Below are 144,179 nucleotides of genomic sequence, written 5' to 3' on the forward strand. Positions count from 1 at the left end.
ACAAACTTCAAGAGAAACTTCTGTACAGTACTGCCTGAGCAGTTACAGCCTGCAGGATGCATAAGTTTCACTTATGGTTTATAGTGAAACGAAAGCAAGCTGCTAGCTGCAGCAGGACGTTTATCTACTCCAACCCTAGCTGAGAATATTTATCCATTTCTCTGACCTCATGTGCTACTTTCTTTAAATCAGTCACCTTACTTTCTAACCCTTCTTACTCTCTTACCTATCTATTTGTTACATCTTTGCTTTACTCTTCACTATCAATTAAAATGTTCTATTACATATTATGTTGACATTGTAAGTAGTATACCATGCCATACTTTGTATTGCTTGAATATTTTTACTACTGTAATTGCCTATTGCTCATGTTTGATCTATTCATACTGTAGTGAATTCCTTCAAAAAGGAGGTAAATAAATCTTAATAATAAATAAACTATGTTCATTTCGTGAGAACGAACCTCAGTGATTCCACTGCCAAGAAGCAGCCGTTTCCAGGGCTATGGGGCAGTTATACCCTCTGCGTGAGGGACATATGGCTCGTTTTCAAATGCCTACAGTGGATGCCCTAGTCACTGCGGTGACAAGTGCCAATACCAAAGTCCCGTGCTTCTTCAGCAGACAGAGAGATCCTCGCTCGGCGGGGTTGGATGCCTTGGCTCAACCCTGGCCTCCGGGTCTACTTTATGTGTTTCCCCCATGGCCCTTGATAGGGCGCCTGCTCTTGCAGATTCGGCTGCACCCAGAAGTGGTCCTCATCGCCCCGGATTGGCCAAGGAATGTAAAGCGCTGTTCCACTTGTGGCAAGCGCAAATCAGCAGCAGGGCTCTGTAAATCGTGCTGTATTGGCGTAGGAGCCGGCCCGAGCATGGCGAGCGATGTTTCTTCCCGCTCTGAGCTGGCGCCATTTTGCTTACACCGCATGGCGCGGCCTCTGTGGACTGTGAAAGTTTGAGTGCTCTCTATCTCCCCTGCTGGTTGATGGACATAACCCTGCTCACATGTGGAAGGAGCCTGTGTATATCATGGTAGGCTCCAGGTAATAGCAGGTCAGGTTTTCCACGCAGGTGCTGGCACAGCTTGGATTTCTCTGCTGCTGCAGCCCCAGCTCCCTGCCACTGGGCTGAAGAGCACTGTAAGGAGGATCAACAGCACCTGCTCAGGCTCCTCAGTGCAGATCTGTGCCATGAAAAGTGCTTGTGCCGCTGTTTTAATTTTAAAAAACCCGCTACACATAGCTTTCATACATGCAGTTTGTATATGCATGTATGAAAGCAGTGGCACAAGTGCTGCTCTGTGCATGAGCAGAGCAGTCATGCTTAGCGAATGGCTGTTCTATGCATGCTCAGCTGACCTACTGGCTTCATTCCTATCAAGCAGCTCACTGTTTTTTTGCACGCAGCTCATTTGCATGCAATTTGCTTTGTGAATCACTCAGTATTTCCAACTCAGTAATTTTTACAGAGGTGGAAGGATCAAGCAGTTCTTCCCGGGGACATTTTGCATCTCCCTCTAATTGAGTTTTTGCTGCAATAATGATTAAGTTTCTTTCTACTGGAGAAAAATAATCATTCCTGTCCCCAGGTAGCAAACGTACATGCCCAGTGTCGACACATCAGATTTGAATGCAGTTGTAATGCACATCCTGAGGAGGAAAACAGCAGATGGTATCTATTCTTATCTGAAGGCCAGAAGATGCAGGAGGGTATGGAACCCAGGATAGCTTCTAGTTGACACACACATGGTGCAGAAGTAAGGGGTGGGGCATGGGAGAGGAGGGGAAGAGAAGGGAGGATAATCATTTCCACTGCAGTGCAGCAGGCCTAACATTAGTCTTCTTTAAAAAAAATGCAGAAATTTATGCTTTAACAGTTGAAGTCTTGATCTAGAAAATACAAATTGTGATTCTTGAATGAGGAAAGTAAGACACGCAGACCATAATAAAAACAAGGACAGGATTCAAAAACATAAAATGTATCCACTTAAGTCTTCTGATTTATTGATGACAAAGATGCTTAAGTACAACAGTGGAAAAGAAAACATACAATGTGCATGAGATCTAATCTGCAAAAATACCACAAAATGAGACTTTTTGTGGGTAGTAAGTATACTTAAGAAAAGAGGTATACAACTTTTGCTGTCAAATTGACCTTTTTCCCCCCCCTTAAAGTCACTGTGTGATGATTGCTTTGCCCGTCCAGAGGTATCAGTGGTACACATCTCTGCTGCTAATAGAACAGGCAGACCACCCGTGTGGTTTAGTACTTTCCCCATCTCCTACTCCTACTTAGCCGGCATTCAATTAAAATACCATGCAAAACAAAATGCAATGGACATGCAATATATAAAGTTTGAGACTGACCCTGAATTGCTGAGTAAATGGATCAGTAGCAGGCACTTTTTAACACTCAGGATTTTATTTAATGGAAGGATGCTAGCGTCTTACATACTCTCTCTTATGCCTCTACCAGTACTTAAACACATCAGCGATATTTGTGAGAGTAGAAAAACATTTCCAAACAGCAAGTCAGAAAATTGAACAGCAAAGCTTCTTGAGAACAAATATGCAATCAAACCATACAAATTTCGTTACTGCACCCTTCTCATGCTAAGTCAAAAGTGAGACATGAAGCTTATTTAACAACAAAAACAGAATAACTAATTTCACAGAGACACACAAAGATATGGCACAGAAAACATTGCTTTCATAGTAGCGATTTACTGGGTAAGAGGCAAAATTTTGCAATCTTTTCTCCTCCACCACTTCCTGCCTGACATCCATCCATTATTTGGAACAGTTTACATCCTAAGCATTATAGGATCTGATGAGTTGTATACATACTTGCACACTCTAGTAGATATCAAAGTTCCCTTACAAATGTCCATATATTTTGCATTATCCATTAAATTAATGTAACTTGCAAAAGTCTCAAACTCTGGCCCTGAGTGCCACTGACAGGTCTGATTTTCAGAGCAAATAAAACAAGCAAACTTATTATGGTTCACAGACCAAAGATATGCAAAAATCTCTCAATGATCATGATGAAACTTCAGAAAACCAAGATCTCTTTGCAGCACTCTAGAACCAGAGCTTAATGACCTCTGCAAGAAAAGATGTTTTCGGGAGCCCCATAAACAAAGCAATAGAATCTTTGCTACCTTCTCTAATTTGAGTTTCAAATGTAAGAAGGCTGAAAGCCTTAAAACATCTACATACATGTTCATTTATTTGATCCTTTGGGTAATGTAAGTTTGGGTTTTGTTTTTATTTTATTTACTTATTTAATTTTGTAATGTAACAAACAGAACTATAGCACTGCAGAGACAGCCCCAGGAAGATCTCAGACTCCAGTTATAATGGAACATGGCTGAAAAGGTATGACACAGACTCGCCATTGTGTGTTCTCCGGATTGCTTCAGCCAGTATCATTGAGATGTCAATAACCTGAAATTAAAAGAAAAATTAAGCACAAAATATTGATAGTGAAAACAATGACAGAACAGCCTGTATTCCTTAACACTGTTATTAAACTTAGGTGCAAGGCAGAGGGGGGAAAAAATTGCGAAAGTGTATTTTTTAAAATTCATAATTATAAACAAAAGCAAGCAAAGCTAAAGAAAGCCAAATACTTTTTTTAAACCACCCTAACTAAACTACTTCCCTAAAGGACAATGGACAGAGCTGTTGCTCATAAGGAGAGTATATGATACACGGGCCGGTGAGCCCAACCCTGACCCCAGTCCCAATTGGATGGAATAGAATGAATCATCCTCATTCCCAAAAACACTTACCTGAATTTTTGAGCAGTGTTTCATTTTGTCCTCCTGTGGGATTGTGTTAGTTACTACCACAGCCTCAAAGGCAGCATTATTAATGCGGGAAATAGCAGGACCAGAGAAGATTCCATGTGTGAGAATGGCATAAACTTTGGTTGCTCCAGCAGACAGTAATCTTAAAAAAAAAAAAAAAAAACCCACCACAGAAAACCTGTATTTATATGCATATATATTCTTCCTAAAGCTAAGTGGATTAGAACTCAACATTAGCACTAAATAACATAAAACAAAATACCCATAACCAAGTAACATACAACTAGGGTTGCCAACTCCACCCCCCCCCCCCCCAAAAAAAAAAACAAAACAAAAAAAAACAACCCAAAACAAACAACTGATACCTGCCCTGCTCCATACTCCACCCATGCCATGTCCCAACTCCCTTACCACATGCCTGTGCCATGTCCCAATCCCTTGCCAAGCCTATTGTTGTACTCTTCTCCCGCCTCTCTATAACCAACTGTGCACACTAGGGTTGGCATCTCAAAAGAAAAACTGCCACATATACATGCATTCTATGATTATTTCACAAACTTTACACAACAGAAACAGAGTTCTGCAAAAAAACACACACATTATGGACTTATATCAGACGCCCAAGTTCATAATCCCACCAGAGCCCCTTCTGGCCTTAGGCAAACCACTTAACCTTCCACTGCCTTGGAACGGCCAGGTTTGGCATTAGCAACCTCACCCTATTCAGGGTCTACCATCAACTATCAAAGCTGCAGTGGCCCCATAAACATTTCACAGCTTCCTCCTTATGGGCAGCAAGGACTTCAGAGAATGTCCAGGACTCAACAACCCTATCTATAAAGAGGCAGCACCCTAAATACTAATATATTTCCAAATGAAAATACAGAACCAGCACTAGCAGAATACCACATGCTGGTCACATGCACAAAAGACAGACCATCAGTAAATGTGATATGAAGACAAAGACTGAACTGGAAACCTCAAAAAGATCAGGTGATACATGTACAGTGATGCTAGATAAATAGAAACTGAAATGTAAGATATCAGAGAAGCACATTTGCCAAAACTGGCAGATTCTAGTTAATAAATTTAAAATAGTGTTTTTTTTAACCTCTGTTGTCCGAAGGTTTTCCCATTTGCTTTGGTCCCAGTGTCTTTTCTGCTTCTCTCTTGTCAGGGTCTCCTGTCCATTTCATCTCTCCCTGTGATCATCTTCCATCTTCCCTCTATTTCCCTAATGCATCCTGTCCAGCATCTCCCCTCTGTGTCTGTGCGTCTATCCTCCCCCATTGTTCACCATCTATCCTGTCAGTGTTGAACATTTTTCTCTATGATCCTGTCCCATCCCTTGTCCAGTTTATTCCTTCTTTCACTTCTCACCACACCCCCAACATGGGGCTAGCATCTCTCCTTCCTTCTCCTCTGCCTCCCTTCCCAAGTTTGGCATCTGTCCCTCTCTCTTCTGTGGTTTTCTGGTCTCTTCTCTTTCTACTCCCCCTCCTGGAGTCCAGCACCTCTCCCCCCTTCCCATCCTGGTCTAGTATCTCCACCCCTTACTTCCCCCAAAGTCTGGCATTTCTTCTTCCCTGCCCCCCCCCCCCCCCCACGGGTCTGGGTTCTTCCCCTCTCTCCTGTTTCACACATCTGGTTTCTTCCCCCCCCCCCATCTCTCTCTCCCCTTATGTCTGGCACCCCTGCTCACAGTACTCAAAAAGCAGCTGGTCTTCAGCATCCAGAAGACATACTACTTCCTGCTGCTCCACCCACAGAAATTGCATCACAGAGGCAAGACAGCAGCAGAGAGAAGCCCCAGTAAGCTGGAAGTAGTGTGTCTTTCTGGATGTTGCTTTTGGAGGACCATGGAGTAGAAGAGGAGGGAGACATGCTTCTGAACTCGCAGGAGCCTGGGGATGAAGAGAGCAGTACACTGAGCTACCAGATTCAAGGAAGGGAAGAGAGGAGAGGAGAGGGGAGGGAAGGGAAGAAAGGAGAGGAGAGGGAAGAGAGGGAGAGTTGCTGGACCGTGGGAGCAGGGAGACTGAAGGCAGGAAAAAATGACTTTCCTGAAGCCGGTTTTAACACTCTACCAGCAGCCGGGCCTGGCCATTTAAAAACCTGCCAGGACAGATGAAAACTAGCTAGTTGGCAACCCTACATACAACACATGTAAAACATCAATTAGAATATAAAGGAAACTTCCATCGAGATGAGCAAAATAAGAACAGGAAACACATTTCATCTTACTCCCATTTTCTGCAACTCCTGTCTCGGAATATATATCTATATCTTAATTCCAAGGCAGCTCTACCAATGCACACAGCTATCATTTTCCTTTATTGTCTGTCCAGTACACTTACACAAATCCTTCAACCTATTTATCCTTTTTGCCAAGTTAGAGGTAGCTCTAATTCTGAGCTACAAAGCGAGGGACCTAAGGTTAAGGGCTCTCTATTTCACAGACATTCACTGTGACTCTAGCCAAGTCTTTACTTCTCATTCTCATAGGCAACCACTCAGTTTCCAATTGCCTCCAGATTTTCCTATCAGGCTGATCCAGTCCTGAATTTAACCTACTGTATAGAGGGGCTTGTAGTCTTGCTTTTTCTAGGGAACACAACTGGGAAGCAAAAACCACATTTCTGTATTCAATAGGGTAAAGCAAGGACTGGTTGAAACCTACTGGGTGATCCTGGAGCCAACTGGCAACCCTAAACCACTCATATGTGAACTACTCAGGGCAGGGATACACTGCAAAACTTGTAGGGTTAAAGTAGTTACAGCAGAGCATAGAACCTAGAAAAATCATGTTGATGCCTTCTCCATAATTTACTGTATTCTTCAGAAAATCATATATGTTCCCTGTCCTTCAATTTACATTTATAAGCTTTCAGGGGTAGGTACACTAGAATAGTCTAGTTATCTTCTTTAATGCTGATGTGGTGTCGAAATACGAAAAACAAAAAACAAAAATCAAGCTATTACAAAGTGTCAAAAAATGTATAGTTTTGTTTTTATCTCGACTCTGCTGCCCATGAAAGGGCAGATGTGCCTATAATTTCTGTAATAAATTAGGAACAATGCAGGTCCCTCTGTAAATTATCTAATGGAATTCTGTAAAACGTTTAACCAATATGAAAGAGAAAGGCATGATATGTGGTAAATATGCACTGACAAAATTACAAGTGTCATAAACAGCCAACGTGCCAATTTTGTAAGCTGCAATTTTCTATAACACTACTTTCGCTCATGTATTTACATAAAGTTCAAATGCAGTAGCCTAGTGGTTAGTGCAGTGGACTTTGATCCTGGGGAATTGAGTTCGATTCCCACTGCAGCTCCTTGTGACTCTGGGCAAGTCACTTAACCCTCCATTGCCCCTGGTACAAAATAAGTACCTGAATATATGTAAACCGCTTTGAATGTAGTTGCAAAAACCTCAGAAATGCGGTATATCAAGTCCAATTTCTCTTTCACTACCTCATGGAAAGTAAAGGAATACTTACTTATCTGCAGCATGACATATCGTTCCACATGTGTCGGCCATGTCATCCACAAGAATGGCTATGCGGTCTTTCACATCTCCAACTAAGACCATCCTGTCCACTTCATTGGCTTTCTTTCTCTCCTTGTGAATGAGAGCAAACTCAACGTTCAGCCTATCGGCAATTGATGTAACTCTGAATTTAAGAGACAGACAATATATATTTCTGTATTTATACTACATAAACAAAACTGAAGTCTTAACCGTTTATAAAAAAAATATGCCAAGAAATCTATCTTGAAGATTGGTTACTCTAGCCTGGGAGAGATGGGAAGGAGGGAAGAGACTAAAGATCAGAAAAACATCATGAATACGAACATACATACAATATATAGCTTTGTAACACAGTGAGGAAAAGAATTTGGAATCATTTGAGACCATAATTTAGGATTATTGAAGTGGATGTGGGGAAGTTTTGCTTGCAGTAAGACAGTATCAGAAGTGTGACTTGAGTTAAGCTGTATATCTAAGTGCTTTTAACTTCATTTATAAAAAAGAGACAACAAAACTAACAGTACAAATACACATCTTTCATAAATACATTTCCAGGTCAAACAAGCTGTAATCTTTGCTGTATAAGCAAACCCAAAAAAGTTAAAGTTTAAGTAATGTCAGTACTATCTGAACTATTATTAGTGCTGCACACCTTTCTCCCAGCTCACCAACAGAGCAGATACATAACAAAGATTCACACAAGGCTTGTTTGAGTTTGAGGATGCTAACTACTTTGCAAACCTACAACAGTCTGAATCAGCACTGACCTCTTATGGCCAAATATAATATTCACTTACTTGAATCAGAGAACATACTTGGCATAAAACATTACACATTCTGGCTGACAAAACTGCATTTCACTACAGATGTAACCCTTTAATTGAATACTACATAATAGAACTATAATTAGGACGTTACTTTACAACTATAATTAGGACGTTACTTTACTAGTTTTCAAACATAAAACAGAAAAAAATAAGACCATATGGCCTACCCAGTCTGCCTATACATGCTATTTACTATCCCTTCCTTTCCCTTAGAGATCTTACGTACTTGTTCCAAACTTCCTTGAATTGAGATAGTTTTCATCTCCACCACTTCCACCAGGAGGCCATTTCATGAATTCACCACCCATTCCATGAAGTAGTATTTCCTCAGGTTACTTCCGAGTCTAATCCCTTTCACCTTCATCTTATGCCTCCTCATTCCAGAGCTTCCTTTCAAGACTTGCCTCTTGTTTATTTATGCCATGTAGATACAACTCTATCATATCTCCCCTCTCCCACCTTTCTTCCAAAGTATTCATATTGAGATAAAGATCTCAATAAGTCTGCACTCAAACTTTATGACAAAGATCACTGACCATTTCAGTAGCCATCCTCTGGAACTACTCCATCCTGTTTATATATTTTGAAGGTGCAGTCTCTAGAATTGTACACAATATTCTAAATAAGGTCTCACCAGTCTTACACCGTGTAGTAAATTTAAAACAAATCGGAGAAAATATTTCTTCACCCAACGCATAATTAAACTCTGGAATTTGTTGCCAGAGAACGTGGTGAAGGTGGTTAGCTTAGCAGAATTTAAAAAGGGGTTAGATGGTTTCCTAAAGGACAAGTCCATAAACCACTACTAAATGGACTTGGGAAAAATCCACAATTCCAGGAATAACATGTATAGAATGTTTGTACGTTTGGGAAGCTTGCCAGGTGCCCTTGGCCTGGATTGGCCGCTGTCGTGGACAGGATGCTGGGCTCGATGGACCCTTGGTCTTTCCCAGTGTGGCATTACTTATGTACTTATGAGGCATTATCACCTTTTTCTTACTGGCCATTCCTCTTTCTATGCACCCAACCATCCTTCTAGCTTTTGCCTTTTCATTTCAATCTGACTGGTTACCCTAAGATCATGCCATGTGATCACACCCAAGTCCTGCTCCTCTTTCATGAACAAAGTTCTTCACTCCCTAAACTGTACTGTTCGCTCAGGTTTTTGCAGCCCAAATGCATGACCCTGCATTCAAGCTTCGCTAGTCCCTTCCTCATGTCTACATTCTACAGATATTGGTATCATCTGCAAAGATACCTGCAAAGAGGCAAACATTACCAGATAACCCTTCAGCAATATCACTCACAAAATGAGTTAAAAAAAAAATCCCAAGATGGTAACATCCCTTTCTTCACAGCAAGCTCCATTTACCACCACCTCCGTCTTCTTCCACTCAGTCAGTTCTTAACCCAGTCAATTTAGGGCCCATACCTAGGGGCACTCAGTTTATTTGTCATTTATACAGAACCATGTCAAAGGCTTTGCTAAAATCTAAATACACCACCTGTAGCACTCTCCCTCGATCCAACTTTCTGGTCACTCAGTTGAAGAAATCAATCAGATCTGTGACAAGACCTGCCTCTAGTGAAAATATACTGCCTTGGGCCCTGCACTCCGTTGGTTTCCAGAGATGTCACTATTGTCTGTTTAAATGACTTTCCAGACATTTACTTACCACAGACGTCATTTGTTTCCAGCCTGTACTTTGTTGTCCAGTTATATTGTTATGGAGAATCAATGTTTTTTTCTATACTGAAACTCTTGAAAGCCCTTATGTTTATCTCTCCAGTAATGGAACTGTACTTCAAAAATATTTCAAACTGATTCCACTGAATGGTATATCTCCACCAACGTACAATCTGAATGTTTCCGCTAAATAAATATTTATTATTGGAGAAATCACCAACCTCTGCATCAGGTAGCTTCAAGGATAACCATGTAAAATAAGTTTACCTTACCATGTAAAATGAGTTTATCTTGTTGGGCAGACTGGATGGACCATTCAGGTTTTTATCTGCTGTCATTTACTATGTTGCTATATTTGTTTTTATTTGATTGTAATCTAGCTACTACTACTATTACTATTAAACATTTCTATAGCGCTACTAGACTTACGCAGCGCTGTACAAATTAAAATATTACAGTATTTGTTGCTCATAACTCATGAAAAACAGCTTCTCTGAGTTAACTGTTTATAAATAAAATGCACCCCCACAAATACTCCCATATTCAGATAAGTAAATGGGAGAGAAAGAACTTGTGTGGATGGATAAAGGACTTTTGCTCATAAGGCCTGAAGAGCCTGCTGCCCAGGATGTCACTGTACACCTCACAGAATAAGCTCATAAGGCCTGAGGAGCCTGCTTCCCTACAAGCAAATAAGCTGACGCAATATTCTCCTTCAGTCATCTAGCAACTGTGGGCTTGGAAGCTATGAGGTCAAGCCTCTGTTTACCAAAAAGCACAGTCTGTCCAATCTGCGAAACTCATTTGTGTCTTCCTTCCAGAGTAACTCAAAAGGAGACTTCTGCAGAGTCCGAAGGACTAAATTAAGGTTCCACTCTGGCCATGGTGTACAAAAGGGATGCCGCAAGCGGCCCACTCCCCACAACAATCAGATATCCAGGTGAGACACAAGAGATGCCTTCTGTAGTCGGCCCTTGAAACAGGCCAAAACTGCAACCGGAACATGTGCTATCTGAGCAGAGCTAAAAACACCAGCCCTCGAACATCCTCCATGGATATAGAATGTTTCAGAGCCTGAAGCAAGGTAGCAATGATAGAATCAGAATAATCTTTTCGTTTTAACCAAGCCCTTTCAATGGCCAAACCATAACAAAGGAGAATGGATCCTCCATGAGCAATGGACCTTGCTTCAGTAGGCCATGTGCCTGCAGAAGACGGAGAGGACCCCCATCCAGCAGCTGAATTATTACACTCCGGTGTAATGTAGTCCCTACCATGGGCCAAGGAAGGAAGACATATAGATGTGTCTCTGGCCAGGGCTGCAGTTGGGCATCTATTCCCATCAACCCTGATCCTTTCCAATGGCTGAAGAACATGGGCATTTTGACATTCATTTTGGGTTCAATGTGTGCCTGTTGATAAAGTCTCCTTCCACATTCAAGGACCCAGCAATGTGAGCTGCCGACAAGCAGAAAAGATTTTTCTCCACCTATTTATGAGAGAGGCCGCCTCCACCACCATCAGATGGCTACAGGCCCTGCCTTGCTTGCTGATATAAGCCACTGTTGTCACATTGTCAGAGAACACACACAACGGGGGGGCCCAGCCAGAAAAGGAGCAAAGTCATACAAGGCATTCCAAACTAAACTGAGCTCCAAGCGATTTATCGACCACTGAGACTCTTGTTCCATCCAGGTGTCCTGTGCCAGATGGAACTTGTAATGAGTTCCCCAACCCAACTTGCTGGAATCTGTTGTCACCACCTCCCAAAGTGTTATCGGAAAGGGAGCTCTGATGGTCAACAAATATGAACTCCTATACATATATCCAGAATTGCCTTACAGTATTTAATCGCCAAACTTCTATCACGTTTTATCGTTATCATGTTACTCAAGATCCTTCTGTTATATTAAATGTATATTTTCTTATATATTTCCACTTTTCATGATGTATTGTAAGCCACATTGAGCTTGCAAAGAGGTGGGAAAATGTGGGATACAAATGCAATTAAAAAAAAAAAACTCCTGGGTGACAACCACCACTGCATACTGTAACCCTATGGGTTAAATGTTAAAAGATTACCTGGCTCATTCTGGATCTGGTGTGGAGACAGTGAGTAGTGCAGTGAAACTGAGTGGTCTGTGTGCATGCGCTGAGTGTTCCACATGCTGATGGAACTCTCAGGAGAGTGACAAACAGCTCAGGCTGGCAGTTGGGAGAGAGCTCTATTGGTGAGAACATGTTACTAGGGAAAGACTGGAAGAAAGTTGATGCTGGAGATCATCACCTGAAAGAAAAGGCACCCACCGTTCAAGAGAGCCAGAGAGAGAAAACAAAGAGAGAAGCTAAGTGATTGAAACTATTTTAAAAAGTGCACATAAGAGAAAATAGTAAACGAAACCTGAACAATAAGTGAGAGATAACTAAAAGAAGAAAAAAAGAGTAGAGGAAAACTTACATGCTGGGATCCTTGGGGGTCTCCAGGGGTCTGAGGGACAGGAGAGGGGAGACTTTGAAGAGTCTGGTGTTTTGTGGAATTGAATGTGCTTAAATGATTTATGTAACTAATAATTTATACTTATCTGAGGATGCTCTCAATTTTTCTAGAGACTAAACTGATTTGTGTTGCTAACCTGTAATTGGAATACATATGTTAAATTTGCAAGTTGATAAAAATTTCATTAGCATTTAAATATAATTCAAATAAATAAAAAATATTTTCTTTCTATTGTTAAACTCCCTGGTTGGTGTTGAGTCATTTTGGGGAAACACTGTGACATATTTGGTACCATCATTGTAATACCTTGCTCTGCCACCAGGGGGTTTACAATACACCGTCTGGCAACCAGCATCCAAGGAAGATGAAGGTCAGTACTTGTTAACACCAGAGACCTGCGGCCAAGAAGAGACTCATGTAAAGGCCACATATGAGCCCTTGCCCATGGCAGCACTTCCATCGCCAACATCACTGACCCCAGAACCTGGACACAAACCTAGACCTTTGGCCGTGATTGAGATCTGTTGAACCAGCTTCGACTTCCTGTGTTCAGAGAGGAAGATCCTCTCCTTTGCTTTGTCAAACAGAACACCCAGATACTCCAGCCACTGCAATGGAGATAGTCTGCTCTTCTTGAAATTGATCACCCAACCCAATGACTGCAGAAGACTGATAACTATCTATTGCCAACACAATGTCTAAATAGGTCGATGCATGAAAGAGTCAGTCATCGAAATACAGATGAAAAATCTTTTCTGCATGTTGGCGGCTCACATTGCTGGGTCCCTGGTGTCAAAGGCCACCACCGCCACGGTAAACATGCTTGGCGCTGTGGCGAGACCAAAGGGCAAAGCCCTGAACTGGAAGTGACGGCCCAGCACCGCAAAATGTAGAAACCTCTGATGCGCCATCCATATGGGTATATGCAAGTGAGATCAAGGGTGGTGAGATTTTCCCACTTGAACCAAGGCTATAACTGCTCTTAGTGCTTCCATGTAAAAGCAGGGCACTCTGAGACAGCAGTTTAGATGCCCGTTTTGTGTTAAAGACTGCGGATGCTACTTCAGGCATGCTCTTGCCATGACCAAGCTGCACATTGTTTCTTGAAAACCCAAAGAAGCCACTTCAAAAGGCTTGTTTCAGAAAGCCTTCTAGCTTTCTATCCTGTAGTCTTTTACGGCAATACCCCCTTCCACCGACAAGGTGGTCTTAGTTATCACTGTAACAAGGGAGTCCACCCTGGGAAGCAGCAACTTCTCTTTCTCCTCCAGAAACAACGAGCCACTATCAGCCCCACGTCAGGTGAGACCCATTTTGCTATAATCAGGTCCTGAATGTCAGAATGCAACAGGAAGGCACTACCAATGCCTCACAAATAATAAGTAAGTCCTCTTTATGAAACAAGCTCAGTACTTTAGGGTCATCCCCCTCCTCAGGAGGGAGCCTTCCATCCTCTAATGGCTCCTTCAACGATGGCTCCTCTGAATAGACCCAGGCCACATCAGATAAGGAGTGAGAAGCAGATACAGCTTCATCTGCCCATTCTTGGAGATCTAAATGAGATCTCTTAGAGTGAGAAACTGAAGTAGCTTGCAGTAACTCTGATTGTCCCTGCTTCAGTAAATAAGTCTGGTTTAAGAGCAATATAAACTCCAAAGAAAACAAGATTCCGATGCATCTGAATGCTCTCTTGGGCCCTGAGGTTGCTAAATGGTGGCCAGATAACAGTGGAGAATGTAGACAACTGGAACTGAACAATAGCTGTGATGCTAAACTTACTTCAGTTCCACCTGGGGATTAGAACAGGGAGAAAATAATGCACCTCTTTGTTGAAGACATTAATCCCCTGATTTTATATATGGAGCTAAAAATTGCAGATGCAAATTTGGGTGTGTGCAGTTTAATTGCATAAAGACAATCAGCACCTATAACTGGGCACTAAGGCGCTAATTGATAATAGTTTGAATTTATATGAGTATCTTAGTTGCTATTCTATAAAGCTGCACATGTACGTTTTTACGCACAGATCCAAAAGGGAGTGTGGCCACAGGAAAGGAATGGATGGGTTAGGGTGTTCCTGGAATTTGCACGCAGTGTTACAGAACTAGGTAGATCTCCAAGTTTCAGCTGGTGTAAATCCTCACGCCTAAAACTGGGAGCAGATCCTAGTACCGAATGCTATTCTATGAACGGTGCCCAACTCAGTGCAGTGTTTATAGAATAGTGCACATTTTTTTCAGCACCATATACAAAATTTAGTCACATGCCCATTTATCAGATGATTTGTCCCAGATACCATATCTCAAAAGATAGATGTACTATTTCCATCCAAGTCTTTATTAGAAACCAAATGGCAGCAGACATTACAATACAACTGACATATAGCAGCAAAACAGTTACAACACTTCAACAAGATAAACAGGTACAAGCAGGAGCAAGGAGCTAGGCAGCCATACAGAGTCACAACATCACTTCCTCCTTTCCATCCATATTTTTCTATGATGAGGAAATCTATATAAATATCAGTAGGAAAGTAGCCTGATTTACTCTTGTCCAACATATATCAAAATGCATGTATACCACTAACAAAGTGTTAGAACTAAGTATGAAAGACCAGAAGAAAGAAAGTATACCAACAGCCTACACTTTTTTTCTGAGACAAGTGTAGTGGGTTCAAAAATCAAAGCACGGTTAAAATCACTGTCAGTTTATTGGATATTCAAACACACAGCCTGTGCATGTGCTTAGTCTTCAGTAGACTTGGGAGCTGATGCAAAAAAATAAAAAATAAAAATAAGAATAAAACAGGCTGATGGCTGAGCAAGGGTATGATACATACCTGTAGCAGTTGTTCTCCGAGGACAGCAGGCTGATTGTTCTCACGACTGGGTTGACGTCCGCGGCAGCCCCCACCAACCGGAAAAAGCTTCGCGGGACGGTCGGCACGCAGGGCACGCCCACCGCGCATGCGCGGCCGTCTTCCCGCCCGTGCGCGACCGCTCCCGCCAGTTGAATGACAAGCAATAAAGTATGAAACACAACTCCAAAGGGGAGGAGGGAGGGAAGGTGAGAACAATCAGCCTGCTGTCCTCGGAGAACAACTGCTACAGGTATGTATCATACCCTTTCTCCGAGGACAAGCAGGCTGCTTGTTCTCACGACTGGGGTATCCCTAGCTCTCAGGCTCACTCAAAACAATAACCCAGGTCAATTGAACCTCGCAACGGCGAGGGTACAACAGAAATTGACCTACGAAGAACAACTAACTGAGAGTGCAGCCTGACCAGAATAAATTCGGGTCCTGGAGGGTGGAGTTGGATTTACACCCCAAACAGATTCTGCAGCACCGACTGCCCGAACCGACTGTCGCGTCGGGTATCCTGCTGGAGGCAGTAATGAGATGTGAATGTGTGGACAGATGACCACGTCGCAGCCTTGCAGATCTCTTCAATAGTGGCTGACTTCAAGTGGGCCACCGACGCTGCCATGGCTCTGACACTATGAGCCGTGACATGACCCTCAAGAGTCAGCCCAGCCTGGGCGTAAGTGAAGGAAATGCAATCTGCTAGCCAATTAGAGATGGTGCGTTTCCCGACAGCGACCCCTAGCCTGTTAGGGTCGAAAGAAATAAACAATTGGGCGGACTGTCTGTGGGGCTGTGTCCGCTCCAAGTAGAAGGCCAATGCTCTCTTGCAGTCCAATGTGTGCAACTGACGTTCAGCAGGGCGGGTATGCGGCCTGGGGAAGAATGTTGGCAAGACAATTGACTGGTTAAGATGGAACTCCGACACCACCTTCGGCAGGAACTTTGGGTGAGTGCGGAGCACTACTCTGTTGTGATGAAATTTGGTATATGGAGCATGAGCTACTAGGGCTTGAAGCTCACTGACCCTACGAGCTGAAGTAACTGCCACCAGGAAAATGACCTTCCAGGTCAAGTACTTCAGATGGCAGGTATTCAGTGGCTCAAAAGGAGGTTTCATCAGCTGGGTGAGGACGACGTTGAGATCCCATGACACAGTAGGAGGCTTGATAGGGGGCTTTGACAAAAGCAAGCCTCTCATGAATCGAACGACTAAAGGCTCTCCAGAGATGGCTTTACCTTCCACACGATAATGGTAAGCACTAATCGCACTAAGGTGATTCCTTACTGAGTTGGTCTTGAGGCCAGACTCTGATAAGTGCAGAAGGTATTCAAGCAGGTTCTGTGCAGGGCAAGAACGAGGTTCTAGGGCCATGCTCTCACACCACACGACAAACCTCCTCCACTTGAAAAAGTAACTCTTTTTAGTGGAATCCTTCCTAGAGGCAAGCAAGACCCGGGAGACACCCTCAGACAGACCCAACGCAGTGAAGTCTACGCCCTCAACATCCAGGCCGTGAGAGCCAGAGACTGAAGGTTGGGGTGCAGCAACGCTCCGTCGTTCTGCGAAATGAGAGTCGGAAAACACTCCAATCTCCACGGTTCTTCGGAGGACAACTCCAGAAGAAGAGGGAACCAGATCTGACGGGGCCAAAAGGGCGCTATCAGAATCATGGTGCCGCGGTCTTGCTTGAGCTTCAGTAAGGTCTTCCCCACCAAAGGTATGGGAGGATAAGCATACAGGAGGCCGGTCCCCCAATGGAGGAGAAAGGCATCCGACGCTAGCCTGCCGTGTGCCTGAAGTCTGGAACAGAACAGAGGCAGCTTGTGGTTGGTCTGAGAGGCGAAAAGGTCCACCGAGGGGGTGCCCCACGCTCGGAAGATCTTGCGTACCACTCTGGCATGGAGCGACCACTCGTGCGGTTGCATGACTCTGCTCAGTCTGTCGGCCAGACTGTTGTTTACGCCTGCCAGGTATGTGGCTTGGAGGAGCATGCCGAACCGACACGCCCAACGCCACATCCCGACGGCCTCCTGGCACAGGGGGCGAGATCCGGTGCCCCCCTGCTTGTTGACGTAATACATTGCAACCTGATTGTCTGTCCGAATTTGGATAATTTGACAGGACAGCCGATCTCTGAAAGCCTTCAGTGCGTTCCAGATCGCTCGGAGCTCCAGGAGGTTGATCTGCAGATCCTTTTCCTGGAGGGACCACAGACCCTGAGTGTGGAGCCCATCGACATGGGCTCCCCACCCCAGGCGAGATGCATCCGTCGTCAGCACTTTCGTGGGCTGCGGAACTTGGAATGGACGTCCCAGGGTCAAATTGGTCCGGATGGTCCACCAGAGCAGTGAAGTGCGACAACTGGTGGAGAGGCGGATGACATCTTCTAGATTCCCGGTGGCTTGGAACCACTGGGAAGCTAGGGTCCATTGAGCAGATCTCATGTGAAGACGAGCCATGGGAGTCACATGAACTGTGGAGGCCATATGACCCAGAAGTCTCAACATCTGCCGAGCTGTGATCTGCTGAGACGCTCTGGTCTGCGAAGCCAGGGCCAAGAGATTGGTGGCCCTCGCTTCGGGAAGGTAGGCCTGAGCCGTCTGGGAATTCAGCAGCGCTCCTATGAATTCCAGAGACTGAGTTGGCTGGAGATGGGACTTTGGGTAATTTATCACAAACCCCAGCAGCTCCAGAAGTTGAATAGTGCACTGCATGGACCGGAGGGCTCCTGCCTCCGAGGTGTTCTTGACCAGCCAATCGTCGAGATATGGGAACACGTGCACTCCCAGCTTGCGTAGGTAGGCCGCTACCACCACGAGGCACTTTGTAAACACTCGTGGGGCAGAGGCGAGCCCAAAGGGCAGCACACAATACTGAAAGTGCCGTGCGCCCAGGCGGAATCTGAGATACTGTCTGTGAGCTGGCAGTATCGGGATGTGAGTGTATGCGTCCTTTAAATCCAGGGAACATAGCCAATCGTTTTTCTGAATCATTGGCAGAAGGGTGCCCAAGGAAAGCATCCTGAACTTTTCTTTGACCAGGAATTTGTTCAGGCCTCTCAGGTCTAGGATGGGACGCATCCCCCCTGTTTTCTTTTCCACAAGGAAGTACCTGGAATAGAATCCCTGCCCTTCCTGCCCGGGTGGTACGGGCTCGACCGCATTGGCGCTGAGAAGGGCGGAGAGTTCCTCTGCAAGTACCTGCTTGTGATGGGAGCTGAAAGACTGAGCTCCTGGAGGACAATTTGGAGGCAGGGAGGCCAAATTCAGGGCGTATCCGCACCGCACTATTTGGAGAACCCACTGGTCGGAGGTTATGAGAGGCCACCTTTGGTGAAAAAATTTTAACCTCCCTCCGACCGGCAGATCGTCCGGTACGGACACTTGTAGGGCGGCTATGTTCCCGTGGATCCAGTCAAAAGCCCGTCCCCGGCTTTTGCTGTGGAGGCGCAGGGGGCTGCTTAGGCGCACGCTGTTGACGAGAACGAGCGCGCTGGGGCTGTCCCTGTGCCTGACGAGGCCTTCGGGCCGGCTGGTTGTACCTACGCTTTGCAAAAGAATAGGGTGCAGCCTGCCGTGCCCGGGAAAAACGCCCACCCGTGGGGGCGGGTGCTGAAGGCGCCCGGTGGGAGAGCTTGTCGAGAGCGGTTTCCCGCTGATGCAGTTGGTCCACCATCTGCTCGACCTTCTCACCGAAAATGTTATCCCCCCGGCAAGGGACGTCGGCCAGTCTCTGCTGGGTGCGGTTGTCCAGGTCAGAGGCACGCAGCCATGAGAGCCTGCGCATCACTATACCTTGGGCCGCAGCACGAGATGCCACGTCACAGGTGTCAAAAATCCCCCTGGACAGGAACTTTCTGCACGCCTTCAGCTGCCTGACCACCTCCTGATAAGGCCTGGACTGCTCCGGCGGGAGCTTATCGACCAGGTCCGCCAGCTGTTGCACATTGGTCCGCATGTGGATGCTCATATAGAGCAGGTACGATTGGATGCGGGTCACGAGCATGGAGGACTGGTAGGCCTTCCTCCCAAATGAGTCCAGAGTGCGAGACTCCCGCCCCGGGGGCGCCGAGGCGGTATCCCTCGAACTCCGTGCCCTCTTGAGAGCAGAATCCACGACCGCTGAGTCATGGGGCAACTGGGGCCGCATGAGCTCTGGGTCAGAGTGGATCCTGTACTGGGACTCTGCTTTCTTGGGAATGGTGGGATTAGTTAATGGTCGCACCCAGTTCCGGAGCAGCGTCTCCTTCAGGACATTGTGCAGCGGTACCGTGGAGGACTCTCTAGGTGGTGATGGATAGTCGAGGACCTCGAGCATCTCGGCCCTCGGCTCTTCCACAGAGACCACGGGAAAGGGAATGCTTATAGACATATCCCGCACAAAGGAGGCAAAGGAGAGACTCTCAGGAGGTGAGAGCTTCCTCTCCGGTGACGGCGTGGGGTCCGAGGGAAGGCCCGTAGACTCCTCTGAGGAGAAATATCTCGGGTCCTCCTCTTCCCCCCACGAGTCCTCATCCTCGGTATCGGACATTAGCTCATGTAGCTGAGTCCGGTACCGGGCCCGGCTCGACGTCGAGGCACCGAGGCCTCGGTGTCGTCGAGCGGTGGACTCCCGCGCCGGCGGGGACGGAGCTCCCTCCATCGACGTCGACGGGGACTCCACCTGCGTGGCTGTCGAGACCGGCACCGCAAGCGGCGGCGGTGTCGACTGCCCCGGCGCCGGGCTAGAGCTCGCCGGCGCCACAGTCATCGGCGCCGAGGGCGCAAGCACCCCCGGCGCCGGCACAGCCTGGCGCATCAGCCCTTCCAGGAGCCCCGGAAGGATGGCTCTGAGGCACTCGTCCAGGCCCGCTGCCGAGAAAGGCGGTGGGGCCGGCAAGGGTGTCGGTGCCAGAAGCTGCTGGGGGCCAGGAGACGGCACCGAGGTGCCGGAACCCCTACGCGTCGGTACCTCCACCACCGACGGAGATCTCTCCTCTCTGTGATGACGCTTCGGCGTCGACACCTCCTCAGGCACCGAGGGCTCCCGGTGACGGCGCTTCTTGTCCTTCTTCCGGTGCACGTCACCGGTGCCGGAGGGCATGGAGGAGGAGGAGGTCGATCCCCCTCGGTCTCGAGGTACCGGGTCCGACAGGGTTCGGTCCCGTGGCTCACGAGTTGAGGGAGTGACCGGGGCCGACTGCCCACGCGGTCTCTCTACCCCACTCTCGCCGGCGGACCGGCGGGCCGACGGGACCTGTTCTCCTGGGGTCGCTGCCATCGGTGCCGATGTCTCGGGCATCGATACCGGTACCGAAGAACCGGCCTTCGATACCGATGCCGTCGAGGTCGACGTCGAGGGGCCGGCGCAAGTTCCAAAAAGACGGTCCTGCAGAACTTGCCTCGCAACCTGAGTCCGTTTCCGGAGACCGAGACACAAAGCACACGACTTGAGATTGTGCTCCGGCCCGAGGCACTGGAGGCACCAAGCGTGGGTGTCGGTCTGCGAGATCGGCCGGCCGCAGCGACCACACTTTTTAAATCCACTCGGGACCTTCGAGGACATCGACGGAAAAATCGCGTCGGCGAAGTCAAAGTCGGCAATGGTGGCTAAAATCACACCACGAAAATTGAAACCGACCGAGCGGCCACTAGGCCGCAACGAGGCGTCCCCGCTAGAAAGCGAGGGAAAAAGGAGGAGCGCGTGCTCCACACGCGCAAAATTCTTTTTTTTTTTTTTTTTTTTTTTTTTTTTTTTTTGGATAACAAACGAAACTGAAAGAAGAAGAGGCCAAAAGGGCCAAGCGACGACCCGCGTAAACGCGGTCGAAAATTCCGGCGGCTGAAACGAGAGAGTTGCAAAAACACGACTCTCTCAGTCGCGGGAAAAAAGTAACTGGCGGGAGCGGTCGCGCACGGGCGGGAAGACGGCCGCGCATGCGCGGTGGGCGTGCCCTGCGTGCCGACCGTCCCGCGAAGCTTTTTCCGGTTGGTGGGGGCTGCCGCGGACGTCAACCCAGTCGTGAGAACAAGCAGCCTGCTTGTCCTCGGAGAATAGTTTTTACTGTGAAGTTAACAAAAGAATATTCTGGGCCCATGCAGTAATTAATCAGCATGCAAATTACTGCTGCATTATAAAGTGTGCCCTGTCAGGGGAAAAACAGTGCACACTGTAGCAGTAATCCGCAACTCTCTGCTAAAATATCCCCCCTTCTTGTCGATGCATGAGGAGTGACTGGCTCATGCACCAACAGGAAGGGGGGCATCCCTGCCGATCTAGTGACCCCCTTCCCTCTCTCCCCTCCACCCAACATAAATAAAAATAAATCCCTGGTAATCTGGTGGATTCCACTCCATTCCGGGAAATCCCCCCCCCCCCCCCCCAAGTGGTGTGCTGGAGCCGGCTCGCACCGGCTCGCAAGAGCCGGTTGTTAACTTTGCTCGGCACTTGCAAGACGGTTGTTGAAACAGGCAAGCCGGCTCTTCTCCTCCCTCCCGATCCCTCACGTCACCGACCCGATCTGACTCTTTGAATTCTTCGGGGCAGGCAGTTTTGCCTGCCCGCTGCCAGAACTGACTCTCCCCCGCTGGCGCTGCCAGTTCGCACTGTAAAAATGGCCGCCGAGACTTCCAGAGGCGGCCTCGCGAGACTTCTGCTGAAGTCTTGGTGGCCATTTTGAAGCGGGAACCGGCAGTGCCAGTGGGGGAGAGTCAGTTATAGCAGCGGGCAGGCAAGACTGCCTGCCCCGAAGAATTCGGACAGTCAGGTCGGGTCGGTGACGCGAGGGATCGGGAGGGAGGGACCAAATCGGATCGGGAAGGAGGGAGCGGATCGAGAGGGAGGGAGCAGGGGAGGAGAATTCGCCAACAACTCAGGAGGGGGTGGCAGGGGAGAGAAGGGAGTCGCTGGGCATTTGTGGATGGAGGGGAAAGGAGGGTCACTGAGTATGGCTGGGTGCATGCAGGGCAGGGGAGAGGAGGGTCACTGCTGGACATGGGTGGATGGAGGGCAGGGAAAAGGGGGGTCACTGGGTATGGGTGCATGCAGGGCAGGGGAGAGGAGGGTCACTGCTGGACATGGGTGGATGGAGGGCAGGGGAAAGGGGGGTCACTGGGTATGGGTGCATGCAGGGGAGAGGAGGGTCGCTGGGTGCATGCAGGGCAGGGGGAGAGAAGGGTCACTGGACATGGGTGGATGGAGAGGAGGGGAGAAATGCTGGATATGGATGGAGGGGCGGGAAGAGTGAGGAAGGAGATGAGATGAGGGAAAAGAAAGAGGAGAAAAACTGCACATGGATGAAGAAAATAGGCAGAAGCTAAGGACCAGAAATGAAGAAGAAAGGAGGAAAGGAAAGAAATAAATGGAAAGGAAGCCCTGGAAACGGAGTTAAGAGGACAGATAGCAGCAGAATCGGATACTGGGCCAGCATGATCAGAAAAACAGTCACCAGACAACAAAGGTAGAAAAAAAAAAACCATTTTATTTTCATTATAGTGCTTGGAATATGTTCACTTTGAGAATCAGGTGCTCAACATTAAAAGTTTATATTTATTTACTTATTTATGACATTTTATCGCACATTAAACGAATTAGATTGGAACCTGGGATCATTTAATTTTTTTTTCCTGGAGTAATGCATTGCCTCCCCCCTCCCCCCCCCAGCTAAAGCCAGCTCTGCAATTTGGGGGGGGGGGGGGGGGGGGTGGAGAGGGGGACAGGGGAGAGAGCCTGTTAAACATTTACCAGCACACCACTGCCTCCCCCGACCTTTGCTACCCAATAAAATGAGAAGCAGAAGCAATGCCCAATTGTTCCTGCCTCCAGCGCTGACATCATTCAAAATGACAGCACCCGATTCCTAGTTGTGCATTCCAATGTACTTCTAGGTGTAAGACTCTCAAATAAGGCAATAAGGGATTTTTTTTAATATCATGGGAGGGGGGTTCCACTAGACTACCAGGACTTGTTGGGCAGTTTGCAAACCCTTCTACACCTCCTTAGACCTGGCATTAAAGTTCTGAAGTTCTGGCATTGTGAATGTGTTAAAAGTTTTCTGTTTGCTTCTCTGCACTGGGAACAAACAGCAGCCTCATTACCATTGTGTGCTAGTATCCTACATGTGGAATTACACAATGTTATCTCCCCACAAAAAACTACTTGGCATCATGAGACCATAAAACTACTACTACTCATCATTTCTATAGCGCTACTAGACGTATGCAGCGATGTACACCTGCATGCAGATGCTTCTTGAACCATGTACTTCTGCCCATGGTAACTTTCTACCTGGGCGTTCCATAATTAAGCGCTTCAATGTGCTGGTGACCAGTAATAACTACTAAAGACAGACATTTTAGCTGAAACTACTGCAGAAACTTATGCCTTTAGCTGACATCTACTACAGACTCAACATCCCCCTTCCAAAAACAAAGTCTTATTTCACTGCCACTTTTCCTGTGAAGCTAAAGTGGAAGGGTAGAAAATTCTGTTCTTACCCAGCAACTCTAATTTGAACAAAGCAAATAGGTTGTACCTAAATACATATGTCAGACACAGCTCTCACCTAATCTCCAGCAGGCACAATGAGGAATTAACAGGCAAGGAAATCGCAGGCAGCTCCCAAGAAGGAAAGGATGCAGAAACAAGGCTAAAGCAAGCAAGTAGCAGGAAAAACCCCCTTCCATGCTGCAGAGGTAACTAAGACACAGCCTAGTATTCACAAAGAAAAAGAAAATAAGTCAGAGAACAAGTATAAAACAACAAGAACTATCAGCAACCCAAAAACATAACTAAGACCACCATGGTTGAAAGGTAAAGTTGCTCCCACCCTCTCTTACCAATATTCTCCAAGACTCTCAATCCACTTTTTGCACTATACAGCTAGCAATGATTGTACTTTTTTGAGCAGTAATGACCTTGCCTCTTATCTGTCCACCTATCTACTCCCTCTCCTCAGTACTTATCTTTCACATAGAGAAATGCATTAAATTGAAACGACATAGGAAACATCAATGTATCATATGCTGTTTTATGTCACTGGTAAATGAAAACGAGCAGAAAAATGCCCATGAAATTTCATGTTTTTTTAAAAAAATCCATCAATAGTGCCTGCTCTTCTGAAACAGTGCACACACATGCTTGAACCATCGTATATGAACTTAATATCATTGTTCCCATGACACAAAGGGGGGGGAAAAAAGACAAAATGAACATTCCTGGAAGTGAAATGAAATGAAAATTTTCTGGATATACACTGCTACTTTCACAACAGTGGCAAACCATAGACCTGCAGTGGCCGAGCATCCATTTTATATTTGTGTCCCTTTAACACACATCACCAGCCCCCATATCCCCTGAGGTGGTCCAATCACAGCTGACAGCAGAAGAGTATAGCTGACCGTGTAGAGAACCCAGTACCTCCATATATCTGCTATCCCCGCCCAAATCAGCTGTTTGACATATGCATCATAAAACACACCAGTAACAGGAAGAGCAGGTTACAGAAGCACCTGACCTGAGATGCCAGACTCCATTCTCCTTTCCTGCTTTCAGCTGGGATCAAGGAGGGAACTAGAAAGGCGACAGAGGAAAGAGATGATCAACTGTGCCTATGAGCAGTGGGCAGAGGCATTACTAAGTACTAAAGGAATCTGGGCTCAAGTCCTTAGAGCCTCACTCATGATTTTGACCATCCCATTACACTCTTTGTTCCTCCTTCTCTGTTGATGTAAGACACGGCTGTGACATTGTCCGAGAGCATGTACACCGGCCTCCCACAAAGAAGAGGTGCAAAAGCTAGTAGAACTATCCAGACAGCTCGAAGTTCCAAGCTGTTGATGGATCAGGAAGCCTCCACTCTCAACCAGCAGCCCTGTGCAAAGTGGTGGAGAAAATGGGCTTCCTATCTGAAGAGGCTGGCATCGGACATAAGAACATATCAACTGGGAGTCTGTACGGGCAACCCCATCTGAGTATACGCAGGGAGAAGCCTACAAGTCAGACTCCATCTGGCTTGAGGCGTCCATGGCACAAGCTGGTCACAAGTCCCCAAGACCAGCAGCTCAACAAGGACATTGAGAAAAATATACTCACAGAAAACAGCCAGTCTCATGACCTCCAAGGCACTGAAGCCCCACAGTCTTCCCACAACATAAGCGCTCTCAAAAAGAACCACAGTTCCTGTATTTTTTTTTTTTTAAAAGATAGACGCAGGACAAAAAAAAGAAGGAAAGACTGAGATAACGAGGTAAAAAGTGGAAATGGAGGAGCAGGGAGGGACCTAGACCACTAGGTTCACACCTGAGGCACTGGATATTCTCAACCCCAAACTCAACTGAATCTGGAAGCAGGATAGGAGGCCATATAGAAGTCACCACAGCGCACAGGAGCTGCTATCCAGTCTGCTAGAGATAGACAATACTGGCTTGGTTGCTAAGCGCAGAAGCTTATCAGGCACAACTCATTAGAGTTCTCTATCTTTTTTTTTTTTTTGTTACATTTGTACCCCGCGCTTTCCCACTCATGGCAGGCTCAATGCGGCTTACATGGGGCAATGAAGGGTTAAGTGAGTTGCCCAGGGTCACAAGGAGCTGCCTGTGCTCCACCTGCTGGTGGATGGTCACAACTCACTTGTCTGGACTGATCCTTGGGACATAATCGAAATTACCAATGCTACTTACACAGTGCCCTAAACAGTGTTTCCCACAAGTCCAGTCCTAGAGTACCCCTTTGCCAGTCAGGTTTACAGGACATCCACAATTAATATGCACAAAAGGGAAAGGGAAATGGGACTTAGTATACCGCCTTTCTGAGGTTTTTGCAACTACATTCAAAGCGATTTACATATATTCAGGTACTTATTTTGTACCAGGGGCAATGGAGGGTTAAATGACTTGCCCAGAGTCACAAGGAGCTGCAGTGGGAATCAAACTCAGTTCCCCAGGATCAAAGTCGACTGCACTAACCACTAAGCTACACAAGATTTGCATATAAAGGAAGCAGTGTATGCAAATCAAGTTCATGCATGTTCATTGTGGATATCCTGAAAACTTGACTGGTAAGGGTACTCCAGGACTGGACTTGGGAAACACTGCCCTAAAACGCCAATATACCTATTAATGGGAAAACAGAGATCTCAACACAAACTACATGTTAGAAAAATACTGCAGCTCAGTCATACATGCAAACATATAGTCCTTAACTTAATACAGAACAAAGGATGAACAATTAGAAATAAAAATATGCAGTACATGCAAACATACAGACCTAACTAAATACAGAAGGGAAAATTAGGTTCTTACCTTGGTAATTTTCTTTCCTTTAGTCACAACAGATGAATCCATTAATTGATGGGTTGTATCCGCCTACCAGCAGGTGGAGATAGAGAACACTGAAAAACCACAGTGACCCTTGGATGGCAAGCCCCATCTGCCTTCAGAATTTGAAATTTCCAAAGCAGAGTGAATAAGAAAGGTATCATCACATAAACTTTCCTCACAGCGAACAAATGTCCCAGAACCGGAGCAATAACCACACAAAGGAGGGACAAACTCAACCTCCTGCAATAGAACTGCATGTAGAAACTGTAAGAACTGTTCATCAACTCCTCCTGATGAGATACAATATCTGCATGAAAGAACTGAACAAAAACACAAAGACAGGGAGGGATCATGGATTCATCTGCTGTGACTAAAGGAAAGAAAATTACCAAGGTAAGAACCTAATTTTCCCTTCCTTGTCATCAACAGCAGATGAATCCATTAACTGATGGGATGTACAAAAGCACTCCCTACGTAGGGTGGGAACAGGCAACTCTGCGAGCCAGTACCTGCGCTCCAAAATGCGCGTTCCGCTTCGCTGCCACATCCAGCCTGTAATGCCGTACAAATGAGAGCTGAGAAGCCCAAGTAGCTGCATAACAGATCTCTTGAAGAGAAAGGACACCTGTTTCAGCCCACGAGGAGAAAGTCGCTCTCGTGGAATGTGCTTTAAATGCTGCAGGGGGAGCCTGCCCTGAAAGCAGATACGCAGAAAAGATGACTTCTCTGAGCCAATGGGCTACAGTGGCCTTAGACGCCAGGCACCTGCGTCGAGGACATGTCAACAAGACAAAAAGATGATCAGAAGTCCTGAAGTCATTTGACATCTGTAGATACTGCAACAGAGCCCTGCGGACATCCAAAAAATGTAATTGCCCAAAGAAATCCGGAAAGTCCTCCCTAGAAAAGGAAGGTTGAAAAATGGCCTGGTTTAGGTGAAACGCTGAAACCACCTTAGGCATAAAGGAAGGCACTGTATGTACCGTCACCCCGGACTCTGAGAACTGCAGAAAAGGGTCCCGACAGGAAAGTGCCTGAAGCTCAGATACGCATCTAGCCGATGTAATGGCCACCAAAAAGACTGTCTTGAGAGTCACATCCTTGATGCTCGCTTAAGCGGCTCAAAAGGTGAACGCTGGAGAGCCTTCAACGCCAGCCCCATGTTCCAGGCAGGACAAGGCAACCGCACGGGAGGGCGAAGCCGAAGCGCCCCTCGAGACTGTAGCCCACGCGGGTGTGACCTCTTTCGGAGCACGCCACTCCTCAAACTTACGCCATATCCGAGCATAGGCTGCGGAAGTAGACCGCTTGCGGGCCTGCAAGAGAGTGGATGACCTTGTTAGAGTAGCCCTTCTCTCTCAATTGTACCCTCTCAAGAGCCAGGTCGTAAGACCAAATTGGCAGGGATCCTTCATAGTCACCGGGCCCTGAACCAACAGGTTCGGAACCAGAGGCAAAGGAAGTGGAGCCTCCACCAGCATCCGGCGGAGATCCGCATACCACGGATGCCTTGGCCAATCTGGAGCGATGAGAATCACCAATCCTCAGTGTAATCGAATCCGCAGGACTCGCCCTATCAAGGGCCAAGGAGGGAACACATATAGTGTGTGTGTGTGTGTGTGTGGCTTGGATCTCTTTCAGGGAGAGAAAACTAACAACTTATAGCAGCAGCTTCAGAGAGCATTTTCCATCTCACAGATAGGCTGCAGAGAATACCTTCTCCTGCTTTAGACTTAGCCTGGCCTCAGAATGACAACCTATAGTATATCTCCTATCAAACTGAGCTCTCTTTTTCATCAAGCACTGCCATTTCCTCCCCTCACCCTCCCCACTGACAGTTTGAACTTCGTGGGTGTGGCTTGGATCTCTTTCAGGGAGAGAAAACTAACAACTTATAGCAGCAGCTTCAGAGAGCATTTTCCATCTCACAGATAGGCTGCAGAGAATACCTTCTCCTGCTTTAGACTTAGCCTGGCCTCAGAATGACATCCTATAGTATATCTCCTATCAAACTGAGCTCTCTTTTTCATCAAGCACTGCCATTTCCTCCCCTCACCCTCCCCACTGACAGTTTGAACTTCGTGGGTGTGGCTTGGATCTCTTTCAGGGAGAGAAAACTAACAACTTATAGCAGCAGCTTCAGAGAGCATTTTCCATCTCACAGATAGGCTGCAGAGAATACCTTCTCCTGCTTCCACCCACCCTACCCCTCTACCCACCCACCCCTAGAGTGACATGTCTTATATAACCTCCCTATCAACCCACTCATTACTTTACCTCACCCATTTCTATTCTTCTATCACCTTCTCCCACTACTCCAACCAGAGTTACACCTAATCACACTGACCACCCTTCAACATCTTCTGTCCTTCTGTGACTGTTCTCTTGTGCTTGACTGCTTAAATATTTTAAATTTAAATGCTTTACTTTTTGTCTATTAGATTGTAAGCTCTTTGAGCAGGGACTGTCTTTCTTCTGTGTTTGTACAGCGCTGCGTACACTTTGTAGCGCTCTAGAAATGTTAAATAGTAGTAGTAGTAGGAGGCCCGAGGGCCAGGGTTGAGCCAGTGCATCCAGCCCCGCCGAGCGAGGATCTCTCCATCTGCTGAAAAAGCGAGAGACTTTGGCGTTTGCACTTGACGCCATAAGATCCATTCCGGGAGTCCCCCATTTGGCACAAATCTGAAGAAACACTTCTGCCAGTTCCCATTCCGCCGGGTCAATTTGAAGCCTGCTGAGAAAATTGGCTTGCACGTTGCTCTGACCTGCTATGTGAGCTGCTGACAGAAGCTGCAGGTGGAGCTCGGCCTAGTGGCAAATCTGAGCGGCCTCTGCAGCCAGGGCCCTGCACTGACTGCCGCTGTGACAATTGATGCAGGCCACCGCTGTCGTGTTCTCACAGAACCCGGACAGCAAGCCCCTTCAGAGTCTTGTGGAAGGCCAAAAGAGCCTGGAATATCGCTCTCAGTTCCAAGCGACTGATGGACCACCCCGCTTCCACAGGTGTCCACGGACCCTAAGCATAGCTTCCCTGGCAATGCGCTCCCCAGCCCAAAAGGCTGGCATCACCAGACATCAAGAAGGAAGTGCGAGCGGCATGCCTCGTCGCAGCATCCTGTCGGAGAGCCACCAATCCATACTGTGCCGGGCCGCAGGGAGCCACGTGAGTCTGCGTTGATATTCCTGGGAAATCGGAGACCATTGATGGAGTAGGGCAATCTGTAGTGGCGTCATACTCGCTCTCGCCCAGGGAACCACCTCCAAGGTGGCTATCATCGACCCCAGCAGCTGAACAAAGTACCAAGCTCGAGGGCGAGGCATTCGCAGGAGCAGACGGACCTGATTCTGAAGCTTGCACCTCCTGTGGTCTGGGAGAAAGACAAACCCCGAGGCCGTGTCGAACCAGACCCCCAAATACTCGAGAGAATGAGAGGGGGGTCAGGTGACTTTTGGGTATATTGACCACCCAGCCCAGAGTCTGCAGGACTGTCACCACTCTGGCTGTGGCAAGACGACTTTCGTCTGCCGAATCCGCTCTGATGAGCCAGTCGAGATAAGGGTGAACAAAGATACCCTCTCGCCTGAGAAAGGCAGCTACCACCACCATTACCTTGGAAAAGGTACGGGGAGCTGTGGCTAGACCGAAAGGCAAGGCCCGAAACTGAAAATGCTGGCCCAACACCACAAACCGGAGGAACCAAATAGGAATGTGCAAGTAAGCTTCCTTGAGGTCCAGAGACGTAAGAAACTCTCCTGGCTGAACTGCCGCAATGACGGAGCGCAGGGTTCCCATGCGGAAGTGTCTCACTCTTAAGGCCTCGTTGACTTGTCGTAAGTCGAGGATCGGTCTGAAAGACCCGCCTTTTCGAGGGACCACAAAATAAATGGAGTAGTGACCATAGCTGCGTTTGGCGGGAGGCACCAGGATCACCACTCCGAAGTGCAGCAAGACTTGCAAGGTCTTCTCTACCGCCGCCTGTTTGACGGCAGTGACGCATGGAGACTCCAAAAACACGTCTCTCACCGGGGCACCAAATTCCAATCGGTAACCTTCTCTGATCAGGTCCAGGACCCACTGATCCGAAGTAATCTTGGTCCACTCCTCGAGAAAGAGGGAAAGACATCCTCCTACTGCAGGAATAGAGGAGTGGACCGGCATCCCATCATTGTGGAGCACGCCCCTGAACTCCTGGCTGTGACCCGGCCGCTGCAGAAAGTTTGTCTGAGCGAAAAGAGTTCCTCTGCTGAAAATGGGCACGTTGAGAAAACCCAGCACAGTGCCCCAGGCGATACCTGCGAGCTTCACAGAAGCGAGGTCTGGAAGAGGAGGGAAACACAGGACCCTTGGAAGTAGGCCTCGGCCTATCCTCAGGTAACCGCTGGGGCTTAGACTCCCCTAGGTCTAACAATCTTCTCCAAATCCTCTCCAAATAACAGGAGGTCCCGAAAGGGTAACCTCATCAGCCTTTGCTTAGAGGCCATGTCAGCCGCCCAATGCCGCAGCCAAAGAAGGCGGCGGGCAGAAACCGCCACAGACATCTGCTTAGCCGAAGCTCTGACCAGATCATAAAGGGCGTCAGCCAAAAATGACAGGGCCGACTCCATCCGCGGGGCAACCTCAGAGAGGGACCCCACACCCTCCGCGGGCTGATCCACCGCCTGTTGTAACCAGGAAAGACAAGTGTGGGCTGCATAGGAACTGCAAATAGACGCCCTTAAGGCAAGGCAAAGGATATGCGCCACTTTCAGATGGGGAATTTACCCGTCTACGTTTAGCGTGTTTCCAACGCTCGGGGTAAGAAATAACATCTGAAGCCATCCCCGGGGCATCAACACCCGGAGGGAACCCAGGATGCAACACAGTGTCAGACACCTGTGGCAGAGCTCTTTTCAGCATGAAGGCCTTATGCATCAGTAGCACAAACTCAGGGGAGAAAAACTCACCCTGGCCCTCCATCCCCGAATTAGGTGAAACAGAGGTTGGAGCTCCTCTGGCAGCCTCGAAACGAGGCGTTCCCCTGCACTCAGACTCCTCCGCCACCGCGGGGGTTGAGGCATGCGCCCGCTGCCAGCTCCATCAAGCGGGAAGAATCATCACTCGCCATGCTCGTACTAGCTCGAGCATCTAAGGAGCACGTACTGCAAAGCCCCGCTGCTGACCTGCGCTTACCACAGCGGGAGCAGCGCTTAACTCCTTCAGCAGCCATCACCCGACTGGATGGAAATATAGCAATAAAATGGCGGCTTCGCACCAAAACTTACCCCGTTCGGAACGTTGTCCGCGGGACCTCCCCGGAGGAGCTGGGCACCACTCTCGCCTCAGAAGACTGAGTCAACGAGCTCCAGTCAAGCTGCACTGAACCAGAATCTCTGGAGAAAGCCTCAGAACAGCCACGCAGTAAAAGCGCGCTTTTTTTTTTTTTTTAACACTGTGTGGAAAGTTGGAGGCAGGCAGCAACAGAGGGACTCCAGGAGGAGGGGGGAATGGGTAAGGCAGGGAAAGGGCAAACCTATATGCCTTTAAAGTGGGCACCAACAGCCACAACACCCCTGCTCAACTGGCAAAGCACAGGAGCCACCCCAGGCAGAAATCCAGGAGCTGATCAAGCTACATCCACACCTGCTGGGAGATAGAGAAATACTGAAGGCAGATGGGGCTTGCTGTCCAAGGGTCACTGTGGTTCTTCAGTGTTCTCCATCTCCACCTGCTGGTAGGCGGATACAACCCATCAGTTAATAGATTCATCTGCTGTTGATGACAAGGAACAAAGTATGAACAATTAGAAATAGAAATATGCAGACAAAATTGTATCTGAAAACCCCAAGTCAGACTCTGCACACAATGCAACATTGGAGAAATAGAAACAAACACATTTCCTCTTGTACTAAGCAAAATACAAGAAATCAAGAACATGTAGGTTTTCCAAAGGTGATATACTTCAATTAATTCAAAACAAAAACAAAACACTTTTTTCTACCTTTGTTTGGGCATTTATTTCTCCAATCACATTGGTCCTAGTCTCTCTCCTGCTTTCCTCGTCTGTTTTCTCCTAATTCTTTCCATGGTCAGCTGCCCATTTGCCATTTCTCCTCTCCTCTTATCTTCATCCATTCCTCTGATATTGATCTTTCTCTTTCAGCTCTTTCTTCCATTTCTTTTTTCTGCCTATCCACTCAAAATGTACTCTCTTCCTCACCCTCCAGTCACATATCAACTTTCCATCTCCTTCCCAGTCCATCTTCCCACTCTTTCCATAGACCTCCGCTTTCCCCATCTCACACACTCACTACCTTCCCAGCCTATTATTCCCTTCTGTCTTTCATTTGCTCCCTCTCATCTTCCCACTCCCACCCACTGTGCTCACTCCCTCTCCAATTCTGATCTCTCTCTTTCTTACCCCGTCGCCAGCCACAGCACTTCCCTGTCAGTCACTCTCTCCAGTCCCTTTGTCTCTTATCCTCAGTTGGTCTCTGGCTACTCCCTTTTACCACCTCTCCAACTTTATTTCCTCTCACTCATCTCTTGCTCCTCCACCCCATGACCTATCCACCATGCTCAGATCTCCCCTTTCCTCCTCTCTCCTTTGTGGCAACAGGAAAGACAGCCCAAAACCTAGATTTTTTCCTTCTAGTTTAAGCTGAGCTATTCCACCCCCCCCCTCCCCCCCCCACCTCCATGATTCCAGTAAGTCATGTTTCGTAAATACTTCCATCTCCAGTATATGAGGGAAGTTTCAAAACAAAAGCTGCATACCAGAAACAAAGTATTTACTGAATGCTGCTGGGACCCGAGGACAGAAGATCAAATTAGAGGAATAAAAGAAAGCCAGGGCTTGTGCCACCCTCTTTCCTGCTACCGCCACCCTCCTTTCCCCTCCCTCCCTCCCCAACTGCCAGTTCAGTCTTTTTCCAGGTTCTTGTTGGAAGTACACCTCCCAGTCGATCAACCAGCGTCCCTGTCTCATGCTACTGCTTTACACAGACACAGATTATAGGAGGAGGCTTAGCCTAATGGCTAGTGCTGCAAGCTTTGATTCTGGCAACCTGGGTTCGATTCCCACTGCAGATCCTTGTGACCTTGGGCAACTCACTTAACCCTCCATTGTCCCAGGTACAAAAAAAAACTTTGAATGTGAGCCCCCTAGGGACAGAGAAAGTATCTATATATAATGTGTACAGAGCTGCGTACATCTAGTAGCGCTAGAGAAATTATTAGTAATAGTAATAATGCAGTTTCCCTGCCTACTCTTCATTGTTCAGCCAGCTAATTTTTAAAGATTTTAACAATTTAAATCCTGCCCTGATTATCAGTGCTGGTAACCATGAAATTCTTGCCCCTTTGCCTGTAGGAATGTTTATATGTCCTCATCTTTGTTTCCTCTATTGAAGAAGCTATTTGCCCTAATAAGAAAGGCTATTTCAATCACCACATCTATGAATTGTGTAACAAGAAAGTCTGCTCTCAGAACAGACAAACTTAAGACAGATTAAGTGGTTGCTTAGGGGAGCATTGTTTTTGAGGAGCATAAAGAGCAGCTGTAAAGCAAAGCAATATACCCTAACAGTCCCACTATTTCAAAGGACTATCAGCATGTATTTTTACCACTGGGAAGTTAGGCATTTTTCAAATAGCTCTTTATCTATGTCAGGGATGGGCAACCAGAGTCCTCGAGGGCTGCAAACCAGCCAGATTTTCACAATGAATATGCAAGAGATCTATTAGCATATAATGGAAGCAGTACATGCAAATCAATCTCATGCATGTTCATTGCAGAAATCTCGAAAACCTAAGTTGTGGCCCTCAAGGACTGTGGCTGCCCATCCCTAATCTAGATAAATAGCTTTTTTGAAAATGTATTTACAAAGCTTAAAAGTATGTTGTCTAATCATGCATACAGTGGGGGAAATAAGTATTTGATCCCTTGCTGATTTTGTAAGTTTGCCCACTGACAAAGACATGAGCAGCCCATAATTGAAGGGTAGGTTATTGGTAACAGTGAGAGATAGCACATCACAAATTAAATCCGGAAAATCACATTGTGGAAAGTATATGAATTTATTTGCATTCTGCAGAGGGAAATAAGTATTTAATCCCTCTGGCAAACAAGACCTAATACTTGGTGGCAAAACCCTTGTTGGCAAGCACAGCGGTCAGACGTCTTCTGTAGTTGATGATGAGGTTTGCACACATGTCAGGAGGAATTTTGGTCCACTCCTCTTTGCAGATCATCTCTAAATCATTAAGAGTTCTGGGCTGTCGCTTGGCAACCCGCAGCTTCAGCTCCCTCCATAAGTTTTCAATGGGATTAAGGTCTGGTGACTGGCTAGGCCACTCCATGACCCTAATGTGCTTCTTCCTGAGCCACTCCTTTGTTGCCTTGGCTGTATGTTTTGGGTCATTGTCGTGCTGGAAGACCCAGCCACGACCCATTTTTAAGGCCCTGGCGGAGGGAAGGAGGTTGTCACTCAGAATTGTACGGTACATGGCCCCATCCATTCTCCCATTGATGCGGTGAAGTAGTCCTGTGCCCTTAGCAGAGAAACACCCCCAAAACATAACATTTCCACCTCCATGCTTGACAGTGGGGACGGTGTTGTTTGGGTCATAGGCAGCATTTCTCTTCCTCCAAACACGGCGAGTTGAGTTCATGCCAAAGAGCTCAATTTTTGTCTCATCTGACCACAGCACCTTCTCCCAATCACTCTCGGCATCATCCAGGTGTTCACTGGCAAACTTCAGACGGGCCGTCACATGTGCCTTCCGGAGCAGGGGGACCTTGCGGGCACTGCAGGATTGCAATCCGTTATGTCGTAATGTGTTACCAATGGTTTTCGTGGTGACAGTGGTCCCAGCTGCCTTGAGATCATTGACAAGTTCCCCCCTTGTAGTTGTAGGCTGATTTCTAACCTTCCTCATGATCAAGGATACCCCACGAGGTGAGATTTTGCGTGGAGCCCCAGATCTTTGTCGATTGACAGTCATTTTGTACTTCTTCCATTTTCTTACTATGGCACCAACAGTTGTCTCCTTCTCGCCCAGCGTCTTACTGATGGTTTTGTAGCCCATTCCAGCCTTGTGCAGGTGTATGATCTTGTCCCTGACATCCTTAGACAGCTCCTTGCTCTTGGCCATTTTGTAGAGGTTAGAGTCTGACTGATTCACTGAGTCTGTGGACAGGTGTCTTTCATACAGGTGACCATTGCCGACAGCTGTCTGTCATGCAGGTAACGAGTTGATTTGGAGCATCTACCTGGTCTGTAGGGGCCAGATCTCTTACTGGTTGGTGGGGGATCAAATACTTATTTCCCTCTGCAGAATGCAAATAAATTCATATACTTTCCACAATGTGATTTTCCGGATTTAATTTGTGATGTGCTATCTCTCACTGTTACCAATAACCTACCCTTCAATTATGGGCTGCTCATGTCTTTGTCAGTGGGCAAACTTACAAAATCAGCAAGGGATCAAATACTTATTTCCCCCACTGTATGTTTCTTTTTTTTTTTTAATAAGATTGCTCAGGGCAAGTTGATGTTGGAATGATCATGATCAGTGAGTTTCAATTATCAAAATTTCAAATGTGTGTGTACGGGGGTGGGTGGGGGGGGGGGGGGGGAAGAAGGGAGGTTAAATGTTTATTATGTTTCTTTATGAATACAGTGTACATGACCTAATGCAAAAAAAAGTGAAGATGTGCTATATCAGAGAAACAAGCCAAAAATTAAAGGCACGCGTCACTACATCAGGGGGGAAAAAAAGAGCCAAAATGACAGCTCAGTAGGGAAACATTTGTCAATGGAAGACCTCTCCCATAAAGACCTTATATTAACTGAGGGATTCAAGATGGTGGCAAACAGGAGGACTTTAGCAGTGGTGCTTTCAGTTGGTTTCCATTAATCAGAAATGGAAGGCTTGACTGGGGGAGCATCTACTGTGGCAGTTCCTGCATTGCTTTCTGCTCCTGAGCTGATGTATTGCATCACTGTTCCTTTGTCAGCTATTGGGGATGGCTTGCTGAGTGAAGATGAGGCTGGAGGAATGATCTGAGCAAAATTTGGATCTTGCCCCGGAAATTCAGACTCCTTTGCCCAACCTAGCTATAGCCTGTGAGGCACTGGAGCAGGCAGTTGAAGTACTGGTTGATGCAGCTTGAGATATCCCTGGCTAGGACTATACCACTCCGCATCTCAAAATCTCCCAAGTCTCTTAACAGCAAGGAAGGACTTACAGTATCAATTACTGGAGTCAGATCCAACAGAGCCATAACCATGCCATCTCCATTGTCAATATGGAAAGCACATCAAAAACAGATCTAAATAGCATCTAGACACCATGTAATTTCCAAAAACCTCACTGATAAGCAGCTAGACATCCATTTACTAGTCCAAAAAATCCATGAAATATAACCTTGCCCAGAATTTTACCTAAAGAAGACATATTCATGTAATTGATCCATCAGTACATTGTAAGCCACTTTCAGTCTGCTTTATGTGGAAAAAAAAGTGGGGTATAAATGTTCAAAAATAAGTAAATATTCAAAACTGGCTGAAAATTAGCCAAAACTGTCACTCTCTATAAAGGTTTCACCACTGTGGTTTTCAGGGTGTCTGGAAAAATCCCGTGTTGAAGGCATTTGAAAAATAGAATGATGTATGTGCAAGATCACATTTACGGCCCCCTTTATAACCAATAGGAGCATGGATCCTCCATACAAGTTATTGGTTTCATGGCCTGCAACATTTTACCTAATTGCACATTACCCTAATCTCACTCTTAAAAGATTATTCATCTAGACCTGCACCCACAGAATCATCTCCCAAACTTCCCAACTTATCCACAAAAATCATATACTTTTGCATAAAAAAGCCCACAAGAAACTCATCACTCCTGACCCAACTGTTCTAAAATAGCCTGGTGCTGCCATCCTGTCAACATCTGAACTAATTGAAACATTTAACAGCATTTAAGAAAGTGAAACAGTATCAACAAGTGGAATCTATCATTCTTACACTGTAAATGCTGATAGCACTTGCACTTAAATTGGGTACACTAAATTAGGAGGAAACAGCTGCAATGACTACCAGTAGTTATCTTGATCAAGTGTCACTTAAGTCAAAACACAGGACTTCCACAGACCCTCTTACAGAAACTCAACTAATTCATACATCTCAGCTATAAAGAGCTAATAAAAAATAGAGTAATCTACTATGGCTTTTAATGACTGCAAATCATTTCTGGAATACTTTTGCCTCAATGACACCATTTCTTTTCTTTTTAGTTTACTAGATTTCTATAAACCCTGTCTCACTCAATCTGATCTATGGTTTTCGCCCTAGACTCCTGAGGCAGGCCGGTTGGCCGAAACACGGCTGTGTCGAGTCACCTCGAGCTACCACATTGTTCTGGACTCATCCAATAAAGTGGACTTTTTACACATTGTCTAAGACCTTCATTTTTGTGTCATCTTCACTGTGTTCTCTTTCGCCCTAAACTGCCATGGAGACAAAAACCCAATACAAAACAAAGGGAGCAACTTTAGATTTTTTGTGTGTGTGCGTGGGGGGGGGGGGGGGGGGGGGGAAGAGGTGGGGAGTGGTTAAGAGAATATCATAGATCTGCAGTTCTCAACCTGTGGACTATGAAATTAAATATATATCAATGAACGTATATATATATTTTTTAACATCATGCTTGAAGTTTTACACACAAAAATAATTAATGGGACCAACGTCTTGATACAATTTTGACTGAGAACCACTATAGACTGTAGAGATTAGTGAACATTAGGAAAGACGTGATAATACCTCTTGGCTCCACCTGCATCAGGAGAGACAATAATACAATTCTTCCATTCAGGAATGTTCTCTCTGATCCACTGCAACACTGCAGGCTCTGCATACAGGTTATCCACTGGAATATCAAAGAATCCCTGCACACCAAAAAAATAAAAAGCAAAAAAAAAAATAGTTTAGCATAACACGGTTTTCCCATCACGTTACCTATACTACTATAAATTAGGGCTACTTTGTGATTCAAATTTTCAATCGCAATTAATTGCGAGATTAAAAGTGGGGCATAGCCAGTAATCTATTAGGGGGCCCATGATTTTCCTCTCCCTCCCCCCCCAACCACATTAGGCGTTGTACCTGTGCTAGTGGGGATGCTGAAGTCCCGTCAGTCAAAGAAATCCACTGCCAAAGCTGACCCCTTTCCTCCTTGTACTGCCTCCAGAGTGAGTAAGTCAACGGGGTGCTTCTAGCTGATGATGTTGGCACTCGTGGAGCATGCTTGGGAAGTGCAAGCGCCTCACTGCTGAGGCGATACAAGGACGAAAGGGGTGTATCAGGCAGCAGATTTCTTTGGCTGGCAGGGCTTCAGCTATTCCACCAGCCATTGAAGAGGTTTTGCAGCTCTGGAGAGGGCCTAGGTCTCCAAGGACCACCCCCCCCCCCCCCCCCCCAATGGCTAGGTCACTGATTGAAGGCCCAATATGTTCCTGTCTCCCGTCCCCCATGTCCAACTCTCTCTTCTTCCCCCCAGCTCCATTCTCTCTCTTCCAACCCCCCCCCCCCCACCACGAGTCCAACATCTCTCTTTTTCCATCCTTCCCTCCACCCATCCATCTCCCCTATTTTCCCCTAGCCCATCTTGTGCACAGTCCAGCATTGCTCCCTCCTCTCTTGGCCCTGTGTTTCTCTTAATCCACCCCCCCCTACACAGTCCATCGTCTCTTCCTCCCATCTGACCATGGTTCTCTATCAATTCCTGCCCCTCCCTCGTAAGGTCCAGCATCTCTCCTGGACCTCCCTGCACCCCACAGTACCTTTTCCAAATGAAGTCAAGTCTTCAGCCCTGCAGCAGCCGTACTCAAAGGCTGACTGTGGCCTGTACCCTACACCAGCCCTTTCCCTCTGACCTGGCCCTCCCCTTCTGAAAACAGGAAGTTGCGTATTCAGAACCATAATCTTCTTTCCAAAAGTTGAGACAGTAAAGTGGCAGGTTAAGATAAAAGAGACAAGCTTAGGAAGAAAGGAAGAAACAGTACAAATAAGTAACTCCAGCCTCTGAAAAATGAAAAGGACCTCTACAAGATAAAACTTGAATTTCTGACACTCTCCTGGCTGAAGACATAGCTACTAAGAATTCTGCCTTTAAAGTAAGGTCTTTAAGAACAGTTTTCCCCAAAAGGCTCAAAAGGTGATTTTTAAAGAGCTCATAAAACCAAATTCAGATTCCAATTAGGACAGACATGCCTATGCGGCGGGCACAATTGATTGACACCCTTCAGGAAGTATACCACATCAGGGTGCACTGCCAGGAATATACGCTGAAATTGTCCTCTGTAACGTGCAAGTGCTGCTACTTGAACTTGGAGAGAACTAAGAGCCAATACTTTAAGGCGACCCTAAAGAAATGCTAAAAGATTTGTCGCAAAGAAGCACTGAAAGAAGAAATATTCCTGTCCTTAGACTAGGACTCAAAATAATCTCCAAACCCTTGCATATGAAGTTGTAGATGGAGTATTTGTGTGCTTGAAGCTGAAAACACCATCTGAATAACTTTTCTTCCTTCAATGTAACCCCCTCAAGAGCCAGGCCATAATACCAAAGGGGAATGGATCCTCCATCACACCTGGACCTTGTGGATAGGCATAATGAAGAAGCAATTTGAAGATGAACTACACCCGCATACCACGGGCATCTTGGCCAGTCTGATGCCACTAAAACTACTTATTTATTTAGATTTTGCTCACACCTTTTTCAGTAGTAGCTCAAGGTGAGTTACATTCAAGTACTCTGGATATTTCTCTGTCCCAGGAGGGCTCACAATCTAAGTTTGTACCTGAGGCAATGGAGGGTTAAGTGACTTGCCCAAGATCACAAGGAGCAGCAGTGGGATTTGAACTGGCCACCTCTGGATTGCAAGACCGGTGCTCTAACCACTAGGCCACTCCTCCACTCACAGGTGGTGAGCTATGTGCTGAAGTGTCCTGTCCATCATCAGCCAAGGAGGAAAATCACACAGATCTGTTGTTGGTCATATCTGAAGACATGTATCTGTCTTGAGATGCTGGTTCCTTCCACTAACTGAAGAATTAGCAAATCTGTACATTATTCCTGGATGCTATGAGATCTATTGCTGGGAGACCACACTGAGATGTGATCAAACTGAAAGCTGTCAATGACTGCTGCCATTCTCCTGGCTCCAAAGACACACTGCTGAGAAAATCTGCTTGTGTGTTCAATGTTCCTACAATATGTCTCACTGCAAGTAGTGGGCTGTAAGATACCACCCAATGAAAATGCAAATCATCTCTGGACAGGTAAATACTTCTTGTTCCCCTTTGCCTGTTTACATCAGAAACTGCAGTCATGTTGTCTGAGAATATGTGAACAGGCTCCCCCCAAAGTAGAGGAGCAAATGAAAGCAACATTTTCCTTACTGCATATAGTTCTCGATGGTTGAATGACCAGGAATCTTCAGTCACGGACCAACGATCCTGAACTGTCTGGAGAAGACAATGAGCTCCCCAACCAAATAGACTGGCATCTGTCATGACAAACACTCATTTGGAGAATCTAGAGATATGCCTGCTTGAAGATTTGGGGGATGAACCCACCAGATCAAGCAGATTTATGCTTGAAGTGTCATAGGTAGAATAATTTCATAATTTTACAAAGCGGAAGAGCAATAACTGAGTAACACAAGTGAAATCCTGCCCATGGAAGCATATCCAAAGTGGCTGCCATTGTCCCCAAGACTTTAACATAGTACTAAGCTCTGGACTGCATCAGGGAAAGAAGATTGAGAATCTGACTTTGAATCATGGCTTTGCATGAAGACTCCAAGAAAAAAATAAATCTATGATGGGACAACAAAATTCTAGTTTGTAACCAGCCTTTACTATGTCTAAGAGCAACTGGTCTGACATTATCTTGGTCTACTCCTTGTAAAACCTGGAACGATGCCCTCCAATTACTATGGGCGAGGAGTGGACTTCGACCCCATCACTGTGAAGAATGTGAGGAGGTAGAGGGGTCTTGAATCTGAAGGAGAATTCTTCTCATCTCCTCAACAGGAAGGCCAATGCTGTTGAAAGCGAGATTTCTGGAAATTGGAGAAAACAAATTTACCTGGCCTTTAGCGTCTTGTATCTCTGAAACAAGACTTGGAAGACCTAATGGAATTTTGGGTTTATCCTCTGGTAGATGCCGAGTTTTAGAGTCACCAAGGTCTTTCACTAACTTTTCAAGGTCCTCCCCAAACAATAATTATCCCTAAAGAGTAATTTAGCCAATTGAGACTCAGAGGCAACATCAGCTGCCCAATGACTTAACCAAAGCCACCTCCTGGCAGACGCTGCCAATGTCATATCTTCATTGATGCTTGGAGAAGATCGTGCAGTGCATCAGATAGATAGGATAATCCAGCTTCCAGATAAGTAAGAAATTCTGGTGCAGTGTCTAAGGAAGATAGCTGCTGAACCTATGAAAGGAATGCCCTTGCAGCATAGGAGCCACAAACTGTAGCCTGAAGACTTAATGATGTAACTTCAAAAAAGTGTTTCAACAAAGCCTTTAAACAGAGGTCATGCACATCTTTAAGGCCATACCACCCTCAACTGGAATGGTAGCCTTTGTGACTGCTGTAATCAGAGCATCCACTTTAGGTATGGAAAACCTGTCAACTTCAGAGGAAAGGATAGGGTAAAGATGTACCATAGCCCTTGCAACCTTATGAATAGCACCAGGAACATCCCATTATACTGAAATAAGCTCTTGCATAGCTTCATGAACATGAAATATTCTAGGCGGTTTTAGTACCTGATGTGATAGAAGGGGCCCAAATTGGAAGGCTGAGGAGTGGGAGACGAAATATTATGAACTCAAAAGTCCTGGTAATAAAAACAGGCAACTCTTTCCTTAAGAAAAAGCCTAGCCACTTTGCATTGGTCGATTGTGTTCTTTCCTATAATTAATTTTGTGTTCACCGCTTTGATCTTGGTTTTGTAAAGGCAGTATATATCAAGTCTGGAATAAACAAATATAGTAAGTTCACCTTCTCCCATATTATGTGACAGAAACAACTGAAAGGGCCCCATCAGAGCAATGACCAGAAGCTAGAAAGACTATCAACATCAATAAAGATATCCAATTTATGATTTTTGGAACTATGCTCCCCAACAATAGGGGTAGGAGGGAGAAGTTCTGTCTCGGGCTAGGCATACTTTAAAAGATATGAATAAGAAGCACAAATTCTGGAGAAAAGGACTCCATACTAGAATGCTGAATGGGCTCTATAGTGGCAGGAATGCTTTAGGAAGATGTTGGATTTAAGTAAGAAACCACTGCGCGGGTAGGGAGATTAACAGGCTGCAGTGCTGAAGTTTGTGATGGCTGCTGTAAATGCCAAGTCCACCAAAACTGCAGATGGCTGCTGTAACTGCCAAGTTCACCAAAACCACAGGTGTCTGCCATTCAATTGCATTTGTACTGGGACCTGGTAAAAAGGTCTGAACCCCGCAATTTCTGGCCCTCTGAACACTGTCCCGAGCTCCCACACCGAGAACAGCACTTAACCAAGTCAGCCGCAATAAGAATACAGAATTAGTTAGTAGTGCTGACCACCAAGCTGAAAGACACTTCAATTGAAAGGAAGTCCTGGAATAAGGGGTCATACGATAGTGACAAAAAGGAGCGGATTAAGTTTTTCTTTACAAGAAGGGTGCTGGATGTGTAGCCTCCACTGGAGGTGATAGAGGTGAGGACAGTATCTGAATTCAAGAAAGCACAGCAAACCATGAGAAATCTTATTAATTAAAAAACAAAGATAAAATGTTATATTTTAATATAACAAGTGTAAAATGACTCAAAGATTAAAATTCAATAGAATAAAACCCAATCTACAGAAGAAGAAACAGAATTACTACTACTACTTATTTCTAAAGCGCTAGTAGACATACACAGCGCTGTACACTTGAACATGAAGAGACAGTCCCTGCTCAACAAAGCTTACAATCTAATTAGGACAGACAAACAGGACAAACAAGAGATAAGGGAATATTAAAGTGAGGATGATAAAATAAGGGTTCTGAACAAATGAATAAGGGTTAGGAGTTAAAAGCAGCATCAAAAAGGTGGGCTTTTAGCTTAGATTTGAAGACGGCCAGAGATGGAGCTTGACATACCGGCTCAGGAAGTCTATTCTAGGCATATGGTACAGCAAGATAAAAGGAACAGAGTCTGGAGTTAGCAGTGGAGGAGAAGGGTGCAGGTAAGAGAGATTTACCCAGTGAACGGAGTTCCCGGGGAGGAATGTAGGGAGAGATGAGAGTGGAGAGATACTGTGGAGCTGCAGGGTGAATGAACTTATAGGTCAATAAGAGGCGTTTGAACTGTATGTGGAAACGGATAGGAAGCCAGTGAAGTGACTTGAGGAGAGGGCTAATAACGACACTGGCGGAATATTAGTCGTGCAGCAGAATTTTGAACAGATTGAAGAGGAGAGAGATGGCTAAGTGGAATTAACTTGCAAGTACTGGCAGTTTATATGTAAAATTTTCTTGAAACAAAAAAAGACATTATGTTTTTACATTGGGACTCAACAAACCCCAAGCACTACATTGCTATAGTGCATAAAAAGGACCTGGTGTCTAGGTTTTGCTGGCAGAACACAAAGCAATGCAAGGACCATCAGCTCAGCAACAGGTTCTCTCTTTACTGTGCCTTTCCCCTCCAGGCACCTCCAGCACACACTCACGCACCGCATGCATCACTTCCCCCCTCTGTACAAATTTTTCATTTATAACTAAAGAAGCAGCAGCAAAGGAGGATGAAGCCTCATACACAGCCACTCATTTCCTTCTGCTTGTGATCTTCACTGGGCTGGGGCTGCAGGAGGAAAGGGAGGGAACTAAATGTCTGTGGGCTGCAGGGGGAGTGGCCATCTGTGTGATACAGCAGAAGCAACAGAGCAGGAACTGTGCCTTATCATCCCTCAAGAAAAACCTAGAGGAATCTGTCTCACAAGAAGACTCACAGCTCATCGAGACTGCCAATCTCACCGCTCTGACAGAGGAGAACAGACACATAGATGCCTCCCCTGACAGCGCTGAGTTCCCAAAGAGATGGTGCCACTCAATGTCGCAAGCAAATCACTTTGACCCTGACCCACAACAGTCATCCCAGCCTAGCCAAGGTAAGAGACTGGAGCAGAGAGAAAAATGAGATCCAGAAAATGCCCACTGTCAAGCGAGAAGCTGAGCAGCCAAGATGGGAAGCATAACCAGGTAAGGAAGACTGTGTGAAGGATAGGCGGAACTTCCTCCATCTCGACAACTGCTCGACAACTGTTGGAGGGAAAACAGCTGAGATCTCAGGAGCAAAGCCATCCTCAGACTCCCAACTCCTGGAAAATAACAGATACAGGAAGCCAACTGGCCTCCATAGAAAAGGATTTAAAAAAAGCTGACTACTCTGCAAATACAACAAGAGGAAATCTGCAGAAATGCCTAACATTTTATGTTGGGGAGTTCCCAACTCATTAGGAAGCCACTGGGAAACTTGTAGGAGTCAGAAAAAAAGACAAATGATCAAGAATAGCACCAAAAACGTGTCTGACTGAGGGAATGAGAGAGGAAACAGTTAGTCCCGGTGCACCATTTTCACACTGTAGGATCTCAGCTAGACAGAGTTAAAAAGAGCAGAGTAAGGATGTAAGAGAAATGTTGAAGATAGCAACCCTTGGCGAAGCTAAGTCACGTGGGACACAATAACCACCATAGGAGATAGTTAGGACTGCAGGCAGAATGCTGAGAAAGGCATCGTCAAGCCTTTGAATAATTTAGAATTCGAGGATCTCAGAGAGGAAGAAGAACAAGGCAGCTAGCTGCTTCAAATGGTGAAAGAAATGAGGTCACCCAGGAGAAAAGATAATAAACAAGCAAGAGAAAGTGAATCAAAATCCACTAATGGCAATATAAGCAAAATGTGATAACTTGTTGCCAACACCTGGGAAAAGGATACTGATATACGAAGCATGGAGAGAAACCACGAGCCCACAAAAAATATGCTTTGGCTCAAATGACAGTTGTAAATTCCTTGCAAACAGCTGAGGAAAGACCACTGATACACCAGGTATGTAGAGAAACAAACTAAGCTATGTTCTCAGCAGGATCGTTTGAATAGAAAAAGCTGTCAATGCAAAATACACATAACAACAACAAACATTACAGAAATTCCTCGACGTCTGAAATACTAAAGGAGAAATACTGTATGGTTCTGCCGAGAATAGACCCACAGAAACAGAAAAATATGAGAAACTGACATGCTGTCACAGTCTCTGGTGGACATACATTGTGCCTTTTCTAAAGTGTAAAAGTCATTTTTTTTTTTTTTTTAGAGAACACGACAGAATAGGAGAATCATCCCATAGTGCTTCACTACCTAACTCAGGAATGAGACGAGATGAGCACCTAATGTAGCAGAACAGAGAAAGGAGATCTCCCAACAGTAAGGATCTTCTAAGAGAGCACACCATAATATACAATATTGGGAGATGAACCCACAACAACAGTTGCTCTAACTAAAAGAGAACAACTCACTAGTCATACCAAACCAGACAGACAGCCCTCTGGAAAAAAAACCCTGCATGAGCAAGGTTAGAAGCATGTGCTGAACCGCCAGGCAGTACCAGTGCAGCTACTGGCTGCAAACCTGAAAGGCATGAGCAAATAGCAGAACAGATGGGCGAAAGGTATCACAGTCCCAGAGATTATCAGGGCTAGCACACGTCTAGAACCCTAGAATACCAGAGAGAACATAGCACAGCAGATAAAACAGACTGTAAAAACAGATCCTCAATAAGTAAATAAGGGTGTAAATTCAGGAGAATACAAAAGGGAAAGAAACCTGAACCATGTAGAGAAACAATAGAGCATGTCCTGGCATTAGAGACGAGAGAAATTCAAATTAACTTGTGTCTGCATTAGTCAGCTTTCAGCAGGCAAACGAGACACCATGAACAAGTAAACTGTACTAGTATAAAACCAATAGGTTATGTCCTTGCAGATTTCCAATTCTAGAAAAAAATATTAGATATGATCTGTATACCATACAAACTGTAGAGAAGTACAGTTTCCATGCCCCTTTTAGATGCCAGAAAAAATAGCATATTGTGTCCTTGCAACACACCCAGAATCTAGAGAAATTAATTATTTCATCCTGAATATACAGAATCTGGTAGGCAGAAAAGAATCCTTACCAGAGATAGTTTTATTTACACTGTATCAGATTCTGGCCGCTTCCATGCAAGGAAAGGGAAACCATAGGACAGAGTACTGGAGCCTCCCACTCCAGACAAACACAAAACATCTACACTCTAGCTCACTTCACCATAAAGCAGCCGGGAAAAAAAAAAAAAAAAAAGAGAGATAAGTCTGCCCCCACATACTCAAACCTCTCATTCTGCAGTGATAGCTCGTCCTTCAAATTAACAGCGCGAATGGCGGAGGAAATCTTCCCCCCTCCAGAGACCTCATAGCACTATCAAAGAGGCTGCAGAAATAGCAGAGCGCTATCAGAAAGGTCTGCGCTGCTCCTCCACAGCTACAAACAAAATGGCAGAGTTTCACACCAAAAAAACCCAAGCGGTGTAGAAAGCTGCTAACGCCATACTGAAAACTGGCACAGCTTCGCTAAACCGAGAAGTCCTCATGCCTCCACGCTCTTTGTTTTTGAAATGGAACTCAATGGTTCTTTTTTTTTTTTTTTTTAACTGAACTAACACCTGTCCAGAACAACCACCTGGTGCTTGAACCCAAACAAAAACAGAGGAAGAGGAACTATAACACACTCTCGAGCCCAAGACCCTGCAGGGAGACAGCCATGACAGCAGGCTAAATCCATTGCACCTGCCTGCTTTTAGTTTATTTTTCTTTTTAATATCATAGTAGCTGTTCCCCGCAGCTCTGCAAACTCCCTTCCCTCGAAGGGGTTGAGGCCAGCAACGGAGCACAGTCCACTCTGAGCCCTCAGGCATACAGGGAAAGCTCGGGGATAGGAGGGGGGAGAGACCCGGCCACCTGAGTGTAGCACCCCCGAGGCATTAGAGAACCCCCGCGGGCCTCAACCTCTGCCAGCAGATAACCAAAACAGCGCACAAATATATAAAACAAAGCTTCAAACTTATTAGACTGAGAAAGAAATAAGTACATAAACCTGAGCTAACAGAAATTAGAATACAGAATGACTTTTGAGACCAAGGGGCTCACCACATCTACTGCCTTCCGGAGACTGAGAATACTGAGGTTTCCAAGGGGTTGAGCATGGATCTTATTGGCTACCTCAAAATCAGTCTTCTCAGTCTCCACCTGCTGGTAGGCGTGCACAACCCATCAGTCATTCTGGGCTGGTCCAGAGGGGACGCTAAGGAAATTATCCGTTTCTTCTTACATAGATTGACATCTTGATTTATGTTTTTTCACCCTGATACACGCAGAAGCTGAAACATGGCCACGTGTTTGTTTTTTTGGTTCTAGTGTAGTTGCATAATTTATTTTATACTTTTATTTGTATAGATATATGCAAAAAAACTCACCTTTCTGTCTCATGTAAAATGCATAAAGAAGCACAGAGGATCTCTGATACAAAGGATAAGCCCTTCATGATCTTAAAAGCTCATGTCTACACATTTATTTTTATATTGGTCTAAAAAAGGTAGCAAGAGTAGAAACACTACTATTACTACTAGACATATGCAGTGCTGTTCACAACCATCCAAGAGATGGTCCCTGCTTGACAGAATTTACAACCTATCCAAAAAGACATAACAAATAAGAAATTAGGCAGTTTAATTTGTTATGGGAATGATTAAAAACATTGGTATTAAACAGGCGAATGAGTTAAGACTTAAAAAGCACCTTCAAAAAGGTGGGCTTTTAGCCTGGATTTGAACAGGGCTAGAGATGGCGCATGACGTGCCGACTCAGGAAATTTATTCTAGGAGTTCAGCACAACAGAATGGAAGGAACGGGCAGAGATGTAAGAATGACTTACCTGGAGTTCCCTGGGAGGGATATAGGGAGAGATCACCACTGTTACTATATCTTTGCTGTATCTGAATTTTGAAACTTGGGCTTTGTACTTTCAAAGTTAAGTTTCCAGATTATTTTTGGAAATACAATGCAATAGAAATTATAATAGGAACTGCAGCATCCACTAGAAATACAAATGGTTTGTTAGACATCAGTTTAGAACACACGCTAATTATGCTGAAGTCAAAATTAAAGCACCTTAACTCAAGAAGGTATGAGCACCACACTAAGTACCTGTATTTGGGAAGCATGCAGGTCCATGGTGATAATGTGGTCAGCCCCAGCAACTGATAACATGTTTGCGACCAGTTTTGCAGAAATTGGAGCACGGCTCTAAGAAAAAACAAAGACATGTTATGCAAATATAACCACTGCCTAGTCCTTAATGCAGTGCTTCCCAGTCTTTTTGTGGCTGTGATCCCACGATTATGGTCAAATAAAACTGTGTGACCCCCCCCCCCCCCCCCCAGAGGTACAGAATAATGATGTGCGGGAAGCTCTGCCTTAATGAAAAACAATCAGGCACAAAACAGTAGCTGCAGGAAGGCTTTCTGGTAATAAATATGCCACAAATCTAGTGTATATTCTGTCCTGCGACAATGCCAGGCCCGTTCTGCAATTTGGTTTATATTAACAGTCCATCATACCCCATGTGGAGGGGCATAATCGAACGGGGACGACCATCTCTAAGGGTGTCCATCTCTAAGGACATCCCGGCAAAGGGGCGGGGAAACCGCAATTGTCGAAAAAAGATGGGCGTCCATCTTAGTTCCAAATGTGTTTATAATGATAATTTTTACAACTGGGCTCAAACAATGATTTGATAAGAGGAAAACATTATGTTTATACTTCTATGCCCTGAATCTAAAGAAAACTAAAAAAAGGATGTTATAAATAGGGTGTACAATATTTCATGGATAGAAAGATTTGAACGCCTCAATTACTGTCATTTCCCTTTTGTCTCTTGCTCTCTGACCCTCTTCAGCTTAATATCTGAGGAGTTAAGCAGAACAAATCACGCAGCAATTTAACCTTAACATTGACACTCATTTCTATCCAGTCTCACGTAACCTCTCACTAAGGTATTGACATTATATGCTCACAATTGGAACATCAAGAAAGATTCAAAATGGTTGAGAGAGCAATCAACTGAATATAAGCAATGTCAATCTGCAACGGCAAATGTGTAAGACCAGGGCCTGGGTGGGGGAAGGGGACTGGACATGAGTGTTATAGTTTTCACGCTGTATATTATCTATATATATAAAAGGCACCTCCAACGTTCCAATGAAGCCTAAAGCCGGAAACTTGAGGCGTCAGAGATATCCGGTTTGGCCTGCAGTCAGTGTAGCTCCGCCCTCGCGTCAAAACGCGATGACGTAGAGGGCGGGGTGGGGAAGGTACAACGCACGAATCCCACAGATTCTGTGACAGCAGAGGGGAGAGCGCTGCGAACTTTAATCACAAACTCGCAACCAAGTGACTGAGGAACGGAGGGAGGGAGAGGGGGGTGTGGAAATCGGAAGGGAGGGACGGAGGGGGGTGGGCTAGAACTCGGGAGGGAGGGAGGATGGTGGGGGGGGGGGGGGATTACCTTGCTAGTGCCCGTTTCATTTTTATCCGAAACAGGCATTTCTCACTAGTTTTTAATAAATCACTAGTAAACTTACAAAGTAAGGAACCATGGCAATATAAGGTAAACTAGAGGTTAATTACAAATTATAATGACCAGTATATTTATAACCACACTTCTATCGACACAAAATTCAGTTCTTTGGTCAACTGGCCTCAGTACTGCCACCAAAGGGGAATGTGATTAGATGGGGAAAAAGTAAAATTAACAGTTTTAATAAGACTATGAACACAGCAAGCAGAAACAGCAACATGAGATTATCACAAACCTTAACAGCATTAGGTCCACTCCCCACCTCCCCAACATCCACTTTTTTTTCTCTCAAACCTCACCCACTTAAAAATTACATAGCACTGCTGAAGGGGCTGGAATTGAGTCAAATACTTCTCTTGTCTGATCTTTAAACAAAACATGATATTAGACAAAGGGAACCTGAGTAAACACATAACACAGTATTTAAGTTAGGACTTCATTTATTTAAAAAACAAAAATATACAACCATAAAACTTGCTCCTAAATCATAAGAAAATTAGTAATACATGTAAAATCAATAAGCCATTAAATAGATTAGTCAGAAAGCTAATTAATACCTGTAAAGCCTGTGACTGTGGACATTTCAAACAACGTAAATAGGTTAAATCAAAACTATCAACAGAAATGGCACCTCAGTGAAGAGACTACTTAAGAACACTTTGAATTATTAGTGTTTAGGAAACAATAACTAAAAATAGCAGGACTGTCTGTTGAAGGTTAAACAACGAAGCTGATTTCACCTTGATTAAAGTAGTCGATACGAGACTAAACTATTCACTGACTCATTTAGGGGGGGGGGGGGGGGGGGGGAGAGGAGACAAGGGGAACTTTATGTACTTCTTCACTAGAGGAGGAAATAAAGAGCCAAAAGACTAGTATTATTCAGATTTATACCTTATGTGGAATTTACTTTAGCAATGGTATTGTTGACAGCTTAATTTTGAAAGAAATGCTAACTAAAATTAAGAGATCAGTGAAATGGATACATATGGATATCCCATCTTCCAACAGCCTCCAGCTTCCAAATGTAATACAAGTGATAATTCCACCTTCACACGGTTTGAAGTAAATGGCATTGAAGAAATTTAAATCTTGGAAAGTTCTCACTCACCAAAAACAAGCACCTGCGAATCTGAAATACATACCTTTATGTAAAAAGATTCCCATTCAGGATTATTAACCAGTAACAGGAATCTTGGGCATGGGTCAATTTTATATACCACCTTTCTGTGGTAGAACCCAAGCAGTATGCATATTAAGTACTGGTATTTTCTCTATTCCTATGGGCTCACAATCTGTTTTGTACCTGGGGTGATGGAGGGTTATGTGACTTGTCCAGGGCTACAAAGAGCTGCACAGGGAATCAAACCCAGTTCTTCTGGTTCTTAGCCCACAGCACTAACCATGAAGATGCTTACCTGTAGCAGGTATTCTCCAAGGACAGCAGGCCTTAAATTCTCACAAGTGGATGACGCCAACCCATGAGGTCCGGTCCGGGACTTATGACTATTATAAGTAGAGCTTTGTAGAGGGTTAGACATGCTTGACAGCGAATGTGCGAGTGCCTTCCCTCCATCCACGAGAGCGCGGTCTCAATTATGTACTACAGCAAAAAAAAGGAGTCCGGGAAATCTTCCCTAGAAAAGGAAGGAAGAAAAATGGGTTGGTTCAGGTGAAACGCTGAAACCACTTTAGGCAGGAAGGAAGGCACTGTACGTACTGTTACTCCGGACTCCGAGAATTGTAGAAAAGAGTCCCGACAGGACAGCGCCTAAAGCTCAGACACGCGTCTAGCCGATGTCATGGCCACCAAAAAGACTGTCTTGAGAGTAACATCCTTCTCCAAAGCTCGCTTAAGCGGCTTGAAAGGCGAACACTGGAGAGCCTTCAACAGCAGCCCCAGGTTCCAGGCCGGACAAGGTGACCGCACGGGAGGACGAAGCCTAAGCACCCCTCTGAGGAATCGGGCAATGTCCGGATGAGCAGCAAGGGACAAGCCAGAGACTTTCCCTCAATAGCATGCCAATGCTGCCACCTGAACCCACAGGGAATTGTAAGCCAGGCCTTTTTATAAGCCATCCTGCAAAAAATCTAGCACCAGCGAGACAGAAACCCGCGTGGGAGTGATCGCCTTTGAAACACACCACTCCTCAAGCTTGCGCCAGATCCGAGCATAAGTTGCGGAGGTGGACCGCTTGTGGGCCTGCAAGAGAGTGGAAATGACATTGTCAGAATAGCCCTTGTCTCTCATTTGCGCCCTCTCAAGAGCCAGGCCGTAAGACCAAATCAGCAGGGATCCTCCATAGACACCGGACCCTGAACCAACAGGTTTGGCACCGGGGCAAATGAAATGGAGCCTCCATCATCATCGGACAGAGATCCGCATACCACGGACGCCTTGGCCAATCCAGAGCGATTAGAATCACCAATCACCGGTGTAGTCGAATCCGAAGTAGGACTCGCCCTATCAAGGGCCAAGGAGGGAACACATATAGGAGGCCCGAGGGCCAGGGTTGAGCCAGAGCATCCAACCCTGCCGAGTGAGGATCTCTCCATCTGCTGAAAAAGTGAGGCACTTTGGCGTTTGCACTTGATGCCATTAGATCCATTCCGGGAGTCCCCCATTTGGCACAAATCTGACGAAAAACTTCTTCTGCCAGTTCCCATTCCGCCAGGTCGATTTGATGCCTGCTGAGAAAATCGGCTTGCACGTTGCTTTGACCTGCTATGTAAGCTGCTGACAGAAGCTGCAGGTGGAGCTCGGCCCACTGGCAAATCTGAGCGGCCTCCGCGGCCAGGGCCCCGCACTGAGTGCCGCCCTGCCAATTTATGTAGGCCACCGCTGGCGTGTTGTCTGACAGAACCCGGACAGCAAGCCCCTTCAGAGTCTTTTGAAAGGCCATAAGAACCTGGAATATTGCTCTCAGTTCCAAGCGATTGATGGAGCACCCCGCTTCCACGGTTGTCCACTGACCCTGAGCATAGCTTCCCTGGCAATGTGGTCCCCAGCCCGGCTGGCATCTGTTATCACCAGGCACCAAGAAGGAAGCGCAAGCGGCATTCCTTGGCGCAGCATCCTGTCAGAGAGCCACCATGCCATACTGAGCCAGGCCGCAGGGAGCCACGTTAGTCTGCGTTGATATTCCTGGGAAATTGGAGACAATTGTTGAAGCAGGGCAATCTGCAGAGGCCTCATATGCGTTCTCGCCCAAGGAACCACCGCTGATGCGGGGGCCAGGTAGGAATGTGCAAATACGCTTCTTTTAGGTCCAGAGATGTGAGAAACTCTCCTGGCTATACTGCCGCAATGACGGAGCGCAGGGTTTCCATGCGAAAGTGTCATACTCTGAGGGCCTTGTTGGCTCTTCGTAAGTCGAGGATCGGTCTGAAAGACCCACCTTTCTGAGGCACGACAAAATAAACGGAATAGCGGCCGCAGCTGCATTCGGCGGGAGGCACCGGGATCACCGCTCCGAGGTGAAGCAAGACTCGTAAGGTTTCCTCTACCGTCGCCCGTTCTGTGCCACATCGGGACTCCACAAACACGTCTCTTACCGGGGCACCGAATTCCAGTCGGTAACCTTCTCTGATCAGGTCCAGGACCCACTGATCCAAGGTAATCTTGGTCCACTCCTCTAGAAAGAGGGAAAGAAGTCCTCCTACTGCAGGAATCGAGGAGTGCACCGGCATCCCATCATTGTGAAGGACGCCCCTGAACTCCTGGCCTTGAACCGGCCCCTGAGGAACGTTTGTCCGAGTGAAAGGAGCTCCTCTGCTGAAAACGGGCACGTTGAGAAAACCCAGCAGAGCGCCCCAGGCGATACCTGTGAGCTTCATGGAAGCGAGGTCTGGAAGAGGAGGAAAACACAGGACCCTTGGAAGAAGGCCTCAGCCTATCCTCAGGTAACCGCTGAGGCTTGGAGTCCCCCAGGTCTTTCACAATCTTCTCCAATTCCTCTTCAAATAACAGGAGACATATTATATACAGACACATATTTTGTACCTCAGGCAATGGAGGGTTAAGCGACTTGTCCAGAGTCACAAGAAGCTGCAGTAGGAATCGAACCCAAATTCCCCTGATTCTCAGGTCACTGCACAAACCATTAGGCTACTCCTCCATTCCAAGATTTTCCACTCTGATGTCGGTCTTAGAAACGTCAAAAACTCTCACACTGGGCCTCTATTCTTTTGGGTCCGTTTCTGAATTTTTAAACAGAGAATTTAGAGGCCTCATGTTCAGGGCCAAGGCACGACAGACATCAGTTATGGGGGTCAGTCCCAGAAATGAATCTACTTAAAACCACTGAAAGTTTCCTGTGACATCAAGACAGTCAATGTGAAATCAAACAGTTCAATCATGAAAAATGAAGTTCTCTTCTGAAAGAGAGAAAAAAAAAACAGCCACAGCTGGTGCTTGGGCCTAAGTAGACCTCAGGAGTCGCAAAATATATAAGGAAACAAACTTGCCAAAAGAAACTAAACAAAGATAAAATTAGTCCTTACCTAATAATTTTCTTTCCATTAGTTTCAACAGATCAATCCAGAGACTTGTGAGACTGGTATGTCCCTCTACCAGCAGGTGGAGATAGAGAGAACTTCAGAGGTTTACTATATGTAGTCATGTGCAGCCACCTTAACTTCAGTACTGTCGATACCAAAGCAGTGAAAGAAGGAAGAGGAAACCTAACAGTAAGTCCTCTCCTGCCTGCATAAAACCCATGACTGCGGGAGGGTAACAACAGAAGGTTTCCTTTATGTTTTGATTTGTTTTGCTTGGTTTTTTTTTTTTAAGCCAAAAAATCAAATGAAGGAATCTGATGAAACTGAAGCAACTAGAAGAAAACACAACCTAGAACAACAAAGGGTGGGCCTCTGGATTGATCTGTTGGGACTAATGGAAAGAAAAACAACAAAGGGTGGGCCTCTGGATTGATCTGTTGGGACTAATGGAAAGAAAATTATCAGGTTAAGGACTAATTTTACCTTCCATTGCGTCCCACAGATCAATCCAGAGACTTGTGGGATGTACCAAAGCAGTTCTCAAGTGGGGCAGGGTACTACAACCTCAGCAGGCTGGAGCGATGTTCCACAGGTTGCGACTACATGCCACATCAAGTCTGGAATGCCTAGCACTGCCATGCTAAGCCTGCAAAGCCTAGCAAGGGAAGGACAGCAGATCAAGTGGACGATCTCCAAAAGCCATTCACGGCAGGACAGGGGACAAGTGGCCGAACTGCAAAGGGCAGCCACGGAAGCCAGACAGGACTTGGAAAAGTCAAATGCGATCTGGAAGAAAGCGCTGCCACCCACAATGGAAGAGACTGTCCCATCTAGAGGCCAGCTAAAGAAATTGCCTCTCTCAGTCAACAGCCACCATGGCTCTCGAAACCAGATCCCCTTTCTTGTGACCAGCCAGACGACAGCATGAGGCTATGCCAGGAGGAATTTCTGCTCAGCAGGTCCGGAATCTGATGATCCAACCACAATGTGAGTTTTTCGTAAGGAGTTGCCACCTTCCTATATACCTGAGGCTCTCTAGGTTCTGAATATGTCTGCTTCTGATCCTGCCACGCTGCATCTGCTAACCTTAAAATGGTGAGCATTAGAAGACTGCTTCAATCTTTAGCAGTGCATGAGGCTATATAGGAAGTCACTTCTGCTCAGTGGGTCACCCCAGACATTGTCCCGCCATGCAGAGGCCTAGCTAGGTGGGTTGGAAGGGGAATTACCTTCCTACAGTCCTGTGCAAGTATGAAGCAAAAATCTGACCAACAGAACTCGCTGGTCACTTAGTATAGGTGTACATGGTGAACATCTAAGAAGCAGGAAGAGACAAAGGTGGAATGGGATGGATAGCAGCAACCACTGTATGCAGAAAAGATAGGACTGTGCGCCCCATCACCCCCCTTCAGTAGAAATCCAGAGGATCTCGAACAGATGAAGTTGGGAGTTCTGAGACCCTGCCTGGACTGGATCGCTGAAGAAAACTAGGCTGCCCTAGTCCTGGTGTCCCAAAGATAAGAGCGAGCGTGACCCAACCAAAAAGAACGTGTAGACATGTCCTCAGGAAGACATTGAGTCTATGAATCATCCAGATCTTCTGCCAACTTCACTGAGTTCTCAAACAATAGTTTGCCCTGAAAAGGAAGAAGAAACAGCCGTTGTTAGAAGCTGCACCTGCCGCCCAGCAGAGCAACCACATCAAACGACAGGCTGTGACCACCAGAAACGTCTGCTTATTCGACACCCAAAACAAATCATAGAAGAAAATTGTCAACTAAGCCAGCCTTGATTCCACATCTGGCAAATGAAGAAAGGCCAGACTGCTGTATGCCGATCTCATAAAGAAAATGCCCTGGACGAGTGCTACTTCACTAAGTGATTTTAAGGCCAGCAGAGGCTGGTTCGAAAAATTCAAGAGACGCACTGGCATACACAGTGTTACTAGGCACGGAGAAGCTGCGAGTTCGGACAAGTCTGGTGCTGAAAAATTTGTGTCTGAATTCAAAGATTACGTAGAGGCTGAAGGATTCATCCCCCAACAAGTCTTCAACTATAATGAAACTGGCCTGTTTTGGAAGAAAATGTCAAAGAGAACGTTCATTACACAGGAGGAAACGGCACTGCCACGACATAAGCCTATTAAAGATAGGCTTACTCTTCTGTTGTGTGGTAATGCTAGTGGTGATTGTAAAGTGAAGCCCTTACTGGTGTACCATTCAGAAACTCCTAGAGTATTTAGCAGAAACAATGTGATCAAAAGTAAACTGTGTGTGATGTGGAGAGCAAACAAGAAAGCATGGGTCACGAGGGCAATTTTCATTGAGTGGATGAATGAAGTGTTGGGCACGAGTGTGAAAAAATACCTCCGGGAAATTATTTGCCCCTTAAGTACCTTCTGTTAATGGACAATGCTCCCGCACATCCTTCAGGTTTGGAAGATGCACTGTTGGAGCAGTTCAGTTTTATCACTGTGAAGTTCTTGCCCCCTAATACCACACCACTCATCCAGCCCATGGACCAGAATGTCATTTCCAATTTCAAAAAAACTCTACATAAAAGCATTGTTTCAAAGGTGCTTTGAGGTGACATCAGATACAGAATTGTCCTTAAGAGAGTTCTGGAAAAACCATTTCAACATTCTCAACTGCATCAGCCTCATAGATAAGGCTTGGCAGGGAGTGACATCCAGGACGATAAACTGTGGCTGGAAGAAATTATGGCTAGGATGTATGCATGAGAGAGATTTAGAAGGGTTAGATCCTTCACCTGATGACCCTACACATGTTGTGCAGTCAATTGTTCATTTAGGTAACTTCATGGGTTTGGAGGTGAGTGGTGAGGATGTGGAAGAGTTGGTGGATGACCACAGAGAAGAAGAGCTGCAAGACCTTCAACTAGAAGTGCAACAGACAGCAGATGAAGAAGTTGCTTCAGATAATGAGGAAGAAACAGTAGAGAATGTGCCTTCTTCAGAGATTAAGGACATCCTCTCCATGTGGAGTAAAGTACAGGTGTTTGTGGAGAAAAATCACCCAGACAAAGCTGTTGCAAGCCGTGTCTGCAACTTGTTCAATGATAATGTGTTGCCCCATTTTAGGCAAATTTTAAAGAGGCGACAGAAACAAACGTCTTTGGACACGTTTCTTGTGCGGCATGGGTCCACAGACTCTGAAGCTGGTCCTAGTGGCAAAAGAACAAAAAGGGAAGTGACCCCCCCCCCCCCCCCACCCCACCCCCAGAAGCTGGTCCTAGTGGCAAAAGAACAAGAGGGGAAGTGACCCCCACCCCCCCCCAGAAGCTGGTCCTAGTGGCAAAAGAACAAGAAGGGAAGTGACCCCCCCAGATAGTGTCCTTATGGAGGGGGATCCCCCTTCCAAACAATAATCTCTGCTCCTCTTTCTCCATCTTCCATACACCAAGAAGAGTCTTCAGAAAGGTAAATGCCATGTTAAATGTTCATTTATTCTATACACTAGTCTTTTTTTATTCATTTAAAAGAAAAATTGCTCGTTGCCTCGGTTTTCGTCGATAGTTTTCGGACGAATTATCGACGAAAACCGGTTTCACTGTATTTAGTTTCAGTCTGCTCTATTTGCCATACCCCAGCAACACCTGAACACAAACAGCATCTGATATTTATGGAACATTCATGAATCAAACAAAAAGGAGAAACAGTTATTTTTCTCAATATTTATATGAGTGATTTAGTCAGATAAGGCCATATAATTTCCTATAATATTAATCACAATGATTATAATATATATATATATATATATATATATATATATATATATATATATATATATACAGTGGGGGAAATAAGTATTTGATCCCTTGCTGATTTTGTAAGTTTGCCCACTGACAAAGACATGAGCAGCCCATAATTGAAGGGTAGGTTATTGGTAACAGTGAGAGATAGCACATCACAAATTAAATCCGGAAAATCACATTGTGGAAAGTATATGAATTTATTTGCATTCTGCAGAGGGAAATAAGTATTTGATCCCCCACCAACCAGTAAGAGATCTGGCCCCTACAGACCAGGTAGATGCTCCAAATCAACTCGTTACCTGCATGACAGACAGCTGTCGGCAATGGTCACCTGTATGAAAGACACCTGTCCACAGACTCAGTGAATCAGTCAGACTCTAACCTCTACAAAATGGCCAAGAGCAAGGAGCTGTCTAAGGATGTCAGGGACAAGATCATACACCTGCACAAGGCTGGAATGGGCTACAAAACCATCAGTAAGACGCTGGGCGAGAAGGAGACAACTGTTGGTGCCATAGTAAGAAAATGGAAGAAGTACAAAATGACTGTCAATCGACAAAGATCTGGGGCTCCACGCAAAATCTCACCTCGTGGGGTATCCTTGATCATGAGGAAGGTTAGAAATCAGCCTACAACTACAAGGGGGGAACTTGTCAATGATCTCAAGGCAGCTGGGACCACTGTCACCACGAAAACCATTGGTAACACATTACGACATAACGGATTGCAATCCTGCAGTGCCCGCAAGGTCCCCCTGCTCCGGAAGGCACATGTGACGGCCCGTCTGAAGTTTGCCAGTGAACACCTGGATGATGCCGAGAGTGATTGGGAGAAGGTGCTGTGGTCAGATGAGACAAAAATTGAGCTCTTTGGCATGAACTCAACTCGCCGTGTTTGGAGGAAGAGAAATGCTGCCTATGACCCAAAGAACACCGTCCCCACTGTCAAGCATGGAGGTGGAAATGTTATGTTTTGGGGGTGTTTCTCTGCTAAGGGCACAGGACTACTTCACCGCATCAATGGGAGAATGGATGGGGCCATGTACCGTACAATTCTGAGTGACAACCTCCTTCCCTCCGCCAGGGCCTTAAAAATGGGTCGTGGCTGGGTCTTCCAGCACGACAATGACCCAAAACATACAGCCAAGGCAACAAAGGAGTGGCTCAGGAAGAAGCACATTAGGGTCATGGAGTGGCCTAGCCAGTCACCAGACCTTAATCCCATTGAAAACTTATGGAGGGAGCTGAAGCTGCGAGTTGCCAAGCGACAGCCCAGAACTCTTAATGATTTAGAGATGATCTGCAAAGAGGAGTGGACCAAAATTCCTCCTGACATGTGTGCAAACCTCATCATCAACTACAGAAGACGTCTGACCGCTGTGCTTGCCAACAAGGGTTTTGCCACCAAGTATTAGGTCTTGTTTGCCAGAGGGATCAAATACTTATTTCCCTCTGCAGAATGCAAATAAATTCATATACTTTCCACAATGTGATTTTCCGGATTTAATTTGTGATGTGCTATCTCTCACTGTTACCAATAACCTACCCTTCAATTATGGGCTGCTCATGTCTTTGTCAGTGGGCAAACTTACAAAATCAGCAAGGGATCAAATACTTATTTCCCCCACTGTATATATATATATATATATGTATACACACACACAAAACAATCCTTTGTTTAAATAGACGGGACTATGTATATTGGATCAGGTTTACTAGTCTGTTCAGAATACATTAGAATGTAGTTCATAAAATAAGACTTAGCGAAGAAACAAGCATAGCTGGTTATGTAAACTCCTGTCTCACAAAGGAGACCACAACTAGCAATGCTAAAGCCATTACTATGCCTTATGTTTTCAGTGGGAAATCATAGTACTCACTTTGTCTTTTTTGTCTTGCCTGGCATAAGGAAAGCAAGGAATGACTGCAGTCACTCGGGATGATGACGCAATCTTACAAGCATTGATCATGATGAGAAGCTCCATCAAGTTGTCATTGATTTCTCCACAACCACTCTGTACAATGTATACATCTTCCCCTCTCACACTTTCACCAATCTCTACACTATGAGACAAAAATCAAAACAATGGTTAACTGAAATTACTTGGTTTTAGCTAGATTCAGATTTCTTATTTTGCATTTGTGCTATGCAGACACTATGGGCTACACACTAATAGGTAAACTTATCTTAAAATGTTATTAACAAATCAAGACTGTTAAACAGGAATGCAAAGTAAGCTAGGGGGGAAGGCGCATAACAGTGGCACCATCTTCTCCCCTATTCTTTCCCTTGGTATAAAACTAAGGCACTGAAGATCATATGGACAGGAGAATATGAAATGTAAAGCTGGTCCTGCCTGTTAATGGATGTTCCCTGAAGACTGCGGTTCATCAATCACACACAAATCATGAGAGATGTACTTGGTAGCAAATGCAGATGGTTTCAGAGCATTTAGGAAAGTGCAAAAGTCCATCATTGCTTCCATACAGCAGTTCCTCCTATGTAGTGGTGCCACAATTGCCCTTAGGTGAACATAAAAGCTCTCACTGGGTAGAATGGACACACAAAACTTATTTGTTGCATTTGTATCCCACATTTTCCCACCTATTTGCAGGCTCAATGTGGCTTACATAGTACCGTGATGGCGATCGCCAATTCCAGTATGAAAAATACATAGTGGCATTGCGTTGACGTTCATAAATGACAGAGTAAATTAGGCAGTCAGGGAGAAAGAGTTAAGTTTTGTCCAGTTCTGGTATAAGTTTTGTTGTGTTGCAGGTTCAGGTGTTTAGGTTGGATCGTTATGGTATGCCTTTTTGAACAAATTGGTTTTTAATGATTTCTGGAAGTTTGTTAGGTCATGCATTGTTTTCATGTCGTTTGGTAGTGCATTCCATAGTTGCGTGCTTATGCAGGAGAAGCTGGATGCATGTTGATTTATATTGTAGTCCTTTGCAGCTTGGGTAGTGGAAGTTTAGGTATGTGTGTGCTGACCTTTTTGTGTTTCTGGTTGGTAAGTCTATGAGGTCTGCCATGTAGACCGGGGCCTCGCCATGAATAATTTTATGAACCAGGGTGCAGGTTTTGAACGCAATTCGTTCTTTGATTGGGAGCCAATGTAGTTTTTCTCTTAAGGGTTTGGCACTTTCGTATCTCGTTTTTCCAAATATGAGTCTGGCTGCGGTGTTTTGGGCAGTTTGGAGTTTCTTAATAATTTGTTCTTTGCATCCGGCATTGCAGTAGTCTAGGTGACTTAACACCATTGATTGTATCAGGCTGCGGAATATTTCCCTCGGGAAGAAAGGTTTTACTCGTTTGAGTTTCCACATTGAGTGGAACATTTTCTTTGTAGTATTTTTCGCTTGGTTTTCTAGCGTGAGGTTTCGGTCGATTGTAACTCTAAGAATTTTCAGGCTGTCTGAAACAGGAAGGGTGTAGTCTGGGGTGTTTATATTGGTAGGTTTGTTAGTGTGGAATTGTGATGAGAGGATGAGACAATGTGTTTTTTCTGTGTTGAGTTTTAGTTGAAATGCATCCACCCATGAGTTCATGATTTGCAGGCTGAGTTTGATTTTGTTTGTGATTTCTGTTAGATCGTGTTTGAGCGGGATGTATATCGTGACGTCATCTGTGTAGATATAAGGGTTAAGGCTTTGGTTGGATAGAGATTTGGCTAGTGGGATCATCATTAGGTTGAAAAGGGTCGGTAATAGCGGTGATCCTTGGGGTACTCCGCATTCTGGTTTCCGTGGTGATGATATATTCGAGTTTGATATCCCTTGGTATGTTCTTGTGGTTAGGAAACCCTTGATCCAACTGCGTACACTTCCACCGATCCCGAAGTATTCCAGGATGTTTAGTAGTATTTTATGGTTTACCATGTCAAATGCACTAGACATGTCGAATTGTAGGAGAAGTACACTTTTGCCAGTTGCAACTTCATGTTTGAATTTGGTTAGGAGAGTGATTAGTACTGTTTCGGTGCTGTGGCTGGAGCGAAATCCTGACTGTGATCCATGTAATATTGAGAATTTGTTTAAGTAGTCGGTAAGTTGCTTGGTTACCATGCTTTCCATCAGTTTGACTACCAGAGGGATAGATGCTACCGGGCGGTAGTTGGTGATTTCATTTGCTTTTTTCTTTGATTCTTTGGGTATTGGGGTGAGTAGTATATTGCCTTTGCCCTTAGGAAAGAGATCATGTTGCAGCATGTAGTTTAGGTGTGATGTGAGGTCTGCTATGAAGCGTTGAGGGGCGGATTTTATTAGGTAGTTGGGGCATATTCCACCCAGTGGTCATGTCCAGATAGTAATAGATATTACTAAGTTTCATTGTTAGAGGCAGAGAATTCCATCTTATAGCTGCTTGATGAGAGATAGAAGACAACATCATTTAAAATATAGCATCTCTAATTGAAGGAAAATTTTACACCAACTGATCTAAACTTTGTAAATTCTTTATTGTAAGTAAGTTTTCAATATCAAAGATTTCTCCAATTCTGATGCAAAAGAAACTATTAGGGCAGAGCTCTCAGTGAAACTGCCCAAAGTTGTTTCTAGAAAGGCAGTTAAATCCGGCATCTCATTCCTTTTTACAATGTTTCTGGTGCCCCTTCAATTTGGCTTGCTTTTAGAATTTTCTGAAGAATATAACATTTAGTAACCACAATACTATCTGCATTTGACAACATTAAGACTTCTTTTGAAATATCCTATATAATAATTCTCACCGCCAACGTTCGGTCTCTGCCTGGGGCCGTGGCTCCGTGGTCTGATTCCGGCAGCAGATCAGCGACGTCATCCGCATCACACAGCCTCTTCTATCGCTTCTGTTTCTGCTGTTCGTGTGGTCCCGCCCACACGAACAGCTGAAACAGAAGAGAAAGAAGAGGCTGTGTGAAGCGGCATCCCTACAGTGCAGGAGGTAAAATCGTGCAGGAGGTAGGGAGGGGGGTCCTGAAACGACAGGGGAGGGAAGGGGGGGTCATGAACGACATGGGGGGGGGGGGGGGGAGAGGGAGTCCTTCTTTCGCTTCTGTTTCGGCTGTTTGTGTGGTCCCACCCTGCGGGACCACAGCAACAGCTGAAACAGAAGCTAAAGAAGAGGCTGTGTGAAGCATGCAGGAAGTAAAAACGTGCAGGAGGTGGGGAGGGGGGTCCTGAAATGACAGGGGAGGAAGTCCTTCTTTCGCTTCTGTTTCGGCTGTTCGTGTGGTCCCGCCCCAAAGGAACAGCTGAAACAGAAGCGAAAAAAGAGGCTGTGTGAAGCGTGCAGGAAGTAAAACGTGCAGGAGGTGGGGAGGGGGGTCCTGAAACGACAAAGGGGGGGAGGGGATTCCTGGAAATCAACTGGAAGGGTAGGGGCAGGTCCTGGAACTGAAAGGGGAGGGGGTCCTGGATCGGGGGTAGGGGGGATGGTAAGAAGGGGGAGGGGAAGAAGGGGAGGGGGTCCTGGAACTCAGAGGGGGGGGGGAGGCGGAGTGGAAAAGGGGAGAGAGGGGATGGGAAGAAGTGGCGGGGGGTCCTGGAACTCACATGTGAAGTGGGAGGGGTTTCAGGAACTCAGACAGGGGTGGAAGAGGGAGGGGAAGGGGGGTCAGCAAACTCTCGGTCTCACTGTGTCTCACATATGCACTCGCACACACTGTCATTCTGACACACACACACTCACCCAATCTCACTCTCTCTCTGACACACACACACACTTGCTCTCTCTCTCACACACACAGTCACTCTCACATACACACACTCTCTCAAACATACACACTACGAGGAAAACCTTGCTAGCGCCCGTTTCCTTAAAAACTGAAACGGGCCTTTTTTTACTAGTTTTCTCAATAAAATGCTTGCTTTTATTGCCTTATTACCTGCTACTCTGTGTCTCTCTACTCTGTCTTTCAGGCTCTCTCTTGGTGTTGGGGTATCTAAAATGAGATCGTGTGTGACCACTAAGATGGTGGGTCCCCGAATGAGTTGAGTAAGATTAAGATCAGAAAAAAGATCAACGAGATCTTAGGAGAACAGGGAGCCAGAATCGTCAACGTCAATATTAAAATCACCTAGTATAATAGGGTGCAATGAATGAAGGCACCAGTCTATAAGAGAGGATTGTAGAAGATGATAGGAAGTAGAGGTAGGAGGGGGAAGGTGGTAGATAGAAAGTCAAAAATGGGGGGGGGGGGGGGGGGGGGGGGTATTAAGAAAAAAAAAATGAGAGATTCAAATTGAGGGGGAAGAGGTAGAGAAATTGGTTAAGATAACTTCAGAGGAATAGAGAATGGCTGCTACTCCACCTCTGTGATCCGAACAATTGGACAGCAATTAGTGGTAGTTAGAAGGGGTGGCTTGGTTGAGATAGGCTGTGTCAGTGTCAGACAACCATGTCTCAGTGAGGAAGAGAAGGTCAAACTTGTGTGAGAGAATAAGGTCATGGATGAGAAAGTGTTTGCTACGGACCGAACAGCAGTTCTGAAGGCTGGCTGACAGGAAAAAGGTGTTGGAGTTTGAAAGGGAGGGACAGGAGGGAAGTAAAGGGATATGGGAGAGCTGTCTTACCTGGCTGACTCGAAGACATGGAAGAGAGTGAGGGGCCGCTGGCCCCAAATGACTGGGATAGGCGAGGCAAGACAGATGCTGAGGAGGAGAAGAAACAGCATCGAACATATAAAGGGCGAGTGACCGTACTCACTCGCAAATGCGCAGTAGAGACTTCCCTCTCTGCCCCGCCCCCGCTTCAATACGTGATGATGGGGGCGGGACAGAGAGGGAAGTCTCTACTGGCATACTGCAGACGTCGGAACCGCTCCCCCTCCCCCGGAGTCGCCGCCGCCCCTCCACCCGGCCCGAGCAGCACTGTAAACTTACATCAGCACGCAGCAGCAGGCACACCAGCAAAGCTGCCGTCGGGCTTCCTTCTCTGCCTTTGTCCCGCCCCTCGCCGACGTTACGTCACACGAGGGCGGGACACAGGCAGAGAAGGAAGCCCGCCCCGACGGCAGCTTTGCTGATGTGCCTGCTGCTGCGTGCTGATGTAAGTTTACAGTGCTGCTCGGGCCGGGTGGAGGGGCGGCGGCAGCGACTCCGGGGGGGGGGGGGGGCCTCGGAACCCCCCCCATTCCAAAAGTAGCCCGTTTTCACGGGCTCAATGGCTAGTAATGATAGAAGCAACAAAGGAGACGCTGGTGGTGTGCATGCTCAGACCTGCTCCTTGTGCGCACTCCTTTGGTGTGCGCCTACACAGTGTGCACCGGTGGTACAATTGTAATGAAGCTACAGCATACTGATGTCACTTCTGGGGCAGGTGGGGTTTGGGAGAACCTCATTTTCAGTTACTTAATCCACTCTCCAAGGCATTCAGCCCAAATTCATAAAACCTCCTTCCGTGATCTTAAAGCTATCACTTCAGCTTGGACTATTCCTCTTTCTCAGACCTTTCCCTTCCTGACCAGTTACAGACTTGGAACTCCCAGCTTTCTCAGTTTCTTTTAACACTCTTGCTTCTATTCAGTCCAGCAATACAACACATACTTGACCTCATAACTCTTGGTACACCAAAGAGCTCCAACGATAGTCTGCTCTGACAGGCTGACCAGAAGTCATCATCCTTCACCCTCTAGCCTCTCTATCTACAAAAGTATAGCCTCTTCATATAAGTCTGGGATTTCAGCAGAAGCAGCAACAACAACAACAAAGACCTATTTCACGGCATCTTAACTTCCATTATTTTCAAAACTCTCCAGATCCCTTACAAGCTACTGCTCCTCACCAAGATCCTCAAGGACGCCATCTGCCCAGATTTTGGCATCCCACTTTGAAAATAAAATTACTAACTTGTTAAATATTTTTCCTTCACAAGCAACACTTCCTCCCTCTCCCACCCCTTCAGCAATCTCAGCGTTTCCTTGCAGCATTTTTAGCCAGTTTAATTTACTATTAAAGACCTAGGTAGCCTTATTAAAACCATGATAACTACAGCTCCATTCGATCCTACCCCATCCTCTCTGCTCAAATTCTCTCTGGCTTCCCTTCTCCTTTCATTCAAACCTCTTTTCCATGAAGAATGTAGGCCGACTCAATAGCTGCAAATCCAGCATGCAACTGAAGACTTCAAGGCCACATAATCCTTGAAGGACCATGAAACAGAACAAAATGATCCTATATCTGAAAGACTCCCAACACTTCAGGACTTCCAAAAAGCAGGGAAAGAAACTGTCTGGTTTAAGTGAAAAGAAGAAACCATCATAACAGTCCACATTGAAACAGCATCAGAAAAGACAAGAGTCAATACAAGAAAGCAACTATAGCTCCAAAATCCTCCTAGCTAACTTGACAGTTACAAGGAAAACTGCTTTAAGAGGCCAGACAAAGGTTGACAACAACAGAGATTCCACTGGGGGCACCACTGCTTGAAGCAGGGGTGGGGGGAAAATCAACCTAACCACCAACACAAAAGATTGCATTACATTCGGCAGGACAGCAACAGAGACCCCACCAACTTTGCCTCTGAAGCAGGCTAGCACCACTACTAGACCTTCAGAGAATAATGCACCAATCTTTGATCCAGACTGCTTTAGAAGCATGACTACATGACTAGAAATGTCCACCTGCCACGAGTACAACCCGCTGGTCAGGGCACCAAGCCTCAAAGACCCTCCAGACCCCAATATAGGCCTGAGATGTGGAGGATAGTCACACCTCTGCTTCTCAGGCACTGAGCTTCAATGGTCAGGACATAAGCCAGAAGGAACCTGGATCATCCATTACAATCAGACCATGGAAAAAAGAGCCTTAGATTTCTTGGGAAGGGTAGCACGGAACCACTAGGAGACAAATCAGATTTGGATACTAAGGATGTCAAGCCCAATCTGACACAGCCAGAATGCCCAAAAGCAGGTGCCTTTTGATCTTGTAAAATCAATCACGCAACCTACCAGAGATCACTGGAGGGGGGGGGGGGGGGGCTTAACACAGGGTCAGGGCTGCACCACAGCATCCAATCCTGCCAACCAGACTTTCTTCAGGCTGAAGAACCAAGGGCATCTGGAATTCTGGCGAGATTCCAGGTTGAAACCTGGAGCTCCCCAGCACTCCACCACCGGTCAGGTGGCCACTGAACTGAGGTCCTAGTCTCCCAGGTCCAGCGTCTGATAACTGAGAAAATCTGCCTGGACGTTTGGCAGCCCATGCAGTGAGGGCAGACAGAGTGCCAGCAAGTGCAACTCTACCCATGTACAAAGATCATCCATCTGCACTTCCAATACCTATATTGATATAAGCTACAGCCATGGTGGCTGTCAGACAGTACATGCACCACTGAAGCCTGAAGTAGAGGAAGGAGGTGAAACAAGGCCAGACAAATAGCTTTTTCCTCCAAGCAATTTATGGTCTGTTGGACAATCCTGAGTCATGCTCTCCAAACAGTGGGATCAACCACTTCTTTAGCCGAAGTGCCGCTGGCAGAGGAAGCTGGACTTTGAACCGCTGAAACTGCGGAGGCCACTATGGCATCAGAGCCTGCACATGGGCTTTCACTCATGAACAATCTCCAGTATTGCAACTATGGACCTGAGCAACTGCAGACAGTCCTAAACTCTTGGAGCTGGGCAAAACAAGTGGGTCTGGTGTGCTCCAGCCCCAAGGGAGGAATGTGGGTGCTCCCCATAGCTTCCCCACAGAATTCAACACATCATGCACAAGGTAAAACGAAACAGCTACCGTGCCCCCACAGCGCTGCCAGCTAGCATGTTTTTTAAAAAAATGCTCCAGCTCCACCACTCCAGCACAGCTGCCCAGCCCTCCTCCACCTTTGAAGAAGCAGTATTGGCTGCCCTGGGGCCCAATTACAAAAGGCCTGCCACTGGCCTGAGTAAAGCTGGGCAAGACCGCCAAGCTTCAGCCTGCTGTTCTGCCCCACTTTCTCTCTCCATCCACCCCCAAGCTGTACCCCCTGTTGGGGAGAAACAGCATTAGCCCCTCCCCCAAAGAAAACAATTATTTTTCTCTAACTTCAGAGTCGGTTGGGGGGGTGGGGAGGAAGAGAGGAATACTGACTCTCTCCTGCGGACCCTAAGGAGCTTGGCGCATGGAGTGAAGGCCTTTAGGGCGAGGATCTGGCCCACTGAGGAGGAACTAAAAACCCTCCTTTAACTCAACCAGTGGTGTTGGCCACAGTTCTGACCCTAGGAGTCTCCCCAATGAGACTTCAACCACAGAGCCCAACAGCCATAGTCTGAGGCCTGGATAGTCTGGGCCCAAAATGTGACAAAAAAACCCCAAAGAACCTATTGCACCAGTCCAGGTAGTCTGGGCCCAAAATGTGACCCCCCCCCCCCCCCCCCCCCCAAAGATCTACTACACCTTTCCACCTACTGGACGCTGAGAAATACTGAAGGTTATTGTTTGCACCACTACTTATAATGTCATCAAAATTAGATTTAGATTTTATTATTTATAACCTGTCCTTATCCAGAGCGAGGTACAAAATACACTCAGAAAACCTACATAAAAGGGAAAAAATAAAAAAAACAACCTACATAACAAAAAAAAAAAAATCCATGGTCAGCAAAAGTCAAAAAACTCCAAAAATACCAGAAAGCTATTTACACAGCAGGAGCAAAGAAAGCCAGATACATCAAATAATACTTTAACTTGTGCTTAAATGTCAGCAAATGTTTTTCATGTTTTAGACCAGCTGGCAAATGATTCCATTCAAAGGGTCCTTGTAATATCAAAATTAAATAAATTAATAGCAGGTACAATTAGATTTCCAGCAGTTATAGACTGCAATTGTCTCGATGGAACATAGCGCTTAAACGTATTTCTCAAATATATAGCAATACCATGATATAATACTCAATGAATGATCATCAACAACTTGAATACCATCTTGAATACTACCAGCAGCCAACTCAATCGCTTTAAATAATATGAAATATGATATTTCAGCAAGCCAAAAACAAGGCGTTGTTGAAATCTTCAAGTTCCTGCCTCCATCTGCTGGTAAAGGGGCATAACCTGACTGGTCTAGCAGGACGATAAATGTTTAACTGTTTTTTTTTTTTTTTTGGTGGGGGGGGGGGGGGTTGATATTTTAGAATGGTTCATTTTACTACTTCATTTTCTGTCTTTGCCACAATTTGTAGACCAGTGGTTTCCAAACTTTGGGCCAAGACCCCAAATGGGGTGACAACAGTGGATAAGGTCACAGAAACAAACCTGCTCCCCCTCCCTCTGGTCCTCCACTGTGACTTCTGTCCAACAGTGGCAGTCAGAATAAGGCCCATCAGTCAGTGAATGTTTCCTCTTTAGGCTGCCTGTTAAGACTGGAAATCCATGCAGAATACTGGGGTCTGTGGGTACAGAATTCACACATGGTTCTACACTGACTGACACCAGTTGTGTCATCACCATCAGGGGGAATGGAGTCAAAGTCTAATTTTGTTTCCTTCATTCATTTGGGGTAATATGAATTTGTGTGTTTAAATGGGATCATACTGGATAAAAGTTTGGGAAGCACTGCAGTAGAATATATAAAGTACTGGAATAGCTTTACTGCTTTTACATGACTTCTGTGATAATCACTAACAATCTTTGCTATCTAGATGTATCTATAAAAAGTAATCATATCACTGATAATGTGATAGAGGCTTTTATGGGTGTTTGATGGATGACAACCCAAGTTAGCTGACTTCTCTCTAATGAATCCTGAGATCCCTGATCACTTCATATTCATTTTTATCCTGTGATATATAGTTGCTTCTCTGTCACAATTTTGTTCACTTTTCATGACTATGTGCATGGAAAGTCAGAAACAGGCTTCACCAGTCCTATTTTTCTTCCATTTATATACAACTTTTTTTTCCCCAGGAACTAGAGCAACAAGTTCAGAAAAAGAACAAGGATAGTATCACAGCATACTGGGGGGGGGGGGGGGGGGGGGGGAGGGGGGAGAAGAGCTTAAAAGCACTAGTAGCACAACAGAAGACAGCTCAGGGATGTTTATTTTCATCAATTTGTATTGTTGACTCAAATATAACCAATAGAAATACAATTGTTTCATCACAAAGAGTATTTCACCATGCAAATTATAGCACAGAAACAGGAAATTGTTAAAATAGGCCGCCAACAATTATTTCTCGTTTAACTCCCTTCACCCATGTCCCACCCCTGGGCTGTATAACTTCAAATCATCAATAATCATAGTAACAGGGGGGTCATGTGATGCCTGCAACCTCATCAGCAGCAGGAAGGGTGAGCTCCGTGGAATCTCAGCTAAAAACCAGCTAAACAACAGATATTAACACCCCAGTAACTTTTGAATACTTGCGTCTAGCCCAGAGTTCTGCCAGGAATCGGCAGGGCAAAATCGGAAGCACTTCGGCGGAGGGTATGCCCACGAGAAGCCAGAGAGATCTGAAGGGTAAAACCGCACCACCAAAAAAAGCACCAAAGATGGCAGAGGAACGAGAGGCCCAACAACCAATTGCAATGCAGGCAGGAGAGTGGGCCAGAGAGATTTCCCTGACGGTAGCGACAGCACTGGAGGACCGCCTGAACAAGATTCAATCAGCAGTGGATGAGATTAATGAAAAGTTTGATAGACAGACCTGGAGGCTTGATGAGGTGGAGCAGCGAGTGTCAGCACAAGAGGATGTCTCGCAGGGCATGGCGACCCAAATACTAGCATTACAAAAAGAAGCCGCAGCTCTACGAGAGAGGTTGGAGGAACAAGAAAATAGAAACCGCCGTAATAACCTGAGGGTCATTGGGCTACCGGAGTCAATCCAAGACATTGATTTGTATCAGTTCTTCAGCACATGGCTACCGAAGCAATTGGGAGTCGAGGGATGAGCAGATTCCTGGCAATGTGACCATGCACACAGGATCAGAGTGCGAAGAGAGGGCGAAAATAAACCATGCACGGCCATAGCACACTTTCTGAACTGGTTGGGAAAGGAAATGCTGCTCAAGGCCTTTCATTCAAGGAAGGCGGCTTTGGAGTATGAGGGCCACAAAATCTTACTATTCAATGATTACTCTGCAGTGGGAAAAAAACCCAGGCACCTAAAATTATTCTGCTGATTCAGGCTCAAAAGCTTTGCAGCCACTGTCCAAATATGGTATAGAACATGGAAGGAAAGAGAACAGAACATTTTTTTTTAATGTAAAAAAAAAAAAAAAATCAAGAGTATCAGCAAAAAAATCCACCAGCTTTTCTAAATATTTTTTTCATGCCTACTGAAGTGTAGGAAAGAAAAAAAAATTCAACTTTCTATTTAAGCAAGCAGGGTCAAACTAGTCAGTGTCAGAATTCAGGTTCTATTTTTTTGTTACCACAGTTTATAGATAAGAAAGGTCATGTAAAGGTCTCTCTTAAGTGCCACTCCCTAAGTGATTCTTCTCCCTCTTATCCACAGTTTGCAGTTCTTGAAGTAGAATTTGTACTATCAACCTAAAAAAAAAAAAGTGACTACCCTAAAATGTTTTGGTATGACAGATGTATCAGAGCACCAGTACAATACAGTTAAGATTTCTTTTTTGTCCTTTGTGCTATGATCTGCTTCCTCTGCCCTTAAATATCTACTGGGTAATATCATTTCATGCAGCTCCTCTTACAGCACCAAGCAGGAGATGAAAAAGACTGAAGTAGAAAAAAAAAACCAGATCTTGTCATGTTCTAGCTGCCAAATTAAGAGCACAGTGCTTTATTATCTATATGTATATATATATACACAACACATAAGCCTCTTAAATCTATTTAACAAAAATACTGTATGGTTTATCCTGCCAGCTATTACACAAAAACTGCACTATAAATGCCTACAGCAATATTCAGGATATGTTTTGCATCTGTTCAAAGTCAAACTCTTCACAATATGAATGCACCAACTTTGTACTAAACTGTCATGCACATATTTTACCACAATGATTAATCTGCTCCTTTCCCCATTACTCCAATCCAAACCTATAAACAAAGAGAAAGGGGTTCTCAACCCAGTCTTTGGGACACATCTCACCAATCAAGTTTCAGGATGCCCACATAAAATATACATATACATCTTTAATGCTTTTTCATTGTGAATATCCTGAAAAGCAGATTGCCTAGATGTGTCCTGAGGACTGGGTTGAAAATCCCTGTTCGAATAACAAAGCCTAGTTCAAGACCTATTTCCTTTATGAATCTTTCCATTAACACACCCACAATGGGGTAAGGAAAAATTGGCCCTTCCCATTATTCCAGAACCTGTGTGATAGTTAAGCCCATCAACCAGCAGGTGACGATAGAGAACTGAAAACTGAGCTGAGACATCTCTCATGGCATCCAGTCCTGCTCTATAGAAAAGCAGTAAGGAGAGACTCAAGAGTAAATACAACCAACTTAAACAACTCGCTAACCTAACAATAACCAGATGAGTAAATTATGTATGGACCTCTCATCTCTTAACAACTAGTAGAGAACAAGAGATATGAATGAAGCACCATACGAGGTGACAGCTGTTATTTGACCAATTACTTCGCAATGACTAAACATCTCAAATCTCAGGCGGGCCTATGGAATAGACAGAAGGACTAATGGAAAGAAAATCAGGTTAGACCTAAATTCCTCCTTCCGGCTTCCCACTACTCAAGAACCCGTGGGATGTTCAAAAGCAATCCCTAGAGTCGATGGGATCCTGGCGCGGCTGCCCTGACCCAAGCCCCAGAATTGGCTTCTGAGTGGGCCACAGTGTCCACTCTGTAGTGCTTGGCAAAGGTATGCAGCGATGACCACATCGCCGTCTTGCAAATATCTGCTGGAGATAGTAAGGTAGTCTCCGCCCAGGATGACACTGTACACCTCGTAGAATGAGCCAAGGCCTAAGAAGCCTGCTTCCCCACAAGCAAATAAGCTGTTATAGTCTCCTTCAACCATTTAGCAATTGTGGGTTTGGACATCATAAAGCCAAGCTTCTGTTTGCCAAAAAAACACAGTCTGTCCAATTTGCAAAACTAATTTGTGACTTCCAAATATCTAACGAGGACTAAACGCACATCGAGAAGCTTCAAGAATACTGAGCCTCTTCATCCTCTCTGCGAAAAGGATGGAAGCTCCACAGATTGGATGAGATGAAATACTTATAGCACTTTTGAAAAGAGGAAGGAATCGTGCAGAGCGAGACCCCTGCCACCAAAAAGCAAAGAAAGGGATCCCGACAAGAGAGCCTGAAGCTTTGAAACCCCTACGTGCTGATGCAACAGCCACAAAAAATGCTGTTGTTAGCGCAAGATCTTTCAAGGAGGTCTTCCAAAGCAGCAAAAAAGGAGGCTTCTGCATACCCTGAAGGACTAAAGGTTCCACTCTGGACACGACGTACAAAAGCGATACCAGAGGCAGCCCATTCTCTGCAAGAATTGAATGATATCCGGGTGAGCCACAAAAGATGTCTTCTGTAAATGGCCCATGAAACCGGCCAAAGCCGCAACCTGAACTTTCAGAGAACCCAACGCCAATCCTTTAAGACCTGCTTAAAGCAACACTAGGATGAACGCAAGCTGAGAAGGGAGAAAGTTTGCATTCAGAACACCAGACCTCAAACATCCTCCACACCCTTGCATACCACATGAATGCAGAGCATTTCCAAGACTGAAACAACTTAGCAATGACTGAATCAGAATAACCTTAATCTCAACTGAGCCCCTTCAATGGCTAAGCCGTGACCAAATGGGCACGGATCCTCCATGACCACTGGACCTTGCTTCACTAGGCCGTGTACCTGCAGAAGATGAAGAAGATCCCCATCCAGAAGTCGAAATCAGGTCTGCATACCACATCCTCCACAACCAATCTAGGACAACCAGAAATATTCGGCCCCAGTGCAATACAATCCTTTTCAACATGCAGCCTACCATGGGCCAAGGAGGGAAGACATACAGTAGATGTGTGTCTCCAGCCAGGGATGCAGTAGGGCAGTGATGGCGAACCTATGGCACGCGTGCCAGAGGGGGCACGCATAGCCCTCTCTGTTGGCAAGTGCGCCGTCGCCAGGAGCGGGCCTGGATGGGCCCAGGCCCAGCCACTTTCCCTCCAGGCCCGCCCACCCAACATCCCCTTGCATGTCCTCCCCGCCGGTGCTGATTACCTCCGTCAAAGCGGCCGCGTCTTTGAAAGTCCTACCTGTCTCTAGCCTTCCCTTCATGAGTTCGTTCCTTCAGTCAGTCCCGCCCTTGCGGAAATGATGTCAGAAGGCGGGACTGACTCTGAGGTGGCCGCTTCGACGGAGGTAATAAAAAAGACTTACATGCAGGGCATAGACAGGAGCGGGAGGAGAGAGGAGGGTTGCTGGACATGGATGGATGGAGGGGAGGGAAATTGTTGGATGGATGGAGGGGAGGGAAGGGAAGACAGGAAGGAGATGCACATGGATGGAGGGGAAGGGAGTTATCAGCATGCATGCAACAGCAAAAATCACATTAATTATTGAAAAGCATGCCAAATGCTTTTAAAGTTCTGTTATTCAGGTTAAATTGCCCTGTTGGCACTTTGCAATAATTAGATTTTGGGTTGCTGTTTGGGCACTCGGTCTCTGAAAGGTTCGCCATCACTGCAGTAGGGCATTGATCCCCATTGAGCCGGTTCTTTCCCACGGCTAAAGAACTTGGACACTTTTGCATTCCTTTTTGTCACCATCAAGTCCGGAAGAGGCGAACTCCATTGGTCCACTATCAGCTGGAAACCCTGCCCGGATAGTTCCATTCTCCCAGGTCCAAGGAGTGCTTGTGGAGAAAGTCCACCTCCACATTCAAAGACCCAGCAATGTGAGCTGCTGATAAGCAGAGATTTTTCTCTGCCCAACTCATGAAGGAGGCCATCTCCACCACCATTGAATGGCTGCAGGTCCCACCTTGCTTGTTGATATAAGACACTGCTGTCGCATTGTCAAGAGAAAATTCGGACCGGGGCCCCGCTAAAATGGCAGCAAAGATGCATAAGACACTCCACAGTACCCTGAGCTAAAAGCAATTTACCAACCACTGAGACTCCTGTTCCGTTCCGGTGCTTTGTGCAAGATGGAATGTATAATGAGCTCCCCAATCCAACTTGCTAATGTCCGTTGTCACCTCCCATTCTGTTATCGGAAAGGGATCTCCAACGATCAAATTCCTGGGCGACAACCACCGCTGCATATTCCACCTGGTAACCAGCGTCCAAGGAAGGTGAAGGTCATACTTCTGCGATACCAGAAACCAGCGGCTGAGATGAAATTCTTATAATGGTCATATATGAGCCCTTGCCCATGGCACCACTTCCATTGCCACCGTCACTGACCCCAGAACCCGGATGTAGTCCCAAACCCTAGGCCTGCCTTGACTGAGCAGATGTATCTGTTGAACCAGCCTTGATCTGTTGGGCTCCGTAAGGACGATCCTCTCCTGTGCTATGTCGAATAGAATGCCCAGATACGCCAACATCTGCAATGGAGTTAATCTGTTCTTCTCAACACAACTGCAGAACACAGACAACTTTCTGTCGCCACCACACGAATGAGCCCATCATCAAGATACAGATGAACTGATTCTCTGATGCAGAAGGAAGGCTGACAACTGCAGAACACGGACAACTTTGTCACCGCCACACAAATGAGCCAGTCATAAAGATACGGATGAACTGATTCCCTGGTACCTTAGGAAGGAAGCCACCACCACCATAACCTTGCTAAACATTCTTGGAGATGTGGCGAGTCCAAACAGCAAAACCCTAAACTGGAAGTGACAGTCCAGCGCCACAAAACCTAGAAACCTTTGATGTGGCAGCCATATGGGTACATCAAAGTACACCTCCTTGAGAACAAGGGTGGTGAGAAACTTTACCATTTGAATCAAGACTATGACTGCTTTTAGTGTCTCCATGTGAAAGCAGGACACTCAGACACAGTGGTTTAGACCTTTGAAATCTAAGACCGAACGAAAGATACCTTCCTTCTTTGGGATAATTTAGTAGATGGAGTATCTGCCTTGTCCCTGTTTGGTCTGGGGAACTGGAACAATAGCCAGGAACGCCAGCAAGGAATTTACTTTGGCCTGAAACTCAACTGCCTTGGTTCCCTTTCGATACAGAGAGACTGCAAGAGGAGAGGAGTGACTGAGCAAGAGAACTCCAACTTGTAACCTTCTGTAAGAATATCCAGAACTCACTGGTCTAATATGATTTTGGCCCACTCTTCCTGAAAATGTCCTCCCATCAGACAATGAGAAGAATGGACCAGTCTCACATCATTGAAAAAAAGATTGGGAGGCACTGGGTGCTCTAGTTGACTGAAAGGAGGACTTCCTGTCCACATGAAAGGAAGACTGGTGTGCCTTAAAGCAAGACTTCTGACCCTATTGCTGATGACCAGGCCACTACAGTCTGCTGTCTCGAAATGGAGAGCCCCCTGAAGACGGATGGCCAGAGGCTTTAGGCTTATCCTTCGGCAACCACGGCAGCTTAGTTTCCCCCAGTTCTTTCATCAAGTTACTGAGAGCTTCTCCAAATAGCCACTTGCCCTAAAAGGGCAGTTTAACTAGATGTGACCAACGCTGCATCCACTGCAACCAGAGTTGACTATGTGCTGTGACACCAAAGACACTGCAGGACGTAACCCGTAACATGTCAAACAGCATCCGCCAAGGCCAACCCCAGCTCCAGCTGGGCGTCTTATGTTGCTGATTGCACTTCAAGCATGCTCTTACCATGACTGAGCTGCACACTGTTGCTTGAAGGCCCAAATGGCCACTTCAAAGTCTTGTTTCAGCGAGCCTTCTAGCTTACTATCCTATAGGTCTTTTAGTGCAATGCTCCCTTCCACCGGCAAGTGGTCTTCTTAATCACTGCCATAACCCACCCTGGGAAGCTGCAATTTATCGTTCTCCTCCGGAACTAATGAGTAGAGGTGAGCCATGTGTCACGGTTGTGGCCGTGCCCTTATGTTCAAACCTACTGCTTCTCTGTGACCTCTCCAGTCTGCCTTTTTTTCCTATTGTTGTTCTTCCTGCTAGCCAAGCCTCGCTTTGGTCTCCCTGCTTCTGCTTCATTTTCCTACTTGTGACATCAGCTTACTCCTTTATAAGGACCCAGGGAGCTTTCCTACGTTGCCTTTGCAAGAGGTCTCTTAATCTTGTGTTACCTGTTTAGATCATATCCATGCTTGGCTTTGTTCCTGAGTGTTTTACTCCTAAAGGCCTGTGCTGTGTTTCTCTGACTCTTGTGTTTCAATGTTTTCCTTTGTTTCTGTGAGTTTGCTTTTGAATCTTGTTTCCTGAAAGCCTGGCTGTACAGCCATACCCTGCCCTTGGTGTCTGTATCTGTTTGATTTTACCCTTGGCTCCTGCTTTTAGTCTAGCCCTGCTTTTGACTCTAGTTATAGTTAAGCTCTGTGTTTAAGCCAACCTCTGTGTTTAGCCAAGCTCTGTTTCTGTAGTCCCTGTTCTGTTTCCTGCGTGTGTGGTTCTTGTCTGTTTATTCTGAGTCTGTAGAAGCCAGCATCATACCTGATTACTTCACTGCTATCCACCTGTGGGTGCTGGTAAGCACATTGCTTCTTTGTTTGTCTTCACTTAGTCTGCTTAATCCTTTGCCTGCCATGTTTGCTTCCTGGCTCTTGAGCTCTGTTTCTGCCACGTTCTGTTCCTGTGTGTGTTTGAGCCAGGTTCTGCTCCATGTTTGAGCTAGTTCTGTCCCAGTTCCCTGCTAAGCCAAGTCCCTTTCAGACTCCGGTTCCACTGAAGTCGAAGCCAAGTCCCTTTCAGACTCCGGTTCCAGCCAAGCCCATTTCAGAATCCGGTTCCAGCCAAGCCCATACCAGCATCCTGTTCCAGCCAAGCCCGTTCCAGCATCCTGTTCCAGAAGCCTGTTCCAGTCAAGCCAAGCCCGTTCCAGAATTCTGTTTCAGCCAAGCCTGTTTGAGAATCCTGTTCCAGCCAAGCCTGTTCGAAAATCCTGAATCCTATTCCTGCCTTGTTTATTGTCCTGATTCTGTTATTCTTGTTGCCTAGCTCCTACCCTGTCTTGCCTGTCTAAGTGTGCTTTGTCTTGTCTCTTTCAGTCTAGTCCTGTCCGGATCCAGTCCTTGTCTTGTCCTGCCCTTTTCTGGACCCAGTTTTAATCTACTTCCGTGTTTTGCCTTGTCATGCATTTCTGGGTCCCAGTCCCAGTTTTAATCCAGTTCCGAGTCTTGCCTTGTCCTGTCTGGGTTCCAGTTCTGGCCCTTTGCCTTCTTTTCCTTGCCTCGTCTGGATCCGGTTCTTGTGTTGTCCATTGTGTTTAGTTACCTCTGTCCTGCCTTGTTGAGTCTGTTAGTTTATCCTAGTCCAGTCTGTTCTGATTCCTGCCTGTGCCAGCCCCGGTGATTTGTGCTGCTGCCAGCTGTTTCCTCCGCAACCCACGGGATCCTGGCGTGTACACACCGCAATGCCCCAATGCCAGCCGGTGGATCCCACAGAGGGAACACCGTTTCACTGCCTCTGCAGGAGTTGCCATTCACCCCAGCAGTTACCAGCGCAGCACGTGTCCCAAGTGGTGAGTCAGGATCCTTCCCATACACCAAGTAGAATTTGCAGCCCTCCAAGAGGTTCAGAGACAAACTTTAGTCGCACTTACCACTGCCTGCTGCTTTTCCCAAACTCAGTCTCATCAGAGATGAGAACGGCTCTGGACTTTCTGTCCCACACTCTCCAGTGAACCTCTTTCCTTTTTTTAAATTAAAAAAAAAAATTGTTTTTAAAATGGTTATTATCCATAAGAAACAGAGAGGAGATGAAGGGAGAACTTAGGCAATTCACAGGGCACCACAGACAGTGATCCGAAGGCCTCCAGATATTACTCTGCCAGACTCCAGCCACCCACAAAGCTCAACTGTGAACCAGTTGACCAGCTAGGGACCAGCTGTCCAAATCACTGAGAACCAGAGGCTGAAAAGTACATCCATCCACCTGCTGGAAATAGAAAATACTGAGCAGCTGGACTGGAGCCAAGAGAGGTATGTGTTGGCTCAGTTTCCATTTCTCTATCTCCATCTGCTGGTTAATGGACTCAAGTATCCCACAGATTCTGGAATAGTGGAAAGCCACATAATGATAGGTTAATTTTCCTTCTAATTTCCCACCTCTTCCGTTTTACAAAGTACCTCATAAAAGACTCCAGAGGAAATTGGAGAGTCATGGGATAGGAGGTAGTGTTCTATTGTGAATTAAAAACTGGTTAAAAGATAGAAAACAGAGAGTAGGGTTCAATGGTCAGTATTCTCAATGGAGAAGGGTAGTTGGTGGGGTTCCCTTGGGCTCTGTGCTGGGACCGCTGCTTTTTAACATATTTATAAATGACCTAGAGATAGGAGTAACCAGTGAGGTAATTAAATTTGCTGATGACACAAAGTTATTCAAAGTCGTTAAATCGCAGGAGGATTCTGAAAAATTAGAAGCGGACCTTACAAGACTAGAAGGCTGGGCGTCCAAATGGCAGATGACGTTTAATGTGAGCAACTGCAAAGTGATGCATGTGGGAAAAAAGAACCCGAATTATAGCTATGTCATGCAAGGTTCCACGTTAGGAGTCACGGACCAAGATAGGGATCTAGGTGTCGTTGTTGATGATACGCTGAAACCTTCTGCTCAGTGTGCTGCTGCGGCTAAGAAAGCAAATAGAATGTTAGGTATTATTAGGAAAGGAATGGAAAACAAAATGAGGATGTTATAATGCATTTGTATCACTCCATGGTGCGACCGCACCTCGAATATTGTGTTCAATTCTGGTCGCCGCATCTCAAAAAGATATAGTGGAATTAGAAAAGGTGCAGAGAAGGGCGACAAAAATGATAAAGGGGACGGGATGACTTCCCTATGAGAAACGGCTAAAGCGGCTAGGGCTCTTCAGCTTGGAGAAAAGGCGGCTGAGGGGAGATATGATAGAGGTCTATAAAATAATGAGTGGAATTGAACAGGTAGATGTGAAGCGTCTGTTCACGCTTTCCAAAAATACTAGGACTTGGGGGCATGCGATGAAGCTACAATGTAGTGAATTTAAAAACAAATCGGAGAAAATTTTTCTTCACTCAACGTGTAATTAAACTCTGGAATTTGTTGCCAGAGAACATGGTAAAGGCCATTAGCTTAGCGGAGTTTAAAAAAGGTTTGGATGGCTTCTTAAAGGAAAAGTTCTTAGAACATTATTAAATGGACTTGGGGAAAATCCACTATTTCTGGGATAAGCAGCATAAAATGTTTTGTACATTTTTGGGATCTTGCCGGGTATTTGTGACCTGGATTGGCCACTGTTGGAAACAGGATGTTGGGCTCGATGGACCTTTGGTCTTTCCCAGTATGGCAATACTTATGTACATATACCATCTACCCTTCTCCAAGCCCATGGAACCATTCCTTCTCTACAATGACCTAAGCTCAGTAGACCATCCAAAGCCTCTGAGCTCCCTTAACATCCAATGCAGCTTCATAGATTTGCTTACTTTTTGTTTTACAAGACCCTTGCAAATACCACATTCTATAAACGATGCAACATCTATGCCATTATCAACAGTACACTTTTATTCTGTGGTTTGTTTTTAATCCTTTCTTCAGTGAACACTGAACAAGACCATTTGCTTAGTACAGGGCTTCCCAAACCCATCCTGGTGACCCCCCCAGTCAGTTGGGTTTCAGGATATTCACAATCGATAAACATGAGAACTCCAATGTATGCATATTTATCTCACGCATATTCACACATCCTGAAACCTGACTGACTGTGGTGTCACTAGGACAGGTTTGAGAAGTCCTGGTTTAGCGTTTCTACTTTTTAATGGTCATCGATGTACTTCTCAGACTATCCAACTTCTGTACTGTCTCATTTCACTAACACAACTGAAAACACTACTTTTTTTCTTTTTTTTTAATTAGTCAGGGCACAAAACCAATTCTTAACAAAAGGAAACTAAAAATAAGAAATCAAAATTACATTCATGGCTCAAAGTTTTATGGCTCAATGTTTTAATAGACCACAATTTTAATGGAAATACACCAAGAAAAGAAAGAAAGCAAAATAACAAAGCAGATAATATACCATTAGCACTTATTGTGTGTATTTTTAGGGCCAACTTACAGATAGATAGGAGAGGACAGGTACTAGCAGGGCCTGAGCAACTGTTTTCCAAGAAAAGTAAGCTAGAAAAGCTCAAAGAAAAGCTGGAGTAGAAAGTTCTGGAGAGTCCAAGACCAACTGGACATTGAGGTTTTGGGGTTTTTTTTTAACTAACAATTAGCCCATGTTATCTGCAGCAGGGCCTATGGGGAATAAAATGGATCCTGTGGAAGCTAACATGCACTTGTAAAAGCCCTCCTAGGAATAGTTGAGTCTGAACTTCTTTGTTAGAGCTTTCTAAAAATTCCTTAAGATCCAAACTGTCCACAGTACCCATCAATTGAGCTAACTTCCTTTTTAAAAGTAAGTTCAACCTTTGCTCTGGTCTGAACATCCAAACATTCTTTACCAATTTCAATTTTTTGGTTTTCTGTATAGAGGATTCCATCAAGATGGATAATTGCCCAGACAACTTAGCAGTACCATCCCATTTCAACTTCAATTAAAAACTTTTTTAGGTTTACCAATACAGACCAGAGATAGCTGCTGGGACTGCACATCACCACTTCCAACTACAGGTCCCACTGAGCCTCCAGCCCACTCATCTGCCCTCCAATATCCTCTGCAACCTCCAAAGCTTCCTGAATCAATGGCATTGCAGCCACCATCATTGATAGCTCTCCTAGTTACATTGGCAATGATATCATCAGTCAGCACCCTTAGCATCACCGTTTCCTCTCTCCTGGTTAGCTCTCTTTCCAAAGCCTCCAAGAACACCCCCTGAAATGAAAGTCAACATCCGATACTACCTCACAGACCACATGAGAAGAGACCCTTGGCACAAAGCGCTGCAGACGAGAACAGCAGTATACATGTAAATTTCTGCTAACCTAAATCTTCGAGAAACAAAAAAGGCTCACCTTGCTCTACCTTTCCAAATATTTTGTCTTGTTTTCTTCTTAATATGTTTACAAAGTCACACGGCAATGCTGACACAACCTATTCAAAGTAAATGGGCTGCGTGGTATTAGCGCATCGGCAGCTACTAGCGCGGCTTTATAAACAGGGCGGTATATCTTTTGAACATTAGTCCTTGTCCACCCACCTCTCCCTGTCATACACACATACTACTCATTGGGAATGGGAATAATTTTTCCCCACATTGCCACACCCTTATCCCTGCTTTGCTGGTTTTCAGTTATTTAGATGTGAATTTTTGTTTTCTTGCAATTTCATTTTGTTGTAAGTTATTATAAATTATAATGTGAAACCTAGTGACCGAACCCTATGGCATTCATAAAGTTGATATATACGTGACAGAACTACTTTGCTTATTATTTCCATGTATACTGTCAACCTGTTGCCCTGGGACAGTAACACTCTATTGTTGAAACTCGTTGACAACAACATCTAATTGTTTGATACATCACATCGCACTTGATTTTATTTTTCTTTAGAAACCAAATAAATGTTTGTGTACAGTTCCATTCATGCCACTCAACCCCATTCTCCTCCATGTTAGGCACACATACACACAGTGGCTGGAAAGAATTTCATAACCTGTATTTCACCTGCTTACTCTATCTTACCTTTAAATGTTGCCTTCCTGCATATCTGCAGCTCTTAGTATAGATTTGATTTAGTTTAAGCCACTGTCCTCTCAAGTTAGTGCCAAGATTGATAAAGGCTAGAGGTAAACAGCCTCCACTAGACTTCGAATTATGTTACCTTTCATCCTCTTCATTCAGAGATAATAAATACCAGACATTTTAATGGTGGGCTATTAGGATGCTGCTATGCTGAAGGCTTCACAATACGGTATACAAGGGCCTTGTCCCGCAAGGTCTCCATGCATTTCTGCACGGGCTTATTACGCTAAAACACGGCTGTGATGGATCCGGGAGATCCGACTTTAACCGGACCCATAACATTAGAATTGAGAGCATCTTGAATTCCGCCGATTCCATATATCGCTCGGCTCAACCGTTTCTTACGGTCGGCTGCGAGAGTCCCGCCGCCTTAACACCCCCACCTGTACATGGCTCCGAAGAGGAATCGCAGTCAGCTTAGCTTCTCTTCCGACACGTTACCTGAACTATATATAAATACACAACTACAGCCGCAAAACAGGCGCTATGCACGACAGCAGCCGCAAACTATCCCGTTCAATCAAAGGAGGTTTAATGCCTTTAATAATAACAAATAACTCTCCATAATAGTAATGATAGAGTTATTATGAACTACCATGACAGCTTCTTTGTAGGTCAAGCCAATACAGCGGGTCTACCATCCCTTCAGCAAACAGCACTAATGTTTTTCAGCAAAAGAAGCAACTATTGCAGACCCAAATGAAAATAAAATCCAGCTCCCGTAAACATTCCCAAACTGCAGCGCCAACCACGGTAATGGCTCACGGTTACCGAGAACACCCCGCCACAGCACGAGAAACGATGACTAACTTTCCGGATTCTTGTCCTCTTACAGCAATGAGACACAAAACAGAAACTTCCCAGTGACCAAGCGGGACTCGGCACCTGTACTGCGCCGGCTCCTCTCCTCACCTTGTCTCCTGGTTGCTGAATTTCTTGGTTACCACCTTGCCAAGCTCCAGGCCGAGCCGGTCAGCCACTTTCTGCGACAGGTCCTGGTGCGAGCTACCGCTGAAGAGCACGATGTTGGGCATGGCGCCTGCCTGCACGAGCTCGGCGGGAAGGAAGGGGCTCCGCAGCCGATCGATGGAAGCGAGACGGGGAACGGATGCTGGGCAGTGGGCGGGCGCTCGTACACACACACGCACACGTTGCATCATGCGCAAGCGCCGGAAACCGGCCACTCGCGCCCTCTTTTGCCTGCCCTGCGCGTGCGCCTGTCTAGCTGGAGAAGGAGGGAGGGAACCAGGTCATGACCAAAGAGGTTAGATAAAAACAAAGGGTCTTAAAGAATCGGGATGACGTCATAAAGTTGAAGTCACTTAGGTTAGCTTTTCTTTCCTCTTCCCCGCGCAGCTGTCATCTAGTACACTAAAAACAAAGCAAGCAAACTTCTGAGTTGCTGCATCCTTGTTGTTCTTTATTGTTGGTAGCATTTTTATTTAATCTCACCTATTTTCAAACATGCTGGCTTGTGCAGCATACGGATGTACACAGAGGAAGTATTGGTTTCATTGGTTAGAGTACTAATTTGTTCTACATTTTAAATCATTGTGTCATTTGGAGGAGCTGGCGCATGACGTGCTGAACTACACTAAGACAGCACCAGTGCAAAAGACAGGACCCTCCGTGACCCCTTGATAAAGCGTGGTGGTGGGGGGAGAACATTTCATGCCCACCCACTTCTTATCTAGGCCCACCCAAAATGTGTTGTCTGGCTACGCCCCATTAGGAGAGATTGCAGCGTGCACATCAAACACTGTTTTTGATAAGAAGATAAACAAAAGAAATACTCGGACAATTCAGATAAGCAGTGTGTTTCTTCTCTGTTCAATGTAATCCATAACTTAGTTGTAACAAATGTATTTCTATTATTCAAGTCTTATTGTAAGCCACACTGAGCCCGCAAATAGGTGGGAAAATGTGGGATACAAATGCAACAAATAAATAAATAAATAAATGTCAGGCCACCCTTCAGGGATGAGGTGATCACTGAGGGACTCACCCCACAATAGCCAGGACCCCTGCAACTAGTCACAGAATCTATGAGAAGGCAGAATTGGTGTGTAGAGCCTGAGCGTTTTCATTAAAACTTGGGGACCATGGGCCAATTTCAGCACACAATGGAAAAGGTGCCGGTACTCAGTACCCCCAAGTACCCCCTCAAAAAAAAGCCCTGCAGATAAGTTTGATTGGTCTTTTGGGTGCTTCACCTTAGCTGCCATCATGAGACATACTGCATTGAGGAGAGTTTTGTTTTTTTCGAAAAACATTGTATAGAAGAGGATTTATGCATATTAGGAGCAGTGGCGTAGCCACAGGTGGGCCTGGGTGGGCCAGGCCCCCCACTTAGGGCTCAGGCCCACTCAACAGTAGCACATGTTTAGCGTAGCTGGTGGAGATCCCAATCTCTGCCAGCTGAAGACTTTCCCCTGATAGTAACAAAATTCTACTCTCCACAGTACTGGCACCTGCGCATGCTCAGTTTTCAATGCATGCCTGCTGCAGACTGCTAAGGTGGAAAGAAGCATTTTCCTGCCAGCTGAGATATTGTTTTGATGGTGGTGGGGGGAGAACATTTCATGCCCACCCACTTCTTATCTAGGCCCACCCAAAATCTGTTGTCTGGCTACGCCCCGAGATTGCAGCGTGCACATCAAACACTGTTTTTGATAAGAAGATAAACAAAAGAAATACTTAAAAAATTAGGCAATAAAAAAAATAAAAAAATTGAATTTGGTAGAAGAGGGCTTAGTCAATGATTACACAAGGACACCACTGGACAAATACCCTAACATTGGGTGCATAAAATTGTATGGAAGCCCCTGTGATTATATGATTACCTCTTACCAATCTTCTTACCCTCCATACTCTTCCCCTACCTCTTCTTTATCGCTCTACATCCTTACCTATCCCTATCCTTTCTCTCATACCTCTTTTATCCCATTTACCCCTTGTTCATTTGTCCTACCACATACCTCCTTTGTTGATTCTGATACTACAGATTGTATTCTCTTGTTACTATGTAAGCCGCATTGAGCCTGCGATGAGTGGGAAAGCACAGGTTACAAATGTAATAAATAAATAAAATGATACTTGTTTTCTCCCCCTCAGATCAAATTTGATTGTGTTGTCATACATGATTGTGAACTTCTGACTATCACAGTTTTGGAGCAATTGCTTTTTGGCGATAGATCAGTATCTTGATTAACACAGATTGAAAGTATCCCAAAAATAAGCAGTGGATTTTCCCCAAGTCCAGTTTCTGTCTATTATTTATGACATTTATATCCACATTAAACATGAATTAGGTTGAAAACTGGGATCATTTAAAATCTTTTTTTCCTGTGCCTACATCAAAAGAAAAATATGGCATGTGGGAACTGGCTCCTTTGGTTTTGTGGACTGCAGTGATATATTATACTAAATATATATAGTAGGTAGCAAGTATGACTAGTGTAGGTTATTGAGGAGGAAAAGATCTCAGGTGTTTGGCTCTTTCTTGTGAACTGTATTTCATAGAACTGCCGTTGGAACTTGTTCATCAATCTTAAAAACCTCCAACTGTTGATATAGTATATCGAAAGAAATTTTTCTTCTATGTAAGTTATATTAGCATTTGCTTTTCATTTAAAGCTTTCAACTGAAAGCTTTCAACTGTAGGAGAAAACTGATGATTGGTTGGTTTAACTTAGCGCCCTTTAAAATGAGGTAGACGCTATGTTTAAACCAGACCCACTGGCAGAAAGCACCAGCGAGTCAGTTGGCAATTAGGTAAATGCTGCCATAAACCGTAAGTAATATCTTCCATAATTCAAGTTAGGTTATCTTATACTTTGCACTGCTTAGTTGACAGGACGTATGGATTGGAGAGCAGGCACTGAAAAAAATAAATAAATAGCCGGTTGTCTCCCTAAGAAGCTGTTTGTGAAACGGAGACGCTCTGTTGGGATAACCACTGAGAGAATCCTATAAATTGAGATAAGTGCTTGTACACTTTCGCCTACATATCATGTGATGTGCTGTCTGTTGAAAGCTTTAAATGAAAAGCAAATGCTAATATAACTTTCATAGAAGAAAAGTTTCTTCTGAGATACCATATCAACAGTTGGAGGTTTTTAAGACTGGTAGAGAAGTTCTAACAGCAGTTCTGTGAAATACAGTTCACAAGAAAGAGCCAAACACCTGAGATCTTTTCCTCCTCAATAACCTACACTAGTCATACTTGCTACTTAGTATATATTGAATAGTATATCTAGCAAGACATCTGCCACAGATTTTGTCAATTACAGTGGTATATTATAAAAGTGTGCTTGCCCTTTTTATAACTATTATTTCACAAAGAGATATTAAATAATAAGAGAAGGACTTCATGCAGAAGTTCTATCCAGCGCATGTCTGTATGTGTCAGCTGGATGGTGATGGCACAAGGAAAACAAGTTTGGTTCGTTGAAGACTAACTTAAGATAACCTGTTCCTTAGCTGGGCTCTAGTATTACCATATTGAAAATGTGACCATACCATGCCTCTGTGTTTATGTTCCACTAATAAGTTAAAGAATTAACTGGCTTTCTTGAAAGGATTATATAAACTTTGGATGTATGACCGGGGACACAAACAACACTTATTTATTCAATATCACAATTCCTCATGAGTAGTCACAAAACAATCTTTTAGGGTGGATAGTGTTCACAATGAGTTCCTTTTGTTATTGATCAGATAGAAGAGGTAAGAGTTTTCAGTTTTGACACAATATAAGTCATTACAAGAACAAAATATAAGAAAACCAATGGACTGTATGAGCTCTGCATGAAACCAAGTATTTATTTTTATTATTTTGACTTATAAAACCACTTGTTCTTGAAACATGCTCAAAACAGAACCTTTTGTACATCTAAAATGTAAACTTCTACAAATGAGATGAGGTGAAGATGTGATTCCATGTGCCCCAATGAAAGACTAGTTTAATTTTACTTATATTTAATTTCAATATATTCCATTTTTATAACATCAGGCTTCCTAAAGCAGATTACAACAACATTTAAAATGAACCTACCAGGAAACAGGATATCCTCACTGAAATTTGGCCATATATTACTGTAATATATAGAACAGTGTAGAAAAATGAGCACAAAATACAGAATTGATAACTGCTGTTTAGATATGGGAAGCTTTCAAATAAATTAAAAACCTGTCAAATAAGTAAAAATAAATCTTTTGTCCTCCACCTTTTAAGGCACTGGCTATCCAACTGGAACATCTTTAGACTTTTTACAGATGGTCCACGCATAGACAGTCCCTTATTTTGAATAATCGTTTTGCTGTTGTTTTCAATAGTGTTTGCTATTGTTTTGGGTGAACCAGTTTGTCAGCAATCTCCGCCTACTGGCTTCCGCCCATATAATGGGCAAGATAGGCACATCCCGTTTCCTGTTTTTAATCCAACCTTCTTGGTCATGAAGCTGTAAGGGAAGTGATGCTAGCAATTGGAGGTGGGGGTCTATGCTCCAGCTATTTCATAGTACCAGGAGAAGAAGATCTGTTCTGATCTAAAGATGGGAGAGTTAGCTCCCTAATGCAAGTCAAGAAATATTAATTTAATTCATTAAAAAAGTATTATCTTATTGTTTTTTCTTTTTGTTGAACTTTATTTGTTCAGTACTGATATAATGAGTTAAGAGTGATAGTAGATCTACTGAATTGTTTTTTTTTCTTCCTTTCCCACCAAGACCGTGGGTTATGTAGTAGTATATAATAAGAGGGTTCATGCAGGAGGGAACCTTAATAAACATTAGCCCTAATTTACTGAGCATTATCCCCATAGACACAAAATGGAAGAAACCTCTTCTTTAGCACAAGTATCTCTGGCAGGCATGCCTGTTGACCAAGGTCAGTTTTCCACAAAGCACTTTAGTTCCCTTGTGATGTTCTCTCAGAGCTCTGGGGTACTGGCTTCAGACCAGCTAGCAGTGGCTGTTCCACAGCACATTGATTCACTTAGCAATGCTCAGGAACAGATACTGTCAGGCTTGGGTATATACCACCATCCCTCCATGGGTACAGAAGCTTGTTGTAGCATTGATACTAGCTGGATGTCCCACCCTGTTCACTGGGGTGTTCCCTGCCCAGAGCACATCTTTCCCTGTCTTGTGCAGGAACCTCTCCTTTAGAAAATCCTTGCCAGGAATGTTGCTATGGATGGTCCTGAGGAAGGACACAGGCCTCTCTAATGTCCTCACCCCACCCACAGTACAGAGATGGGCCACTGAGGGCCCAATGCACAAAGCTTACCGTGCTAGTTTAAACTGGTTTAGACTGGTTGTAGCCAGTCTAAATCAAATGTTATTTAGCAAGTAGTGCACAAAAGGGTTTTCTGTGGCTCTAACATGTGCCATTAGTGGTGGGGGGCAGGGCTGGTGGTTGGGAGGCGGGGCTAGTGCTAGGCAGACTTCTACGGTCTGTGCCCTGAGGATGGCAGATACTAATCAAGGTCAGGTATACACAAAAGGTAGCACATATGAGTTTATCTTGTTGGGCAGACTGTTGGGCAGACTAGATGGACCATACAGGTCTTTCTCTGCCGTCATCTACTATGTATGTATTAGTAGCTACCGAGAACCCTATGTAAATGCATTGCAAGGAGCTCATTAGTAATAAAATGAGCATTCCGAGGAATGCACAGGTCTGAGCTTCTACCTTTACTGTGCAAAATTTGACGGCAGGTCTGGACCTGTAGTTGGGAGCAGCCTGCTTGCACTGTATAGTGCAAGCAGACTGCTCTCCATGGTAGCTGCTCAGGACCTCGCTGACCCGATCCCCCCAGACTTTAAAACTTCTCTCATGGTCAAGTTGACCCGACCCCCCCATCCCCTGCTGGCCCCCCCTACCAACACCCATTCTGTTAGAATATCAAAGAAATGCTTTGATGTCCCCATGCATACCCCCACCCTCCCACTCTGTCAGACTGTCAAAGTAATGCTTTGATGTTTCTCTCATATATACTATCTGCTACCACATTTGCTTATTTCCGATCTGAGGAAGAAAGGCAACCTTCGAAAGCTAATCAAGAAATGTATTAAGTTATGTCCAACAAAAAAGGTATCATCTTATTTTCTTTTCCATGTTTTATTTTGTTTGATTTCTATTGATAAGCTTTAAGAGTGGACTAACACGGCTACCACACCTCTCTACTTAAAAAGTATGCGGAATAAGAGATCCCAGCAACATCAGTTGGCCAGCTGACTTTTAAAGAGAAATTCTGTGGAGTGTTTCTCAGAGCTGTTGTAAAGGGCAAGCAAGAAGGGCACCCCTTACAGGGGTAAGGGCACCAGCACGCCCATTCTGCTACTGCAGCTACAGTGCTGGCAGGAGCAGTTTTGTGCTATGATGTAGCTGAACTGGAACCCATTCACACAGACGAATGGTGGAAGCTGTACTGGAACCCATTTACATGGATAGATGCTGGAAGCTGAACTGGAATCCACTCACACAGATGCTGGAAGCTGGAAGTACACCGCCATGGAGGAGCTGAAGCAAAGTCAGCAATCCGCACGGGGCAGCACAGGAGGGAGAAGACATCTCAGGACCCACAGAAAGCAGAACACTATAAGGATGGCTAATGATGCAAGAGTGTCCAACTCCAGGCTTGCCAGGATTAAATGCCCCACACCACTATGGTGTCTGATGTCACTGCAGGACGCACTGGTGGCTGGGAGATGCAGGTCCTGCAACGTTCGCTGCAGAGATGGCTGGCTGCTCCTACCGTTCGCCGGCCCCAGCACCAAAGTCACGGTAAGACTGTGACACTAAATTGGACCTTTCTGCCATGGAAAGGTACCCACGTGACCAAAAGTGCACCTGGATCTTCAATCCTACTCACTCTTCACATACAGGAGGCACATGGGAATGAATGATTGGAGTAGCTTTTATCCTTGATGCCATGCTCTTGAAAACTGATCACCTTTGACTAACACAAAAAACTAATGCAATTCCTACTCCATTAGAAGATTTCAAAGGTAGCAACATCTACAAGCATCAATGGAAACAGGTTCAATGCCTCTCAGATATGTTTTCAGAAATGTTAGAAGAGAGAATACCTTCCTACTCTGCAATATGATAATAAGTGGCAGGATAGTCACTTACAACTAACAAGAAGGCAACTGTAGCACTGTGTATTAGGGCTGCTTTCCCTATAGTTTGCAGTATCCTGTGCAGTGGCATTCCTATGTTGGCTTCCACCCAGGTCAGATCGCCGCTGCGCACCCCCCGGCATATCACACATCCCCTTGGCGCATCACCTCCACCCTCCCAGCGCATCACCTCCTGGGGTTGTAGGGAGCAGTTGTGCGGCTGTCAGCTCCGCCGATTCCCTGCCCTAGAACAGGAAGTTACATCAGATGGAGCAGGGAACCGGCAGAGCCGACTGTAGCCATATGAGGTAGGTACGCCGCTGTCCTCCCACATCCTTGCAAGTTTCCCTGTCAGTAAAGTCGGCCTGTGACCATTGTTATTTGGAGGGCAAATTTACCATATTACCAAATTTACCGTATTACAGATCAACAAAAGAAATTTGTTGACTTTTTCATGGTTTAAATCCTTAATATTTTTCTCTTCAATTGAAAATTTTGTGATAATATTCATTTTAATTATTAGTGGAATTTAGTATGTCTGTCCTAGATGTCTGAGAGGGTTATTGCTAAGAAGACTGTAAGTTTAACAGTCTTTCTAAAATTATGGCACCCTGTAGACAATTTCTTAGAACGTTAATAAAACCACAAATGGTTTGATTGAGATTTCAGAAATGTATGTATTTATTTTTCTGTTCAACCCATGTTTGTTTTTCACTGTTGTGGTTTAACCTTATTTACTCTTGTAAAAGTGTTCAATAAAAATGTTGACATTAAAAAAAAAAGAAAAGATAATCATACAGTTAAATGTGTATCAAACTAAAACAAAGTACTTGACTACCACCTCATGGTCTAACCAGGTATTGAACAGCCAGGCTACCAAAACGTCTTTCCCTAAATGCTACAGTCATCAACAAACTCACTGGCATAAACTATGCTATGTGGAGGAGCCGGATGGAATATAACCTAGAGATAACTGTCCATCTGGTGAGGTGAAACTCAAAGACAATGAAACAGGAAAATAAGCAATAATTGGCACTAATTAGATTCAATTAACATGCATGTGTATAAATTTAGGCGCAGGATTCATGCCTAAATTTTACATGTGAGTCAGAAAAGGGGGCACAGAAATGGGAGGGCCATGGGCGGATCAGGGGTGTGACATTTAGTTACTTGTAATTATAGAATAAGGGGGGCTCTGCACCACATTATCTTTGGTGCAAATGGCTATGCCTATGTGTAGGTGCGATCCCTGGACTTACATGCTATTTTATAAACCACACCAAACTTTAGTCACAGTTTATAGAATACTAGCCGTTAAGCCCGTAACAACGGGCTAATTTTTTGTTTTCCTATGGCCTCCCCCCCCCCCCGTCCACCAACCCTGCTCTCTCCCCTGCCCTCCCCCCAGCGTCTGTTTCCCTCAGTTCCGCCCCTCCTTCCCTCCCTGCTCCCTCCTCCTCCGATTTCCACGCCCATGTCCAAGCCCTCCTCCCTATTGGGCTGTACTGCTGGTGGAGGCGGGGCTTGGACTTCTACACTCTCAGCGTTCCGACTCTACTGCGCATTTGCAAGTGAGTCGATCACTTGCCATTTATGTGTTTGATTGCTATCCACTTTTTTGCGCCGATTTTTTATGCGCCATTTAAAGAATTCCCCCCTAAGTGCACAGTGGCACTTTCAAAATTACAATAATGCCCTCCCCCTTGTTTTTAGAAGAGATAAGGAAGGACTTTTCTTTGGCATGTGAAAACTATCCCCCAGATTCTATATAGCGCGCCTAGAGATTCGTACTGAAATTGGCATGGATTCTATAACAATGCACATAACTTAACAAGCTAATGAGTGCTGAGAACAGCACTTAACAAGCAATAATGAGCAGTAATTGGCACTGATTAGAATTTAGGCACACAAGTCACCATGCGTATTCTGTAACAATGTGCGCCGAACTTCTAACACTTGCAGGCAAAAAGGAGCATGGTTATAGGCGGGGAAATGGGTGTTTTGTGGGAGTTCTGAAATTTATACGTCTAATTATAGAATATGGCCCTGTGTGCCTAAATCTATGAATTGGGATTTGCACCACATTTTCGTTAGTGTAAATGTATGTGCATAGATTTAGGTGCTGAAATACCAACTAAGTGTATTCTGTAATTGGCACCTAAATCTAGGCACTGATTATAGAATATGCTTAGTCAGCACTGATTTCTGCATCAATTTTTTTTAGGTGCCATATATAGAATCTCCTCCTATGGATCATGTACAACTGCCAACTTCACATCTTCTGGGCCTGCTTGTTTTGGTGATGACTGGAGATCTGATTATGAATTATTGGCCTGTCTTCCCTGTTCATGTTGGTGTGCCTTTGGTTACCCTTTATTCCCTTGCAGTGTTTTATTCCTTTCATATTTACCTGTCTACCACTCTCGTGCAAACCCTCTGTACACATCACTCCTCAATTCTCTCCTCCCAACTGTACTCCCATCATGTCCATCTGTGTGCTTTTCCTGCCCCAGAATGTGTTTCTCTGAGTTAACATGCACAAATACCGTTGATGTGCTATCTGATAGTCCACAGCTCTGTGTGTGTGTGTCTGTGGCTAAATGTATGTGTGTGTGTGGGCTGTTAGAGTGCTAATGGGTTTTTCATGGTGCAGGTAGTAAGTTCTTCAGGGTGCTAGTGGAGAGGGCTAGGAGCCATGAGTGACTTCAATGAAAAGTCTGTGCAGGCCATACTGCATGAAGCACATAGGGAAGAGAGGACGGCCACAAGGGATACCTCCATCACAGGACATATAGGCCCAGGACCCAGTTCTTAGACCTCACAGAGAACCAGTACCTCACCAGGTTCCACTTTGATAAGGCTGCCATCCACCATCAGAGTTAAGGCCTGTCCTCTGCTCCAGTACACACAGGGGACAACCCATGCTGGTCCTCCTAAAGGTTACCACAGCCTAGCCTTATTCACCATTGGCAGTTTCCAGTTTCTACTGGCTTCCATAGCAGGCCTCAGCCAGTCTGCCTCCTCAGTGCTTCACACAGTTTCTCAGGGTTCTTCTTCTCACTCACACCTCTGAATATATAGCCTTCCCTCACAATGTGCAGCACAAGCAACAATTTTCTGTACTGCTGCAGCTCCTGCGCTTAGCCAGAATTGTTTTCCATGCAGATATTTTGGGTGCCATATAGAATCTGGGCCATTATGACCTCTATTTTCTAAAGTGTGGTAAGGTTTTGTAGGTACTATGTGGAAAATGGCAAAAATTATGGTGTGCTAACTGCTAAACCTATGCAGTGACTGTTGCGGGTATTCCCAACATTTTTAGGAGGGCTGCTGAGCAGGTAGGAGGCAATTTTATAAGTCACAAAAATCACAATATGATCAAAAGTCAATTTATGTATTTATATAATATCAGTAAACCATAAGAGACTCTCAGGTTTTAAATGTAGTTTATTTCCAATGCTTAAAAATTATATTTTAAAATATTAAATATTGTGTTTATATACATCCTGATTCCTTTTCTTATATCTAAACAAATGAAGTGGAAGGAAGAGAAAGGATCTTTATATCTTTCTGACCCTGCAGTATTTAAAAGTTATTATATATACCTGCAGACTAGACTATATGAAAATAGCCACAATTCATCTTCTTGTATGCTTTTATATATGCAGAAGGATACAGCTGGTCAGCATATTTACCAATGTACAATAATATAACTTTTATTTCTCATCTATTTTTTATATAAAATAGCAAAATATACAGCAAGAGAATAATTTGTTCCTTTAGTTCATACACATATATTTTTATGTATGGCTTTGCAAAAGTAGACCATGAAGTGCCTGTCTTAGTTCACTTGTTCAGAAGCATTTTAAGAGAACGGGTTAGTGTGCTTACAATAGCAGCCATGGCGTTTGAATGGCGAGCCAAGAGCTTTGCATTGGGATCACTGGAGACCTTGCCTGATGCTGCTTCTGCTGCGTTCAGCAAACAAATGTAGTTCATGACAACCTCATCTATCTTCGCCACAATTTCCCGCTGCTGCGTGTGAGAGGTCATTACTTTAACTAAACGCATGCAGGCTTCTGTTAAACAACAGAGGACTCGGAAGCTCGAAGTTATAGCTTGGAGCATCTCCTCGGGGCTTTTGTCGGCCACAGCCATTTTCCTGCAGGCACTTCCTAGTTCCCTCGATTCTACGGATAACAGTTGTTTGTATTGAGAAAGTTGAAAATCATACATTTCCGGGCACACATCATCACTCTTCTCCAGACTCGGTTGCACGAGGCAAAATAGCTCACGAGCATCCCTTTCAGCTGCACGAAATCCATCAGGCATTGCATACACATTTTCCTTTAATACACTTATTCTAGCGATTCTAACATCAAAGGCCATGTCATCGATGCTGATGTTGATATGCCTAGCTTGCTCTTCAGCTGCACAGTTTTCTTGGGCTATTTTTGTGCTAGCTATGAGGGAACTGGTTTCCTCACTCTCACTTCCGGTGAGTAAGGACAGAGGGAATGGTCTGAGCGACTCTGGTGGCATTTGTGGTTGATACAGGCATGACACTTGCTTTCTTCCATTGCCTTCCTCGCCCTCATCATCTTCGTCATCTTCATCTCCATTATGTCTTTTATTCAGGAAACAATAGCTAAAGGGACCACGGCACCTCCAGTTGCTGGCATCCAGTTTTAGCAAGGGTAATGTTTTATATGGTTTGGAGGTTTTCTGCATAGAGATGGCTGAAGACTTTTTGTTGGTTTTGCCTTCACAGCTCAAGTTAACTGAACCTTGAGAATAACTTTTGGAGATTTTTTTACCTAATGGGAGTTCAACTCTCTTTTCATATCTGGACACATCCCCTTCAATCGAATCCAAGTATTTCAGACGTCTTACAGTTCTCTTCTCCTCTGTGAGAGTCTCAATAAGCGAGCATCCTGCTGTAACACTGCTATTGCTGCGTCTCAGTATCTTCCTGCTGTGTGGCATTTTTAGGCTCCCCCCCATCGGCTCATACGGATGTAAACTCGCCTTCGCCGTGCATGCCTGCTTCATTTGGGGAAGGTAATAAAAGTCTTGGTTCAGAATTGGCACCATTGAATTTGAGCAGATGAAAGATGATGTGGTGGGGTCAGCTTTAGGGTTTTTGGAAAAAGCTGAAGGCATGCCTCCTTGTCTTCCCTTCACAGGCTCTGTGAAAGCTACACTAGGGGTAGCAGAGAAACAGAAAAGAAAAACGTTAAGCATTTCCCTGACCGTATTTTATGAGAAGAGCTGGAAATCAGTGTTTTTCCTTTCTTGAGTACCACTCTATGAAATGCACGATAAAGAACTGTCATTGTTCTCACAGTCTTAGGGGCCTTTTACTAAGATGCACTAAGAAATAGGCTTAGTATGTTTTAATGTGGAACTTTACTGTGCGCTGAGTCCATTTCTACTGTATCCCTAAAGTAGGCTTTTTTTTTCTTTTTGCAGATCCTGTACTAATTTTTCCTACACAAATATTAACATGGGAACACTTACCACCTCCTATTCTGGAGGCACTAGGTGCTCCTGTGGAAAGTCAGCATTTTCCGGTTAGCACATGCTAATGCGAACACACTAGCTGGATAACACTTCCAAGCCTATTCCCTGCCCAAGACAGTCCCTCCCATGAAAAAAAATAGCACATGATTAGTACGTACTGATGGGCAAACTACTACAAAATGCTTTAACATGTTTTGTGGTAAGTCTTTTTTTCCCCCCACAATAAGCACGTGCTAGTGCGTACCCCCTAATTCTATAAAAGTTGCCAAAAATTGTGCATGCAAATTTGGGTGTACGCCTAATTTGCATTTGTAATGTAATTGAATAATGAGCTAATTAGTGCCAATAATTGACTTTTTAATAAGCAGTTATTGGCACTAATTAGATTGAATTAAACTTTATGTGCATAAACTTAGTCATGGGATCCATGCCTAAATTTTTACATCGATCTGAAAAAGGGGGTGCAGAAATGGGAGGGTCTTGGGTGGAACGGAGCATTCCTAGCATTTACGCACATTGTTCTAGAATAACAGTGATACGTGCCTAATTAAGGTGCGTATATTTGCACCATGTTCCAGTTGCTGCAAATGGTCACACCTAAAGTTAGGCATGATCCCTGGGCGTAAGCGCTATTCTATAAACTGTGCCTAACTTTAAGTGCAGCTTATAGAATAGCGCTTTTTTTGGTGCCATATATAGAATTCACCCCTTAGTGTGGGTTAGTAGAAGAACCCCTTATATAATTTGTATATACATAGAAGGAACAGAATTGACAAGGTTTATTGCCAATATATAAAATTAGACTGTAGTAATCATTTTTAGTTTTACAATATATTTAGTGGCCTATTTCCTACCTTAAACAAAAGTTTTGCAAGTAATGTATGTTAATAGCCACAGTTAAGGTGTGTTAACTGTTAGAGGTATTCTTTAGAGAAGGCAGTTCAGTTAATGCAGAGTCTTGAAGGCTATGGTGTGTTACTGGCATGCTGATAATGTGGAATGCAGTTAACTACAACTCTGAAGGATATAGCTAACTGAACTGCCTTATCTGCTGCATTAGCAGTTAACACACTTCTGCATTAACTGCAGGGCACATTACTCATCAATGCCACATTAGGGACTGAGGGGTAGATGCACTAACCAAAACATTAAAGCCCTTCCCTTACCGATTCCTTAGCGAATCGGTAAGAAACAGGCATGCATCAAGGAAATCGCATGCAAATGAGCTGGTCGCTGCTAACTCATTCGCATGGGATTTCTTTCCTAGCCAGTCGGCTAGCTGAGCATGCGCAGAGCAGCCAAGTGTTATCCTGGCTGCTCTGCGCATGCCAAAGACGTCCAAAAAGGACGTCCCTGACGAGCACTTGTCAGAGCCGCGGGCCGGAGCACAAGCTGCAGCTGCCGGTACAGCCTCATTCTGGTCCCAGCAGTGATACCTGCTTTCAGGGGGATCCCAGCAACACCAGCAGCTCTTTTTTTTCAGGGGGAGGAGAATGTCAGCAACACCAGAAGCTCTCACAGGGGTGGGAGGTGCCCTAAATGACCACCGCCGGCATCAGGACGTGCGAGACCGTCCAAATCAAAAAAACTATTTGGACGTCCCTTTCGGTTATGCCCCTCCTCCAGGTCTCTCTCAGCCAATCACAGCGCGTTTAGCTGACACCAGTGACAGCTAAACGCACTGTAATTGGCTGAGAGAGACCTGGAGGAGGGGCATGATTGAAAGGGACGTCCAAATAGTTTTTTTTTATTTGAACGTCCTCGCACGTCCCGATTCTCTCTGGTGGTGGACATTTCGGGCACTGAGGACATCCATCACAAAACAAATCTGGGGGGAAAAATGTCCAAGTGTTCGTCAGGGATGTCCTTTTTTGGTTTTGAGTGTAGGACGTCCATGTTAGGCACTTTAGAAGGACGTCCCTGACGAGAACTTGGACGTTTTTTTTTCCCTTCCGATTCCCTCACAGCAGCCCCAACGAGAGATGTAGACCTCCCATTAGGTTTTCCACGGTGAGGGGATTGGAAAATGATAGTGCATCTCGTAATATGAATTATACACATCATATATAATAAAACGCACCTCCAACATTCTGAAGCTGACTGCATGGCTGAGTCATTCCTGCTCTCTGTATCCATCTCCTGAATTGACATCATGTACTTCCGGGTTCGTCACAAGCAGAAGTGACCAACCACACGAGGTTTCTCGGCTTCAGAATGTTGGAGGATAGTAGCAAGGCTTAAACTGTCCTAAAAGAAAGTTATTTTCTGTTCTTGCCTGCTGGAAAGGTAGCACTGCTACTGACCTGAATTAGGTGTTAACTAAGGTGTGCGGAAGTAGAATATTTGCAAAGGTTACTAAGGGCAATCTGGTTACTGGGCTAGCTTTAAAGAGTTTGTTTGAAACAGTCTCCTTAGAATCCAAGCTATATAGAGAGGAAAAGTCCCACTTAACTTTTCTGGGAAGTTCTGAGAGAAGAGGGCATTACTGTGTGTAAGTGACTTATTTTATTCTGTGATTGGTAACTTAAAGATTGGGTTTAAAAGAGGAATTGTAGGATATTGATAAACACTAAATAAAAAAAAAAGAAGCAGCAAACTTTATTAGCTAGTCTCTATACCCTTTTCCCCATTGTTTTAAAACTTGAATTTTCTGCCACAGCACTAACAGTCTCTAGAAGGCACAGTAGGGCCTAGTTCAGTCCTCATTCTCGCCCTCCCTCCACAAATCCCACCCACCCGTAGCTCAAAAATCTTTATTTATAGTCAATTATTCTAATTATGACAACTAGAGGGGTGTTTTCATTAGAGTTTTAATTACATTTAATTAGTTTCTGAGAAGCAAACACTAAATAAATTACAAATTACACCAATCTTAAGGCTCTTTATATTCATCTGATATCCCTAGTACCTTAAGAAGTTTTAATTAAACAACTCTATAATACTAAGATGCAGACAGTAGTCCAGCAGTGAGAGGGGTGCTACCTAGTCTTTGCATTGAGTGTCGCATGTATAATTATCACTCAGTTGGTGAGAGGTCATATGTGTGTGCTCAATGCAAAGAGCTTCTAGTTCTTAGAAAGTGAGGCTGTTCTCTTGAGGTTAGAGTAGCAGACTTGGAGGAGCCGAGGAGGCCTATAGGGATGTTGTAGAGAAGTCCGACCTCCAATCTGGCAGCCCCTGTACTACCTTGGAGGAGGGAGGTCTTCTAAAAGGAGAGCATCACCCTGGTGCAGCTGGAAGTAATCCTGTAGCCAGGACCACCACACCAGGGGATGCAATATCCTCTTACACCGAGGATGTGTCTCCAGGAGCTACTGCCCAGGAAGGAACGGTTAGGACGCCTGTTGTAGTTGGTGATTCAAGTCAAAAAAGCACTGATAAGGAAGGCAAAGAGGGACTTTGAAAAAAAGATTGTGTTGGAGGTAAAAACATATAGTACATTTTTTTTAGGTATATTAAAAGCAAGAAGGCAGCAAGAATTGGTTGGACCACTAAATGACTGAGGGGTGAAAGGGGACTCAGAGAAGACAAAGCCATAGCGGAGAGATTAAATGAATTCTTTGCTTTGGTCTTCACCAAGGAAGATTTGGGAGAGATACCAGTGCCAGAAATGGTATTCTAAGGTGAATGTACAGTACCTAAGCCGAGGATCAGGGAAGTGGTGTGTTTCAAGCTTAAGGCTTCAGAGTTGGTGTGGGAAGTCTGGCAGGTAGGTGACACCTTGAATTACAGTCAGAAAGTACTTGCTTTTGATGTATGTCCAGAGGAACCCAGGAAAGAGTGAATAGACACTATGTTGGGCTAGGCTGGGAGCCAGACCTAAAGAGAGTGTGCTGATAGAGATTATATGAAGAGTGAAATAAAGGTACTGTACTGGTGCTGGACTAAAGCCTGTGAGGTAATAGGGGGATGCATGTTGAGTCAAACAATGAAGTCTTTTCCTTTCTGTTGCAACCCTGTATGACTGAGTCTGTACCCGATCCAAGCCACACCCTCAATCACACTATCACAGATGCCTAGATTTAGGCACTAGGAAAATGCCTAGTTGAAGTGGCTGAAAACACCACAGATCTGTTGTAAATGATTGCATCTAAACTGCAAAAGATTGTATAACCTATGCATATAATTATGGGCCACACACACATGCTCTGTCCAAACTCCACCCCTATGAATATCTACCTGCAAAGTATGTACCACCACATGTAGGGGCACACTGCGTAGCCAGAAACTGCTCTATGACATGCTTACTTGTTCGCATACATGAATACTAGCATTAATGCATTTTCTTGCCATCTAAAATGGTTCCTTATAGAATTACCTCCTAAGTGTCATTGTTGTACAGTGATATATGATTCCCTCCTCCCCAGAGCTGTGAATTCTGCCTTTACATTATCCCCAGTCTTGGCCAACCTGGAAGATCCAAGCCAGCATATTCAATAAAGACCTTGTTAAATATAAAAAAAAAAACCAGCAACAAAAAAAAAACTATGCACACCATGGAAACCACCATGTACTTTTAGCTGAACAGAGGGACATTTTCACCCAAACCATTTTACCCAGGAAGGTCACCATTATCCAGGTAAATTACTTTGAAAGTTATCCTTGCTATCACTCCAACATAAACTAGCACTGATCCTTTAGTACTTTATTAGAGGTACTACTAGTAAGCTCACAAGTACCACAAGCAGGGTGCTCTGGCATACTACTTTAAAATGACGTTTCTTTCATATAACTTGTATGACTTTAAAGACATGAGTATCATATCACAGCTGAATAATTGTGATGCTACAATAATATGTCTATAATATCATTCCCTATTGCTGTACCTGTGGTTTCTTTAATCTTGGGAATCCGATGACACCCATCCCTCAAAGTGCCAAACAAGGGTTCAGCATTCATTGCTGCATGCATAACAGGCACTGTGATCCTATGGCATGCAGATTCAGTCTGCTGGTGCAGCTCTTTATGCATTGTCCCATGGTTTGGATGCATGGCCACTTTTTCATCAGCAGGAATATAGCAGATACCTTTTACTGATGAATCAGCGAGAGTGTGCTTAATATCAGAGCTACAAAGAGGTGAATCAACTGGCGTGGCACATGTGCTACTGCCCGTGCTGCATCCTGCATCCACTGAAGAGCACTGGGAGCTTTGTAGAGAAAAGTGGCCTTCACTTTGCAAAGATGACATGCGCTTGGTCAGATGGTAATCACAAAATCTGCCCATGCTCTGTTCAATTTCTGGAAGCTTGGAAGGATGCTCATTAGCAGATAGCTCAACGTCTTCTGAGTCTTTTAAGTCTTTGGCTGAAGATGCACAAGTTGTGTCAGATAAAAAGTTTTCATTTTGGGTAAGTCTCAAAGTACCACCATCATCAGTTTCAGCATCCATGTTTTCCTTATTGTGAACTTCTGTTTTACCAAAACCAGAAACCCTTAATAATGTCTTCCCATTCCCAGATTCAGAGTCTGATTTATCTATTGCTCCACTATCACTAGCAGCATACCATCTTTGATTGTCCTTGCGAAAGGCAGTTCTTTCTAAGTTAAAAGTGCTTATGCATTGACTGTCTCTTAAAGAAGGCATACCAAATTTAGATTTTGAGTTTTCCTCTGTCTCTGCTTTCTTAAGTCCCTGCTTGCGCACAGCAACATTGACATCGAAGGTTGTTTTCAAATCATTGTTGGCGAGTTTATTTTTCCTTTTACTATTGCAAGAATATGACAGCGATCCCATGTGCATTTTGCTAAAGTAGTCAGTGACTGATTTTGTCTCCATTGTTTCTGGCTCCATTTCCATGTTATCTGAATGAAGGATCTGCTTGGAAGGCACAACTTTGGATTGCAGTTCTGCAGCTTGACGACTTGTCAAAGGCTCTGTGAATTTCACAGGTGGTCCTCCAGTTTGACTCTTAGAAATTGGGAATTCTGTCTGCTCTTCCACTAAAGGTTGATAGCCTTCAGCAGTGGTCAAGAATATACGTGCAGAACTTTCTGACTGTTTCTGCCCGGTGGCCTGTTCAGAATTCTCAGTCATTTCTGAAGAGTTTGTTTCATTGCCAGAATCTGAAGATGACTCGGGGCTGTATGCTCTCAAGATTGCTACACCTGTATGCCATAAAAAATAAGAGTTTATTAATGAATTTATCTGAGGCACTTGAACATATATATGAACACTGGGTTTATTAAACAATCAAAAAGGTTTAGAAACTCCAGTTTTATTGTGGAGTTGGTTGCAGGAAGAGGTATCACATAACGTTAAAAAAATGGTGATTTCAGCAAATGGTATGGAATAGGATGCTCATGAATGGTAAATAAACAATGGAATGGAAGGATTTGTAGGAATGCAATGTGATGGTTTTCAATGAATAAATGTAACCATGGTGAAAGAACCTGAACGGTCATCTGTTTGATGGTCCTCAGAAGCAGCCAAGGCCTCTAGTGCTTGAAGAGTAGAAACCACTGCGTCATCTAGCACTTTCTCACATGCCTTCTCAGTATTTGTAGAGACTGCATCGATAAGTGACACAGGAATATCATCCTTCAGTAGATTACTAGTGTGGTTCTTATCTTCTTTATCCTTCGGAGACTGATTTGGGGAGTCCTCTTCATCTGAGCTATCTCTAAAACCAGGTGGAGGAGCAGCAATAGCCATGTTTAAGGAATGTAACAAAAAGTCATCTTCTTTATCATCTCCTTCAGGCGGCGGAAGTGAAGTCAAGTCGATGATGTCATCACTGGACCCGGAAATATTAAGAATAGCTGTTCTGTTCATTTCTCCCATCACAATATCTTCTTCATAGCTGGCTTCATCTTCATCCTCAACATCATCCATGTTCTCTGCATAACAAATATCATGCAGCAAAGGCTCTTCTATCCCTTCTGCATTTTCAAATATTTTAGCTTCATTTATATTTGCATAAACAGCATTAGCAGCAAATTGAATGCTATCAGCATCTGAAGACAGCTCTAAATCTTTAATGTCATTGGTGTTGCTTAAATATAGAGCTCTGTGTTTATCTAGCATTTCTGGGCTATCATCCAAAAGTCTTTCATAGCCTAATGTCTGTGGATTAATAATATCTAAGCTGGGATCTTCAAAAATGAAAGATACCTTTGCACTCCTTGGAGAGTCCTGTGCTTTATTAGCAGTATCCAATCCTGAGATTGACAGTAAAGACTGCTGGTTTATCCTTCTGTTTTCTATCTCTACAAGATCACCTGGTTGGGTAAATTGTTGATCATGTCCAGTGTTTTCTATATACAAATGCCTGTAGTCTTTTTGACACAGTGGGCTGTCCATGTCATCTGAATGCTTTTGTTTGGAATCTGCAAGTACCATTTCTGACTCCTGGTCCTCTTCTATAGCAAAGATGCTACTCTTTGGTAAACAATTCCAGTCAGATAGATGGAAGTCATACTTCCCTCTGTTCTCTGTTCCTGGGATATCAAAAGAGACAAACAACAAGCAAGTGTTTACTTCATAAATAAATAATGTTTGTGACATATGTGCAAAATACACAGAATACTGAGGAGTTATTCAAGTTTTCATCTGAATTATACTAGAGACGTAATACAGTTTTAAAATAACAACTCCGTAAGCATACAGTGTGGGTCTTGTGATCAGTTTGCGTTTATAAAGGCAACTCTATAAACTGGGAGCAAACACTTACAAGCCTGTTGCGCAAGTAAATGTTTAGAATACTAGTATATGCGTGCATAGGTGTGCACTAACCCACATTTATGCCAGCATGCTGCCTAAGCACTATTCTGCAAATACCACTTAACTTACCTAGCGTATAATTGCAAGGGGAAGAGCATGGGCAGAACACGGGTGGGGCTCCTATTTTCATGCATAACTTAGAGTAATGCAAATGACGTGCATCCCTTTCACATTCAGGCACTCACAAGCTAGTAAGTGCGGGTGTCTGAATGTTAGGCGAGCTGATACTGGGTTATGCTAGTATTCTATAATGGAACCTTAGCATCTACAGTAGATTGTGTTCTAGAATAGGCTCCTACCATGCACCTTATTATAGAATAACATCCTTTCTCTAGGGTCAAGCAGGCCTTCTGTATTCTCACTTTTGGGTGACATTATCCAACGGTGTGTGGTACGGAAGCTGACTAGCAAGATGATTGTACATATTTCTAGCAGCAACCCACCACACGTGTGCTGGTGCCTTCCCACCCAGATCCGCAGGTCCCTCAGTCTTCATTTTTCCATGGCGCATTTTTACTTATGTTATTGCGATGTTTTCCCGTGTGGGTATTTTTGTCCCTTTTGCAATTCTTCTATCCTTCATTTTTATTTTATACTGTTACCTTTTAATTTTTTAGTACTCCATAGACCTGATATAATGCAGTAGACAGGGTCCAAATTTTTACACCGTATTGTGAGCTCGCAGTATATCAGGTCTATGTTACCCACACTGTCACCCACACCCCAGTTCAGTAAGGAGCTACACGTTTCATTGATAAATCAAATGGACTTTATTGTATCCACACATTAAAAGTGAATTTAGTCACAACACAGAAAACACAGGCTAAAATTAACATCCTACTTTAGTAAATGAGTCCAGTCAACTGTTTTGTTGCTTCTTGTCTCTTCCGTTTTGCAATTTCAATAGTCAATTTTAAATGAAGAACATGAATCACATCCACATTTTCCAATTGCAGCCACTGAAGAACAGTATCCATGACTGCTAAAGCAAATGTAAGTTTTGTAGTGGAGGTGGAGAGTGATCTTCATCACTGCTGTCCTGAGCTGGGTTTTCAGTTTGCGCTTGACAACTTAAAGCATTCACTGCAATTGGCTTGTCATTTAGACAATCATATGTAGGTACTCATTGTCAATATGAATCCATTCCATGTGTCCTCAATACTACACTGTGCAAACAATTCTTGAAATAGGGCTGCTGCCTTGTTTTCGGAGATCAACTCACCTTCTGGTTCCCCTGTTTCAGGCACAAACGCTTCATGTAACCCTCCCTCCCAGCATTTTTCAATTGTAGATGGAGTTATTACATCCCATGCCCTTCCTGCTAGATCGAAAACACTGACGAGTAAGTTTTTATTCAAACATTCAGTGATGGTTATTTCCTTATCAATGATCAGTTTTATTACATTTTTTCAATAATGCATCTTGAATGTTGAAATGACACCTTGGTCCAAAGGTTGAATCTTGGAGGTGGTGTTTTTGGCAAGTAACTTATCTTAATTTCCCATAATGGCTGATATTTTTCTTCCAAGGGATGAGTGGAGCAGTTGTCCAATAGCAGAGGTTCCAAGTTTTTCTTCCTTAAATGTGCCTGCACGGATGGCATAAAACGTTTCTGAAACCACTCGGCAAAAGTATTGGCAGTCATCCATGCATTTTTAGTGTGATGGTAAGAAAAATTTTTTTGTGATGGAAACACAGGGGGCACCTCGATTTCCCTATGCACAGTTTTACTTTGTGTGTGCCAGTCTTATTGACACATAACAGCAATGTCACTCTGTCTTTCATCAATTTGAAACCCTGCACCTTTTGTTCCTCAGATTACTGCCTAAGGTCTGCTCAGGAAGCATGTGATAGGAAAGTCCTGTTTTGTCGCAATTGTAAACTTGCTTTGGAACACAACCTCCTTCTTTGATGATAGCTTTCAAATTTGGTTAATAATTATCAGCCACCTGAGTGTCAGCCAATCGAACTTCACCAGAAATTGAAACTTTCCGGATGCCATGCCTCTTTTTAAATCGGCCAAACCAACACTTACTTGCTTTAAATTCCTTCTCCTCTGCCCGTGTTGGTGGTCCAGTTCCTTTTTTAGTTTTTCTGCTTGACTCCTGATTATTTCTCTAGAGATAGGTGTTCCTTTTCTCATTCTTGGGTAAACCAAGTGAATGCTGCTTTATTCAGGGGGCTGTCGCTTGCTTGCTTTAGCTGTTTTCGTTGGAGACCCTCATCAGCATCAAAATCACTTGTGGCTTGCCTTAAGTTTGCTTCATCATTGATCCACCCCCGCAGAGTGGACTTGCTGATGCCCATGTGTCTGCACACCTCCGTGTTTTTCCTGATTTTAAAAAATCTAAAGCTTGTAGCTTTTCTTGTACTAACCATGCTTTTCTTTTTCTTCTTTGAGAAATGTTCATGTTAGCCAGTACTGTATTGCGTCAATTCAAAGAACTAGTTTGGAACTAATTAGATCACACCTGAAACACATGAAAAAATCTGGGGTCCAAGCTCTGACCGTGTTGTAACCAATCCCACATTATATCGAGCTGTGTTATAACGGGTCTATGGTGTATTTTCAGCTCTTCAAGTTTCCTTTCTTTTTTGCGAGCTACTAGGCCTGCTTAGGCCAAAGCAATGACCTTAATTTGAACATTGCTCTTTTTTACAGTTCACAATTGAGGAGTTTACTTTGGCCACAATTCTTTTTTCGATGTCTAAGAAGACCTCCAGTGACTTCAAAAGGTGTGCCCAATGTAATCGGGTGATTTCAGTGATGCAGCCACACTCTTGATGCATCAGGTGCCTTGGACCTGACCATGAGCCTCAGATGGCATGGCAGGCCCAGCAGGGAGACCTTTTGGCTCCTCAAAAGCCAATCCATCAACATGAACATCGGAAACATTGACCTTGATGGCTGCTCAGACTTCGACTATCACTAGGAGTGCACCGGCATTGAGGAGGTCTTCACCTCTCTCAACACTGGGTGCTGAAAGTAGGCCCCAGGACCAGTCAGCATTGGACCTGACACCAAGGGCGTGTATTGGTTTGAAGTCATCCCCGTAGGCACCAAAGGACTGAGATGCTGACTGTTGGGGGAAGCCCAAGAAGCATAAACATTGGTCCTCTTTGACGTACGGTGGCCAGGAGCTCTGGCCCATCGGCATTGCCAGGACCCAAGAAGCACCAGCACCAGGAGGAGTGCTCCCCCTCTTTGGTAGAGGTGCCGGTGCTCAAGTCTGCAAGCAACCAGTTCCCACTTCCGGTTTGGCACTGACTCCTTCTCAGGCCGCCCTTGTCCGGCTCCCCCACCTTTGCCGATGCCTTCCTTCAATGAGCAATACTGAGCCACTCCTCTCAGGCATCAAGGGTACGTGCACCAACTGTGGATCAGCCCTAGATTCTTCCTGAGGCTCCATCCATCCATGCCTGTGGAGAGATCCTCAGTATTAGCACCTCAAAAAGTGTCTATGTCGACATTGACCCATGCAGTACCATTCTTGATGTTAGGGGAGGAAGCTTCCCCAGAGTATGAGGGTAGGGCTGTACCTCAGCACTTTTAGGGGCATGGGTGTGGTTCCACTGAGCCAGGGCAGGCACAGACTCACTCAGTACATTCTGAGTATGGTGAGGAGTCTGACTGAGACCACTTATGGGACTCAGAAGATGACCCTCATTACTTCTTGGAGGAAGAGTCTTATGGGGTTCCTTCTAATCACTCCCTACTTCAAGAGAGACGTAAATCTCCACCTGAGGGTCTCTCTTTCACTAGTTTTATCAAGGAGATGGCTTCAGCCATTTCATTTAAGTTGGAGATGGAGGAGGAGACCAGGACAGAGATGTTATCTGTTCTAGACTATAAGTCACCTCCTAAGAAAGGGGTCACAGTACCATTGCACCCTATCTTCAAAGATGCACTGTATCCAGAAGGCTCCTGAATTTGAAAGGGCACAACTGCCTCACCACTCTCTGGTTGTTGAATCCGTACTCAAATGGGCTACGACCTTGAGGACTCCCCCAGGTAGAGAGGCTTAGACACTAGACTCATTTGGGAGGAAGATTTATCAGTCCTTGCTGCTTATTGCCCGCATCCAGTCCTACCAGCTCTATACGAGCCTTTACTTGAAATCTTTGCTATGCTGTACACTTAGTCTTGTGGATTTTCTCCCTCAGCAGTAGGCCATGGAACTTCACCGGGGCACTTATGATTCTTTTGATATTGTGTCCAGACTCTGTCTTGGGTGTCTCTGATCTAGAACCTGTGGCTCAGGAGAGGTTGGTGGATGCACTTTACCGAGGAGACAATCTTTTTGTGGACAAGGTGGAGGAGGTTGTTGACCTCATAAAGAAACGTACTGATACCATTCAGTCCCTGTCTTGTAAGCCTCTTCTAAGAGGTTTTCAAGTAGGACTAGGTGGTGACCTTACTACTGTCAAAGATGTAGGTTTTCACTGCCTTCTTGCTCTCACCAGCAGCCCAGGTCCAGTGCTCACCAGTCCCGACCTCAGAAGTCCCAGCTGGTTCCCCAGTCAAAGCAAGGGATGAGCTTTTGACCTACTCCAGAAGAGCATAGCTGCACTCCAAGTAACCATCCAGGATGGCCTACTGGAAGGGGGGAGGCTGAAGTTTTCCCAACATAGATGGCTCCTTCTAACCTCTGACTTGTGGGTTCTTCAAATAGTCCATCTCAGTTACGCCCTGCATTGTCCATTGAGAGCATTGTTCATCAGCTCTCAATACAAGCAGGTACTTATAGAGGAAATCTCCACTCTCCTACAGGCCAATACAGTTGAACCCATGCCACCAGGGGAATAAGGGAAGGGATTCTATTCTTTGTGCCCAAAAAGATGAGAAGATTTTGTCCCATCCTAGACCTAAGGGCCCTGAACAAATTCCTGGTCAAAGAAAAGTTCAGGATGATTTCCCTGGGCACCCTTCTCCCCATGATTCAGGAAAAAGATTGGCTATGCACTCTGGACTTAAAGGATGTCTATACTCACATTTTGATACTTCCCAGTCACAGGAATTATCTCAGATTCTGTAGGGAAACACCACTACCAGTATTGCATTCTGCCATTTGGCCTCATGTCAACTCCCAGAGTATTCCCCAACCTCCTGATATTCAGCTGGTGGCAGGCAGTGCGGTTTGCTGTTGCTGGCAGCTCTGAGACTGGATATTCAATGCCAGGCCATACCCAGCAACCAGCATTGAATATCTGGTTTCAGTTTTGTCCACTTTAACCACTTAAGCTGATATTCAGCTCTAACTGGTTAAATGCTTAGCGGTTAAAGACAGGCCGTAAAAATAGCAGGCCTGCCTTTAACTGTTAAAGTTAGCTGGTTAGCACTGAATATTCTTGCTTAACTGGACAAGTCGTGTGACATAACTGGTTAGCGGCTAGCCATTAAGTGCTAATATTCAGTGAAGGTAACCTGCTATCTCACGCCAAATATTAGCAGTTAGCCAGATAAGTGCTATTTAACCTGGCAGGAGCCAAACCTGGCCATTTAAATAGTGCTGAATATCAAGGCCCTAGTGCAGGGGTTTCCAACCCAGTCCTCGGGGCACACCCAGCCAGTCAGGGTTTTCTGGATATCCCCATAATGGGGATAGTGTCTAGCGGTAGTTGCAGCGTATTTGTGCAGACTGGGAGTCTGTGTTTCCCTATCTGGACAATTGGCTAGTCAAGAGCACATTGCAAGAGGGGTGACAGTCAATGTGCCTAACTATTCAGGTGTTGGAGCTACTAGGGTTTTTGATAAACTAGTCACCTGGTTCAGCAATTAGAGTACATAGGAGCCCTGCTCAATACATTGCAGGCTCGGGCTTTTCTTCGATAAGCAAGAGCAGAGGCCTTGATAACACTTGCCTCACAGGTCTGAAGCAGCAAGCAGGCCACAACTTGGCAAATGTTGAGATTAATGGGCCACATGGCCTCAACGGTGCATGTCACTCTCATGGCATGTCTCCATTTGAGAGATGGCCAGTGGACCCTAGCTTCCTAGTGGTCTCAGGCAACTGGGAATCTAGTGGATGTAATCCAGATTCCTCCAGAGTTGACTCATGCCCTTCTCTGGTGGACAACGGACTAATTTGACTGTATGACTATCATTCCAAATTCCACCTCCTCAGAAGGTGTTAACAATGGATGCATCCAACTTGGGATAGAGAACTCTTGTGGGTAGGCTTCACACCCAGTGTGTTTGGTCTGCTCAGGAAATGACTTACCATATCAACTTCTTCAAGCTCAGGGCCATTTGGAACACTCTAAAGGTTTTCAGAGATCAGCTACTGAACCAAATTATTCTCATTCAAATGGACAACCAGGTTGCAATGTTCTATGTGAAAAAGCAGGAGGGTACAGGACCCTACCCCTTGTGTCAGGAGGCAGTGGGGATGTGGCAGTGGGCCCTCCTTCATGAAATGGTCCTCTGAGCCTTGAACCTAGCAGGAAAGGACACTGCCTGACGAACAGACTGAGCAGGGTTTTGCAACCGCATAAGTGGTTTCTCAACATGGGCGTAGCCTGCAAGATCTTCCGAGAGTGGGGCACCCCCTCGGAGGATATTTCTGCCACTCATCTCAACAACAAAGTCCCCAGTTTAGCAAAATTGTCTCAGTGAACTGATTTGTAGGCTCTATCTTTTTTGGGGGTCTTTTACATAAGTGCGCTAGCGTTTTTAGCGTGCTCTAAGTTTTAGCATGTGCTAAACACTAGAGACACTCATATATTCCTATGGGTATCTTTAGCGTTTATCACATCCTTAGTTTTGGCACATGCTAAAAACACTAGTGCATGTAAAAGGATCTGTTTGTTATTGCCCTACTTTTGCTCAGAACTTAAATTTGGCCCAAGGGATTCATAACATTACAATTTAAATACAACAAATGGTACATATCACTTAGGAAAATGAAAGTGGAAACAATACTCAAATGCTGAGAATAGATGTGCAAATCACTCTTTATGCTTTATGTTTTCTAAAAAAAAGGGAAGAGTGATTTGAACATCTATTCTCAACATGTGTATTGTTTCCACTTTCATTTTTGTAAGTTGTACTTATTTTGGCAAGTGTATTGGTCAAGCCAGGGGTTCCCAAACCTTTTTGGTTTGTGGCACCCCTCTTGGCCACATGGGTCTCCACAGCACCCCCCAGTCACATGGATCTCCGTGGTACCCCCTTGTCACATGGGTCCCCGCACCTCCCCTGGACACATGGGTCTCTGCACCCCGCCCCCCCCACACACAGGTCTCCCTTTCCCTGCAGCCCCCTCCTCTCATACCAGCACACCTCTGCCTTCCCTAAATCCAGCATTGCTTGATACCTTCCTTTCTACAGTTCAGGATCACTGCTGTTTCCTTCTTCTTCCCCCGCCGCTGCTGCAGTGCTTGCAGCTTACATTTTTGGGCCATCTGCTATTCACACAGGCACTACAGGGCTTTCCCAGCCTGCCATATCTGGCACTCTCTAATGCAGTTTCCTGTTGCAAGGGCCGGACCTGGCAGAGGGAATTCCTCACAGTGCCTGTGTGAATCGTGGATGGCCCGAATCTGTAAGCTGCAAGCACTGCAGCGGCAGTGGGGGAAGAAGCAGGAAGCAGCAGATGCCAGACCTACGGGAGGGGAAAGTAGGGAGCGATGTGCCGCGGCCCCCGAGAGTTCATTGTGGCGCACCAGTGTGCTGCTGCGCACAGTTTGGGAACTTCTGGTTCAAACTGTTAGTGTTTTAAAGACATTTTTATGAACTGTTAATTCAATACATATCGTTCTGGGTCAGCACAAGATTTATTTCATTAATAAGGAGAGGAAGGAAGGATAAGTGCTGTGATGTTTGGCAGCTGATGTCTTACTCCATGTTTATGGTAAAAGGCACTACTGAGCACTGCAAATTAAAAAAGAAAAAATATACTTTGTGAATGAATTGATTAATATGCAGGATATTCTGGTGTAATTGGAAATATCTGTACAAAGATTTAACACCAGGTTAGAGTTGAATTGATCCCTAAGTATTAAAGTATCAAACTGTTAGTGGACATATCACTTAGGGCCTCTTTTATCAAGCCGTGCTAGTGGTTCTCATGCAGCAATACTGATGGAGCCATTCAAAGTGAATGGGCTTTATTGGCATTACTGCACTTGGATCCACTAACTTGGCTTGATAAAAGAGGCCCTTAATTGTTGAAATATGGAGTACACATTATATATATATTTTATAACGCAATGCTATTAGTATACTATTACAGTTTAAATTCTCAATTAAGGAATATTAAGATAAGCAGTGCATATTATAATGGAAACTTTTGTAAAAATGTTATGGTAGAAATTCTATACCTAAGTCTCTGCTTCCTGGATTTTTATTGTTGGCCATGTTAAATATTGAACGTCTTGAATCAACCAGTAATCTGTAATACCCTGCTGTTAAGCAGGCAAGGTTCATTGCATCTGACGATTCCATGAGCAAGATGATAGGCTGCAAGGAAATAACATTATTTTGGTTAAATATGATCTATTTTTATTTTATTTTGCTAAAGGTAACTGTAAAGCACAACTGATTGGAGGTATGTTTAACCATAATACACTATCACCAGTGTTTACAATGACATACTATAGGTGCGTTAGTGTTTTTAATGTGCGTTAATGGTTGATGTATGTTAAACGCTAATACGCCTATAGGAATGAATTGGTGCTTTAGCATTTTATGCGCCTTAACTTTAAAGGCATGTTAAAAACACTAACGCGCCTTAGTAAACATACCCCTACATGTTTTCTCAGAATTTCAGTTTCCTCATTTATTTGCATCTAGGTTTATTTTCTAATGCCTGTTTTGATGGCTGTTCCCCCAGAATTCCACTTTCATGCTATGCCCTCTTCATTGCTTTTTCCTTTTTCATGTTTTTGCCACAGTTTCCTATTAAATAGAAAATAATGACTTACAAGAATGAGTCCTCTACTTCCTGCCTGAAAGATGTCTGGGTGATAACAAGGGGCATAATCGAAAGAGGCGCCCAAGCTTTCCTGAGGATGTCCTCGCAGGATGTCCCGGCGAAGAGGCGGGGAAACCCATATTATCGAAACAAGATGGGCGTCCTTCTTTCCTTTCGATAATACGTCGGTGACGCCCAAATCGTGAAATTTAGGTTGACCTTAGAGATGGTCATCCCCGATTTTCGGTGATAATGGAAACTGAGGACGTCCATTTGAAAAATGACCAAATCCAAACCATTTGGTCATTGGAGAAGCCAGCACTCGTAGTGCACTGGTCCCCCTGACATACCAGGACACCAACCAGGCACCCTAGGGGGCACTGCAGTGGACTTCACAAATTGCTCCCAGGTGCATAGCTCCCTTACCTTGTATGCTGAGTCCCCCAAACTCCCCCCAAACCCACTCCCCACAACTGTACACCACTACCATAGCCCTTAGGGGTGAAGTAGGGCACCTACATGTGGGTACAGTGGGTTTGTGGTGGGTTTTGAAGGGCTCACATTTACCACCACCAGTGTAAGTGAGCCAGAGGGCAAATCAGAGCAGTTGAAACTACTTATTGGGCCTAAATGTGACCATGTTATTACCCAGGGTATCAATAAGGCCAATATATATAGTCACAGTCAATGTATAACCAAATATTAACTCATCACGGTGACTTAATTGTTTTACTGCCGATCTCAGCGGTGCAACTTGTGGTTATATCGTTTCATCCACAAGAATTTGCAGCACACATCTCCTCATCGATCAGGAAATATATTTAGTTTTGTCATATATTCATTATTATACCTATAATACTTCCCAAATTATATTATATTCCAATCTAGATTTAAATGATTTAAATCATGCTAATCTTTAATATGTTTCTTGATGCTGTCAGATGGGGGTTATTGTCCGACATGCATGTTTCGCCCCAGCTGTCTCAAGAATCGCCCCCTAGTTTTAGGAAATGTGCATGTAACAATATTCCATATGTTACCGGTGTAAATGTTCAATTTGTCCAGACTCTGCCCATGTGAATGCCCACTTGCAATGTACATGCTATCGAAGATATGTGCATATTTACAGAATAGCGTGTAGATGGATGATTGGCATTAAAAATGCATTATGTCCGTATTCAGGTCATTTACTTCCATGCTTGCTACATAAATGTTAGCACTTTCTCTATAGAATTATCCTTTTTGTGGAGGAAAGTTTCACCCTGACATATCTTCCTGGATCACTCTTTTGTTGGTTACCTCAAGTGCTTGAAAGTTGATGCCTAAGGGTCTCTTTTACGCACTAGCGATTCCCAGTGCAGCAATGCCAACAAAGCCCATCGTTGGCATTGCCTCACGGGAATCAGTAGTGCGGTTTGGTAAAAGGAGGCCTTTTACTAAGCCACGTAAGCATCTACACGTGCCCAACATGCACCAAAATGGAGTCACTGCCCGGCTACCACTCAGACCCCAAATGGACACGTGGCAATTTTCATTTTGCTACATGTCCATTTTTGGCAAAAAAAAAAAATGCATTTTTTTACAGGTGTTCTGAAAAATGATTCTGCACATGCCCAAAACACGCGTATACACTACTGCAGGCCATTTTCGGCGCACATTAGTAAAAGGACCCCTAAGTATTTTATCTCTGAAGCAGGAAATAGCAAGGTGCTTTCTTATTTTTGATGCAGTGCTTCTAAAAATATACTTACCTTCACGTCTAATACATGAAGCTCAACTCTCACACTGATTTCATCCTCTGTAAACATTTCAATTCTGTTCACGTGGCTGAAGTCTGCCAGAAGGGCCACAAGGTTAGTTTTGGTGTTTATCACATGACTGATGCCATACCGTGGTCCTACTAACAAGGTGACATCTGAATGTTTTTCTCCCTGCTGAAAAAGTGAGTGAAAAATAAACTTTAAAGAGCTTCTACAGCAAAACAAGTTAATTTTGTACGATTTTTATGATAACGTCTTCTGTTTTCATACACCTGGTATGTGAATTCCCTTTAGTCACTTCTAGCATAACATAGTGATTTGGGGGTTCTTTTACAAAGGCAAGCTAGTATTTTTAGCACTTGCTAAAAATAAGTGTGGGCTAAACACTAGAGACAAACAAACCACAAGAGTGGAAGAAGCCAAGCCACAACTGTCAAGTGGGTCACCACTTCATTTATCCATCCATCCAATTGCTGACAGCTGAACCCTACACGGGATGTGTTTAGGCACATCAAGCCTTCATCAGGGGTTCTTCTGAAGCCAGTGGGAATAGTGTACATAACTGGTATACAGCTCAAACTGCCGAAACTGGTCACCAGCTGCTTATAAAACATAGATGACTAGTTTTGGCCCGTGTAGGGTTCAATTCTCAGGAATTGAACCAATAAATAACTTGGTGATCCACTTGACAGTTGTGGCTTGGCTTCTTCCACTCTTGTGGTTTGTTTGGTTCATTTTGTGGAAGACAATTTTCCTCATTTGTACTAACGTTAGAGACACCCATATATTCCTATGGGTGTCTCTAGTGTTTAGCATACGCTATAAATGTTAGCACGCCTTTGTAAAAGACCCCGTTGGTCGGTTATATGTAACAGAGATTGGGATGGTCTTTAGCCAAATTGTGTGAAGTGGTGCTTATATTGTATTTCCCCCTGAAGAAGCCAACATTTTTTGGAGTATACTTGACAAGCACATTTGGAGATGCAAATTGAGATAAGTTCACTTTTGATTATGGACACATGTTTTTTTGAATATAATTGTAAGTGTGCAATGATTGAAAATAATTGCCCATTGCCCGTATGGACAAATGATATTTTCTGAGCATGTACCTTAATAATTGTTAATTATTTATTTTCATTTCTATTTTTATTGGATGGTTTTGAAAGTGTTTAGTTATATGGCATAGATGTATTTTTACCCAGATAGTGATTTGCTATTCTAATGTGTGTATTCTGGGATATTTTTTGGTGATTATTCCCTGTTACTGTGATTTAATGATTAATAAAAGCCACAATGTGGTTGTATGAACACCATTGACATAGATCAGGCTTGTCCATATTCAGTCCTTAAGGGCTGCAAGCAGATCAGGTTTTCAGGATATTTCTACTGAAAATGCATGAAAAAGATCTGCATACAATGGATATAGTGGGCATGAAATCTTTCTCATGCATATTCATTAGGATATCTTGAAACCCTTGGCCTGTTTGTAGCCCTCGAGAACTGAACTTGGACAAGCTTGACATAGATGGTATGGACCTGAGTCCCAGGGTTTTAGTCAGAAGGCTGCGGGGAAATGGGCAAAAGCAGCCTACAGGTAGAAGGTTCCCCCAGCTGTGAGGCACATGCCTCAGAAAATTACAATACACATAGGGGTAAATTCATTAAATGGATTCTAAAGATCAGCACCCCTCAAAAAATAGTGCTTAGCACTATTCTATCAACAATGCTTAAAGTTAGGTGCCATTTATAGAATGGCGCTAAATACCGGGAAACACAACTATATTTAAGCGCAACCATTTATACCAACAAAACATGGTGTAAATCTCCACGCCTAAATTAGGTGCGGATTCCGCTTATTCTATAACAGCACACATAAATTGTGGGAATGCCCTTGATTCGCCCATGTTCCTCCCATAGCCGCACTCAAGATTTACAGACGGAGCCAGACACGTAAATATACACGTGCAATTTCTAATTAATGATAATTAGCACCAATATTTGATTGCTGGCACTCAATTATCATTGCTAATTGACTTAGTATTCAATTAAATTGAGCAAGCAAATTGGATGCACGTCCAAATTTGTGCACACAATTTAAAGTGTCATTTATAGAATTACATACAAAAGAGCAGGATAGAAACTTTCTTTTCTGAGAGACTGCAAGAGATCCTGGGAGGATGGGTGGGCCTAGATCTCTAAGCCAGTGTTCTTCAACAGGGTCTGGTGGGGCCAGTGGTGGCCCCTGGAGACTTCTAGAGTGGTCCCAATCATCATTCTGGGCTTTTTTTTTTTTTTGCTGCTCTCTGCCTCTTAACTCAAGCTTGTGACAGAAAGGTGGAAGTGGATGGGGGAAAGTGCTGCATGTTTGAAGGACAAAGCATTTCCCCAATAGGAGAATGAAAATTTGAAGGCAAAAGGAATGGATGCTACTGAAGGGAAGGAGAAGGGGATAAGACTTGATATACCATCTTTCTGTGGTTACAATCAAAGCAGTTTACATATGATATACAGGTAACTTATGCCTGTAAGTTCTGGTTTTCTATACATTTACACATGCAAGTGGCACCTAAATGTGGATGCCCACTTAACTCCTTATTTTATAGGTGTAGGTCCTGACCTACAAATGTACCCCATAATGTACATTTTTGTTACTTGATAGAAAACTTTAGTGTGGCTTTGTAAAAGGGAGGGCGTAAGAAAGATATATGTTTGATTTACACATTTCTAATTTTCAAAGGATTTGGAAATAAGATAATTCTTTGTAGAAAGAAATAAAGACAACAAAATGTACATTGCAGTCAGTTTTCAAAGGGAAACAATTTTCTATATTCTCCTTTGAAAATCTGCACTGAAAACAAATACATGCTTTGCATATCCCACTTGCACACTTTTGAAAATGTCAAACTGTAGGTAACTTCAAGAAATAAAGAGAACAAAGGTTACCACTAATGTTGCCTTAAACACACGTCCACCATATAATCGCAGGTCACTCAAGAACTTGAGATAATGCACCTTGGCTTGCAGAGCAGAGAGCTACGGATGGAAAAAAAATATAGTTGTTATTATTACAGGGAAAGTAGAAAACAATGGTCAAGAGGGGCAGTTCATCTTACTCAAAAGAAAGTTTTTATTACATTTTCATTTATACACTCCACAAAAAGAAGAAAAACAAATAGTCAATATATAGAAGGCCACACAGAAAACGGGCATCAAAGCTAAGAAAGAAGCCAAAACTATCTAAATAAATAAATAAATACAAATTTACTATAACATAAGCAACACTATTACATAAATCACTACCCCCTCACGCCACAGGCCAGAAACAATAGTTCCTTTACAAAGCATTTTTATCTTGAAGGAAAGATTCCAATTTCAGAGGGTCAAAAAAGATATAGCTAACCAGACATTTTCAGGGGAAATGTAAAATTAAAGTCACCCTTATAGTGATCAGTCTAGACTAGCTTAAAAAAAAAAAAGCTTTTGCCTAGAAATTACCCTCTTTGCTGCAGGACTGACAACAGAGAAACAAGGAAAAAGTGAAGCAGGGAGTAAATGACCCCCCCCAAATTGACTCTGGTTCTCAAGTAGCTACAGGTACTGTTGAACTTTCCAAAATTTTATTAACCACTAGTACTAAATCATTTGACGGCTTTACTTTTTGTTCCAACTTTTACTTAAAGCTGGGTGTTTAAGCTCCTTATTGTTAGTGACAGATATGTTTTAGTCAAGAATTTTTTATTGCATGTGTGTCTGTATGTCTTCTTTTAAAATTATATTATGTATGTAATGCTAAGATTCACTGACAGTTTTAGGATCCTGTGGAATAGAAATGTTTTAGATAAATAAATAAAACAAGAGTCTTGCTTTGGCACATTAGTTGAAAAGAATTGGTAAGCCCAATCCACTGGTAGCTGGTTGTTTTAATGAGTCACTGGTGCTTAACATTTAAAAGATCATACCTATATACATATAGTAGTAGTAGTTCCTAACTTGTTGTCTATGAGGCCATTGCAGGGGTCCAGAAGAAAAATATTTTCTGAATGAGACTGCAGCTTTCCAGTCAATAGAAGCAGCAGGAGCATTGGGGTAGAGAACAATAGCAGCCAGGTATCCTTCCCAGAGCTGCCGAGAGGGAGGGCAAGATTCCTCCAGGCCCGGCCTTCAAGGGGGGGCCTGGTGCCAGTGTCTCTCACCTGCTCCTGATAGGACCTGGGCGATCGCGTCCTGACAGGAGCAGGAGAGAGAAAATTCCGGTGCCGGCCCCTCCCTCACCCTTTACAAATGCGTTCTAAAGGACATTCAAGAAATTGAGACTAATTCTAAGAGGAAGAATTTTTACAACTTAACGTAAGATGAATTTAAAGAACTTACTTCATTGACAAGAAATACAGACTTGGTAATTAAGCCTGCAGACAAAGGTGGGGGGATAGTGGTAATGGACAGAGATAAATACATTGCAGAAGTAAAGAGACAAATTTTGGATGAAAATTACTATATCCAATTGGAAAAAGATCCTACATTGAAACTACAGGAAGAAATAAAAGAGGTTTTTTCTTAGCCCATGATGCGGGTTACTTAACATCAAAAGAGAAATATTTTTTACTAGTCCAACATCCGGTCATTCCCACTGTTGGCCCCAGACATCCCAATGGCTTGTTTTTGTGAGTTTTTCCTTGGACTTTTTTTTTTTGTTTGAAAATGGCCTTTAAAGAAAGATGAACTGAGCAAAAAAAATATCTAAAATAGGGTGATTTTCAAACTAAAAAGATAAATGTTTTTCTGGTTCGAAAATGATCATGTTTGGCACTGCATTTTTGTATGGTTTTTTTTTTTGCAAAAACATCCACAATCAGATTTAGACATCATATCGAGAATGCCCCTTCAAGCCTCATAATAAGTATGAACATGATCTGTTCATTGACTTACTATTTCGAAAGAGAAGGACGCCCATCTTTCAACACAAATCGGGAGATGGGCGTCTTTCTCTCAGAGTCGCCCAAATCGGCACAATCGAAAGCTGATTTTGGGCATCCCCAACTGCTTCCAGTTCCTGGGGGCGTGTTGGAGGCATAACGAAGGTGGGACTGGGGTGTGCCTAACAGATGGGCGTCCTTGAGCGATAATGGAAAAAAGAAGGATGTCCCTGAGGAGCACTTGGGTGACTTTATTTGGTCCATTTTTTCTTACGACCAAGCCTCAAAAAAGGTGTCCGAACTGACCACATGACCACCGGAGGGAATCGGGGATGACCTCCCCTGACTCCCCCCAGTGGTGACTAACCCCCCTCCCATCCTGAAAAAAACAACTTTAAAAACTTTTTTTGCCAGCCTGAAATTTCATACTCAGGTCCATTGCAGCAGTATGCAGGTCCCTGAGGGGGGGGGGGGGGGGGGGGAGGAGGTATGTGTGTGTCAGTGGAGGCATGGCCATGGCGAAGGCATGGACGTCCTTCTTTCAAACAATTTGGGCGTCCTGAACTGCACCCCTCCACACAGGGATGGCCAAATTTCAAGGGAGTGGAGTGGAGGAGTGACCTAGTGGTTAAAACACTGGTCTTGTAATCCAGAAGTGGCTGGTTCAAATCCCACTGCTGCTACTTGTGATCCAAAACTCAAATAAATAAAGGGGATGTCAGAGGCATTGCAAAGGCATGGATGTCCTTCTCACAGAAATATCCACATTTTGGACATCCTCCTCAACTGCCGTCACAGGGACGGAGGCATAGCAAAGGATGTCCTTCACCCATACTCTAAAAAATAAAACGTCCCTGACAAGCACTTGGACGTTTTCACCTGGACTTGTATTTTTCTAAGGTTGTAGACGGCAATTTATTTAAGGTTGTAGACGGCTATTATACATGCAGCTTGTCTGCGTGTATGAAGCCGTCTTTGGCATGCGCAGAGCAGCCATGCATAATGCTTGGCTGCTCTGCACTGGCTTCCCCTCCTTAGGAAGGAAAGCATGTGCAAATGAACTAACAGTGAGCAGCTCATTTGCACGCGATTTCCTTCATGCATGCCCGTTCCTTTCCGAATCGCTAAGGGATCGGTAAGGGAAGGGCTTTTTCCTTTCAGTTAGTGCATCTGGCTGAAGGTAAGGGAGCTATGCACCTGGGAGCAATTTGTAAAGTCCACTGCAGTGCTCCCTAGGGTGCCCGGTTGGTGTCCTGGCATGTCAGGGGGACCAGTGCACTATGAATGCTGGCTCCTCCCATGACCAAATGGCTTGGATTTGGTCATTTCTGAGATGGGCATCCTCGCTTTCCATTATCACTGAAAATCAGAAACGACCAAGTCCTGGGGACGACCATCTCTGCTGGGGATGACCATCTCTAAGGTTGACCTAAATTTGCTGATTTGGGCATCCCTGCCCATATTATCAAATTGAAAGATGGACGCCCATCTTGTTTTGATAATACAGGTTTCACCGCCCCTTGCTGGAGCCGTCCTGCGAAGACATCCCCAGGAAAACTTGGGCATCCCTTTCGATTATGCCCCTCATTGTGACTTAAATAACCAGCAATGGATTTTGTGTTACTCTTGCAAAACTAATTAGTGATTGGCTAACTGTAAAATCTAGTAAAGTCAGATTGTTCATGTGCATGTTTGATTTCCACCCTTTCTTTCTGAGGAGTAAGAATGTGTATGGAAAAAGGTTGTGATTCGGCTCATCTTAAGATTTCAAATTAATCATATTATTCCATTCAAATTGATGGGGCAAGCAATTCTGCAGTCTATCAGTGATGATTTCCATCCATTTATTAATCAAACCTGCTTAAAACTTGCCTTCAGGTATCTACCACAGAGGTAACATTACTCCGAGGCATCAAGGGAGCCATAAAGACCCCACAGTAAAGGGGCAAAGGACATTGTCTATGGCATGAAGACTCAAATTCACCATTAAAGGCACAAAGCAACACCAGCATTGGCAAGAAGACCCAAGTCACCAGGAGCACCTACGATGAATTCTAGCTGCATCTATTGGGTATTGGAAATAGGTCTAAAGCTGTCTACCACTGCCCATCTGTAATGGAAGTGAATTTTAAAGATTGTTTTTCAACCCTGTCTTGAACGACTAGTGCACTTGGGGTCTGTATTGTTGATTAGAAGTAATTCTGTTTAAAAATGATTGTTTAAGTGTTACCTTAAGGGATTGCTTTTCAACCCTGATTTTGTCCGATAATACACTCTGAAATCTTGTCTTTGACTGAAAGTAACTTTTCTTATAAATATAAAAAACAAGTTGGAATGCAGAAGATAAGACACAGCTCTAACTAATTTGGTATGCAAAGGGGAGGATGGCGTTCTGTAATTTTCCATAGAAGCTTTCTGTAACTTAGGCTCTGAGCTCATGTTCAGAGCTAAGGAAATAAAAGGGGCCCCCCTTGCAGTGAAGCTCCGGGGTTCATTTGTGGGCAGACATGTCGTGCAGAAGGTCTGTACCTGGTCTGAAGCTCCTAGCTCTCGCTGTGAACCGGGCCCTCCCAGCTGTTGATAAGAGCCTGGATGAGGGAGACCAGTGTTGCATGTATATCTACTATAATAAAACTCACCCTCAACGTTCTGAGGACACTGACGTCAGTGAAGCCAAGCCCTGACATCCTTCAAAAAGGTTCGAAGGTTCGTGGTGGTGAAGCCACCAAAATCGCTCCGGGCCCCGCCCTCGAGGGCGGAGCAATGGCAGAACAACAAAGGGGTTGGCAGAGAGGGAGGCAGGAAGGCGTGGGGGGGGGGGGGGGGAAATCGCTCCGGGCCCCGCCTTCGAGGGCGGAGCAATGGCAGAACAACAAAGGGGTTTGGCAGGGAGGGAGGCAGGGAGGCAGGAGGAGGGTGGGAAATCGCTCCGGGCCCCGCCCTCGCGTCAAACGTCATGACGTTGGTGGCGGAGCAATGGAAGAATAACGAAGGGGTTGGCCAGGGAGGGAGGGGGGGTGTTGGCGACGAACACCTTGCTAGCGCCCGTTTCATTTGATCTGAAACGGGCCTCTTTTACTAGTATGTATATAAGTATCTGTTTTATAGCTTTCTTTTAGTTAGATGGTTTAATTAGTGTGCATATCTCCTAATTTGACTCAGTCAGCGTGTATATTTCTTAATCATAGTATAGAATGAAGCAATAATGATTTATACACTCTCCATTTGAATAAAGAGTTTCATTTACCCAATACGAATCCAAAAAGAATCTGTATTTTATTCTGTGAACAGTCTGTGGTGATCAAGTGAGCAGGCTGCAATACCAAGGCAAGACACCATCTTGAGAATACTTAGCTAAAATAAGCTCACACTTTGCAATGTGGGAAAAACTGCCACATTCTTGCAGTAACTCAGTTTTTTTTTCACAATATATGTGAGCCCTTTGCCCTGCCTAGTATAGATGCTGTGACAGTGCAGTCAGACTTTACTAGCTGAGTGACATCACACAAAAGAGACAAATGTGTGTGCCCTTTGTTCTGCTTTGTTTCAGCCAGACTTCTGCTCTTTAGAACCAAGACCATCACTGTGGAGTCTGTCATCTGCTGTAGAATCTGAAGTTGCAGCACAAAGGCCCTCAATGCTTAGAAGCAAATACACAGCTCTTGAGCGCATGCCCAGGCACAATCCTCCTGCAGAAGTCCCAAATGCTCGCTAACAATGCACCTAAAATTGCATATCATTAGCGTTGAGCATTAGGGAGTTCCTTCCCCACCCTGTTGTGGCAGTATTTTTCTGGTGCTGTTTAGCATAACACCAGAATTTTGAGCATCCCCCTCTCAGAGCTCCAGTTTTTTTTTCTGACACAGACTGAATCACACAGCCAGCGCCTCACTATCCATCTGAGCTCTGAGTGTGCTATTATTTGTTGTATTCCTGTCTAGTCGTGATGATATTTTTTCAATTTTCTCTTTTTTTAAGCCTTCCTAGCTTGCAGAAAACAAGCTACCAAATCCCTCCGAACTGAAGAAAGAAATCAACAGAAAATGGCATTGCTTTCTATTTTCACTTTTCCTGTTGCCATTACCAGCCACAGGATATGGAGGAAGCGAGGCTGGGATACGCTTGTTTGACTGCTTTTCAAAACTTTTCAGTATGATTGGTGAAGTGACTCCTGATTCTTTTTTATCCCTCCCAAAGCGGCTTCACTGTGTCTGACTGCGCAGTTTCCTGGCCACACAGGCTAATAATAGATGCAAAACCAATTGATTTTCATATCAGGTAGAGTCATTCAGTTTGTTTGAAAGAACTGAACCAACAATCTCTTCACTCATCACCATTAGTATTGAAATGAAGGCACATTCCTATTCATGAACAAAGTGGAGTTGTAAAACAGATAAGGAATGCCATACTGGGTCAAGTCAAGATCTATCAAGCCTAGCATCCTGTCTCCAGTACGGGGGGGGGGGGGGGGGGGGGGGCAGTCCAGGTCACAAGTACCCAGCAGATATCGAAAAAGTAGATCCATTTCTCATAGTTCATTTCCAGGGATGAGCGATGGGCCCAAACTTACTTGGCTAATGATTTTTTACGGACTTTTCCTCCAGAAACTTGTCAAGACCCCTGTTTAGGGGCGTCTCTAGCATTAGCGCGCGCTAAAAATGATAGCTCACCTACAGCGCAGGCTTAGTCAACAGGGCCCTATATTTTTTTCCTTGACCACATCCTACAGCAAAAGATTTCACAGTGTAATTACATGCTGTGTGAATTGTTTTCAGTCTGACAGTCATTGGTTGGTGACTTGCAGTGCTGCATGGGAGAAGCTCTCCAATAGACAGCAGCATAATAAACAGTTTCATTTGCATGATTTCAGTTCAGGATTGACTATGGGCTCTTCCAAAATCTTTTAATTTACTGTTTGGCTTTAGAATATTACTTCATATCAAGCAGAGGTTAATTGCTAAATTATCATGCAGAGGAAGCCCTTGAAAATGTTGTTATATTTGTCTTCATATCAGATATGTTCATGAAAACTAATGTTTTTATCAACATCAAAAGAATGAATATTGATTGGGCTGTTATTGGAAAGCACTAATCAGGCAACGAGAAAAGGTTGTGTATAAACAGGCTTTACTCATTTACAGTGATTATAAGTTCTGTAGGACAGGAAACGTTTATATATTTGAAAAAGGTATAGTAAATTAGGTATTATAGAAACAATTTTTAATAGCTCATCAGATTTGCAGTACACTAGGAATTTTTAGCCTATGTACTTTATAGCCCATTTTCAAGGGGAAACAATTCTTCTTTATTCCCCATTGAAAATTAGCAGCCACAATTTACATGCATTAACAAGCCCTTTTACTAAGCCGTGTAGGTGCCTATCCACCTTATAATCGAAAGAGAAAAATGTCCATATTCCAACCTAAATCGGGAGATGGACGTCTTTCTCTCGTGTGCGCCCAAAACGGTATAATCGAAAGCCGATTTTGGGCGTCTTCAACTGCACTCCGTCGCAGGAACGAATAAAGTTGACGGGGGCGTATCGGAGGTGTGGCGAAGGCGGGACTGGGGCGTGGTTATCGGCCGAGGAGAGATGGGCGTCTAGTTGATAATAAAAAAAAAGGCGTTTTTACTGCGATTTTGGGTCATTTTTTTTGCACCCTTTTTTTTTTTCACGAACAAGTCCCCAAAAAAGTGCCCCAACTGACCAGATGACCACTGGAGGGAATCAGGGATCACCTGCCCTGACTCTCCCAGTGGTCACTAACCCCCTCCCACCAAAAAAAAAACACTTTACAAACTTTTTTTCCCAGCCTGTATGCCAGCCTCAAATTCCGTACCCACCTTCATGACAGTAGAATGTGTTCTATCCTCTGATAGCCTTTCCCTGGTTTTGATGTGGGTCTCGGGTGAGTGTGACACCTTTTCTGTTAAGGGCACTGCAGAGTCACATCAGCAATGCATTGTGGTGGGTGTAGGGTATTGGGCTCCGTGATTCCACTAGCTTGTGTTAAATGCTCACGATGTTGGTAGTTGGTAGGCTCTACTCCCATGGTGCTTTTCCCTCTGCTTACTGGGTCAGAGTGTGCCCTGTTTTGTTTCCGGTAGTCCATGAGGTAGTGGCCATTTTTGTAAGCCAGTTTTAGATCTTGTTCATGTGTTAGCCACGTTATAGCACTTAGTTCTTACCTTGAATTTTGCTGAAAGAGGGCATTGTACACTATTCTGCCAGCTTGGCCCTACTGCTAATCTCAGTACCAGCGAGACTCGTTGCCAGTGGGGCACAACCTCTGATCTGCAGTTAACTGTGAGTAAAGGTGCTTATTCAAATAAAGGACGTTTTCAGTGAGATTAGTCTTCAGGTGTCAACTGCTGTGCCAAGGTTATACAGCAGCAACAAGTCCTGTCCCTGGAGCACTTTTAGTGGGTACTGCAGTGCACTTCAGGCAGGCAGACCCAGGCCCATCCCCCCCCCACCTGTAACACTTGTGGTGGTAAATGGGAGGCCTCTGAAACCCACTGTACCCATATGTAGTTGCCCCCTTCACCTCTAAGAGCTATGGCAGTGTTGTACATTTGTCCCTCCCACGACCCAATGGCTTGGATTAGGACGTTTCTGAGCTGGACGTTTTTATTTTCCATTATCGCAAAAAAAAAAAAAAAAACGCCCAGCTCAGAAAGGACCAAATCCATGGCATTTGGTCTGTCCAAACCGTGTTTTCGAAACAAAAGATGGACGCCTATTTTTTCGAAAATACGGTCTGTCCCGCTTCTTCATGTACCCGTTTTCGGACATAGACGCCCATGGAGATGGGCGTTCGTGTTCTATTATACCCTCCACATGTGCCCAACGCATGTCAATTTTGAGTTACCGCCCAGCTACCACGTGGCCCTTGCGGTAATTTCATTTTTAACATGCGTCCGCTAAGCACGCCAAAATTTTTTTTATTTTCTGGCACGCGGGCGGTAATCGGCATTTTACATGTGTTGACCATTGTTGCCTAGTTACCATGTGAGACCTTAATGCTAGGTCAATGGCTGGCAGTAAGGTCTCAGACCCAATAATGGACGCATGGCAATTTTCATTTTGCTGCATGTCCATTTTTGGTAAAAATTTTAAAAAGGCATTTTTTACAGGTGCGCTGAAAAATGATTCTGTGCGCGCTCAAAACACATGTCTACACTACCGCAGGCCATTTTTTAGCACACCTTACTAAAAGGGCCCCTAAAGTAGCTATGTAATTTTTACCTTCTATGTGTGGGAAAGCGCGGGGTACAAATGTGATAAATAAATAAATAAGAATGAGGGTGTGTGAATTGGAAGGTAAAATATTATACACACTTGTGAAAATGTTTCCCAACTGAGTTAAAAATTTGCCTGCTGTGGAGCACGTTACAGATGAGGCAATATTCAGCCAGGCTATTTACCAAGGCAAATGACCTTGAAAACTGCCTTGCATGTTGCCAGCTGAAGCAAATGAACATTGTGGTGATTAAAACTGCACTGCACTTTCTTTAGAATGTCTTATTAAAAAGCCACAACAGCTAAGGAGAAGATTCTGAGACATTTCTGAATTTTTTCAGCGTATTTGCATACATTTGAATCATTCTAATTATTAAATGATATAAATGTATTTGCATAATACAAATAAAGGAGGCAATATTCAGAACAATTTAACCAGAAAGGAGATTCTCCTACCCAGTTAAATCACTTGTGACTGCCTATCCGCTGATATTCAGTTGCACTTAACCGGACAGTGTCACTGATTATCTGCACAAACTTCCTCTGTACAGTTTGGGTAGTGCAGGGGCAGGGCCGCCAAGGGGGGCAGGATGGGGGGGGGGCAAGATTCCCCCGGGCCCGGCCTCCAAGGGGGGCGTGGCGTTGGGGTCTGTCTCTCTCCTGCTCCTGATGGGACCCAGGTGATCGTGTCCTGATAGGAGCAGGAGAGAGAAAACTCTGGTGCCAAGTCCCCTTAGAGGCTGGGGAGGAGCAGACACAGGGTTTCAGGGCCTCTGGTTTGGCTGGTGGGGGTCCCCAAGCCCCACCAGCAGAAGCCTTCCTCCAGCGCTGCTCTCCGCTGCATTGCCTACCCTGCGGCTGCTTTTTTCCTCACATCGCGCATGCAGGGCAGGCAATGCAGTGGTCTGGCTTCGTGGCTGTCCCGGGTTGGGGCCCGGCAGCAGTGGTCCTGGGAGGAGAGCCCAGCAGCGGCGGCCCTGCCCTGGCTCATTCTCTCAGCAGCCCTGTGCAGAAGCAGCCTGTGGGTGGAGCTTTAACCAGTTAGTGGCTGATATTCAGTCTGCTAACTGGCTAAGTAAGCAGATCCTATGTTTATTTATTTATTTATTAGTTATCTGCTGAGCTAACTGGGCCCCAGTCTGAGTATCAGTTGGTGTCCTGTTAACACGGGAGCCTGGACATGACCTGACATTGAATATCCAGGGTTAATTCTGCCTATGGTGGTCAGTAGCTTAAAAGCTGCTGACTCCTGCTGGCTGAATATTACTCCAGAATTAGTTTTCCAACTTTGCTTACTGTCTGTAATTTATTTTGCTTATTTGGGAGTTTGTGCATTGAGTCTCACTGTATTGTTATGAGGAAGGAGAGGAAGAAGAGATGTCAGGGACAGGAATGGTTAGTGGAGAAAGCAGAAGGATCAGGATGAGGAGAAGATGAGGGAACAGCTGGGATGGAGAGAGGCAAAGAAAAGGGGATCAAAAGTGAGAGTATCACTGGCAGTGCATATTTCCTAGTAAAAAAGGTGCCGGTACTCAAATGCTAGGCCACTCTTCATGGGTGGGGTAATCACTGAGGGACCCATCCCACAATCGCCAAGCCCCCTGCAACCGGTCACAGAATGTAAGACAAGGCAGAATTGGTGTGTAGAGCCTCAGCTCTTGCACTAAAAGTTGGGGTCTATAGGTCAATTTTAGCAGACAACGGAAAAGGTGCCGGTACTCAGTACCCCCAAGTGCCCCCTCAAAAAAAAAACCCTGATCACTGGATTCCTCCCACAGGAAAAAAAAGAGTGGAATGATTGCAACCCAAGGCAGTGAGAAAGAATGGTGCTCATATAGTTGCCTGAGATGATCTTTATCACTAATTTCGTAGCGCTTAGGTTACAGACTTTGCACCAGTTTGCAACATTTATGGGAGAAAAAGTAGCCTAGTGGGAGAGAAGTGTGCTGAGACCTAGGGAAACTAGGGCTCAAATAACACTCCTTGTGACCCCTGGCTAATCATGTTATCTTTCCATGCCTCAGGAGCTCATTAATGACTATAATTACTAAGGTGCATTACCAATTTTGTATGCAGATAACGCACATTATTAGTAACTAGGTCCATCTAGATCAGGGGTTCTCAACCCAGTCCTCGGGACACACCCAGCCAGTCAGTTTTCTTTAGGATACCCACAGTGAATATGCATGAGATAAATTTGCATGCACTGCCTTCAATATGCAAATCTGTCTCATGCATTTCATTAGGGATATCCTGAAAACCTGACTGGCTGGATGTGTCCTGAGGATTGGGTTGAGTGATCTAGATGCAAAAAATGGGTCTTGCAGTACAATAATGCATGTTAACCACATCAATGCCTGTTAATTGGTAACACACCTTAGTAACTGAGGTGTTGATGATCAGAAGCCCCAAGCTATTCCAAATACTGCTCTAAAATTAGCATCGGAACAGCTAGGGGCTATACCACCCCTATGATCAGAGCTAATAGCATGCAAATTTGAGCATGCTATTAGCTCTGATCACAGGGATAGGGTACGGGAGGATTGTGCCTGAGCACAATCCTCTTGCACTTGTTTGACAGGTCCGGGCTGTCAAAAGCCTGGACTGGTCAAATACAGGGGCTGTAGGTCCATGGGACTCCTGGACCCCCCTACAACAGCAAGACCCTGGTGGCCTAGTGACCCCCAAGCCCACACAACCCCTTGGGACAGTGACATAGGGGCAGGAGTTCCAGTGGACCTCCAGCCCCAATACTTTCCCTGACATGAGGGCATAGGACCTGGAGATCCAGTGGATCTCCAGCCCCCTAACCCCCCACACCCAAAAAACATTCCTGATGCCCAAGCGGGCTGCCAAGATAACCCCCACCTGCCCTGGTGGTCTAGTGGACAGCCCTCCCCCTGTACCTACTTATATGGTAGGGAAACCCCACCTAGCACATCCCAGGATGCACTGGACAGGGTGCTGCCATTTTGAAGTTACGGGGGGCAGGCTGGTAGTGGGTGGGGATTATCTTGGCAGCCCATTTGGGCAACCAGGGAGTTTTTTAGGGGTGTGGGAGGGGTTAGAGGGGCTGGAGGTCCGCTGGACCTCCAGCCCTCCTTGTCTGGGTGGTGTGGGAGGGAGAAGGCCACTGGGCCACCAGGAAAAACTGGGGTTAGAGGGGCCTGCATGTGGGGAGGTTTGGGGGGGCCTTCAAGCATGCTCCCTATTCCTCCTCAATACTCTGCAAATCCTAATGCTGCCTGGCATAGAATTTGCTGCGGAAGCAGCACCACTATTTGGCGCGCTACTCGCTGAGCATGTGAGCATTAGGGCTGAGCATTGGGGAGGAACAGGTAATGCCCTGTTTAACATACATTGTCAAGCTCATGGCATTCAGCGCTGTTGAGAGAGTTGTTAAACGCACTCGACAGCTCTGACCATCGGGCAGGAGAAAACGCAGGCACTAGAACAGTGCTATTGGCCTCTAGCGCCCATGTTTGCTTCTGATCATCGGAGCCTATGGTCCTTAGACTTAAGCTCCTTGAGTTCTGGACATCACATCTGAATACTTGCCACAATTATACAGCTCTACATCATCTATTAGCACTATAAAAATGATGATTTATGGAAAATAATTGTTTCTAATAAAATTCCTTTGAATACATTTGTCTTTTCTTCTTTACTTCTCATACATTTTCTGTACAATACCTTTTTACCAGGAGGAACGAGGTTTTGATTTGCCTTGACAAGGTGTGAAAGTGCTTTCTTAATGTTCTTTTCTTTCATGCTTTGCAGCACAGCAGATGGAAGAAAAGTTTCTAATCCCCATTCTTTTCTGCAATAAGAAGACACATCTGTAGTCTTATATTCCAAAATCATTTTTTATCCAAGTCTAAATGCAAGCCATGAAGGCCCCTTTGCATATAATCTCCAAAATGTGCAGAGAGCTCATTAAAGCAACAATAGCTGCTATTTCTAATATGCTACATTCAAGGGTCACTTTTATATTTTGTTTCGTATCTTTAAAGTTGCATACTTTGATATCATTGTCAGATGCTCCCAACGCTTGAGGGCTGAGATTTATTTTAAGGCTTAGAACATATCCTACTGCTGCAAATAATTGAAGTAAATGCTACAACAGCAGCAGCAGCAGCAGCAGATAATGGTGTGAAACAGGATACAAGAACAACTATTGAAAACAATGAAATTGAAAGCGTCTTGGCATTCAGCATTTTTCATGGAATCATAAGCTGCAATTATTAGCTCATAGCCTATTGTCTATTAATGATGAACAGGGTAAAAAAAAAAATCGATGCATTCTGTGTTTTTGGAAGCCAAAATCAGATCCACTCCACTTTTCTTCCTTTGTAAAGAAAAAGGTACAAATATGCTCTTGTTTCAGGATGTTTCCCCATATAGTTTGGAAATAAATGATTAGCTGTAGTCCAGGGCATTATTGGGTTTCTCGCCACTCTTTCCTATATCTCCTTTATTTTAAGGGAACTTTAGTTCTTTCTTTCATTTGCAAATTCCCAGAGGAGATTTTTTCCTGTATTTTAATGAACCATCTCTCCAATTATTCTTAGTCTGATTATTGGAGCAGCATTTTGAAGACAGGGGTCATGAACCAGGATTCTTCCATGCACGCACGCACAAACACTTTTATTGTATCCCCACACCCAGCAGACCCAGGGCACAGAAGACCTGATTCAGAATTTGAACCAGGGACTTTGCACATGTCACTGCGGCCACTAAGCTTGTGCCTTCATTTTGAGATAAAGGGGATGGAACTTCTCCACATCAGGAAAGGCTAAAGAGGTTAGGGCTCTTCAGCTTGGAAAAGAGATGGCTGAGGGGAGATATGATTGAGGTCTACAAAATCCTGAGTGGTGTAGAATGGGTAAAAGTGAATTAATTTTTCAATCTTTCAAATAGTACAGAGACCAGGGGAAAAGCAATGAAATTACATAAAATACTTTTAAAACAAATAGGAGGAAATATTTTTTCACTCAAAGACTAGTTAAGCTCTGAAACTCGCTGCCAGAGGATGTGGTAACAGCAGTTAGACAAGTTCCTGGAGGAAAAGTCCATAGTCTGTGTGATGAAACAGAAAACTTATGTCTGTAACTTCTTACGTGAAAGTATGACATATATGTTCCCTAGTGCATTTCCCTTGTTTGGTCAGCAGATGATGACTGTCTTTTTTTGTAAAGCTGTTACAGAAATGACAGTTTTTTCCGCCTAAGGTAATCTTTAGTCTCAGATAGGGAGAGGAGAGAGAGAGAGAAAGATCTCTTCACTGAGGCCCTGTGAGCAGTTATATTTTATAACCTTTGAGAAACTATGTTTCCTGAACTCCCCTGGTACTACTCAGGTAGTAAACAAATGTTAGTTAGTTTTAATATTGATACCTGTTTGATTTACCCGCTATTGTTGCTACATTTTTAACATTTATTCCTCCTTCCATTCATTTTCAATTTCCTGACAATAAACCTTATTAGTCATTGACTCCGCTGCCCTGGACTGACTAAGAATCCTAGTAGTTTGTGTTTTGGTCTGTGGGTGCTTTCTGGGAACTGTGGGACCCCTAGGATTGTGGTTCCAGTGTCCTTAGAAACCACTGAGAAAACAACTTGCGGGTGGGAGACTTGCCCAGAGGCAAGTAGGACCCAGCAAGTGGGTGGAAGGTTATGCCAGTGTTCTGCATGTGTGCAGGTGGTAGCGGACCTGAGCAGTGCTGGGACAGACCCTTTAGGTTGCCACAGGGTTAACCCCCCAGGTGGGTTCTAGGCATTTTGTGACAACCTGTTTTTTAAGATGGACATGGGGGAAGCCACTGCTTGCCCTGGAATTGGAAGCATGGAATGTTGCTATTGTTTGGGTTTCTGCCAGGTACTTGTGGCCTCGATTGACCACTGTTGAAAGCAGGATACTGGGCTAGATGGACCATCAGTCTGACCCAGTATGGCTATTCTTATGTTCTTACCTGTGGTAACCTCCTCTATAGACCCTTAATTCACCATAAAGTTCCATCACTGCTGTACCATCACCTGATAGAAAATGCTCTGTAGACAGGTGGTCAGTCCTTAACTTGCCCATTGGTGTATGCAGTTTTAGAGGTTTTATACATTCAAAAATATGTGTAAAATCTAAGAAGGCTTAGATAAGTAATTTCCAAACAGTCCTTTATTTCTTTAGCACATTGAGAGGGTATAATTAACTTAAAACCACAATAAAATTTCTTTCTTTCTTTATTTGTTAACTTCTGAAAATAAAAATTGAGCTGAGTTGCTGTCAGTTTCATCTCCCAGAAGGACCTAAATTCTACTTGTCTGGGGAGAGAGAAAACTGAGGCATAGACTTGCATTCGCCATGAAAAATTTGAATTGGGAGAAAGCTTTCTCTTGCAATTTTGTTCTCATTTGCATAAAAGTATATTTTTTTCTGAAAAATTTCCTGATGGCCTAAGTAGATTTGGGACCTGATTTTGCATGTTATTTATTTATTTATTTGTAGCATTTGTATCCCACATTTTCCCCACCTATTTGCAGGCTCAATGTGGCTTACATTATGCCGTGATGGCGATCGCCATTTCCGGTTACAGAATTTCAAATGGTAATACATTTAGGTGTATACATACATGGTAAAGAGGAATACATTGTGGTATTGCATACCAGTGATTTTGCATCAACCTATATGCTTTGTTAAACAAAAGCAAACCCTAGTATATTAATTTCTCATGCTGTATCAAAGTTTTCCAAGTAGCCAAGAAGCTGAACTGAACTATTTGATTGGGAAAGGAGAAATCAATAAAGACAATTTGGACTATTATTAAATTGCACTAATCCACATTACATGCAATGTTAGTCAATAGACTCCATTGAGATTAATGGCCCCTACTGACTAACAATGCACATTAACAAATTAGTGTAATTTAGTGAAAATACCCCTTAGTGTGGTTTAAATATAACACTGAAACTAATTAAAAGCTTGATATTGTCAGACTTACCTAATAGTGCTTTGGTATCCACTCACTGTTACTAATGAAAGAATTACTTTCTAGAACTAAAACACTTCCCATCCCACATTGCTGACCAGCAGCTGTATTTTGCTCTACTCACTGCACTACTGCTTCCAAGAGATGAGGCTAGCTATTTGTTAAGGAGGTTTAACACTGATACAACTTTGCCTTTGCATTGAAATTCAGCATTGCTTATTAAGCTTGAGCTCTCATTAATCAAAATGAGTTTTTGCTTTCTCTATCATTTTTTCAGGTTGCTTCGCCTTCTGTTTAGAACCACACTTAAATGGCATCTTGCTTCATCTTGCACCATTGCCACTAGCTAGCAAATAACTCAGCTGGCAGGCATTTACTCAAGAGCTAGTGTTCTTGCTGATGGTTCATGAAGAGGAAGCAATGCAATTTGATCCAAGCTAGGTGATTCCTGTAAAGCGTTTGGAGCAAGCAGCTGGATTTGATAACTTCATAAAGGCAGAATGAATTTATTTATATATTCATATTTTAGAGATAAAGGCAGGCCACCGGAGCAGAGAGAACGGTGTGCACTAAGAAACAGGGACAATGCATGTGGAACTTGCGTTGCATCTTATTGGTTGTCTGTTATTGAAGTAAGGTGTGCAGGCCAGTGTCTGAAAAATATCTTTCATGCATGTCAATGTTGCACAGTTTAATCAAAAGCAAAAAGCACAAAATCAACTATTCGACTTATCCTCAAATGGAGTGCTGTGATAAAGATGCATCATGTAGTTCTCATGGAAGACATGTAATCTCTACACATTGTAGTTCTCTTGCACAGTTTCAGTTTACCAAGTGGTACTTACTCAATGTACTTGAGAGAGATTTTCTGTGTTTGCTTGGTGGTAACTGTCGCAATGTACATTTGTAATGCTGCCAGACGCAAAGCAATGTCATATTTGAGTTCTGGCCCGAACCTCTCCTGTACAACATCGTTGCAGCTCTGTTAAAGAACCAGCAGGGGGCGTATTAAGAACAGCAAATTTTATACCCAGAAATCTGCATTATGGACTGTGTGCACAGGGATAACTATATATACACTTCTTTAAATCAAAATAGCAGTATTTATGTATTACCATTTTTACTGGAAGTTTTTACTTTGCTTTATTTATTTTCAAGGTTCCTAATGTGCTCCTGTATAAATATGTACTATTATTAAATGGCTCTATATGATTTACATTCTACTCAGCATCCCTTTTGAAGCTTTTCTGAGTTCTCTTCATTCATTTCTAGGGTTTACTCATGAAATCCAATTGGATTTCATGAGTAAACCCTAGAAATGAATGCAGAGAGTATCATTTATACTCTCAGGCTGTGTTGCAAAATGGCTTTGACCAAGAGAACACAGGTCCAAATGTTAACACAAAGATAGCACAAGCACCTTTATATTGTACATGGAATGGTAATACATTCTGTCAAATGCTGTTTTCAGACAATGTGACACCAATACTGCAGATGCATGTATGCATCAAGATGTACCCAAAAAACACAGTTCCTTCTAAGAGAGAGAGAGCACTTCTGATTGTCATAACAGCTACAGCAGGGCTTCCCAAACCTCTACCATAGTTTGCATATACTGAATTTCCAATATAAGCAAATATATCTTATGCATATCCCTTGTGACACATTGAAAACTCCCTGGCAAAATTAACCCATGGTGGGCCCTAGGCAAATTGCGTGTCGGTTCCCCATCATAATATAAATACATAATTTATTTATTTATTTATTTATTAGGATTTATTTACCACCTTTTTGAAGGAATTCACTCAAGGCGGTGTACAGTAAGAATAGATCAAACATGAGCAGTAGGCAATTGAAGCAGTAAAAATATTCGAACAACAATACAAAGTATGGCATGGTATACTACTTGCAATGACAACACAATCCTGCTTATAATCGAAAGAGAAAAATGCCTATATTGCGACCCAAATCGGGAGATGGGCGTCTTTCTCCCGTCGGCGCCCAAATTGGTATAATCGAAAGCCGATTTTGGGCGCTTCCAACTGTAATCCGTCGCGGAAATGGGTAAAGTTGATGGGGCGTGTCAGAGGCGTGGTGAAGGTGGAACTGGGGTGTGGTTATCGGCCGAGGAGAGATGGGTGTCTTTAGCTGATAATCGAAAAAAAAGGCCTTTTTACCGCGATTTTGGGTCACTTTTTTTGGACCCTTTTTTTTCACAAACAAGTCCCAAAAAAGTGCCCCAACTGCCCAGATGACCACCGGAGGGAATCGGGGATGACCTCCCCGGACTCCCCCAGTGGTCACTAACCCCCTCCCACCAAAAAACCCCCCACTTTAATAACTTTTTTTCCAGCCTCTATGCCAGCCTCAAATGCCGTACCCACCTCCATGACAACAGAATGTGTTTTATCCTCTGACAGCCTTTCCCTGGTTCTGATGTGGCTCTCGGGTGAGTGTGACATCTTTTCTGTTATGCGCACTGCAGAGTCACATCAGCAATGCATTGTGGTGGGTGTAGGGTATTGGGCTCCGTGATTCCACTAGCTTGTGTTAAATGCTCACGATGTTGGTAGTTGGTAGGCTCTACTCCCATGGTGCTTTACCCCATGGTTACTGGGTTAGAGTGTGCCCTGTTTTGTTTCCGGTAGTCCATGAGGTAGTGGCCATTTTTGTAAGCCAGTTTTAGATCCCTTTCACGTATTAGCCATGTTATAGAACTTAGTTCTTACCTTGAATGTGGCTGAAAGAGGGCATTGTACAGCATTCTGCCAGCTCTGACCTACTGCTAATCAGTACCAGGGAGACTCGTTGCCAGTGGGGCACAATCTCTGATCTGCAGTTAACTGTGAGTAAGCGTGCTTATTCCAATAAAGGACGTTTTCGGAGAGATTAGTCTTCAGGTGTCAACTGCTGTGCCAATGTTATATAGCAGCAACAAGTCCTAGAGGCCTGCGTGTATGCAGGTCCCTGGAGCACTTTTAGTGGGTACCGCAGTGCACTTCAGCCAGGTGGACACAGGCCCATTCCCCCCTACCTGTAACACTTGTGCTGGTAAATGGGAGGTCTCCAAAACCCACTGTACCCACATGTAGGTGTCCCCTTCACCCCTAAGAGCTATGGTAGTGTTGTACATTTGTGGGTAGTGGGTTTTGGGAGAGGGGGTTGGTGCTCAGCACCCGTGGTAAGGGAGCTATGCATGTGGGAGCGTTGTCTGAAGTCCACCGCACTGACCTCTAGGGTGCCCAGTTGGTGTCCTGGCATGTCAGAGGGGCGAGTGTACTACAAATCGTGGCCGCTCCCATGACCAAATGGCTCGGATTAGGACGTTTTTGAGCTGGGCATTTTTAGTTTCCATTATCGCTAAAAAAAACAAATGCCCAGCTGAAAAACGTCCATTTTTTTGAAAATACGGTCTGTCCCGCCTCTTCACGTACCCGCTTTCGGACATAGACGCCCATGGAGATAGGCGTTCGCGTTCGATTATGCCCCTCCACGTGTACTAGAACATTATAATTGGTAGTGAGGGGTAAGGCAAAGTTGTATCATATAGATGAGTAAGAAAGTAGGAAGAATTAGAAAGTAAAGTGATTGATTTGAAGAAAGTTGCATGTGAGGTCAGAGAGATGGTTAAATAGTATCTCAGCTAGGGTAGGGGTGGATAAACATAAACATGTCCCACTGCAGTATGTGCAGCCCGAGTCATCATAACATAAACATATTTTAAAACTTCCACAAATAAGCAGAGGAGAACCAGGAGAGAAGGAAGCAGCAAGTGAAATGTGTTGCTTGCTTTCTCCTGACTGAAGAACGGTGCATAGTGTAGGGGAAGGGGATGGGGTGTGGAGAAAGAATAAACAGATTTCTATGAGCACCAAACCTTAAACTCTCTTTCTGCCAGCAGAAATATTTGGAGTGGCAACAGGGGCCAAGCCAAAGTGAAATTTCCTCTTCTCCCCATTTTTAAATTAGCAATATAAATCACCACAGCCTTCTATGAATAAAGAAACCCTCCTCCCTCCAGTCAGTTTCCTGCTATGGAGACCATCATTATAACTGACAGCATCATTCAACAATTTCTTCTGTGTGAGAATGGAGTCTGGATTCTCTACAGAATTGGACAGAATCTCAACATAAACCCTGACTCTCCAGTTCTGTTTCACAAACACTATCAGGCTTATTTTCGAAAGAGAAGGACGCCCATCTTTTGACACAAATCGCAAGATGGGCGTCCTCACAGGATCACCCAAATTGGCATAATCGAAAGCCAATTTTGGGTGTCCTCAACTGCTTTCCGTTCCAGGGACGACCAAAGTTCACGGGGGCATGTTGGAGGCATAGTGAAGGTGGGACTGGGGCGTGCTTAACACATGGGTGTCCTCGACTGATAATGGAAAAAAGAAGGGTGTCCCTCATAAATACTTGGACAACTTTACTTGGTCCTTTTCTTCTTATGACCAAGCCACAAAAACGTGCCCTAAATGACCAGATGACCACTGAAGGGAATTGGGGATGACCTCCCCTTACTTTCCCAGTAGTCACTAACCCCCTCCCACCCTCAAAAATGTTTTTAAAAAATATTTTTTCTATGCCAGCCTCAAATATCATACTCAGGTCCATTGCAGTAAGTATGCAGGCCCCTGGAGCAATTTTAGTGGGTGCAGTGCACTTCAGGCAGGTGGACCCAGGCCCATCCTCCCCCTACCTTTTACACTTGTGGTGGTAAATGTGAGCCCTTCAAAACCCACCACAAACCCACTGTACCCACATGTAGGTGCCCCCCTTCACCCCTAAGGGCTATGGTAGTGGTGTACAGTTGTGGGGAGTGGGGTTTGGGGGGGTTGGAGGGCTCAGCACACAAGGTAAGGGAGCTATGCACCTGAGAGCAATTTATGAAGTCCACTGCAGTGCCCCCTAGGGTGTCCGGTTGGTGTCTTTGCATGTCAGGGTGACCAGTGCACTACTAATGCTGGCTCCTCCCATGACCAAAGGGCTTGCATTTGGTCATTTCTGAGATGGGCGTCCTCGGTTTCCATTATCGCCGAAAATCGGGGATGACCATCTCTAAGGTCGACCTAAATTTTGCAATTTGGGCGTCCCGAATTGTATTATCAAAACAAAAGATGGACGCCCATCTTGTTTCGATAATACGGGTTTCTACGCCCCTTCGCTGGGACATCCTGCGAGGATGTCCTCAGGAAAACTTGGGTGCCCCTTTCGATTATGCCCCTCTATATTCCTGACAATTGAGTTATTCCCCTTACAACTTACCATACAAAACATATTCAATCGTGATTATCACCCCAGGGCTAGCCCATGCTCCTTCCACTGCCAGATACTTTGTTTAAAGCAGACAGATTTTTGTTTGATGATTCTGCAGATGTGGAGACCACTAGTCCTGGGTATTTTTATTATGGGTGTCAAGGGCCACCTTTGGCCTGTCTCTCCATCCTTCGCTTGTCTCCAGGCCATTCTATCTCTTACCCTTTACTCCATCTCCTATTGCCTCTTTTTAACCATCTTTTTAAACCCCCTTTTCACCCTCACAGCCCCTTCAGAGACTACTTCTCCCCTACCTTTTCACAGTAACCCCATTCTTTTTCAATGCTTCTCAATTGATCTTCAGTACTCCAGGTTTTTCACACAGACTGAACCTCTTCATTCCCATTTTCTTACCCCCTATTTTACCCCCTCACTTATACTCTCAGCCCATTTTACCACCCCCATTCATACCTATCCTCTCCAAATTCCCATCAGTCTCACGTTCCCTAACCCTCCCATCTCCCCTTCAAATTCCCCAAATTTCTCATGTATAATTCCACGCTCTGCTCTCGGCTCTCCAATACTCATTCAATCACCAAGTCCCAATTCTTTCAAGTGCAATTCTTCTGTTCTGTTCCCTTTCCTCCCTCTCTGAGTCCTATCCAGCTTCTGCACCCCTTCCCCTTCCTTGAGTCACACAGCATCTCCTTCTATCTTTCATGTACAGGAACACAGGAGTCAAACCTGTTCTTTGAACTATATGTCTCCTGTATGGATCCCTACAAGGTTCATACAGCAATGGTTCAACCATGTGGTTAAAACAGATGCTGCTGGAGCTCCTTAGGGCTTTGTAGGTGGAGTGCCGTGGTTCAAACAGAAGGTTTAACTTGCACCTCTCCACCTCTGTAAAACTGAAGGAGCTGCTGTGTAGCTCGGTGCTGCTGTTGCTGGGACCAGAGCCACAGCCCTAGTGAGACCAGTTTACAGGTGCTGGTTCTGATTGAGGTAACAAGGCAGTTTTTTGGGATGGCACTTGCCTCCCTGTAGCAACACCTATGCTTACTATATAGGGCAAAACAAAATCTTCTTTGGGAATAACTGAATAAGAACACCTGAGAGAGCCCCTCGTAAAGATGTGGGCCTTAGGCATGTCATTAGTTTGCTTATGCTACATCTTGCCCTGATGAAAGCCCAAGTGGATGTGAGGTCGCCAGGGCAAGTTTAAGAAGCCCTAAATTAGTGCAATCCAGGTCTTGTGCTTGACACCACAAAACACCAATTAAGGGCTGTTTGGTCAATCCAAGGACAAAACAATTATGTACAATGTGTAATTCCCACTGAACATTTTGGTAGGAACTTCAGGTCTCTGCAGGTTTAAGTAGCTGAATCTCATATAATCTGGGTTTCATGTTTTTTTTTAAATTTGGAAATATGCAAGTACAAACAGCATGACAGATTTTTCACAAGACAAGTTTAGGCATGTTACCTGCTACACTTTATGACACTTAGCAAATGAAATACAAATTAATTACAAGTTAAGTTACTTACTGAGAAAGCTACAGAGTAAAAAAATGCAATTACACATTGTAACTTGAATAGCTTTGCAATTAACTTTCCTCTCTACTGTAAGCAGTGATTTAAAAAGAAAGCAGCACAGCAGCGTGCCATAAAACTGCTGGCAGTGTGTGGCTTTAGCTATTCAGCATAGATCAAATAGGAAATTTCACTGAACATATTTATTAACTAATAAAAGTCTAAGAAATTTCAATCTCACTGACAAATCAGAATTCAGAATCTCTCATGATAGGTAAGCATATTTGTATCAATAGTGAATACATATGTGATGTAAAGACTGTTATAAGAGGTATATTAAAGATTCAGACATGTTTAAAGAGTTCATGAAAGATGCTGAACTGAAAACCCTACAAACTGAAGTTTGCTATTTACTAAAACCACAAATATACAAGTAGTTAAAGTAATTGCAGCGCAGGTAAAGCTTTTCCATGTTTCCCTGTCAGTGGGCCCGATGTACTAAAGGGTTCTCCCATTTTGAGGATAATTTTATAAGAGGTTGCCAAGATTGGAAGGGCAAGTAGATGTCTATTTTGGGCCTATTTTATAAGACATGTGGAGATAGTGTATATTTTAAATAGGATGAGGAGAGGAGAATTTAGATGTCCACACTGGGATGTGGAAAATTCCCATAGTATTTGATAAGAGGCTCTGCCAAACCCAGAGCCTCTTGTACAGTAGGTGAAGGACTGCACATTGATTGCTTTCTACATCCAGTGGGAGTAGCAATTTTAAACAAGCTACATGTGGAGGAAAAAGCAATTAAACCCTATCACACGAGTGTGGAAGCAACTTTTAAAATCTCTGCTCCTTCTTTACATTTTGTCCAAGGTCCTATAGCACCAGATTCCTCCCTTGATCATCCCCTGGCATCGATTCCCCCTGATCTCTGCTGGACTTTTAATTTCTTTCTATTTCCCCAAGGTATCCAAATTAATTCCTGACCGCCCCATCACGTTTGATCTCTTGCGTCCAAAATTATCTGATCTGCCCAGGGGCACACCCCCTCCAAAAAAGAAAATCCCCATCTGACACCTCCCTGACAACAATAAACCCCCTATGAGGCTTCCCCCCTCCTACTAGGTACCAGGGACATCAGTAAGACTCAAGATGGGAATCAAGTTCTGCTGGGGGGGGGCACACCTGGATGGGATTGAATGTTTTGGGGAGAATCAGATATGTTGAGGAGGATGGCTGTTTGGGCAGAGGGGTTCAGGGAGGAATTTAGATGCCTTGGGAAGAAGGGGGGCAGAAGGCAACGGTGATTGGAGGGAATCAATGCTGAGGGATCTCGCCACTGACACCTGCCCCTTAAAGCAAGCACTTACTGTGCCTGAGAGCAGGTGTAAATGCCAACATCTAGATGTTTTTTGATCCATGTGGATTCCTCTTGTAAGATGAAGAATCCATGTTGATAGGTTAGGTCCACTCAAACAACTCCCTTCCCTGCTCCACCATGTCTCCCAGCAAAGTAAACATAGTGAGCACCAAATGTAATTAGCTCCTTTTCTAAAATGGCATTTACATGCATAGATAAATCTCAAATGTAAATCATGCTATTTACACTTGGAGATGCTTCTAAAATAAGGGCCATAGGTGTAATACCTATGGTGCTCACTTTTGAAACAGATAAACATTGCAAAATTGCCAAAAACACATACATCTGTCAAAAATAGAATCTGGATGATTTTCACTGCTTGTCCAAATAGCAAGGGGGCATGTTATGGGCATGTTTTGAGCTGGACTAGGGTGGCTTAAAATCAGTGAAAATGGAACAGAAAGACCATCCAAATCTATAAGAAGTACATTTTTGTCTAGACCTGTTTCAATTACATCCAAGTAAAAAAAAAAAAGATCATCTGAATGACCAGATGACCACTGGATGCATTAAGGTTTGATCCCTTCTTAATCCTCCAGTTGATGCTGTCCCCCTGCCACCCCCCCTAAGAACTGAAACTGAAAGGGGATACCAGGTGCTCTGACAGCATCAGGTATTATGAGCATATGCCCAACAGAGCAGCAAGCAGCTCCCAGGAGTAGCCTAGTGGTCAGTGCAGCCAAATCCCACTCCACATAGTACATTTGTGGTGGAAATTATGAGCACTCCGATACCACTAAATTACCTATTTTACCTAAATATAGGAGACACTTGCAGGGTGGAAGGCTACTGTAATGGTGTTCTGTTAGGTACAATCTGGCCGATATTTAAAACTATTTAACCAGCCAGAAACAGCTCCTAGTCAGTTAAATAGACTAAAGCTATCTTGGCTGAATATTATCGCTTAGCGACTGGCCCGGTCACTGGCTATGTCATGTGACATAGCTGGTTAGTGCCAATATTCATTGGCTGACTGGCTAAGTTTAGCAGGTCTAACTTTGGCCACTAGCCTGCTTATAATCGAACGAGAATAACGCCCAAGTTCCGACCTAAATCGGGAGATGGGCGTTCTTCTCACAAAAACAAATAAAGCGGCATAATCGAAAGCCGAACTTTGGACGCTTTCAACTGCACTCCGTCGCGGATGCGGACAAAGTTGACGGGGGAGTGTCGGAGGCGTGGTGAAGGCGGAACTGGGGCGTGGTTATCACCCGAACAGAGATGGGCGCCCTTCGCCGATAATGGATGCGTTTGTAGCTAGAATTTAGGGCACTTTTCCTGGACCCTGTTTTTTGACGAATAAGGCCCCAAAAAGTGCCCTAAATGACCAGATGACCCCCAGAGGGAGTCGGGGATGACCTCCCCTGACTCCCCCAGTGGTCACTAACCCCCTCCCACCACAACAAATGATGTTTCACAACTTTTTACTTTCACCCTCAAATGTCATACCCTCCTCCCAAGCAGCAGTATGCAGGTCCCTGGAACAGATGTTA

The 144,179-nt window shown here is 44.5% G+C and overlaps 2 protein-coding genes across 4 annotated transcripts in view; both read right to left on the reverse strand.

The window, feature by feature from the left end:
- Positions 1-1,970: 1,970 nt before the first annotated feature.
- PRPS2 (phosphoribosyl pyrophosphate synthetase 2) lies at positions 1,971-84,440 on the reverse strand. The gene is made up of 7 exons (XM_030201594.1): positions 84,203-84,440; positions 60,436-60,619; positions 48,851-48,949; positions 38,328-38,452; positions 7,316-7,489; positions 3,795-3,954; positions 1,971-3,447 (listed from the first exon to the last, which is right to left on the reverse strand). The coding sequence occupies exons 1-7, from the start codon at positions 84,322-84,324 to the stop codon at positions 3,355-3,357; spliced, it is 957 nt and encodes a 318-aa protein (XP_030057454.1). The 5' UTR covers positions 84,325-84,440; the 3' UTR covers positions 1,971-3,354.
- A 10,426-nt stretch (positions 84,441-94,866) lies between these two features.
- Positions 94,867-144,179, reverse strand: part of FRMPD4 (FERM and PDZ domain containing 4) — a 474,706-nt gene continuing 425,393 nt past the window's right edge. For 2 of the 3 annotated variants that reach the window (XM_030201595.1, XM_030201596.1), the window contains 8 exons: positions 135,323-135,459; positions 131,189-131,315; positions 118,283-118,372; positions 115,331-115,513; positions 112,987-113,125; positions 103,335-104,381; positions 101,769-103,049; positions 94,867-96,617 (listed from right to left, as the gene is read on the reverse strand). In XM_030201595.1, the coding sequence (XP_030057455.1) occupies positions 95,266-96,617; positions 101,769-103,049; positions 103,335-104,381; positions 112,987-113,125; positions 115,331-115,513; positions 118,283-118,372; positions 131,189-131,315; positions 135,323-135,459 (4,356 nt within the window). In that variant the 3' untranslated portion in view covers positions 94,867-95,265. Of the gene's footprint in view, positions 96,623-101,768; positions 103,050-103,334; positions 104,382-112,986; positions 113,126-115,330; positions 115,514-118,282; positions 118,373-131,188; positions 131,316-135,322; positions 135,460-144,179 lie in introns of all 3 variants that reach the window. The other variant, XM_030201597.1, reaches the window with a different exon arrangement.

The sequence above is a fragment of the Microcaecilia unicolor genome, chromosome 4, assembly GCF_901765095.1.
Source record: "Microcaecilia unicolor chromosome 4, aMicUni1.1, whole genome shotgun sequence".
Taxonomy (NCBI): domain Eukaryota; kingdom Metazoa; phylum Chordata; class Amphibia; order Gymnophiona; family Siphonopidae; genus Microcaecilia; species Microcaecilia unicolor.

Excerpts from the sequence above, each read along its gene's own strand:
- PRPS2 (XM_030201594.1), bottom strand. The coding sequence starts at position 84,324 with ATGCCCAACATCGTGCTCTTCAGCGGTAGCTCGCACCAGGACCTGTCG. Across the intron at positions 60,620-84,202 it reads TTCAGCAACCAGGAGACAAG|TGTAGAGATTGGTGAAAGTG; the intron begins GTGAGGAGAGGA and ends TTTGTCTCATAG. Across the intron at positions 3,955-7,315 it reads ATATGTCATGCTGCAGATAA|ATTACTGTCTGCTGGAGCAA; the intron begins GTAAGTATTCCT and ends TTTTTTTTTAAG.